This window comes from Rhinatrema bivittatum, chromosome 4 (genome assembly GCF_901001135.1).
Source record: "Rhinatrema bivittatum chromosome 4, aRhiBiv1.1, whole genome shotgun sequence".
In the NCBI taxonomy this organism is placed as follows: Eukaryota; Metazoa; Chordata; class Amphibia; order Gymnophiona; family Rhinatrematidae; genus Rhinatrema; species Rhinatrema bivittatum.
This window is the reverse complement of record NC_042618.1, coordinates 162846202-162990380: the sequence shown is the minus strand read 5'-3', so window position 1 is coordinate 162990380 and position 144179 is coordinate 162846202. Positions and strand designations below refer to the sequence as shown.

The 144179-nt window shown below is 45.6% G+C and overlaps 1 protein-coding gene across 1 annotated transcript; it reads left to right on the top strand.

The window, feature by feature from the left end:
* The first annotated feature begins 70248 nt into the window (after positions 1-70248).
* ARHGDIA (Rho GDP dissociation inhibitor alpha) lies at positions 70249-136441 on the top strand. The gene is given in 9 exon segments (XM_029599066.1): positions 70249-70382; positions 97210-97414; positions 112007-112090; positions 120096-120172; positions 133913-133976; positions 134179-134195; positions 134198-134281; positions 134283-134321; positions 134323-136441. Coding segments are annotated over 8 exon segments (615 nt in total). The 5' UTR covers positions 70249-70382; positions 97210-97224; the 3' UTR covers positions 134383-136441.
* Positions 136442-144179: the final 7738 nt, after the last annotated feature.

The window sequence follows — 144179 nt, the reverse complement described above, 5'->3', positions numbered from 1 at the left end:
GAAACCTAAAATGAGGAAAATAGAAAAAAACTGAAAGGTGCAGCTGCAGTGGTTAAAAGTACAACAGGCGTGGACATTGTTTAAAAATACAATCTTAGAAGTGTAGTATTCCAGATGTATACCATGCATTAAGAAAGATGCAAGGGAAAGCAAAACGATTACCGACATGGTTAAAAGGTGAGGTGACAGAGGCTATTTTAGCCAAAAAAAATCCTTCAAAAATTGGAAGAAGGATCCATCTGAAGAAAGGAAAAAGCATAAGCAATGTCAAGTTAAGTGTAAATCATTGATAAGGCAGGCTAAGAGAGAATTTGAAATGAAGTTGGCCGTAGAGGCAAAAACTCAAAGTTTTTAAAATATATCTGAAGTAAGAAACCTGTGAGGGAATTGCTTGGACTTTTAGATGACTGAGGGGTTAGAGGGGCTCTTAGGGAAGATTGATTTATTTATTTATACAATTTTTATATACCATTGCTACAGTTCACAAAATTTAAAAACATAAGTTAGTACAAACATCTTAAAATTAAGCTTGCATTATTAGTTATAACTTAATACAACAGTAATAAATTTAAAAATGCAACTAAAAACAAACATTTTATCAATAATAAGATTAATAAGACTAAAATAATAGACTAAATTAATTCTTTGCTTCTGTGTTTACTAATGAGGATGTTGAGAGATACTGGTTCTGGAGATTGTTTTCAAGGGTGATGAGTTAGATGAACTGAACCAAATCACTGTGAAACTGGAAGATGTAGTAGGCCAGATTGACAAACTAAAGAGTAGAAAATCAGAGGACATGGTTAGTGCAGTTAGTGTAGCTGGGTTCAAAAAAGGTTTAGATAAGTTCTTGCAGGAGAAGTCCATTAACTTCTATTAATCAAGTTTTCTTAGCTGATAGCCACTGCTATTAATTGCATCAGTAGCATGGGATCTTCTTGGTGTTTGGGTGCTTGCCAGGTTAGGCCTCTGTTGGAAACAGGATGCTGGGCTTAATGGAACCTTGGTCTGACCCAGCATGGCAATTTCTTATGTTCTTAAATCACCTGGACTGGATGATATGCACCCCCCCCCCCGGGTTCTGAAGGAACTCAAAAATGAAATTTCACATCTATTAGTTAGGTTACAAATGTTATCATTAAAATCATCCTTTGTACCTGATGACTGGAGGGTGGCCAATGTAACCTCAATATTTAAAAAGGGCTCCAGAGGCAATCCAGGAAACTATAAACCAGTGAGCCTGACTTCAGTGCAGGGAAAAATTGTGGAAACTATTCTAAAGATCAAAATCACGGAGCATATAGAAAGACATGATTTAATGGAACATTGTCGGCATGGATTTACCCAAGGCAAGTCTTGCCTCCAAATCTGCTTCATTTTTTTGAAGGGGTTAATAATCATGTGGATAAAGGTGAACCAGTAGATAGTATATTTGGATTTTCAGAAGGTGTTTAACAAAGTCCTTCATGAGAGGCTTCTAAGAAAAGTAAAAAGTCATGGGATAGGAGGTGATGTCCTTTTATGGATTACAAACTGGTAAAAAGACAGGAAACAGTAGGATTAAATGGTCCGTTTTCATAGTAGAAAAGGGTAAACAAGTGCCTCAGGGATCTGTACTTGCACAAGTGCTTTTCAATATATTTACAAATGATCTAGAAAGGAATATGATGAGTAAGGTAATCAGATTTGCAGATGATACAAATTTATTCCGAGTAGTTAAATCACAAGCAGATTGTGATAAATTGCAGGAGGACCTTGCGAGACTGGAAGATTGGGCATCCAGATGGCAGATGAAATTTAATGTAGACAAGTGCAGAGTGATGCATTTAGGGAAAAATATCCTATGCTGTAGCTAAATAATGTTAGGTTCCATATTAGGAACTACCAACCAGCAAAAAGATCTAGGCGTCATAGTGGATAATACATTGAAATCTTCGGCTCAGTGTGCTGCAGCAGTCAAAAAAGAAAACAATGTTAGGAATTATTATTTAATTATTTTATTTATTTATTTGCTTTTTTTATACCAACATTCAATTATATTAGGAAGGGAATGGTGAATATAATGGAAAATGTCATAATGCCTCTGAATCGCTCCATGGTGTGAAACTGCACCTTGAGAACTGTGTACAATTCTGGTTGCGACATCTCAAAAATGATATACCGGTAGTTGCTGTGGAGAAGGTACAGAGAAGGGCGACCAAATGATAAAGGGGATGGAATAGCTCCTTTATGAGGAAAGGCTAAAGAGGTTAGGGCTGTTCACCTTGGAGAAGAGACTTGGTGAGGGGGCTGGGGGGGGGGGGGGGGGGAATATGATAGAAGTCTTTAAAATCATGAGAGGTCTTAAACGGGTAAATGTGAATTGGCTGTTTACTCTTTTGGATATTAGAAGGACTAAGGGACACTCCATGAAATTAGCAAGTAGCACATTTAAAACTAATCGGAGAAAATTATTTTTCACTCAACTTATAATTAAGCTCTGGAATTTGCTGCCAGAGGATGTAGTTAGTGTAGCTGGGTTTAAAAAAGGTTTGGATATGTTCTTGGAGAAGTCCATGAACTACCATTAATCAAGTTGACTTAGGGAATAGCCACTGCTATTTCTGGCATCAGTAGTATGGGATGTACTTGCCAGGTACTTGTAGCCTGGATTGGTCACTGTTGGAAACAGTTCTGACCCAGTATGGTAATTTATGTTCTTATGTCTGCTGTGTGGAATCCCTCTAAGGTTTTCACCTCACAAGGAATTGCTTTGCCAGGGTCCAATGTTTCACAAGGATTCGGATTGATTTTTGACTTAGTCTGCCTTTGAGAGGGGAAGATTGATAAAGAGGTTATTCGCCAGTGGTGGTCACTACACTTTTGTCTGTCTCTCGGGCACATAGCCAAAGTCCTGTCTGCCATCTCTTTGTTAGCCATCGTTTAAAGAATAGAAAAAAACCCAGGTTGAGGCTGGTCTGTTCCTTCTCTTTCAAAAGTTAACTAATTTGCCCCCCTTTCAAAACAGAGGAGTCTGAAGCTAGAAAGTTTCAAAAGTTCATTAAAATTGCTTTTTCCTGCTTCAGCAAGGATCTGAAACTGGGGAGGCTTCTAAGCTAATTAAAGTTTTGCCTGACTTCTCTTCCTGCGGGCAGAGACAGGCAGGGAGGGCTCCGGTTTTTTTCTAACCAAGCAGAGATAAGAAACAAAGCATTCAGGGCTTTCCAAGGACCCAGGTGTCTTAACTGGAATGTGGTCTGTTCTCAGAAAAACAATTTTTAAAAAAGGCCCCTTTCCAACCAGACATAGAGATAAAAATTAACAAGATCATTTTCCTAGCGTGTAGCAGATGGACTCAAAACAAGTGGGTATAGTGTGCTCGTGCTAGCAGTTGGAGACGGATCTGACGTCAGCATGGGTACATATACCCCCACAGGAAGTGCAGCAATTCAGTAATTTCAGTCTCCAAAGCAGTTTGGAGCTACCTCACGCTCGCTGAGCGTGTTTCCAAATTCTAAACGACTAAATTCCTAGAAGAAACCTACTGAAGATGAGCTCTGCACTCCTGCGGTGATACCATTCGGTCCCTCCCCCAGTTGAGTTTCCCGAGCTGACTTCCGTGGTCCCTCGGAGGTAGGAGCCTCGGTCCGGTGGCCGACTCGCAGCAGGGACCTAGCCCCCGAGTGAGAAGGGCTCGGGCGTGGCATAGAGGCAGCCTCGGTCCCGGCGAGGACTTGGCCCCCCGAGCGAGACGAGTTCGGGCGCGGCCTAGAGGCAGCGGGTGCACTTCGAGCACAGTGGTGAAGGTACTCACCCTCTCCCCCCGCAGCTGGAGACCGCCCGGGTCACAGCCGGGAAGCGCTGAAGACAAGGTAAGGCGTACATCTTTACTGTGGTCTCTGAGGAAGTGAGGATTTGCGGGGCCTGCCTCAGTGGCAGCCCGCCAAGGAGGTCGCCATTTTACCTGCCTACTCACCTTCGCCACCTAGATGCACGTTGCTGTACGCACGCTGAGATAGGCACCCGTCGTTAAGCGCATGCGGATAGGCGCAGGCTGGCTAAGCGCACGCCGCTAGGTTAGGCGCACGTTCATAGGCGCACGTTCATAAGACGCCGTTCATAGGCGCACGTTCATAAGACGCCGGTGGTAGGCGCACGTTCATAAGGCGCACGTTTGTAGGCGCACGTTCATAAGACGCCTGTTGGGAGGCGCACGTCCATAAGACGCCTGTTCATAGGCGCATGCAGCTAAGCGCAGGTTGATAAGCGCACACTCATAAGACAAGCGCATATTAGTAGGCGATACATATTGCAAAGCATATGGAGCATAAGAGAGCCCATACGCCCGCAGAGCCAGCACCTCCAGAATCAGGCATAAGAGCTCTAAGTCTCTGCTCAGCATGCAACCTCAGAGCCACACAGAGCGAGGAAGCAGACTCACTATGTGCCCAATGTGAGGAGGCCATGGGAGTTCCAGGACAGGACCGGTCCCAGCCCAGCGGTTCCTCAGGGAACACTCCGTACTTAGCAGGCCGCGGTGAGCAGCCAGGGAACCCGAGAGACCTGGTGCCCCTAAGGCCAGATCCGGCTTCACTCTCCTGGGTGGAATTATTCAAGGGGATCCACGCCTTTGTCCAGATGCAATCTGCTCCTCGAATGGCCTTTTCTGTTCCGGATGATCCGGCCCCTGGACCCTCGAGACCTAGGCACGGCCACTCGCCACCCGGAAGCCCCACTTATGGGGATTCGGATTGCTCCGAGGAAGATGAGGAGCCCTCCCGAGGAGGGAGAACTTCCCTCGGAGATAGAACCCTATCGGACCATGAGACGCTTCTTTCGGAAAGAGGATCTTCCAGGCCTGGTCTCACAATGCCTATCAGAACTGGCTATTCCGGGCCAGGACACTCCAGGGGACCCTAAAATGAAACCCCTGTTAGAGAGCCTGCGCCAAACGGCTCACCATTTTCCCCTCCTACAAGCAGCACAGCAGCTAATTGATCTGGAATGGACTGCGCCGGAGGCCGCATTTAAAGGGGGTCGGGCCTTGTCAGGCATGTACCCTCTGGACCCGGCCAAGGAGCTGCTGGCGTGCCCCAAGGTAGACGCCATAGTTAACGCAATTGTGAAGCGCACCACCATTCCGGTTGAGGGGGGAGTGGCCCTCAAGGATGCACATGACCGGCACATGGACACCATTCTGAAACAAGCCTTTGAGGTAGCAGCCATGTCCCTACGAATCGCGACCTGCTTGCACCGTGGTGACGCATTCCTGTTTATCGCAAGCTAGAAACAACACCCCGGGAGAAGACATGGAATCAGCTCTCGCATTCCTCACTGACGCAGCCTCCGACCTCATCCGTACGGCAGCCAAGGGAGTGTCATCCTCAGTGGCAGCCAGGAGACAGCTCTGGCTACGTAATTGGGCGGCCGACTCTTCCTCCAAGACACGCCTCACAAGAATGCCCTTTAAGGGATCCCTACTGTTTGGCAGCGATCTCGAGAAATTGGCTAATAAATGGGGTGTCTCTCCATTACCCCGTCTACCAGAAGACAGGCCGAGGAGGAGCCAGCGTTCTTTTTCTAGACCATCCAGAGGTAGAAACTCTCAGCGCTTCAACCCTTACAGGGCTCGCTACCAAGCACCTCGTTCTCAGGCCAGGAACCAGCCCTTTCGGGCTAAGCACAACAAGAGGAGAACCGGCTCGGGTTCTGGTCCCGGCCGCAATCCACAATGACAATCAGCCGACCCATCCGGGGGTAGCAGCCATAGGGGGCAGGCTAACCCTCTTCTACCGCAGGTGGGTCGAGATTACCTCGGACCAGTGGGTCCTCGCCATCATCCGAGAAGGGTATTACCTGGATTTTCTTCAGCTCCCGCCGGCCAAGTTTGTGGAATCTTCTTGTTCACCTCTCAAGAAGGCGGCACTAGAAGTTACCTTGCAGAGGCTCCTGGCCCTAAAAGCCATAATCCCAGTGCCTGCAGGGGAGATAAATTCTGGGCATTATTCCATTTATTTCATAGTACCCAAGAAGGAGGGCACTTTCAGGCCCGTCCTGGACCTCAAGTCAGTCAACCGACACCTACGGGTCCCCAGCTTTCGCATGGAAACTCTGCAGTCTGTCAAGAATGCGGTACAGCCAGGGGAGTTTCTCACCTCCCTAGATCTGTCGGAAGCCTATTTGCATATCCCAATCCATCGGGATCACCAGCGCTATTTACGCTTCAAAGTCTTGAATCAGCACTTCCAGTTCCGAGCTTTACCCTTCGGGTTAGCCACCTCGCCGCAAATCTTTACCAAGGTCATAGTAGTAGTGGTGGCGGCACTCAGGAAGAAGGAATCCTCGTCCATCCCTACCTGAACGATTGGCTGATCAGGGCAAAGTCACCGGAGGAGAGCCACCAGGCAACCAACAGAGTTATTGCTCTTCTGGAAAGCCTAGGATGGGTAGTAAACTTGAACAAGAGTTCCCTACAGCCTTCTCAGTCGCTGGAATACCTAGGGGTCCGATTCGACACCCAGGAAGACAAGGTCAGCCTGACCTCCAAGAGAAGATCAAAGCTCCGGAATCGTCTGCAGGCCCTGCTGAGTGCCACCCGGCCCACAGCTTGGGATTACCTACAGGTCCTCTGCCTTATGGCATCCACTCTGGAGGTGATACCATGGGTGCGGGCTCATATGAGACCATTACAACACGCCCTCCTATCTTGGTGGAGCCCACGATCACAGAACTACACCACACACCTACCTCTACCAGCCAGAGTGCGGAATCAGATACGGTGGTGGTTGCAGCCCGGCCACATGAGCCGGGGGTCAAGAATATCCTCCCCAACCTGGACCCTGCTCACTACAGATGCCAGCCTGAACGGATGGGGAGCACACTGCGAAGAATTCACCGCCCAAGGGCGGTGGAACAGAGAAGAGTCGAGGTGGAACATCAACCGACTAGAGGCACGGGCAGTCAGGCTAGCGTGCCTGCGATTTGCCCACAGACTTCGCAACAGAGCGGTCAGAGTGATGTCAGACAACGCCACCACGGTGGCATACATCAACCGACAGGGCGGAACCAGAAGCCAACAGGTATCCCTAGAAATAGCCCCCCTGATGACTTGGGCAGAAGCGAATCTCCAGGACATCTCCGCCGTTCACATCGCCGGGAAGGACAACACCACGGCAGACTTCCTCAGCAGAGAAAGCCTAAGTCCGGGGGAATGGCAGCTGTCGCCCACAGCTTTCCAGATGATTGTGGATCAGTGGGGGACGCCGGGCATGGACCTATTAGCAGACAGATCCAATGCTCAAGTACCCAGATATTTCAGCCGCAGGCGGGATCCGCTATCCCAGGGGATCGATGCCCTGGTACAGCCATGGCCTCAGGGGATCCTGCTATATGCCTTTCCTCCATGGCCCCTGCTGGGCGCCATTATACACAAGATTCGGCGGCACAGAGGCCTAGTTTTACTAGTGGCCCTGGATTGGCCAAGAAGACCCTGGTACGCAGACATGAGAAGACTACTGGCAGGGAATCCTCTACCCCTGCCTCCACACAGGGACCTGCTGCGGCAAGGTCCCATCCTACACGAGGATCCAGCTCAATTCTCTCTTATGGTCTGGCCATTCAGAGGGCTAGACTGAAGAAAAGGGGATACTCGGAGCCGGTAATAGATACACTTCTCCGAGCACGCAAGTTCTCCACATCACTCACATATATAAGGGTCTGGAGAGTTTTTGAAGCCTGGTGCGACACTCACAGCACCAATCCACATGCCACTAAAATCCCTATCATTTTGGATTTCCTGCAAGATGGACTTCAGAAGGGTCTGTCCCTCAGCTCCATCAAGGTTCAGGTGGCAGCGCTGTCTTGTTACGGTCCCAGGAGTGAGGGCAACACCATTGCCAAACACCCAGACGTCTCACGTTTCCTGAAAGGAGTCAAACACATTCGTCCGCCACTGAAGTGGCCAGTGCCCCTGTGGAACCTCAACCTAGTGTTGGAATTTCTAGCGGGATCCGCCTTCAGACCTCTTCGAGGCCTGTCTCTCCGTGTGTTAACCTTGAAGATGGTGTTCTTGCTGGCTGTGTGTTCAGCACACCGCATCTCAGAGCTACAAGCACTGTCCTGCCGTGATCCATTTCTCAGAATCACTCCAGAGGCTATCCATCTTCGCACGGTTCCTTCCTTCTTACCCAAAGTAGTCTCACACTTTCACCTCAACCAAACCATATCCTTGCCAACCACGGAAGGTTTGAAGAAGTCGGAAGAAGGTCGAATACTGCGCCATCTCGACATCGGCAGGCTGTTGTCCAGATACCTGGAAATGTCAGAAGCAGTACGAAAGACGGACCACCTGTTCGTCCTACACAGCAGGAAGAAGCAAGGGGAAGCGGCCTCACGGGCAACCATCGCCCGCTGGATCAAAGAAGTTATCAAGGCAGCCTACGTAGAAGCAGGGAAACCACCGCCTCTACGGGTCAAGGCTCACTCTACCAGAGCGCAAGCAGCCTCTTGGGCAGAAACTAGGATGCTGTCGCCTGCAGAGATATATGTAAAGCGGCGAAATGGTCCTCCCTCCATACCTTCTCCAGATTCTACCGTCTGGACGTCCAGGCCAGAGAGGACACAGCATTCGCAAGGGCAATCCTAAACGGTCCTCGGGCAGCCTCCCGCCCAGTCCGGGAGTAGCTTTTGTACATCCCACTTGTTTTGAGTCCATCTGCTACACGCTAGGAAATGTAGAGATTACTTACTGATAATCTCCTTTTCCTTAGTGTATGCAGATGGACTCAGCATCCCGCCCGGCTGCCGGTATACATGGGGATTCGCCGACTCACGGTAAGCCATGTTTTTCTTATATAGGGCATCCACCCTGCCGGGTGTCGACGCCTTCCGGTTGAGAACACTGGCGGTCTCCAGCTACTATCAGTTGGTCAGGGTAATCCTGTTCATTTAATCGATCGGTCAGTCACACATATATCCATAAAGCTTTTGCAAGGAAGATTACTGAATTGCTGCACTTCCTGTGGGGGTATATGTACCCGTGCTGACGTCAGATCCGTCTCCAACTGCTAGCACAAGCACACTATACCCACTTGTTTTGAGTCCATCTGCATACACTAAGGAAAAGGAGATTATCAGGTAAGTAATCTCTACATTTTTTCTGTATTTCCTCTTGCAGCCTTATCAAGGCCATAGGTGTTGGTTGGAAGATATCCAAAGAGGGCCCTTGTCTAATCCTGGGCCTAAAAAAAAGGCATATGAGAATCAATGCTTGTCTCTATTATGACCTAATGCTTACTGACTACACTGAATATAGGTAATTACCAATAAACACAATTTCATATTTAATAACATTTTCTGACCCTTGATCCCATTATCTCAATTGGAATTTTTTGGAGCTCTGCTAGACATGACTTGGACAAAAGCCTTCCTTCCTCAACAGGGGGCTATTGCTCTGATGTCCTCTGGAAAAAAATCCAAATGAGTCAGCAGACATCAGCTTGGGAAATGGCCTTATGGTATTGACTATCCATGTCACTTCCTTGGCGTGTCTCCACATGAGATCCCAAAGGACCCTCAGATCACAGTGGATTCAAGCCACTTCAGATCTATGTGACAGCATTCTTGTCACACAGCCACTCAGGGACTCTCTGTCCTGGTGGTGGGACAATTTCAACCTGACCAAGGGTGTGCCCTTTTCATATTTCTCCAGTACAGATTTCCCTTATGACAGATGTGTCCAATCTAGGATGGGGAGCTCATGTGGAGGAGCTATTTACTCAGTCTATGGTCTGCTCAGGAGAATTTTATCAGATAAATGTCCTGGAACTAAGGATGACTGGTACGTTCTGAAGGCTTTCAGAAATCAGTTGGCCAACAAAAGTAGTCAGAGTCCAAATGGACACCATGTTGCGATGTTCTACATCATCAAGCTGGGAGACAAGAGGGTCATATTTTCTGAGTTAGACTTTCCAGTTGTGGGACCAGGTCATATCTCAGGGGATGGTTCTCAGGGCCATGTATCTGGCAGGCATGAAGAATGTCCTGGTGGACAGATGAAACATGAAACCACACACATGGTCCCTGAACTTGGGAGGAACAAACTGGATATTTCATGAGTGGGGCATACCCATGATGGATTTATTTGCATCCCTTCAGAACAGGAATGTTCCATTCTTCTGTTACAGGAAAGGGTACAGGGTACATTAGCCTCAGATGCCTTTGCTCTAGATTAGTCAAGGGCCTCTAATACCACTAATGGTGAAGACACTAAAGCTGAAGACAACAAGGGGACAATGATACTCATATTCCCATTTTGATTGAGATGGATTTAGTTCCTACTCTTCTGGGAGATGTAAGGGAACCAATCAGGCTGGGGACTTGCCAGATCTCATCACTCAGGATCAGGGCAGTTTGCACCATTCCAACATTCAGTCCCTGGCTCTCAGTGTCTGAATTTTGAGAAATTGACTTTACAACCACTTGATCTATCAGAGGTTGTGTCTTGAGTTATTAGCTTGAAGAAAGGAAGGATTCCATTAGAAAGGCTTATGGACTTAAATGGAGGTTTGCCCTGCAATGTGAGCAGATGGCCCTAAATCCTTTCTCCTGTTCCACACAAAAACTGCTAGTTTATCTTCTACATTTATCAGGTCTCAAGACCAACTTGTAAGACTTCACCTTAGTGCTGCTGGGCCTATCACCAGCATATAGAAAGCAGATCCATTTCTGTACAGTCTTTACTTATCTGAGTCATGAGAGGCCTGCTTAATTTGAAACATCCCATCAGACCTCAACCTAGTTTTGTGTTTGCTGATGTGAACGTTTCCTTTGAGCTATTGCACCCTTGTAACCTGAGGTACCTGACCTGGAAGCTTGTATTTTTTGGTGACACTCACTTCAGCGTGCAGAATCAGGCTCTAGTGATTTGTCAGCCTTATACCAAGTTTCATCATGTCAAGGTGGTTCTGCATACCTATGCTAAGTTTCTGCCTGAGGTGGCATTGGAATTCCATTTTAACCAGTTAGTTGTCCTTCCAGCATTTTTTTCCAGGCCACATGTCCATCAATATGAACAAGTACTACACAGTTTGGACTGCAAGAGAGCACTAGCCTATCTTGAGTGGACTGAAGCCCTTCAAAAATTAACCCAGCTTTTTTTTTTTTTTTTTGACACTAACAAGCTGGGGATGGCCAAATACACTTTATGCAGTTGGTAGATTTCATCTTCTGCTACATTCAGGAAGGTCTGAATCTAGGAGGGCCACGTCAAGGCCATGGGAGGGCCACGTCAAGGCCATGGCAGCATTGATGGCTAACCTAAGCTTGGTCTTCATGGTGGAGATCTGCAAGGCTGTGATAGGGATTTCTCTTCTTACATTCACATCTTGCTACTGTTTGGACAGGGACTTTAGATGTAATGGTAGGTTTGTCCAATCTGAGATGTAGAACCTAACTCCTTTCTTTCCTGTGGTCTGTGTTTGTTCCACAGTGCCCCATATCTTATAAGGCAAAAACAAAAAAAAAAAGACTTGTTGCCCTCAAAAATAGTTTGTTCTGCTCATTGGTATTTGTTTCTGTTCCCCTTTTTTCATTTGGGGCAGTCTGTAGTTAGGGGTTCCCCACATGTGAGGACTGTCATTCTCCTTGTCCTCTGAGAAAATAGTTGCTTACTTGTAGCAGGTGTTCTCAGAGGACAGTCTGTTCTTGCAAAACCTGCCCACATCCCCTTTGAGATGGCTTTTGCTTGTAATGCTAAGGAACAAGACTGAAGGGACCCCTGAGTGGGACATATGGTATGATGGCATGCTTAGTGAGACACAAAGTTCTAGAAACTTTGATTTAAAAATTCTGGGATGGGCTTCATCAGATAATGTCGCCCACATGTGAGAACTGACATCGTGCTGTCTTCAGAGAGCATCTGTTATAGGTAAGCAACTGTTATCCCCAGATAGGGAAGCATGGAGCAGGATATATCCTAGCATGCTGAGAACTCATAGAAGGACAGAGAGGATTGATCCCAGGCTATTATGAGAACTCAGGAGAAGTGCTCTCAACCCAAGGCAATAGCCAAAGTGTCATCTATATTCAGGTACTCTCTGTATTCCCTTCCCTTGTCTAGGTAACCTGCTGTTAACAGACTTTCTGAGCTGATCCTCTGGCTCTGAATCAGGTCTTGAAATGTTTACCAAACTAGTGCAGTTGCTCTCATTTCACATGTGTTCACCTGGAAGCTTTCATTTTGAGACCATCATATGAATGTAGAAAGATACAAGAGTGCAGCTCTTATGTATTGGGCTCAACTTTGTAGTTAAGTATTCTGCTGAGGGATACTTGCACTCATGCCCTTCTCCAGATTTTCCCTGGATAGTCTTCTGCTCTAGAGATTTCTTGACTTCGCTGGTTGCTAACTAGATAGTCTAGGGATAGGCTAACTGTGAATAAACAATCACTGCACAAACCTTGTGGTATCAAACCCAGGGGACATCCATCATTAAATCTGTGAGTACCAGATTTCATAGATCACATCTGCTGGAATAGTGGAGTATCCCAGGTTTCTGTTCTGGGACAACTTTTTTTTAATATATTTATAAAAGACCTGGAAATGGGAACAAGTGAGGTGATCAAATTTGCCGATGACATAAAATTATTCATAGTTGTTAAATTGCAAGAGGACATTGAAAAACTGGGAGATAGGGAATGCAAATGGCAAATTAAATTTAATGTGGACAAGTGCAAAGTGATACACTTAGGAAAAAGTAATCCAAATTATGGCTATACAAAGCAAAGTTCCATATTAGGAGTCACCACTCAAGAAAAGGATCTAAATGTCATCGTTGAAAATATGTTGAAATATTCTGCTAGGTGTGCAGCAGCAACCAAGAAAGCAAATAGAATGCTAGTGATTATTGGGAAAGGAATGGAGAATAAACAGAGAATATCATAATACCTCTGTTGCTCCATGGTGCGACCTTATCTTAAGTATTGTGTACGGTTCTGGTTACCACATCTCAAAAAAGATATAGCAGAATTAGGAAAGGTATAGAAAAGGTTTAACAAATTGCTAAAAGGAAATGGAAAACTTCCCCTACAAAGAAAGGCTAAAGAAGTTAGGATGCTTCGGTTTGGAGAAGAGATGGCTGAGTGGAGATATGATAGAGGTCTATAAAATGAGAAGAATGGAACGAGTAAACAATCAGTTGTTTACCTTTCGAAAAGTACTCAGACTAAGGGACACACAATGAAATTACTAGGTAATACCTCCTTTTATAATATCTTTGCAACCCAAAGTTGCAATATGTCAGTCTAACCTCAGTAGCCTATGATAATGCAATTTGTCCTAACTCCCTTGCTAGCTAATATATGTATATAATTTGTATATAATTGTACTTAGTGCCTCCTTCTAAGAATGTGATGATAAATATAGTCAAACACTTCTCCCTATCCCTTCTCCCTATCCCTTCACTTTTTTGAAGGAGTAAATAAACATGTGGATAAAGGTGAACCGGTAGATATAGTATACTTGGATTTTCAGAAGGCGTTTGACAAAGTTCCTCATGAGAGGCTTCTAGGAAAAGTAAAAAGTCATGGGATAGGTGGCGATGTCCTTTCGTGGATTGCAAACTGGCTAAAAGACAGGAAACAGTAGGATTAAATGGACAATTTTCTCAGTGGAAGGGAGTGGACAGTGGAGTGCCTCAGGGATCTGTATTGGGACCCTTACTTTTCAATATATTTATAAATGATCTGGAAAGAAATACGACGAGTGAGATAATCAAATTTGCAGATGACACAAAATTGTTCAGAGTAGTTAAATCACAAGCGGATTGTGATAAATTGCAGGAAGACCTTGTGAGACTGGAAAATTGGGCATCCAAATGGCAGATGAAATTTAATGTGGATAAGTGCAAGGTGATGCATATAGGGAAAAATAACCCATGCTATAATTACACAATGTTGGGTTCCGTATTAGGTGCTACAACCCAAGAAAGAGATCTAGGTGTCATAGTGGATAACACATTGAAATTGTCGGTTCAGTGTGCTGCGGCAGTCAAAAAAAACAAACAGAATGTTGGGAATTATTAGAAAGGGAATGGTGAATAAAACGGAAAATGTCATAATGCCTCTGTATCGCTCCATGGTGAGACCGCACCTTGAATACTGTGTACAATTCTGGTCGCCGCATCTCAAAAAAGATATAATTGTGATGGAGAAGGTACAGAGAAGGGCTACCAAAATAAGGGGAATGGAACAGCTCCCCTATGAGGAAAGACTAAAGAGGTTAGGACTTTTCAGCTTGGAGAAGAGACGACTGAGGGGGGATATGATAGAGGTGTTTAAAATCATGAGAGGTCTAGAACGGGTAGATGTGAATCGGTTATTTACTCTTTCGGATAGTAGAAAGACTAGGGGGCACTCCATGAAGTTAGCATGGGGCACATTTAAAACTAATCGGAGAAAGTTCTTTTTTTACTCAACGCACAATTAAACTCTGGAATTTGTTGCCAGAGGATGTGGTTAGTGCAGTTAGTATAGCTGTGTTTAAAAAAGGATTGGATAAGTTCTTGGAGGAGAAGTCCATTACCTGCTATTAAGTTCACTTAAAGAATAGCCACTGCCATTAGCAATGGTTACATGGAATAGACTTAGGTTTTGGGTACTTGCCAGGTTCTTATGGCCTGGATTGGCCACTGTTGGAAACAGGATGCTGGGCTTGATGGACCCTTGGTCTGACCCAGTATGGCATTTTCTTATGTTCTTGTTCCTTGCCCCCCTCCTAGTCCCTCCTTCTCCCTTGTCCTCCCCCCCCTAAATTTCCTTTAGTTCTATAGTTTCCTAAGATTACTTTTTCCTAAGATTACATTTTCCTTCAGTTCTTTGTTCCCTGTAAAGCCTGTTGCTAATTTTTGTTCTTTGTAAACCAACGAGATGTTCCCAACGTTCGTCGGTATATAAAAGCTGTTAAATAATAATAATAATACATTTAAAATTAAAAGAAAATTATTATTTTTTTAACTCCATGCATAATTAAACTCTGGAATTTGTTGCCAGAGGATGTAGTGAAAGCTGTTAGTTTAACTGCGTTTAAAAAAAAATGTGGACAACTTCCTGGAGGAAATTTCCATTAAAGTAAAGTTGCAGAAATCCACGGTTGTTCTTGGGATAAGCAGCTTGGAATCTACCCCTCGGGATCCTGTCAGGTACATGTGACGTAGATTGGCTACTGTTGGAAACAAGATACTGGGCTTGATAGACGTTTAGTTTGACTTGGTATGGCAAGTCTTATGTTCTTATGCTTCTGTTCCATCAGAGATCATTTCTGCCAGAAGCCTGACTGATCACAAACTGGTACAGAACCTTTCTTCTAAATGTAGCAGATATTGAAAATGATTCATAGAGCTTTTCTCTAAATCAATGATCAACCTGTAGCCCTGCAATAAAGAGGGGATTTGGTTGTAGGCCAGGTCACATTTCAGAAAAGGGATCCAAACAAAATTAACACATGAGCAAGACATAGTCCCTGCGTTCTGAATAATGCATTATTCATCACTTGGTAAATACCCTGGGGAGCTGTTGAAGGCCAAATGAAAGAACTCTGCACCTAAAGTGCTGCACCTGAAGGGAAAATCTTTAATACTTTTGCTATATCTTTGCAATTACAGTATGCATGTATGCGTGTGGCTGATCCAGGAAGTACAAAGTCTCTTGTGCTGAATCTGTGCTAACAAGTTTAGCTTTTAAGTACTATGGATTCAAAATAAGTAGAGACTTTTTGTATTTCAATTTTTATTTTATTTTGTCTGGGAGTTTTAATATTACAACAAGAAGAAAGTCAGTGGAAAAATGATTTTGATATATCACAGGAGAAAAATCAGTGGAAGTCTTTTTTTTTTTTTTTTTTTTTTTTTTACTGATTTCTTGTTTGTGGCAACGCTGAAATTCCAATGCAAAATAAAAAAAAAATGGAAAACATAGGTCCCTAAAAATAAGTATATTAAAAAAAAACCTGACTTAGTTTATAATTAGGAAATAGGCTCACAGAAGTTTATTTAAACTTTCTTCAGATGATACTATAACTTTTGCTTTCATCAAAATATAAATTTAATATATACAGTCTTCCATAAAATAAAAACTGTGTACAGCAAATCAAGAGAAGCTAGGTTTTGTTTTTATTGTAGCCTGGCAGCTTTCTCCTGCTCTTTTGGGCCTTTAGTTTTGATCAGAACTAGCTTCCATGGGCTTTATGGTTCTATTATGGAACTCCATCCCCCCAGATCTTAAAATGGAACCCAGCCTCTCAACCTTCAAGAAAAGACTCAAGACCTGGCTGTTCATGCAGGCTTTTCCTAACTCCAATATTATTTAACTCCTAACAATCAACACACATCACCATCAATATCACTATTAGCTACCTCTTACAATGTAATTATATGTAATTAGCTGGTTTTTCCTTTTCCTTCTCACTCCAAGTTCTATTTTTCCTTGTTACATGTAACTGCTTTTTCCGCACTATTGTTCAAGTTTAAGGTTATTTTGCACTCCTGTTTCATGTGAACCAGCATGATGGGACTATTGTCTTGAATGTTGGTATATAAAAAAACTTAAATAAATAAATAAATATTAGCCTTCACTCCTTATCTTGCTACATCAGTCCAGATATGTGGGTTATCACTGCATTCTAGCAAATGGAGACAGGACACACCCTTTTCCAGTGCAGCAATAGCCAGTATTTCTCTCTCCAGCAAATTGATACATGCTAGATTAGTGCAGAAGGATTCTTTGGCTTCTAGCTCCCTGGTCTTCAGGCTGGGCCCTGATCGAGCTTGCTCCCAGAATAATAGCTTGCATGCTGTTTTCCCACTGATGGAGCAGGATTTTGGATCCTAGAGCAACTTTTTGATTTGTTATCCTAGTGCAGTGTTTCCCAACTCTTACTTGGAGGCACACCTATCCAATTAGGCTTTCAGGATTGCAAATGCATGGGATAGATTTGCGTACATTGGAGACCCATTAATTCAGGATATCCTGAAAACAGACTGGTTAGGTGTGCCTTCAGAATTGTGTTGGGGAAACACTGGCTTAGTGGCGTAGACCCTGGCTCATGGCTCCTGGGTTCCCTTCAGGGCCTGGTTGAACAAGACCTAGTAAGTGGCTCCTGGGTTCCCTTCAAATCCTGGTTGAGCAGCATTTGGTAAGTAGCTCAGGACCTTCTGTGTGTGGCTCCTAGGCCTCTAGTGGAACCTGGTTGAGACTTGAGAAACCCAATAGGCATAAGAGGGTACATGAGCCTTGTGATTGTGGGTCTTTTCCCCCCCCCCCCCACCCCGTCTCCCTCCTTTGATCCCTGCCACCCCCAAATGAGTTTAATTCCCTTACTTCTGGACTGGCTGGGCTAGGCAGCAGCAGTACAGCTTCTTTATTGGGGGGGGGGGGGAGGCGATATAGCCACCAGTGTCTTTCAGTGGCTGCCTTGGCAAACAGTTTACAGAGGTGTGAGCAGCAGGGAAGGGCCTTCTTTTTGGAGACCCTTCTAGAAGACACAAGTATTTTGTTGTGGTGGGACCCACAGCTATTGGGGACCTCAGCCTGTTCTTATAAAGTTAAATACCTTTGGCATTTTTCTTTCCTGGAAGCATGTTTGGGCAGGACCATTGCTATTGTGGAGAAAGCTGGCTCTTAAGGGGGAATCTTCACAGCCTGAAGTGAGCATTTATTGACACACTCTGCTGCTGTTTAAACAAAAGTAGAACTTTGTTTTGTTCCATTGGTGGGAAAAGTCACAAAGCGAATGGAAGCGGACAGCCTTGCTACCCATGCCTCTCAAGGCCAAGCAGGTGACCAGAGGCAGTGTGAATTCATTGAGATTATGCATTCAGCATGGGGCTTAATTTCAGAGGACTTCATGTTAAAAGCATTATGAAGGCCTGCAATTTAAGCCATGCACAGAGGGCCTGTTTTCCTCATGTATTCCTTTATGTGCTTATGGGAAAGTGCTGCTTGCTTCACCCTTGGACGCCTTCAGTCCTGGTCTTTCTTAGTCTGGGCTCTTAACAATTTTGGTGGGGGTGGAAAGGAGTTAATTCCTGAGAGTAATAGAATCCAGGAGTTTTAGTAGGAACTCTTCCCTCTCCCTAGGGATCTTCTGCTGGTTTGTTTGAATTATGCAGCAAGTTGCTTCTCTGCTGAAATCCTGGACAGGGAGGGGCTGCAGGATCCTCCTGGTCGTGCCCTTCTTTTACACAGGTGTTTGGTGTCCTTTCACCCTTGGCTGACTAGTAGAACCTTGGACTTCTAAGAGTCGTCCTCCACCACCATGTTCTCTTATTCTTCGAGTTTATGCCCTGTCATTTGCCATGTCTCTTAAGACAGGGATGCAGATTTAAAATATAAGGCCCATCTTAGTAAGTATTTCCTTTTTAGGATTATTGTTCAAACAAGGTCTGGGAGGGCTGAGTCCCAGTGATTTCCAGACTCCCAGAGTGGCTGGCCTCTGGGCTTTTTGAAGCCACAGTATCCTCATAAATGTCAGTCAGCCTGGGGAAGCACAGATATTGATCAGCCCATTCATAGGGCAATGAAGTCAAGATGTTATACAGAGACGACTTTAGCTATTCATCTGGCCCATTGAGGGACAGCAGGTCCTCTCCCAAAGCCAGTTACAGTGGCCTCTCTGTCCATTGGTTCTTGTATGGGACAGATGATGCCTACAAATGGTTTTGACATCTTGAGTGTACCTTGTGTATCAGGCTTCAAGATTGGGCAGTAAAGGCTGCTGTAGGGAGGCTTCAAAATTGGGTTATTGTGTTTCAGTACCAGTTCAGACTCATGGTTTAAGTTGATACTCCTATTTGTGTTCTGTAAAATCAGACAGTAGCTCATAGAAATTACGACATCTTTTCAATTCTCCGAGCAAACAAAAGAGGGGGTGGTCTACTATTAGTAATAGAAAAAAAAATTAAAATGCAAACTTCTACCAACAATACCGCCAAGTCACCACGAAATTGCAATTTTTTAAACAGCCTATATGCAGATTTGCCTGATTTACTGCCCTCCTAGCCTCCTTGAACTAAACATTTCACCACTGATCGAATTCTTCACAACACATTTAAACTCATCAAAACCCACCATCGTGCTAGGTGACTTCAATCTCCACATGGACACGTACCCATTATCAAACACCTGCCAGACACTATTGGATATAATGACAGCACTAGGTTTTAATCTAATTTTGGTCAAACCCACACACAAAGCAGGACACTCCCTCGACCTCACTTTTATAAATCACAGCTACCTAGAACAAAAACAGACTATTCACAAATCCCATGGTCGGATCACTTTCTCATCCAGTCAACTATCAAACATCTTAGACCCCAAGTAAAACAAGGAACAGAACCAATTGAATTTAAATATAGACCACCTTATAACATTGAAATATTAGGAAACAAATTAGAGGAAAAACTAACAGAACTAGACTATAAAGATTGCCACATAGCAACAAAAGCATGGATAGAAATTACTAACAAATTAGCAGATGAAATCAACCCAACAAACCCCTGGTACAACGAAAAGATATAAGAAGTAAAACGTAAGCTTAGAAAAAAAGAAAAAGATTGGAAAAAACATGAAAACCTAACTAGATTCAGAAGACACTTAGCATACTACAAACAAATAATTTATGACGCGAAAAAACAATACTACAGCTCAAAAATTGAAAAATTTGCAAATAACCCAAGGACATTATTCATCATAGTTAAAAAATCTCACCAATGACAAAACTGAGTCCCCCACAAACTTACCTGAAAATAGATGCAATGAAATAGCACAGTTTTTCAATGACAAAATAGCAATCCTAAAATCCAAAATCCTTAATACAACCAACCAAGAAATCAAAATGCACAAAAGAGACGCCACACAATGGTCTAGTTTTGACGAGACGACAGAATTTGAAGTAGAATCCTTGCTGAAAAAGAGAAATCCTGCCCCACATATAATTGACACCCTGCCCACTACTAACATTAAAAAAAATTAACGAACATAGTTGCCCCTATATTAACAAAGATCATAAACCTATCCCTTACAGAAGGATCCATGCCGGACACACTAAAAGGGCAATCATTAAACCAATTCTAAAGAAAAAAAAACAGCGACCCCCTTGTATTGAGCAACTACAGACCAGTTTCAAACTTACCACTATAGCAAAACTATAGAAAAAAACTGTACAAAAACCAACTGGCTGAGCATTTAGATAACAATAACATACTATACCCCTGCACAACATGGATTCCGGAAAACACTACAACAGCACTGAGACCTTGCTTGCTCTCAACTGACAGACACATCCTGAGAGGATTCGATAGTGGAAAACATTACATCCTGATGATGCTAGACCTATCATCAGCATTCGACACAGTAAATCACTACATACTCTTAATGAGATTAGAAGAAATAGGACTACATAAAAAGACTATAGCCCTGGTTCAGATCATACCTAAGTAACAGTATGTAATTTATACAGACTTGGTAAAATCTGTCAGAGAAAATAAATCTACAAACAGTGCTGATCCCTGTGGACCTCCTATCAGCTACCCTATTTAACTTTTACCTGCCTGCCGCTATGCCACCTCCTAGCAGGCCTGGGAGTCATACACTACATTTATGCTGACGACATTCAACTACTACTACCCATTGAAGACACATTGGAAAAAACCACTAAATCTAGTAAACATGTACCTAGACATCATCAAACAGCTACTAAACCAAATGGAGCTAGTTATTAACATTGAGAAAACTGAATTCCTACATTTAGAACGAAAAAATCTGACTATCCATCCAACCCCAATACTGCTCAAAAATAATCAGAAATAGAATTAACTGAAAAAGTATGAAACCTCGATGTAATAAATTGACACGGAACTCAGCCTCAACAACACATATCACTAAAAGTCAAAGAAGGTTATGCCAAACTTAGGTTCTCAGGAAATTAAAACCTTTACTAACATTGAAAAACTTCAGAACAGTCTTACAAGCACTAATATTTGCTAGCATAGACTACTGTAATGCTCTTCTCCTGGGATTACCATACATAACAATAAGACCACTCCAAATACTACAAAATTCTGCCGCAAGAATACTTACTGGTAAACGAAAAAATGATCACATTACTGAAACGCTAGCAGAACTACACTGGCTACTCATTGAATACAGAGTTCAATACAAGACACTTTGCACAATACATAAATTAATACATGACGAAAAAGCAGAATGGATGAACACAGCATTACGTGTTCATGTCCCACATAGAAACCTCAGATCGGCTAACAAAGCACTCCCAACCATCCCTTCGGTTAAAACAGCCAGACTGACCCAAGTTAGGGAACAGGTTCTATCCTTAACTGGACCAATACTGTGGAACACCATGCCCTTAGAAATTAGACTACAGAGAGATTTTAAACTATTCAAAAAGGAGCGGATTTTAAAGGCCCGCACATAGGCCGCTGGGGTGCGTAAGTCCGGGGGCTTTTGAAAAGGGGAGGGAGGGGCGTGTCTGGGGGTGTTCCCGAAATGACGCGGTGTTTCGGGGGCAGGCCCGGGGGCGTGGCGCCGGCCCAGGGGCATGGTCGAGGCCTCCGGACCAGCCCCCAGAACCGGAGGACTGAGCGGGGCTTTCAGCAGGCGTAACTTTGCCGACAAAGGTAGGGGGGGGTTTAGATAGGGCCGGGGGGGGGGGTTAGGTAGGGGAAGGGAGGGGAAGGTGGGGGGAGGGCGAAGAAAAGTTCCCTCCGAGGCCGCTCCGAAATCGGAGCGGCCTCGGAGGGAACAGGCAGGCCACACTAGGCTTGGCGCTCGCAGGTTGCACAAATGTGCACCCCCTTGCACGCGCCGACCCCGGATTTTATAAGATACGCGCGGCTACGTGCGTATCTTATAAAATCCAGCGTCCTTTTGTTCGCGCTCGCGTATTGTTTGAGGATCTACCTCAAAGAGTTTAAAAACCTGTCTTTTCAAACAAGCATTTTACAAAGAGAGCAGTAAATAGTGGTATGAAATCTGGCAGCAGAATACCTGAATGCAGCACCTTTTTTCCGCTCAATTTTTTTATTAAGCAAAACATACATTTCGATAGAGTTAGATACAATTGAAACTGAGAAATGTAGAAAAAGGACAAGATCTTTAACTTTTTGCAAAATAGTCTTTATTACGAAACTATGTTACCGGACTTCAAATGGCACCTTTAGAGATAGTATTAATAACATCTTTCGTAAATGTATATATGTGCCTCTGTGTAAACCGTTGTGATGGTATACTACTTAATGACGGTATAGAAAAGATTTTAAATAAATAAATGAAAGATAAAAGCTGGTTTTCCTGGCGTGTAGCCAGATGGACTCAGAACGAATGGGATAGTATCCGTGTGCTAGCAGTTGGAGACGGATCTGACGTCAGCACGGGGTATATATATTCCCACAGGAAGTGTAGCAACTTAGTAATTTCCGTCTCCAAAGCAGTTTGGAGAGCCTGCACGCTTGCTGCGCGTGTTTTCCAAATCTACTTTTTCTTTTCTTTTTCTACTTACTAAAACTTTTACAACATCGAGCCCCGCACTCCTGCGGTGATACCCTAAGGTCCCTCCCCCAGTAGAGTTTCCCGGGGTGATTTCCGTGATCACCCGGAGGTGAAGTCCTCGGTCCGGTGGCCGAATTGCGGCAGGGACAAGCCCGGGCGAGGTTCGGGTGAGGCTTTCGAGGCGCCTCTGTCCCGGCGTGGACGAGGCAGCGGGAGCATATCCTCAAACGCGGCGGTGAAGGTACTTGCCCTCTCCCCCCGCAGCCGGAGACCGCCCGGGTTCCAGCCGGGAAGCGCCGCGGATCAGGTAAGGCGTACATCTCTTATTTCTGGTCTCGAGGAGCAGAGGATCGGCGGCGTGGCACGCCGTGGAGGGCGCCATTTTGTGGGCCTTGTTCAGGTATTGAGCACCCGTAATAGGGCGGCTCTATTCCTCCTTGTGCGTATATTGCCTTATTGCTGAGAGCATATTGAATGCCACTGAGCGTGTATTGCTAACCGCCTGTGCTGAGAGCATATGAATGCCATTACGCGTGTATTGCTAACTGCATATTGCTGAGTGATTGCATACAATTGAGCTGTTTCATGGCCGCCTATTGCTGAGAACATATTGCACATATTGCTGCCGCATATTCTTCTTATTGTGCGCCTGCTGTATTAAGCGCATATTGCTCGCATATTATTATTATTGTGCGCCTGTTATATTAAGCATTCAGCGCATACTTTTCAATGGATCAGAACGCCGCAGCGTCTTCAGCGGCGGCGCCGCCTGCCTCAGGCATTAAAGCCCTGGCCTCTGCTCTGCATGCCAGCTTAGAGCCACGCACAGTGAAGAGCCAGACTCCCTAAGTGCCCAATGTGAGGAGGCCGTGGGACCCTCGGGCCAGGGACCGGTCTCAGCCACGATTTGCTGACAGTTCCCCAGGGGCTACCCCGGATTTAGCGGGCAGTCTCGACCAATCGGGAATCCCGGGGGATCTTGTACCCCGGCGATTAGAGGCTGCTTCAATTTCCTGGGTGGATCTCTTTAAGGGGATTCATGCCTTTGTACAGATGCAAACGGCTTCCCGTCCAGTTCCTGCTGTTCCTGTCGTTCCTGCGGTTCCTGCGGTGGCTGCGACTGCGGCGGCTGCTGCCGCTGCGGTGGCAGCTCCTATGGATCCTGTTCCTGGACCCTCACGCCCTTATCGTGAGCGGGACCTCCTGCCGCTGGACAGTCCGGATCAATCAGACCAGGAGGTTTCACCGGACGAGTCTGAACTTCCGGACGAGGGGGAACTTCCCCCAGGGATTGAGCCATATAGAACCATGAGGCGGTTCTTCCCTAAGGAGGATCTCTCCGACCTGGTGTCTCAGTGTCTGGCGGAGTTGGATATTACAGGTCCCAGCACTACGGTACCTTCTGCTGGAAGGTCTTCGTCCTACAGCCCGCCATTTTCCATTCTTGCAAGCGGCACAACAACTGATAGATTTAGAATGGGCGGCACCAGCGGCCGCATTCAAAGGGGGCCGGTCCCTGACGGGCATGTACCCATTGGCACCGGCTATCCAGGACCTGCTGGTGTGCCCTCAGGTGGACGCCTTGATTAGCGCTGTGGTCAAGCGCACTACCATTCCAGTTGAAGGGGGGATGGCCCTCAAGGAGCCTCATGACCGGCGACTGGACGCCATTCTAGAAACAGACCTTTGACGTGGCGGCTTCTATCTTTGCGGATCGCGACCTGCTGCACAGTGGTGACGCGTGCCTGTTTGTCACAGGTTAGGACAATAACGCTCCAGCAGCTGACATGGAGTCAGCTCTTTCGTTCCTCACGGATGCCTGCATCAGACCTGGTCCGGACAACAGCTAAGGGGATTTCATCCTCCGTAGCCGCCAGGAGGCACTGTGGATCCGGAGATGGTTCAGCTGATGCGCCTTCAAAGACACGCCTCACCAGACTGCCCTTTAAGGGCTCTCTTCCTATTTGGCAGCGACCCTTGATAAACTGCCCAGTACATGGGGTGCCTAGACTGCCGGAAGATCGGTTCAGAAGGGGCCAGCGCGCCTTTCCAAGGCCCTCCAGGGGCAGGAGTTCACAGCGCTTTTTTCCTTACAGGGTCGCTACCAGGCCCACGTCCTCAGGCCAGGAATCAGTCCTTTCGGACCAAGCAGCGCAAAGAGGGGAGCAGGCCCGGGCTCGGGTCCCGGCCGCGCCTCACAATGAGAATCCGCGATTCATCTGGGGGACGGAGCCATAGCGGGCAGGTTAACCCTCTTCTACCCAGATGGGTCGAATCACTTCGGACCAGTGGGCTCCTCGCCATTATCCGGGAGGGATATTATCTGGACTTTCATCATCTCCCTCCGGACAAGTTTGTTGGAGTCTTCATGTCCCAGACACAAGAAGGCAGCATTGGAAGCTACCCTGGCGAGGCTCCTGTCCTTGAAAGCCATCATCCCCAGTACCTGCCTGGGAAGTGAATTCTGGTCACTATTCCATTTATTTCATGGTACCCAAGAAAGGGGGCATCTTTCGGCCTGTGCTGGACCTCAAGTCAGTCAATCGCTACTTACGGGTACCGAGGTTTTGCATGGAGATTCTGTCTGCGCTCCATCAAGGCTGCAGTACAGCCAGGAGGAATTCCCTCACGGCGTTAGACCTGTCAGAGGCATACCTGCATATCCCGATCCATCCAGATCATCAGCGCTACCTACGCTTCAAGGTTCTAGGACGCCACTTCCAGTTTCGGGCTCTGCCCTTCGGGTTGGCCACGTCACCACGGACATTCACCAAGGTGGTCGTAGTGGTAGCAGCGGTACTCAGGCGGGAAGGAATTCTGGTCCATCCCTACCTAGACGACTGGCTGATCAGGGCGAAATCTCGAGAGGAGAGCCTTCGGACAACCGACAGAGTGTGATCGCCCTTCTGGAAAGCTTGGGCTGGGTAATCAACCTCAGCAAGAGCTGCCTACAGCCTTCCCAGTCTCTGGAATACCTGGGAGTATAGTTCAACACCCAGGCGGACACAGTCTGTCTCACTACCAAGAGAAAGTTGAAACTTCAGGAGTGTATCCAGTATTTGATGGGAGCCAGTCGGCCCATAGCCTGGGATTATCTGCAGGTTCTTGGTCTCATGGCATCCACCCTGGAAGTGGTGCCTTGGGCGAGGGCCCATATGAGACCTCTACAACACTCCCTGCTCTCTCGCTGGAGCCCCCGTCTACGGAACTATTCCACGCGCCTTCATCTGCCAGCCAGAGTGCGGACCCAGTTGCGGTGGTGGTTGCAGTCCAACTACATGAGCAGGGGGTCGAAGATGTCATCACCCACGTGGACCTTGCTCACCACAGATGCCAGCCTGAGCGGCTGGGGAGCACACTGCGAAGAACTCACCGCACAAGGGCGGTGGAACAGAGAAGAGTCAGCGTGGAACATCAACCGTCTAGAGGCCCGGGCGGTCCGATTGGCATGCCTTCAATTTGCTCCCAGACTGAAGAACAGAGCAGTCAGAGTGATGTCCGACAACGCCACCACGGTGGCATACATCAACCGTCAGGGCGGAACCAGAAGCCGACAAGTATCTCTGGAAATCGCCCCACTGATGGCTTGGGCAGAGGCGAATCTTCAGGACATCTCCGCCGTCCACATTGCCGGGAAGGACAATACCACAGCAGACTTCCTCAGTAGAGAAAGCCTAAATCCGGGAGAGTGGCAGCTGTCACCCACAGCCTTCCAGATGATTGTGGATCACTGGGGGATTCCGGACATGGATTTACTGGCGGACAAGTCCAATGCTCAAGTACCCAGATACTTCAGCCGCAAGCGCAACCCGTTCTCACACGGAATCGATGCCCTGGTCCAGCCGTGGCCTCCAGGGACTCTGCTATACGACTTTCCTCCGTGGCCTCTGCTGGGCGCCATCATCCACAAGATTCAGAAACACCGGGGCCTAGTTCTTCTAGTGGCACCAGACTGGCCAAGAAGACCCTGGTACGCAGACATGAGAAGACTACTGGCAGGGGAGCCTCTTCCCCTGCCTCATCTCCGGGACCTTCTACGTCAAGGTGCCATCCTCCACGAGGATCCAGCTCAATTCTCTCTTACGGTCTGGCCATTGAGAGGGCTAGACTGAAGAAAAGAGGTTACTCGGAGCCCGTGATAGATACACTCCTCTGAGCTCGCAAGTTTTCCACATCCCTCACCTACGTAAGGATCTGGAGGGTATTTGAAGCATGGTGCGACACTCACGGCACCAATCCACATGCGACCACAATCCCTATTGTGTTGGATTTCCTGCAGGATGGACTTCAGAAGGGTCTCTCCCTCAGCTCCATCAAAGTTCAGGTGGCTGCGCTCTCTTGCTATGGTCCCAGGAAGGATGGCAAGACCATCGCCAAGCACCCAGATGTTTCTCGCTTCCTGCAAGGAGTCAAGCATATTCGTCCGCCACTAAAGTGGCCTGTGCCCTTATGGAGCCTCAATCTTGTTTTGGATTCCTCGCGGGATCCACCTTCAGACCCCTTCGGGACTGTCTCTCCGTTCTCTAACCTTGAAGATGGGTATTCCTATTGGCGGTATGTTCGGCACGCCGCATCTCAGAGCTACAAGCACTGTCCTGCCGTGATCCCTTTCTCAGAATCACTCCTGAGGCTATCCATCTTCGTACGGTTCCCTCCTTTCTACCTAAAGTGGTTTCACAGTTTCATCTTAACCAAACCATATCCTTGCCTACCACGGCGGGTTTGAAGAAATCTGAAGAAGGGCGTTTATTACGCCATCTCGACATTGGCAGATTGCTGCCCCGATATCTGGAAGTGACACAAGAACTACGAAAGACGGACCATCTGTTCATCCTGCACAGCGGGAGGAAGCAAGGTGAAGCAGCCTCGCGGCCCACCATCGCCCGCTGGATTAAAGAAGTTATCAGAGCAGCTTACGTGGAGGCCAGGAAGTCTCCGCCTCTACAAGTCAAGGCTCATTCTACCAGAGCACAAGCGGCATCTTGGGCAGAATCCAGGATGCTGTCGCCTGCAGAAATCTGTAAAGCGGCGACGTGGTCCTCCCTCCATACCTTCTCCAGGTTCTACCGTCTGGATGTCCAGGCCAGGGAGGACTCGGCATTTGCGAGGGCGGTCCTACATGGTCCTCAGGCAGCCTCCCGCCCAGGCTGGGAGTAAAGCTTTTGTACATCCCATTCGTTCTGAGTCCATCTGGCTACATGCCAGGAAATGTTGAGATTACTTACCTGATAATCTCCTTTTCCTTAGTGTAGACAGATGGACGCAGCATCCCGCCCAGCTGCCTGTGTACATGGGTTTCACCAATTCAAGATAAGCCATGTCGTTTGTTTACATAAGAGCGTACACTCTACCAGGTGTCAACGCCTTCCGGTTGGGAATGCTGGTGGTCTCCAGCTACTATCAATCGGTCAGGGGAATCCTGGTTCACTTTTCACTGAGCGTCAGTACACACATCCATAACAGCTTTTGCAAGGAAGATTACTAAGTTGCTACGCTTCCTGTGGGGATATATATACCCCGTGCTGACGTCAGATCCGTCTACAACTGCTAGCACGCGGATACTATCCCATTCGTTCTGAGTCCATCTGTCTACACTAAGGAAAAGGAGATTATCAGGTAAGTAATCTCAACATTTCTCCAGCACGTCTTCAGTCAGAAAGGGATTGACAAATGATTTGGGATGCCAGACTTCAGTATGGAAAACCTTGCTCCATCAGTCTAATAGTGAGACAGGAGTATTTCCCACTCCCCCCAGGTGTTTTAGAAGAGTCAGTTGAATTTCCATCTGGGAAGATTTCTAGAGCTTCTTTTCATCCCTTTGTGCTTTGCATTCAAGGGCAGCATTTCCACTTTTGACCTTTGCTCTTCAGACTCACCATGGTGGCAAAGTTCTTCACTCTGGCATCCAAAGGACATATCCCATCCTTATTTCAATCTGTACCTTGGCATTTGAAGGCTAAGGAATCAACCTCTTCCAAGGATGTGCAGATGCTTGGAGTATTGTTCTGCCTTCCCTAGTTCTTGATTTTCTTGGGGGGCTTGCCTTGATAACAGGGTAAGCAGAAGCTTTTTAACTCAGGAAAGAATCACTAAACGGGTAGCTCAGGTGTGAGATTAAGTAGAGGCTCCCAGGGTGTATCACCAGCTCCTGAGTTCTGTGGTGGCCTTTCTGGATCTAGTTTCCCTGGGGCTCGGGCTAAAGTGTGGCTTCAGATGTCCCTGCTGCCTAATTCCTGAGGTCTGAAGCAGTGTGAGGTGCCTGAATTGCATGGCAGGTACCACAAGTCTATTGAGGGGAATGTATCCGGACCCTCCCAGATGGGGGCACAACAGACGTAAGCCTGGTGAGCTGTGGTGCATGCTGTCTCCCCCTGCATAATGCAAAAGACCTGGTCCAAAGAAGAAGCAGTGAGTAGTGTATAAATAGCCTAGAAACCAAGGTTATCCTGCTGGCCTTGTTGCAGTTCTGCCCTTAATATTTGCTTATGTGAACAGGCAAGGGGATGCTCAGAGACCATTGATAATCCATGAAGCAAATACATTGTTCTGATGGGCAGAGCAGAACTTACGACACTTCTTAGCAGTTCACATTGCAAAGGTAGCACATGTTTAACTGACTTTCTTAACAGGAATAAGATGGATCCTGGAGAGAGCGAGCTCAGCCCAGAAGCTTTCCTAAACAGAAAAGATTATGGGGATCCCCAATAATTAGGTCTAATGTCAAATCACAAGTTTCTAAGACTGACACATTCTTCAGCTACCAGAAAGATCAAAGTACTAGCAATTGCTCATGGCCTGGTATGTCAGGAACCAGCTCTGCTTTTTGTATTATAAGCCTAACCCTTCTGGAGTGTGTTAATGTAGAGAAGAATATTCTTCAGCAATGATTCTCTCTGCTGGAATCTCATTAAGCTTGAGGCTTGTTTCAAAGCTCTAGCTGTCTCATTCTGGCGGGTGAATATCCTAGCCATGCTGGCCTCCCTGCAAAGGGGTTTTTGACAAGACCCTAGGCTCTTAATGCTAGGGGTTTCAGTTGCAGCTATTTCATGATATAGACATCTGATTCAGGGAGTTTGATGTTAAGCATATTAGTCCTCCCCTTGGGGCTCTGGCACCCTAATGGGGTTTGGATCTGGTTCTTAGAAATCTTTTCTCCTCCTTTGGAGATTCTTAGTTGCACGTTTTTAAAGGATCTTTCTTATGGGCTATATCCCTAGTGGCCTATATCCACTTAACTGGCTGTGATCCTTCCTAGTCTTTCCGCAGTGTCTGTCACTTTTTAACCAGTGCTATCCTTATCCAAAGTCATTTTTGCCCTAAGTTAAACAGGCAACATCTATTCCAGTATCCTGTAAAGGGGAATGTTATGGTAAGTCTAGTCTTTCCCCTTATTAAAAGGTTCTTGGAGTGTTCCTTGGATCTGTAAAAGATAACTAATGCCTTTGGGCTACCTGACAGGCCTTTATTTGGTAGTCCTCGTGGGCTGATGCAGCTTCAAAATCCTCATCCATTTGAACCAGAATGATGATCTCCTCAGCCCTATGCTTGGAGGGTCAACAACTTCTAAAGGCACTTTGCTCATTCAATGAGGGCTCAGGCTTCCTCTTGAGTAACTCCTCCGTAAGATGTCTGTAATGCAGCTACTTGGTTGGTACTGTGGTTTAGACATGCAAGCCAAGGGAGATATTGCCTTGGGGCAAACTTGGGGGCAGCTCTGCCTTCTTCCTACTCACATTCAGGCCAGTGGAGCGCACTGTTAGCCCAGGTTTGGACGCGCGTTTTCAACGCGCTAGCTTTACCCCTTATACAGTAAGGGGTAATAGCGCTTCGAAAAGGCGCGTCCAACCCCCCCCCCCCCCCCCCCCCGAAACTAATAGCGCCTGCAAACATACAAATGCATGTTGATGGCCCTATAGTTATTCCCCGCGCGATACAGAAGTAAAATGTGCAGCCAAGCCGCACATTTTACTTTCAGAAATTAACGCCTGCCCAAAGGCTGGCGTTAATTTCGGCTGGCACCAGGGTAGTGTACAGAAAAGCAGAAAAAACTGCTTTTCTGTACACCCTCTGACTTAATATCATAGCGATATTAAGTCGGAGTAATAATTTTTAAAAATCAGCCTGCGGGTCGGAAGACGGACACTCAGTTATGCCGGCATCCATTTTCTGAACCCGTGGCTGTCAGCGGGTTTGAGAACTGATGCCGGCAAAATTGAGCGTCGGCTGTCAAACCCGCTGACAGCCTCTGCTCCTGTCAAAAAGGAGGCGCTAGGGATGCGCTAGTGTCCCTAGGGCCTCCTTTTACCGCGGGCCCTAATTTGCATAGGCCACCCTCCTGAATCGTGCACCCAGGAGAGTGGCCTGTGTGCGCGCTGGGAGAGTGGGCGTTTGCCGGCTCTCCCGCGCGTTTTTCTGTATCGGCCTGATTGGAATGAGCTTGGGCACATCCCACAAGTCTATACTAGTGTAGTAGGATGACAAGGAAGGAGAAATTTTATTTAACTTTTTTTTTTTTTAGATTTCATGCATGTTATATACCGATGAGGTAAAACAACAACATCGAACAAAGGTCACAGAATCCAACAAACAAAATATTTATACTCTCCCTACTCTGTTCTTAACTCCCTCCCTCCTTCCACATTGTAGCATAGGAGGAATAGAAAGAAAGAAAAGAACAGTAAGAATACCACAGCATGAAAAGTAAACATGCACAAGTACGGATAATGTACAGTACCCATGTCAAACCACAGAGCATCACTATGGGGCTTTTAAAACCACTACTCAAGGAAGGTCATTCTACCTCAGAGATTGAGTACTACATTTTCTGTTTCAGATCCACTGGAAGTGAGTCCAAACATTTCTTCCATATTTGCTGAAAGAGAAGTTGTTTCTTCTTAGAGCTGGTCTTCATCAATCTGAGCTCCAGCAAATACTATCTCCAAGCATCAAATGTTGGGGCTGTGGTGTCCAACCATTTTACTAGTAAAAACTTAAGGGCTAAAAGGCAACTTTTAACCAAATGTAACTTGTCAGCCTTCTTGATGCCAGAATTAGATGCATCATGACCTAAAAGACAAAAAAGCAACTGACCATGGAAATGGGGTAACAGTCAATGATGATAAATGTTGCTGCAAACCTTAACAATACAATTGTAGAACACCACAATCCCATAAAGAATGAAGTAGAGAAGCCCTGGGTTTTAAACATTAAAGACAGTTATCTGAAGGAGCACGGTTGGCCACAAAAGCTTTATTAGGCCAGAATACCATCTGTGCAAAATTTTAGTGAGTTTCCAATGTAATACACTTAACAGTTTTACAAATAATATCACAATCCCAAAAATCATAATCAGTTAAATCATAGCCTAGATCATGTCCACGCAGCTGCTAAACTTTTGTATATTACATATTTTGAAATGGTATGGAGAAACTTGAACAGCAATGTAATGGATACATACTTCTTGACAAATAAATGTAGCAACACTGGAATGAACCATTTGTCAGACTGGTACTTGTAGCTTGCCTTAAAGTGAAGCTATAACTTTGCAATTGGATATATGCAAAATCATCAGTTTTCTGAAAGTGTAAATGTAGACAAATGGTCAAATGAATACATCTCTCCTGTTTGTAAATCAATGAACGCTTGAACATTTGTAACCCATTTTGTACTTAAACATTGAAATTTAATACATTAAATGTCGGAGAAACTGAGGGTTATCAATAAGACTTCTCCCAAGGGATACCTAGATGACTTCTAATAAAGCGCCAACTTTTCTTCATTGCACTAATATTGAACTGCATGATGTAAGCCTTCATTTGAGTATCTACTAAATAAAATAGACCATATGGTTTTGCAAAAGTCTCTTCCAGTTCTACTAAAAAATTAAGGGTCTTTCCCAAAATACATTTACGCATAAATCTTAGGGTACCTGCCATATTTTAAAATCACAGATTTGAAAATCCCAAACACCTTCATCTCTAGGTGCCATCAAACAGGGAAATTTCAATCGGGCTTTGCAACTCTTTAAAAAAAAAAAATTGAGAACAAAGATTCTGCAATAGCTAAATATCCTTTTATAGCAAAATAAATGGCACCATTTCCAATATATATAACAATATAGAAATCAAAATCATTTTGCTTAAGGTTATCCGTTCTGTAAGGGATAAAGGGAACAACCTCTAACTACTCAATTTTTTCTTAAATTCCTGAATAATAGTTCGGATATTATGCCTATACCATTCACGAGTATCACAATGTATTTTGACTACCAAATATTTAATAGTTTGCTTCGCCCATAAAAGCAGAAAATTATTCCATTCCTCCTGCAAGTTCCCAGATAAATCAAGTGCCTCTGATTTAAGCAAATTTAATTAGAGACCTGAAAAAACTACCAAGGTATGAATTCAATCCAGTTACTAGTGGGAGGATATTGCAGTCTTTAACAAAAACCATCAAAATATCATCTGTGAATAACATTTTCAACTCCTGTGGTCCCAGTTGTAAACCCATAAGATTCCTATCCTTCATAATCTTCATTAACAAAGGTTCAAGAGAGAGGACAATTCATAGGGGGGACAGAGAACACCCCTGCCTGATACCTTTTTCTAACTCAAATGTTTCAGATACTGACCCATTAATGCAGAGGAATGCTTTTGGATGGTTGTAGAGCTGTTTAACTGCTGACAAAGTAGGTCCCTAAAACCCAAATGTCTCCAAAGTGGCAACCAAGAAATCCCCAAGACACACTGTCGAAAGCCTTCTCCCCATCAAAACTCACTAGCAGAGGATCAATGATCTGGGTTTTCTGACATGTTTCTAATATGAGTAACAGGCATCGGAGATTAGCATCAGACTGTCTGCCATAAACAAAACTAGTTTGCTCTTGAAAAATCATCTGAGGCATAAACAGCTTTAACCTATTTGTTAAGACTTTTGTGTATATTTTAACATCTTGATTTAATAGAGATATTGGGCAATAGGAACCAGGGGACTGTCTGATCCTGCCAAGCTTGGGCCAAGACCACTATCACCACCACTATCATGGTGGCTGGCAATTTCTGAGTTTGCATCATAACATCAAATAATTTAATAAAAAAGGAACTACTAAATCTTGAAGGGATCTATAAAAAAAGAGAGATTAAGCCAACTGGACCTGGTGATTTATGAGTTTCAACTCTTGAGCCAAAGGATCTCCCGTTCTGAAAATGGACCATTTAACCCAACCAACTGTGACTGAGTGAGTTGAGGCAGCAACAAATTGGTAAGGAATTCCTACTGTTTAACTAAGTCAGGTGTATCTGTGCTATATAACTGCTGGTAGAATTCCCGAAAAACTTCCCCAATTTGCGTAGCAGTGGTAGCATTAGAGCCATTCTTATCTCTGACATTACTAATGAACTTAGAATGAAATTGAGCCTTGGCTAAATTAGCTAGCCTGCATCTGGGTTTATTTCTATAATGAAATAGTTTATACTTAGCATTTCCCCAGCTGTCCTCTGATGTAAGAGATCGTTTAGAAACCTGGTTTTCCATACTTCTGAGTTGACCCTATTCCATAATGCTTTATAGTACTTCATTTTCCTTTCAAGCTCCAAAATGGATTTGTTTCTTTGCTTTTTTTATATGTGATATCTTTAATAATGTCACCCCTTTGCTCTTTCCCAAAATAGAATTGAATTATTCATGTGCTGAGAATGTATTCACATAATACTGCCAATTTTCCTGCAAATAATTCTTAGTCTGGGTCTGTGCTCAACTATTCTGGCAACCGCCATTGCATTGCAGAATTGACCCCCAGAACACCTCTAGTCAGTGTGAACCATTGTGATCTAGTGAATCTCACAGTATATAAAACTACTAAATAAATAAAAATAGGAGAGGTGGAGGTGAAAGTGGATCCGGGACTTAGTTGGAGAGGCAGCCCAAGGGTGAGGATTTCTTCCCGGCCCAGTGGGAGCCTCTTTTGCTGGACTTCAGGGACACTGATGTCATCAGGGAGGGGCCAGTGTTGGAGCTATAAGGCCGGCGCCAAAGCTGCGTGCGGCTTTGTCTTGTTTCCTTAAAAATCTTTTTTGGGATTGTCTTCTCTACCTCCACCTCTGGTAAGTTTTTAAACTTAAAAATAAACTAAGATTATTTGCTTTAGTTTCCCCTTTTCACCTCAACACCTCCCTATTAAGGATCCAAGATATAATTGCCTAAAAACTGCATCACAGTGGGGTATCCAAGTTATCTTTAAATTTTTTAACTAATATGCCGCATAGTGTAAGGAAAAGAAGGGCTAAAGAAAGAGCTTGCCCTGGAGCCACCCTTAACCCGGAAAAGTCTGGCCCAATGGATGCCCACGTTATTCGAGGAGGAGTGGAATTGGGAGCGCAGTCGCTGTAGTAGGGAGCCTTGGATTTGTCTCAGGCTCCAGTGCCTGACTCTGACATCTCACTTTCCCCGATATTGAGAGTGGCGCTGGCAAACCCAGTAGCACTTAAGAGGCCCGGATACAGAGCTGGCTCTACCACATGCCGAAGCAGCTGGTGGTCTTGACCAGTCAGGGTCCCCTAATCTGGGAGAACAAAGTGAAGACGGTGGGAAAAGCATCCCCAGCGAGTTTGCTAGCAGTCCAGCTATGGGGGAGCAAGGATTAGCGGTTGGATGTGAAGCCTCTACTCCCTTTATTTCAAGCTCCTTCTTGAAAAGACCTACAGAAGTGACTTTGGAATCTTTATGGACTGCTATGGAGGGATTGGTGAATTTAATTGAAAATAAAATTCTTCCTATAAGTAATGTATCTAAAGATCAGGAAGTAAGATTATTAACTATAGAGAATACAATTAAGAGTATTACCTCGCAGAATCTTGAAATTAAAACCAATTTAAGTTCTAAAAGTTTCTCAAGAATCTATGATTAAGGAAAATATAAAGGTATTAAATAAATTGGAAAATATAGAAAATTCATTAAAAGTTAGGAATTTAAGATTTGTCAATTTCCCCAAGTTGTCTCATATATCTCTGACTGAGGTGTATAAAAAATATTTAATAGAGATATTAAAGTTTCCCTGAGGGAAATATTCCACCAGTGGTGAGGGCTTTTATTACCTACCACGAGGAAAAAAATCCCTAGAAGGAGCTATAGAAGGGGAGAATAAAGGAGTAGTTCAAGCCAGTGAAGAAGGTAACCCTTATTAAATGTGACAGATGTTATTAGAGATGTCTGAGTCAGTTTAGCTGAACCTAATACCATGATAGTAACTTTTGCACTAGAAATAGAGAGTGGATATTTAGATTGTTTTTTTAAATATCGATTGTGTAAATTTCTGGATATGCAGGTGAGAATATTTCCCTGATGTGTTAAGGAACAACACAAAGGAAAGGAAGCAGTTCTACTTTTAAGATCTCAGGTGTTGGTGTATAGGAGCTAACCTTCCTATTGAATTCCCCTGCCAGTGTCAAATCAGATATAAAGGGTTGACCTATCTCTTTTATCTCCCCTCGCAGTTGACTCAATTTCTTTCGGATAAGGATAAAATATGAGAGGATTATGAGGGTCAAACACAGCCGCTATCATAATCCCCCTTAAAGGCTGTGACTTTCTCTCATTTAGAAATGTCTCCTCCTTCTGCAGTTTAATGGGCAATATTTCCTTATTGTATGTATAATTATGAAGATCAATGTATAAAGGGTCCTTAATAGTTAAGAATAGAGGATCTCAAATATTGAAGTACAGAATAATGATATAGAAGGAAATAGTATGTGTTAATATCTGGTAATATAATGATGTTACTTCATTGTTGTTTGTCAAGAATATTTTCTTGGTATGTAATTTCAAAACTTTAATACAAATAAAATAAATAAATACAAATAAATATTACTAAACTCCCAATCTCCGCCATATCAATCTGATTAAATAATTTCTCGAAACAAAGTTTTTGGATGGAATAAACGGCTGCTTCATGGAGCAAACTGGTTCAGGAACCAACAAGAGGGAGCTATTTTAGATTTAATTCTTAGTGGAATGCAGGATATGGTGAGAGAGGTAACGGGGCCACTTGGCAATAGTGATCATAACATGATCAAATTTGAACTAATGACTGGAATATGTAAATCTACAGCTCTAACACTAAATTTTCAAAAGGGAAACTGATAAAATGAGGAAAATAGTTAGAAAAAACTGAAAGGTTAAGCTGCAAAGGTTAAAAGTGTACAACAGGTGTGGACATTGTTTAAAAACCCAACCTTAGAAGCGCAGTCCAGATGTATTCCACGCATTAAAAGTAAAAGGAAGGCAAAGCGATTTACTGGCATGGTTTAAAAGTGAGGTGAAAGAGGCTATTTTATTTAAAAAAAAAAAAAATCCTTCAAAAATTTGAAGGATCCATATAAAGAAAATAGGAAAAAAACATAAGCATTGTTAAAGTATGTGTAAAACATTACAGAAAGACTAAATTAATTCTTTGCTTCTGTGTTTACTAATGAGAATGTTGGGGAGATAGCAGTTCCAGAGATGGTTTTCAAGGGTGATGAGTCATCTGAGCCAAATCACTGTGAACCTGGAAGATGTAGTAGGCTAGATTGACAAACTAAAGCGGAGCAAATCACTTGGACTGAATGGTATGCATCCCAGGGTTCTGAAAAAACTAAAAAATGAAATTTCAGATCTATTAGTTAAAATTTGTAACCTATCATTAAAATCATCCATTGTACCTGAAGACTGGAGGGTGGCCAATGTAACCCCAATATTTAAAAAGGGCTCCAGGGGTGATCTGGGTAACTATAGACCAGTGAGCCCTGACTTCAGACCCAAGAGAAATAGTGGAAACTATTCTAAAGATCAAAATCACAGAGCATATAGAAAAACATGGTTTAATGGAACATAGCATGGATTTACCCAAGGGAAGTCTTGCCTCACAAAACTTTCATTTTTTGAAGGGGTTAATAAATATGTGGATAAAGGTGAACTGGTAGATGTAGTGTATTTGGATTTTCAGAAGGCATTTGACAAAGTCCCTCATGAGAGGCTTCCAAGAAAACTAAAACGTCAAGGCATAGGAGGTGATGGCCTTACTTGGATTACAAACTGGTTAAAAGACAGGAAACAGAGAGTAGGATTAAATGGTCAATTTTCTCAGTGGAAAAGGGTAAAAAGGGAGTGCTTCAGGGATCTGTACTTTGACCAATGCTTTTCACTATATTTATAAGTGATCTGGTAAAGAATACGACTAGTTAAGGTAATGAATTTGCAGATGATACAACATTTTTCCGAGTAGTTAAATCACAAGCAGATAGTGATAAATTGCAGATGAAATTTAATGTGGACAAGTGCAAGGTGTTGCATATAAGGAAAAATAACCCATGCTGCAGTTACATGATGTTAGGTTCCATATGTGGAGTTACCACCCAGGAAAAAGATCTAGGCATCATTGTGGATAATACATTACAATCGTCGGCTCAGTGTGCTGTGGCGGTCAAGAAAGCAAACAGAATGTTAGGAATTATTAGGGCATAGTGAATAAAACAGAAAATGTCATAATGCCTCTGTATCTCTCCATGGTGAGACCGCACCTTGAGTTCTGTGTACAATTCTGGTCACTGCATCTCATCTGCATACTGCTCCCAGCATCCCCCGGGAGAGGAGTCCAGAGGTCACCACAAGCGATCCAGGAATTGACTTCCACAGCCTCAGCTTCCAGAGGACCCTCACCCTTTTCAGTAGAGGAGGGACCGTTAGGCACGCGAATCTCAAACCCTTCATTAACTGAGTGAAGATTAATTTAACGGTGGTTAAAGAGGATTGGTAAGTAAAGCTTTCAGAAATTTTTGGGCTTATAAAAGTTTGGTGAAAGGTGAAATTTAGGGATATATTCTTTAGAGTTTGTGTGTGTCTGAGGTAATAAGCAAGCCCAGAGATAGTTAATTCTAGTGTCTGTCTTTCCCACCCACTCAACCCTTGATTTTTAGGCACGAGACACTTTCTCATTAAAAATCAATCAGGGTCTTATCTAAATCATAGTATTGTACCAGCCCTTATTGAACGTTTAATCATCCCCTTGTAGGACACTAGCTGATTAATTAGTAAATTAACCTGTAAATTTAAAGTACTCTCATTCCAACTCCCTTAGTATCCTAAGCTTAACTAGGAACTCAATAAAACTAAGATGAAGGCAGTCCAGCAGCAAGAGGGAGGCTTTCCAGTCTTTTGCATTGAGTGTCATATGTATGACTTTTTACCCGCCTGTGAGAGACTGTATGTGTGCACTCAGTGCAAAGAGTGATGTAATTATGTGTGTGTTTGGATCCTTGGGTGCTGTGGAGATGACCACGCCCATGGGGAGGGGCCCTGTGAGGAGCCACAGCACTGGGCTAGACTCGTACTACACAAACATAAGAGTTCTTTTATTAAACAGCTTGAAGAGAACCACCAGAGGTGGCAGTAGTGAGGCAGTCTAGTAGTTGCAATCTCAGGGACCTCGGCAGAGGGAGCCCTTCTCTCTTTGATGACGTCAGGAGGTTCCGCAGCAGGTCTCCCAGAGAGGAGATACTGTGGATGAGATGGACTGAGAGTTAGAGTACTCACTAGGTGTTTGCTGTTGATATGCGATTCCACCAGATCTGTTGTAGATGGTACAGGCACAGAGGCAGGGAGAGCAGGCCCTTGAGGAGCAAGTACCTGTTCCCTGTAAGGCACCTGAAATAAAGCAGAGGACCCCCGAGGAGCGGGTACCTAGGTTAGCATATACCCCGAAGGGCATAAAGAGAGAGCTTCCTGCGGCAGCACAGAAGTGGCAGAGTAGCATAGACAAGAACGGATTCGAGTCCTTGCTAACTCGGGGAGCTAGCAAATGAGTGAAGATAATATACCCGGATGGCGTGATGTCAGCATGAGGGAACGCCCTCGAGGTTCGCGCCAAGGGTGGTACAAAGATGTGGGTTGCGCACGCGCACCCTAGTTAGGTACCTGGGAGGAGCAATGGCGGGAGGCTGCACCATAGCCATTCTGGGGACGCCAGAGAGGTTGGTTTGTAGACGCGATGGTAGCCATCTTGCCCAGGTAAGCGGGAGGAACCGTGAATAAGGTGAGACAAACGGGGCGAAGCCATTGAGGACCGGACACAACAAAGAGCTCCTGGTTCTCAGGGAACGAGTCAGATCTCTGGAGGCTAGAGTAGCAGACTTGGAGGAGCTGAGGCAGACAGAGAGGTACATTGATGAGACCTTTACATAGAAACATAGAAACATAGAAATGACGGCAGAAGAAGACCAACCGGTCCATCCAGTCTGCCCAGCAAGCTTCACACATTTGTTCTCATACTTAACTGTTTCTCTTGGCTCTTAGTAACCTTATGTTCTAATTCCCTTTTCACCCCCACCATTAATGTAGAGAGCAGTGCTGGAGCTGCTTCCAAGTGAAATATTAAGTTTGATTAGTTGGGTAAGCGGCAGCATAGCTCTCTGCCATGAAGCAGAGGGCAATGCTGGAAATGTGTGAAGTATCAGTTTTTCTTTTCCCCTGTCATTGAAGCAAGGAGTCATGCCGGACATGCACCGAAAGTGAAGAATGCCTTGAAAGTCACATTAACTATCATCAAATATTGAAAAGCCTAATTGGTAATACCTATAAGCCCATGAACCCATCCCTTTTTTTTTCTTTTTTCTTTTCTTTTTTTAATTGGGAGATGGATGCCCTTCATCCTTCTACTCTGTGAAGGTGGACACCTACCACCGGCCACTGGCATCCCGCTCCGTTAATGCCTCTGTGGCTACTGCCGCCATGCAGTGTTTTACTACCTGCTCTTTATATGCGTCCTCTAGAACTGATGGATCCCATCCCTGGGTTTTTTTATTATTTATTTCATTGGGAGATGACAGCCCTCCATCCTTCCGCTCCGTGAAGGTGGACACCTACCACTGGCCACTGGCATCCCGCTCCGTGAATGCCTCTGTGGCTACTGCCGCTCTGTGCAGTATTTTACTACCTGCTCTTTTTATGGACACCTACCACTGGCCACTGGCATCCCGCTCCGTGAATGCCTCTGTGGCTACTGCCGCTCCGTGCAGTATTTTACTACCTGCTCTTTATATGTGTCCTCTAGACCTGATGGATCCCTGTTTTGTTTTTGTTTTTGTTTTTTATTTAATTGGGAGATGACAGCCCTACATCCTTCCGCTCCATGAAGGTGGACACCTACCACTGGCCACTGGCATCCCGCTCCGTGAATGCCTCTGTGGCTACTGCCGCTCTGTGCAGTATTTTACTACCTGCTCTTTATATGGACACCTACCACCGGCCACTGGCATCCCGCTCCGTTAATGCCTCTGTGGCTACTGCCGCTCCATGCAGTGTTTTACTACCTGCTCTTTATATGCGTCCTCTAGAACTGATGGATCCCATCCCTGGGTTTTTTATTATTTATTTCATTGGGAGATGACAGCCCTCCATCCTTCCGCTCCGTGAAGGTGGACACCTACCACTGGCATCCCGCTCCGTGAATGCCTCTGTGGCTACTGCCGCTCTGTGCAGTATTTTACTACCTGCTCTTTTTATGGACACCTACCACTGGCCACTGGCATCCCGCTCCGTGAATGCCTCTGTGGCTACTGCCGCTCCGTGCAGTATTTTACTACTCTTTATATGTGTCCTCTAGACCTGATGGATCCCATCCCTGTTTTGTTTTTTGTTTTTGTTTTTTATTTAATTGGGAGATGACAGCCCTACATCCTTCCGCTCCATGAAGGTGGACACCTACCACTGGCCACTGGCATCCCGCTCCGTGAATGCCTCTGTGGCTACTGCCGCTCTGTGCAGTATTTTACTACCTGCTCTTTTTATGGACACCTTTAGGGACATAGTAGCCAAGTCCCAAATCCAGTCTGGCAGCCCCAGTGCTGCCTTGGATCAGAAAGGTCTCCCAGTAGGAGAACATCACCCTGGTGTAGCAGGAAGTGATCCTGTAGCAAGGACCTGCTCTCCAGGTCATGCATTGTCCTCAGTGTGAGAGGATAAGTCTCCCAGGGCTACTGCACAAGAAGGAAGGATTGGGCCAGCCATCATAGTTGGTGATTCGATTATTAGAAATGTAGATAGCAGGGTGGTTGGTGGACGTGAGGACCGCCTAGTGACTTGCCTGCCTGGTGCAAAGGTGGCAGACCTCACGCATCACCTAGACAGGATTATAGACAGTGCTGGGGAGGGAGCCGGCTGTTGTGGTACATGTGGGCACCAGCGACATAGAAAAATGTGGGAGAGGTTCTGGAAGCCAAATTTACGGTTTTAAGCAGGAAGCTGAAATCCAGAACCTCCAGGGTGGCAATCTCTGAAATGCTTCCTGTTCAGCATGGTTCAGCGTGGAACCAGACTGCTGGCACTAACCTTTAAAAAGGAGATAGAGCAGCTTTTAAACTAGAAAAGGGGGAAAGCCGACAGTCACTCAGCAGTGCATGGTTCGGAGAAATGTACCTTGAAGGATACTAATGAAACAGGAGAGTTAGGGCCAAATTTAGGCTCTTAGGTAGAAAGCTTAACTCCAGAACCTCCAGGGTAGCATTCTCTAAAATGCTTCCTGTTCCACGCGCAGGTCACCAGAGGCAGACAGAGCTCCGGAGTCTCAATGCGTGGATGAGACGCTGGTGCAAGGAAGAGGGATTCAGTTTTGTTAGGAACTGGGGAACCTTTTGGGGAAGGGGGAGTCTTTTCCGAAGGGATGGGCTCCACCTTAATCAGAGTGGAACCAGACTGCTGGCACTAACCTTTAAAAAGGAGAGAGAGCAGCTTTTAAATTAGAACAAAGGGGAAAGCCGAGAGTCGCTCAGCAGCGCATGGTTCGGAGAGAGGTATCTTCAAAGGATACTAATGATGCATTAGAATTAGGGCATCCCGACAGTGAGGTTCCAATAATTAGAAAAATAGTCCAAGTGCCTGTAACTAAAAACTCACCTGAGTTAAAACATTCTAACTTATCCCTATCAATTAAAAAGCAGAATGAAAATACAAACAAAAAACAAACTTTGAAATGTTTGTATGCTAATGCCAGAAGTCTACGTAGTAAGATGGGAGAATTAGAATGTATAGCAGTGAATGATTTCAAAACGGCACCAAAATGTTCTGGGGAATTAGTATATGATAATCAAGATATATGAGACACCCCAGTAAATTTTAAATTTTGAAGAATTACTAAATTATTAATAACAATTCTAATTGTTATTAGAATTGTTAATAGAATTGTTATTAATAATTTAGTAATTCTTCAAAATTTAAAATTTACTGGGGTGTCTCTTATATATCTTGATTAGCAGTGAATGATGACATAGACTTAATTGGCATCTCAGAGACATGGTGGAAAGAGGATAAAACAATGGGACAGTGCTATACCGGGGTACAAATTATATCACAATGACAGAGAGGAGCACCCGGGAGGAGGTGTGGTGCTTTATGTCCGGGATGGCATAGAGTCCAACAGTATAAACATCCTACATGAGACTAAATACAAAATTGAATCTTTATGGGAAGAAATCCCTTGTGTGTCGGGGAAGACTATGGTGATAGGGGTATACTACCGTCCACCTGGTCAAGATGGTGAGATGGACAGTGAAATGCTAAGAGAAATTAGGGAAGCTAACCAAATTGGTAGTGCAGTAATAATGGGAGACTTCAATTACCCCAACATTGACTGGATAAATGTTTCATCGGGACACGCTAGAGAGATAACGTTACTGAATGGAATAAATGAGCAATTGGTTCAGGAACCAACAAGAGAGGGAGCTATTTTAGATTTAATTCTTAGTGGAACGCAGGATTTGGTGAGAGAGGTAACGGTGGTGGGGCCACTTGGCAACAGTGATCATAACATGATCAAATTTAAACTAATAACTGGAAGGGGGACAATAAGTAAATCTGCAGCTCTAACACTAAACCTTCAAAATGGAAACTTTGATAAAATGAGGAAAATAGAAAAAAAATGAAAGGTGCAGCTGCAAAGGTTAAAAGTGTTCAACAGGCATGGACATTGTTTAAAAATACAATCCTAGAGGCACAGTCCATATGTATTCCACACATTTAAGAAAGGTGGAAGGAAGGAAAAATGATTACCGTCATTGTTAAAAGATGAGGTGAAGGAGGCTATTTTAGCCAAAAAAAAAAATCCTTCAAAAATTGGAATAAGGATCCATCTGAAGAACATAGGATAAAACATAAGCATTGTCAAGTTAAGTGTAAAACATTGATAAGACAGGCGAAGAGAGAATTTGAAATGAAGTTGGCCATAGAGGCAAAAACTCATAATAAAAACTTTTTAAAATATATCCAAAGCAAGAAACCTGAGAGGGAGTCGGTTGGACCATTAGATGACCGAGGGGTTAAAGGGCTCTTATGCAAGATAAGGCCATTGCACAAAGACTAAATTAATTCTTTGCTTCCGTGTTTACTAATGAGGATGTTGGGAAGATACCAGTTCCGGAGATGGTTTTCAGGCGTGATGAGTCAGACGAACTGAACGAAATCACTGTGAACCTGGAAGATGTAGTAGGCCAGATTGACAAATTAAAGAGTAGAAAATCACCTGGACCGGATGGTTTGCATCCTAGGGTACTAAAGGAACTAAAAAATGAAATTTCTGATCTATTAGTTAAAATTTGTAACCTATCATTAAAATCATCCATTGTACCTGAAGATTGGAGGGTGGCCAATGTAACCCCAATATTTAAAAAAGGCTCCAGGGGTGATCCGGGTAACTATAGACCAGTGAGCCTGACTTCAGTGCCAGGAAAAATAGTGGAAACTATTCTAAAGATCAAAATCGTAGAGCATATAGAAAGACATGGTTTAATGGAACACAGTCAACATGGATTTATCCAAGGGAAGTTTTGCCTAACAAATCTGCTTCATTTTTTTGAAGTGGATAAAGGTGAACAGGTAGATGTAGTGTATTTGGATTTTCAGAAGGTGTTTGACAAAGTCCCTCATGAGAGGCTTCTAAGAAAACTAAAAAGTCATGGGATAGGAGGCAAGGTCCTTTCGTGGATTACAAACTGGTTAAAAGATAGGAAACAGAGAGTAGGATTAAATGGTCAGTTTTCTCAGTGGAAAAGGGTAAACAGTGGAGTGCCTCAGGGATCTGTACTTGGACCAGTGCTTTTCAACATATATATAAATGATCTGGAAAGGAATACGACGAGTGAGGTTATGAAATTTGCAGATGATACAAAATTATTCCGAGTATTTAAATCACAAGCGGATTGTGATACATTACAGGAGGACCTTGCAAGACTGTAAGATTTGGGCATCCAAATGGCAGATGAAATTTAATGTGGACAAGTGCAAGGTGTTGCATATAGGGAAAAATAACCCTTGCTGTAGTTACACGATGTTAGGTTCCATATTAGGAGCTACCACCCAGGAAAAAGATCTAGGCATCATAGTGGATAATACTTTAAAATCGTCAGCTCAGTGTGCTGCAGCAGTCAAAAAATTAAACAGAATGTTAGGAGTTATTAGGAATGGAATGGTTAATAAAACGGAAAATGTCATAATGCCTCTATATCGCTCCATGGTGAGACCGTACCTTGAATACTGTGTACAATTCTGGTCGCCACATCTCACAATACATATAGTTGCGATGGAGAAGGTACAGAGAAGGGCAACCAAAATGATAAAGGGGATGGAACAGCTCCCCTATGAGGAAAGGCTGAAGAGGTTAGGGCTGTTCAGCTTGGAGAAGAGACAGCTGAGGGGGGATATGATAGAGGTCTTTAAGATCATGAGAGGTCTTGAATGAGTAGATGTGAATCAGTTATTTATGCTTTTGAATAATAGAGGAACTAGGGGGCATTCCATGAAGTTGGCAAGTAGCACATTTCAGACTAATCGGAGAAAATTCTTTTTCACTCAATGCACTATTATCTGAAGCATAAAGCTCTGGAATTTGTTGCCAGAGGATGAGGTTAGTGCAGTTAGTGTAGCTGGGTTCAAAAAAGGTTTGGATAAGTTCTTGGAGGAGAAGTCCATTAATGGCTATTAATCAAATTTACTTAGGGAATAGCCACTGCTATTAATTGCATCAGTGGCATGGGATCTTCTTAGTGTTTTGGGTAATTGCCAGGTTCTTGTGGCCCGGTTTGACCTCTGGATGCTGGGCTTGATGGACCCTTGGTCTGACCCAGCATGGCAATTTCTTATGTTCTTAAGATATAATTACACTGGGGAAGGTACAGAGAAGGGAGACCAAAATGATAACGGGGATGGAACAGCTCCCCTATGCAGAAAGGCTAAAGAGATTAGGGCTGTTCAAAATGATAAAGGGGATGGAACAGCTCTCCTATGCAGAAAGGCTAAAGAAATTAGGGCTGTTCAGCTTGGAGATGAGATTGCTGAAGGGGGATATGATAGAGATGTTTAAAATCATGAGTGGTCTAGAACAGGTAAATGTGAATCTGTTAAGTTAGTCAGAACTCCGGTGACTCCATTGACAGCAGTAGTTCCTGCTGTATCTCCAGCAGTGGCACTTCCCCAACCTGTAAAACAGCTAAGAGGATTATTGGGTTTGCTAAACTTTTGCAGACTGTGGATACCAGCGTTTAGTACAAAAAGCAAATTACTTAGACGGCATCTTAAAGGCAGTCCTGCTAGTGAAGTTAAATTGACATTAACTGCAGATGACTCAGAAATTATACAGGATCTAGTGCAATTAGTATTGAATGCACCTAGTTTGGCTTTTGTTGATCTAAGTTATACCATGGTTCTGAAGGATTGGCCATGGCTACTGCTCAGCATGACAATATAACCCCCATTGCTTATTTCTCTGGGACTTTTGGTGTGATAGAACAGGGGGTTTTGGATTGTGAATTAGGGGTTGTGGCATGTGCAGAAGCTATCTAGAAATTGCAAGCACATGTACCAGGGATTCCAATTGTCTTACATACTTCCCATGAAGTTATAATACTTTTGGGGGATGCCCACATCTCCTTTACCACTACGAGACTTGGTAAATATTCAGCCATCTTATTGACTTCTACAGTATCCCATCAGACATACAAGTAATTCCAAATTCAATTTTCTTCATGACCTTCTAGAGGGAGCACTCCCAATTCCCCATATATGTGAAATAACTGGGCTGCCCCTAGGGACCTGATAAGGTTGTTATATCTAATGAACCCCTAGCAGAAGGAGATTTTTGGTTTACAGATGGGTCCTGTACAAAATCAAACCCAGGATTTGCTGCTGTTCAGTATAATTCTGCAGACCAAGAGCTTAGATGTGAACAGTTCTCACTACCATCAGAAATGTCTGCACAGGGAGCAGAATTGTGTGCTGTAGCATGGGTATTCATGAACTGTGCTCTGGCTCCCCTGACAGTTTTCAGTGATTCACATTATATATTTCCATATCTTAATGAACACGTAAGAAAATGGAATAGGAGAGGCTTTGTCTCAGCTATTGGAGAACCTCTCTCACATTTTCAGACTTTACAGCACAAGAGATTACTAAACAAGCTTGTCAATTAACAGTTAAGAAATTTGTACAGACTACAGCACAAAGGGATGCAGAATTACGAACAATGCAGCAGCTGCATGAATCTGTTACAGTGAAAGAGGTAGGAAAATGGAAAGCTGCAGGCCATACGTATAGCAAGGAGGCAGGCTGGGTACACCCAGCTGGTACTCTCTGTTGCGCTTTAAATGTTTTAAATTTGATGTTACATGAGTCTCACTGGCCTATGCACAACAGTGCACATCCCACGTACACCAATTTATCTCAAAGCAATTGGGTTCCAAATTTAGACACTTTGTTCTCAATTTGTAACCAGGGCTGGAACATAAGCTGTGGCTAGAAATGTTTCTCAATATTTGTCATTATAGTGATTTGTATATTAGAGAAAAAGAGTAAAGGAATGGCCACAGGACTTAGGCCCACAGCCATGCTTACACTGAAGGCGAGAGAAGCCGCTTCAAGGAATGTCCCTGGACTGAAGAAGAAATTATGCATGTCAACATGACGACACCCCATGGTTGTAACTTTGTTGATATTCTGTGCTCTGGACTTAGCACATTTGTGGACCCAACTGAGCTAGATGAAATTCCCATGCAAGCACTAGTTGATTCCAGCTGTGAAACAAACCCTCATTCAGAGGAAGCTACTTCGGTGAATCCACATTGATTATGCATATCAGATGACTTTAATTTGCATTTATGGAAACCATCAGCAATACTCTACCATGCAGGTCTGGCTGAAGATACCTACTAGGTAAGCCAACTTTTAAATGGAAATATTACCATGGCTTTCATATCCTTTGTCCTGGCCCAGGATTCCCAAGGCTTTGGGACTCTATATGGGTCCAGCTTAATTGTGGGCTAGCCATCTCTGAAGAAAAGTCTTTTCTAGAGATCTCCCTTCAGGGGAGCTCAGAATTGTATGTGAAGGATTCTAAGACCTCCAAACCCTGATGGCAATGCTTTTAAGGGAAGGCTAGTTATTCTAGGTACACAGAGGCCAAAGTTAGATAAGATTACTGAGACAAATGAGGAACATTTAACTGGTTCCTGCAGAAGGAGCGGGGAATAGTAACCCTAGAAAAATTATACTGGCCCAGCTGGAAGATAGTTTCCCTAAGTTTGGCCAGGGGCATATATATAAGTATTAGAGGGGAAGTCAGTCCCCGGTTTAGAGATCCATGCTCTGGCTCTACCCTCCCTTAAAAGAAAAAAGGGACAGCTGTGGCATAGGATGGGAAAGGAAAATAGGAATGACTGTTTCCTTCCCTGGGAGATACTACTAGTAGGGGCAGGAGCTCAACCTACGAAGTCTGAACTCTGAAGGAGAGAGTATATGAAGGAGTATACAGGAGAAACCTCCAGAACACCTTAAGGGATCAGCCCCAAGCATCTGGTCCAGTCCACCTTAAGCATCTGTACAGAAGAATATCCTGCCCCCAGGATATTTCCCTAAGCAGGGGCATAAAAGCGCAGACCCAGAAGGGAACAGAGAGCTCCTGGGATGAAGATAGATGATATGCTAATAACTGTCTGTGTGATTGCTATAACTTGGTTTATGCTGCTGACTTAAGCAATCCTTCTTTTTGATACTTTTTGCGCTGTGCTGTAAATAATAAATTAATGCTGTGAAGAAAAGGTCTAGAGTTCAGACTACTCTGTCCCCTGGCACCCTCCAAAGCCAAGGGCTGTTCCCAGAGTATCACTCTCCTATGCAGTTTGTCTCCCCGGTGGCACTGCTTGATGTCTGCAGTGCCTTACAGAGCTATCTGAGTCATGGGCCTGCTCAGCAGCACAAATACACAGGACAGTTTTTATTTTTCACCTCCTGTTTATGAAGTTTCTATTTATTGTTCCTAAAGTTAATTGTGGTTTTATAGGAAGTTGCTATTTTCCATTGCTTTGACGTAAGAATATTAGCTATTGCTAGTGCTGCCCCTAGCCTGTATACCAGGTGTTGTGACTGAAAAAGGGTGTGTCCTCTCTCTCTATCTGCTATTAGGCAGTGATAACCCACCTGTTTGGATTAGTATAACAAGTCGCAAGGAAAGGAAATTAAACAGGTTAAGAATAAACCATTTTAATTTTTCTCCGCCAATTTCAGTGTAGCCCAGCTATTGTAGCAATGATGTTTGGTCAGAGGTCCATAAACTTCAGATCCTTCAAGTACATGTACACCCTATGCCAATGGATTTGTGGTAATCTCCAATCAATATTGACTTTTGGATTCTATACATATGCATGAAGACCTGATGAAGAAAAGATTTTGGATTTAAAGATTCATATCTCTACCTCTACACTACCTCTTACTCAGAGACTTTTAACAAAGCCTCATACCAGATTTTGAGAGTGGGCTCCCTGTCCAGCCCAGCTCCATTACCTTTTGAAGTACCTACCTAATCATAATTGCCAGTCTCATCCTTTCCCAAGCCTTTGCAGGCCAAGCCAGTCTTTTGCGCCTGTGCCCTGCCTTCATAACTTGCAGAGGCTTCTGTAAGCTCTGCATCTGCCACCCTGAAATAGTGGTGTTAACCCTTCATTTCCCCACTGGAAGTCCACCTGGCTGCCCTCCATACTAGACAGGAACCTAATTCTCCAGAAGGACAACCTGACTGCAGCAGAGAGTGAGAGATCCTGAGACATCTTCATGTACTCCTGATCAGCGTAAGATTAACTGGCTAAATTACGGTTTTAAGCAGAGTAGTTAACTTCCGTATCTCAAACACATTGCCGATTAATTTTGAGCTAGACATAAGGGGGTCCATTTTCAGCTGCTGTGCGGCTCGGCTAGTTAGGCGGATAGACATCCGGCTAAGTAGCAGGGTATATTCAGTGGCGCAGTCGCACCACTGAACATACGGTAACCAGCTAACTTTAGGACAGAGCTGAGGTTGACTTATGTGGCTAACTGCACCCCATGGAAAAGCTTCCCGCCTGAACCTTTAACGCACCTAACTTATGCAGTTAAATTCTAGCTGTATAACTCGTCTGGGAGGGTATAGAGTCCAACAGGACTCGTTATGTGGCTAGAATTTATTTGCATGCGGCAATGAATATCAACCTCAAGGTCTTTTCAGATCATTGCAGCAAAAGTGATTTGCTCTGTTAAACCAAACTTACAACAGTTTATATACAGAGGATATTTTTAGCTTTTTGGGCTGCTATAATAAAACTCTTATCTACCTCCACAAAGGCAGATAAGAGGCTCCTTTATATGAACTTAAGTCACATGTTACCTAATTTAAATGTCAGATCATCCGTAAAATTAGTTATTCCCTAAGGAACTTTGGTATAGGAATTGAACCTAAATTCCCATGGCAGTACACACATTACAATTAGGCTGGTCTGATGAGAAGCTGTTTCACAAGAGTCTAGCAATGCTTTGGCCTTTTCCTAGTCCCTGGGAACTATGAGACAAGGAAATTCTTACAGACCAAAGCAATACTGCCGTGCATCCAAAGTGGACACACTTTTTTTTTTAATGTGTGCAAAATCACATCTCCTGGCTGCTTGATGCAATAGGCAAATGAACCGCCACACTAAAAAAGATGCACTAGGGATAAATTGTGCATCCCTAGCGCGTCCATGGCATCAAGCACCCAGGAAATGTGGCTGTGCGCAGGTTACGAAAACGACAATGTTAAGTCAGAGGAATCATAGAAAAGCATTGGTTTTGCTTTACTATGCATTGGTTGGGGCGCCTCAAAACTTAACTCCAGCTCCGAGGCTGGTGTTAATTTTGAGCATAAAAACATGCACATCCAGCATCGATACACTGAACGCTATTAGCTACGTGCTGGTTTGGAAGCACATTTTGGACGCACTAATCTCAGTATCGCATCAGGCAGGGCCGGTGCAAGGGTATTAGGCACCCTAGGAAAACCTTATAGTCTGGCGCCCCCTCCCCATACACAATTTTAAATTATGCATTTATAACATATTTTACATTAAAAATGACATTCTGAAGTAAAATTAATATACAAGTTGTTGTGATAATTTCATGCACTGTTGAGATGCCAACAAGAAAACTTTGCATCTTGGAATTCATATGGCATCATACCTATTGTGATATATTTCGGCATGGTCCTCCTGTATCAACACAGTACTATTTGCCAACACACAAAGAATAACAACCCTACCTATGAAAAAGAATACCACAAATATTACACCAGAATCTAAAATATCAATACACCTCCTATGAGGAAAACAGAGCAGGCCAAGCTACTACAGATCCCTACAGAGAAACCACATGCTAAAAGAATGCTTCATCTCAGTCTTTGCATGCAGAACACAAACCCTCACCAAATACAGAGTAAAGCCACATAAAGTATAAATAGAAATGTGCTGACAAAAACTGAACTGTAAAACGCATCACGCCAGACTCTATACAGTGTAACAATGGAAAAACAAAAATTTCATCATTTCCTGGCGTGTAGCCAGATGGACTCAGAACGAATGGGTATAGTGTGCTCGTGCTAGCAGTTGGATACGGATCTGACGTCAGCACGGGTATATATACCCCCACAGGAAGCGTAGCAACTTAGTAATTTCCGTCTCCAAAGCAGTTTGGAGAGCCTGCACGCTCGCTGAGCGTGTTTCCAAATCTACTTTCTACTTTCTTTTTTCTACATTTCTACAGCACGAGCCCCACACTCCTGCGGTGATACCCTAAGGTCCCTCCCCCAGTTGAGTTTCCCGGGGTGATTTCCGTGATCCCCCAGAGGTTTTAAGGCCTCGGTCCGGTGGCCGAATCGCGGCAGGGACGTAGCCCCCGGGCGAGGCTCGAGCGTGGCGAGCGAGGCGCCTCGGTCCCGGCGTGGACGAGGCAGCGGGTGCATATCCTCAAACGCAGCGGTAAAGGTACTTGCCCTCTCCCCCCGCAGCTAGAGACCGCCCGGGTTCCAGCCGGGAAGCGCCGAGGATCAGGTAAGGCGTACATCTCTTACTTTTGGTCTCCGAGGAATCAAGGATCGGCGGCGTGGCACGCCGTGGAGGGCGCCATTTTGTGGCCTTGTTCAGGTATTGAGCGCCTGTGATAGGCGCATGTCTATGACTAAGCCGCATATTGCTGAGAGCATATTGCATAGCATTGAGCGTATATTGCTAAGCCACCCATTGCTGAGAGCATATTGCATATCATTGAGCGTATATTGCTAAGCCGCACATTGCTGAGCGCATATTGCATATCATTGAGAGTATATTGCTAAGCCGCATATTGCTGAGAGCACATTGCTTCCTGTTCAGCGTACATTGCTAAGCCGCCTATTGCTGAGAGCACATTGCTTATTGTTCAGCGTACATTGCTAAGCTGCATCTTGCTAAGAGCATATTGCATATTATTGAGTGTATATTGCTAGCCGCCCATTGCTGTGAGCATATTGGATATCATTGGGCGTATATTGCTGCCGCATATTATTGAGCGCCTGTTCTGTTAAGCGTATATTGCTGCCGCATATTATTGAGCGCCTGTTCTGTTAAGCGTATACTGCTGCCGCATATTAGTGGGCGCCTGTTGTGTTAAGCGTATACTGCTGCCGCATATCATTAAGCGCATACTTTTCAATGGAACAGAACGCCTCAGCATCTTCAGCGGGGGCGCCTCCTGCCTCCGGCATTAAACCCCTTGGCCTCTGCTCCGCATGCCAGCTTTGAGCCACGCACAGTGAAGAGCCAGACTCCCTATGTGCCCAATGTGAGGAGGCTGTAGGACCCTCGGGCCAGGACCAGTCTCAGCCACGATTCGCTGACAGTTCCCCAGGGGCTACCCCGGATTTAGCGGGCAGTCTCGACCAATCTGGAATCCCGGGGGATCTTGTACCCCGGCGATTAAAGACCGCTTCAATTTCCTGGGTGGATCTCTTTAAGGTGATTCATGCCTTGTACAGATGCAAACGGCTTCCCGTCCAGGCCCTGCGGTTTCTGCTGTTCCTGCTGTGGCTGCTGCTGCAGTTGCGGCTCCAGCGGATCCTGTTCCTGGACCTTCACGCCCTTATCGTGAGCGGGACCTCCCGCCGCTGGACAGTCCGGATCAGTCGGACCAGGAGGTTTCACCGGACGAGTCCGAACTCCCGGACGAGGGGGAACTTCCCTCAGGGATTGAGCCATATAGAACCATGAGGCGGTTCTTCCCTAAAGAGGATCTCTCCGACCTGGTGTCTCAGTGCCTGGCGGAGTTGGATATTACAGGTCCCAGCGCTACAGTACCCTCTGCTGGAAGGCCTTCATCCTACAGCCCGCCATTTTCCATTCCTGCCAGCAGCACAACAACTGATAGATTTAGAATGGGCTGCACCAGCGGCCTCATTCAAAGGGGGTCGGGCCCTAACGGGCATGTACCCCCTGGCACCGGCCATCCAGGAGCTGCTGGCGTGCCCTCAGGTGGACGCCTTGATTAGCGCTGTGGTCAAGCGCACTACCATTCCAGTTGAAGGGGGGGCGGCCCTCAAGGAGCCTCATGACCGGCGACTGGACGCCATCCTGAAACAGACCTTTGACGTGGCGGCTCTATCTTTGCGGATCACAACCTGCTGCACAGTGGTGACGCGTGCCTGTTTGTCACAGGTTAGGAATAACGCTCCAGCAGCTGACATGGAGTCAGCTCTTTCGTTCCTCACGGATGCTGCATCAGACCTGGTCCGGACAACAGCTAAGGGGATTTCATCCTCCGTAGCCGCCAGGAGGCAGCTGTGGATCCGGAAATGGTCAGCCGATGCGCCTTCCAAGACACGCCTCACCAGATTGCCCTTTAAGGGCTCTTTCCTGTCTGGCAGCAACCTTGATAAACTGGCCAGCACATGGGGCGCCTCTCCAGTACCTCGACTGCTGGAAGATCGGTTCAGAAGGGGCCAGCGCGCCTTTCCAAGGCCCTCCAGGGGTAGAAGCTCCCAGCGCTTCATTCCCTACAGGAGTCGCTACCAGGCACCACGTCCTCAGGCCCAGAATCAGTCCTTTCGGACCAAGCAGCGCAAGAGGGGAGCAGGCCCAGGCTCAGGTCCCAGCCGCGCCTCACAATGAGAATCCGCCGATTCATCTGGGGGACGGAGGAAGCTACCCTGGCGAGGCTCCTGTCCTTGAAAGCCATCATCCCAGTACCTGCCTGGGAAGTGAATTCTGGACACTATTCCATTTATTTCATGGTACCCAAGAAAGGGGGCACCTTTCGGCCCGTACTGGACCTCAAATCAGTCAATCGATACTTAAGGGTCCCGAGGTTTCGCATGGAAACTCTGCGCTCCGTCAAGACCGCAGTACAGCCAGGAGAATTCCTCACGGCCTTAGACTTGTCGGAAGCCTACCTGCATATCCCGATCCATCCGGATCATCAGCGCTACCTACGCTTCAAGGTTCTAGGATGTCACTTCCAATTCCGGGCTCTGCCCTTCGGGTTGGCCACGTCACCGCGGACCTTCACCAAGGTGGTCGTAGTGGTAGCAGCGGCACTCAGACGGGAAGGAATTCTGGTCCATCCCTACCTAGACGACTGGCTGATCAGGGCGAAATCACGGGAGGAGAGCCATCGGACAACCGACAGAGTGATCGCCCTTCTGGAAAGCTTGGGCTGGGTAATCAACCTCAGCAAGAGTTGCCTACAGCCTTCCCAGTCACGGAATACCTGGGAGTACAGTTCGACACCCAGGCAGACACAGTCAGTCTCACTACCAAGAGAAGGTTGAAACTTCAGACGCGTATCCAGTAGGGATGTGAATCGTTTTTCGACGATTAAAATTATCGTCCGATAATTTTAATATCGTCTTAAACCGTTATGGAACACAATACAATAGAGATTCTAACGATTTATCGTTATAAATCGTTAGAATCGTGAGCCGGCACACTAAAACCCCCTAAAACCCACCCCCGACCCTTTAAATTAAATCCCCCACCCTCCCGAACCCCCCCCCCCCAATGACTTAAATAACCTGGGTGTCCAGCGGCGGTCCGGAACGGCAGCGGTCCGGAACGGGCTCCTGCTATTGAATCTTGTTGTCTTCAGCCGGCGCCATTTTCCAAAATGGCGCCGAAAAATGGCGGCGGCCATAGACCAACACGATTCCACGGCAGGAGGTCCTTCCGGACCCCCGCTGGACTTTTGGCAAGTCTTGTGGGGGTCAGGAGGCCCCCCCCAAGCTGGCCAAAAGTTCCTGGAGGTCCAGCGGGGGTCAGGGAGCGATTTCCCGCCGCGAATCATTTTCCGTACGGAAAATGGCGCCGGCAGGAGATCGACTGCAGGAGGTCGTTCAGCGAGGCGCCGGAACCCTCGCTGAACGACCTCCTGCAGTCGATCTCCTGCCGGCGCCATTTTCCGTACGGAAAACGATTCGCGGCGGGAAATCGCTCCCTGACCCCCGCTGGACCTCCAGGAACTTTTGGCCAGCTTGGGGGGGGCCTCCTGACCCCCACAAGACTTGCCAAAAGTCCAGCGGGGGTCCGGAAGGACCTCCTGCCGTGGAATCGTGTTGGTCTATGGCCGCCGCCATTTTTCGGCGCCATTTTGGAAAATGGCGCCGGCTGAAGACAACAAGATTCAATAGCAGGAGCCCGTTCCGGACCGCTGCCGTTCCGGACCGCCGCTGGACACCCAGGTTATTTAAGTCATTTGGGGGGGGGTTCGGGAGGGTGGGAGATTTAATTTAAAGGGTCGGGGTGGGTTTTAGGGGCTTTTAATGTGCCGGCTCACGATTTTACGATTTTTCACGATATTTTACCCCCCCAAACGGCAACATTACGATTCCCTCCCCCTCCCAGCCGAAATCGATCGTTAAGACGATCGAGGACACGATTCACATCTCTAGTATCCAGTACTTGATGGGAGCCAGTCGGCCCATAGCTTGGGATTATCTGCAGGTTCTCGGTCTCATGGCATCCACCCTGGAAGTGGTACCTTGGGCAAGGGCCCATATGAGACCTCTGCAACACTCCCTGCTCTCTCGCTGGAGCCCCTGTCTTCGGAACTATTCCACGCACCTACCTCTGCCGGCCAGAGTACGGACCCAGTTACGGTGGGGGTTGCAGTCCAACCACATGAGCAGGGGGTCGAAGATGTCCTCCCCCACGTGGACTCTGCTCACCACAGATGCCAGCCTGAGCGGCTGGGGAGCACACTGCGAAGGACTTACCGCACAAGGGCGGTGGAACAGAGAAGAGTCAGCGTGGAACATCAACCGTCTAGAGGCTCGGGCAGTCCGATTGGCATGCCTTCGATTTGCTCACAGACTGAAGAACAGAGCAGTCAGAGTGATGTCCGACAACGCCACCACAGTGGCATACATCAACCGTCAGGGCGGAACCAGAAGCCAACAAGTATCTCTGGAGATCGCCCCACTCATGGCTTGGGCAGAGGCGAATCTTCAGGACATCTCCGCCGTCCACATTGCCAGGAAGGACAACACCACGGCAGACTTCCTCAGCAGAGAAAGCCTAAATCCGGGAGAGTGGCAGCTGTCACCCACAGCCTTCCAGATGATTGTGGATCACTGGGGGATTCCGGACATGGATTTTACTGGCGGACAAGTCCAATGCTCAAGTACCCAGATACTTCAGCTGCAAGCGCGACCCATTCTCACACGGAATCAATGCCCTGGTTCAGCCATGGCCTCCAGGGACTCTGCTATATGCCTTTCCTCCGTGGCCTCTGCTGGGTGCCATCATCCACAAGATTCAGAAACACTGGGGCCTAGTTCTTCTAGTGGCACCAGACTGGCCAAGAAGACCCTGGTACGCGGACATGAGAAGACTACTGGCAGGGGAGCCTCTCCCCCTGCCTCCTCTCAGGGACCTTCTACGTCAAGGTCCCATCCTTCACGAGGATCCGGCTCAATTCTCTCTTATGGTCTGGCCATTGAGAGGGCTAGACTGAAGAAAAGAGGTTATTCGGAACCCGTGATAGATACACTCCTCCAAGCTCGCAAGTTTTCCACATCCCTCATCTACGTAAGGATCTGGAGAGTATTTGAAGCATGGTGCGACACTCATGGCACCAATCCACATGCGACCACAATCCCTATTGTGTTGGATTTCCTGCAAGATGGACTTCAGAAGGGTCTCTCCCTCAGCTCCATCAAGGTTCAGGTGGCTGCGCTGTCTTGCTACGGTCCCAGGAGGGATGGCAAGACCATTGCCAAGCACCCAGATGTTTCTCGCTTCCTGAAAGGAGTCAAGCATATTCGTCCGCCACTGAAGTGGCCTGTGCCCTTATGGAACCTCAACCTTGTTTTGGATTTCCTCGCGGGATCCACCTTCAGACCCCTTCGGGGCCTGTCTCTCCGTTCTCTCACTTTGAAGATGGTGTTCTTGCTGGCTGTATGTTCATCACGCCGCATCTCAGAGCTGCAAGCACTGTCCTGCCGTGATCCATTTCTCGGAATCACTCCTGAGGCTATCCATCTTTGTACAGTTCCCTCCTTTTTACCTAAAGTGGTTTCACAGTTTCATCTTAACCAAACCATATCCTTGCCTACCACGGCGGGTTTGAAGAAATCTGAAGAAGGGCGTTTATTACGCCATCTCGACATTGGCAGATTGCTGCCCAGATATCTGGAAGTGACACAAGAGATACGAAAGACGGGACCATCTGTTCGTCCTGCACAGCGGTAAGAAACAAGGGGAAGCGGCCTCGCGGCCCACCATCGCCCGCTGGATTAAAGAAGTTATCCGAGCAGCTTACGTGGAGGCTGGGAAGTCTCCGCCTCTACAGGTCAAGGCTCATTCTACCAGAGCACAAGCGGCATCCTGGGCAGAATCCAGGATGCTGTCGCCTGCAGAAATATGTAAAGCGGCGACATGGTCCTCCCTCCATACCTTCTTCAGATTCTACCGTCTGGATGTCCAGGCCAGGGAGGACACAGCATTTGCGAGGGCGGTATTACATGGTCCTCAGGCAGCCTCCCGCCCAGGCTGGGAGTAAAGCTTTTGTACATCCCATTCGTTCTGAGTCCATCTGGCTACACGCCAGGAAATGTTGAGATTACTTACCTGATAATCTCCTTTTCTTTTTTGTAATTAAAGTTTTTTATTGAAAGCGTGCAAAATACACACATAGATAGCATGAACGAAAACAGCCATGAACAATAAAGTCAAAGTGTCCGAACAATATACATCGTTCCAATAACAGAGCAATGTGCAACGACTCTCTTATCTGCAATATCCCCTCCCACCCTACCACCTATTGAGAACCCATGAGGAAACCATGTGTAAAGGGGCACTGGCTTAGCTATCGGTTATGCTGATTGAGAGGAGAGCAAGAGGGTCAGAGGCCCTTTCGCACTCGCCAATCCTTATACGGCTGCCATACCCTCCGGGACAAGGCCGTCTCACTGGCCCTGAAGGATCCCACACAAGCATGCAGCGTACTAAGAATCTGCAAGCGACCATGAATTTTCTCAAAAGCAATAGGGCCTGGCAATTTCCACTCTAAGGCGATCTGGCATTTAGCAGCTGAGACAACATAAGTAACCAGCTTTCCCTGTAGTACTGGCAAGTCCCACGGCATATTCAGTAACACCTGTTCAGGGGTAAGCACTAACTCACTCCCCAGTATCTCTCTAAGGAAGGAGGTCAAAGCAGTCCAAAATTGTGTGACATATGGGCAGGTCCACCACATATGGTAGAAAGTGCCGTCGTTCCCACACCCCTTCCAGCAGCGAATATCATAATTAGATTTAAACTTGTGTATCCTAGCAGGTGTATAATACCAACGGAGTAGTATCTTGTACCTGTTCTCCATCAACTGCGAGTAGGGAAGACCTTTTTTTGTGCAAGCAAAAATCTGATCCCATGTCTCATCTGACATGGATCGTGCCAAATCGCTCTCCCAGGCCTGCATGTATGGAGGTTTAATTTTAGGATCCTTATTGAGATAGTTATAGACCTGCGAGATTGCTTTCCTCAAGGTATCTGCTTGATCACACCAGGATTCAAACTGGGTTTTCCCCAGGGCTAGGTCACTCCCCACCCTCTCCGCCTGAAGGAAATGCCGAAGTTGAAGATAGAGGAATACATCACCCGAAGGTAATCCATACCTCTCCTGTAAAGTTGTGAATGGAAGGAGGCCCTCCAAGCCCCATAATTGGCCCAAGCTGTGAATCCCCTTCGCATTCCAGTTACCAAAAGTGCTGGATATCTGACCTGCTGGAAACTTAGAGTTCATTTGAAAGCTGGAACTATAATAATAACGTCTGGACCCAGTCAACGATACCTTCCACTTATCCCAAAGCAAGAGTACATGTGTGGTGGAAGCTGAAGCCTGGTCCAAGGGGAGACGCGTATTTTTAGGCTGCCATAATAGGGAACGAAGAGAGGTTCCGCCCGCCCTCTCTTGAGCAATTACTGCCCATTGCTTCTGCTCTTTTAGCCTATGCCAATCAAACAATGCTCTTAATTGGGAGGCTACTAGGTACCACCTCAAATTTGGGACTCCCAACCCCCCCCTCAGGCGAGGTCGGTACAGAATCATTCTAGAAACCCGGGGAGGGCGACGTTTCCATATATATGAAAAGATACGCTTCTGCCAGCTGTTAATTATCACATCAGGGATAGGAATAGGAAGCGCCTGAAATAAATAGCCAAGTCGGGGAAGCACATTCATTTTAACCGACGCTATTCTCCCCGTCCAGGAGAGATATAGTTCGGACCATCGATCTAGATCATCAAAAATTGTACGAATGAGGGGTGGGTAATTCAGCTGAAATAGCTCCCCTGGATCTTTACTAATGTAGACACCCAGATATTTGATTTTGGAAGATGCCCATCGGAACTGAAACTGCTGCTTGAGAGCCGACAGCTCCAAGGAGGGTAGAGTAATTTTAAGAATCTCGGACTTGTCTACATCAAGCTTAAATCCAGACACCGCCCCAAAGTTATGTAATGCATCTAAAGCTCCCTGTAACGACGAGGCCGGCTTGGTCAGAGTAAACAAAATGTCGTCCGCAAACAAGGACATTTTATAAGACCTATCTCCTATCTCCACCCCACTGATCCCCGGGGCGATACGCACCATATTAGCCAATGGTTCTAAAAACAAGGCGAATAGTAAAGGTGACAGGGGGCAGCCTTGTCGAGTACCCCGCTGAATTGCAAAGGCATCAGAGTAAGTGCCATTAACCTTTACACGAGCCAAGGGGTTGGTATATAATAACCGTAGCCAAGTTAAAAATTTATCTCCAAAGTTCATGGTACGTAAAGTCTGAAATAAGAACGGCCAATGCACCATGTCGAAGGCCTTCTCTGCGTCCACAGAGAGCAAGACCATTGGCACCCCCCCCCTCCTGGCCCACCCAATTAAATCTACGATTTTATGAATATTGTCCGCGGCCATTCTGCCAGGAATGAACCCAGCTTGATCGGAATGCACTAACTTCCCCATGACTCTATTCATCCTGTTTGCCATAATTTTAGCTAAAAGTTTGAGGTCAATATTGAGAAGGGAGATTGGCCGATAAGAGCCACATTGAGTGAGGTCTCTCCCGGGTTTCCCAAGGATGGTGATTCCGGCTTCATTAGAGCCTGGCCGTAAGGGATCCCCCCCTCGCAAACAGTTAAATAACTCCCCAAGCAAAGGGGTTAAGGAGTCAGCAAAGGTTTTGTAAAAAAGAGGTGTATAGCCATCAAGGCCTGGTGCCTTATTAACCTTGAGATCTTTAATAGCCCACTGTATTTCCAGGGTAGAGATCTCCTGATCTAGCATGTGCCGCTCCTCGGTCGTTAAACTAGGGAGAGTGACCTGATCCAGATAGCCCTGAATCTGATTAGCAGTAATATGTGTTTCAGCTGAATACAAGGCGCCATAAAATTCCTGGAAGCGACGACGAATATCCGGGGGAGAAGTTAACAAATCACCCCCTACCGCTTTAATACCCAAAATCTGATTCTGGGTCTGCCTACGCCGTAAATATCTGGCCAGTAGTTTCCCGGACCTATTTCCCCATGCATATCTTTCTAGATTCAACATTCGTAGTTTGTCTGTCAGCTCAGCCGAGGCCAGCGTGTTCAATTCCATTCGGGCCTGCTGCAAAGAAGAATAGGTAGCCCCCGAAAGCGTAGTTTTGTGGTCTTTTGCCAGAGCCTCAATCTTCTGAAGAAGCATCTTGAGGTGTGCTAATTTAGAACGTTTCACATATGCACCCTGGGATATACATTTGCCTCTCAAGACTGCTTTAAGGCAATCCCATATCAAGGTGGGCGTCCCTTCATTATTCTCCATATACTCCTGGATATCAGCAATTAGCTGTTGACGAAATGTATCGTCCCTCAATAAGGTATCATTAAACTTCCAGGTTTTACTACCGGAGGTTGCGCAGTGACCCCTTAACTTTAAAGTGATAGAGGCATGATCGGACCACGTAATGGCCTGGACATCGACATCCACAATTCTGTCCACCAGTTGGGAGTCAATCAAAAAAAAATCAATACGGGAGTACGATTGGTGAGAGGCAGAGAAAAAGGTATATTCTCGTCCCGTAGGATTCTGTTGTCTCCAGGGATCCACCAACTGCCAAGTGTTTATAAGGGACTTCAACCGCTTTCTATGAGAGCGGGAACCTTCCTGACACCCCTTAGACGTGTCCAAGAGGGGATCAAGGGTCAAATTAAAATCGCCCACCACTATTGGTAGTCCCTCCCCCTCCTTGTCTAGTAATTCATCAAGCTTAGAGTAAAAATCCTTCTGGTGGTCATTAGGTGCGTAGACAGTCAATAGTGTATAAGTGATTCCCTGATAAACAAAAACTACAAGCACATAGCGCCCATTCTCATCACTAATTTGTTTGCGTATAACATAATCCTCCCCTCTACAAAAAAGAACACATACTCCTGTATATTTCGCCTTCGGCCTGGCCACGGAAAACACCCTATGGGGGAACTCTGGCCAGTGTAATAAATGCTCATATCGTTTAGTTAAATGAGTCTCTTGAAGACATATTATCTGGGCACCCAGGGATTTAATATCCTGTCGGAGGAGATGCCGTTTTCTTGGGGTGTGAAGCCCTTTAACATTAAGAGAATATATATGAACCGCCATCATAAAGAGGTATTACTAGCTACAAGAGTCCCAAGAATAGCATGTGCCCCTAGCCAGAATCCCAAAATGTCCCATTTCTCCCATCCACTCCACCTTAGCAGAAGCTCCCCATTTCCAGCATCAAACCTGCATGTGCCATACAGTATGGTTATCCTATCGTTCCGTAGATCCCACTGTCCCCCCATAGAAATATGCGCCCTAGTCGCATGGCGCGTCTGCCGAGGCAGAGGAGATCAGGGAAGTCCCTGTGGCAGCCCTCCGCCGCTCCAGTGCCATTCACCTTAAACTGTGATTGAACCGAGCTGGCTATAAACATACTCAAATGAGAACAATCAAACTTAGTCCCCCAATGCAAGACGCATCTCTTTAACCCAGACTATTCAAACGAACAGCGCTCAGCAAGCGCTGCTCCTCCATCCACACTCCCCGAAAAAGCAACTCTAAGGGAAGTCCTCAACAAATCTATTATAAAAAAGTACATCATGTCCCTTCACGGGTCTTCTCCGACGCTGCCCGCTGGCATTCCGGCGTAGCCGTCGGCCTCCATGCTCCACTCGCTGCCATCTTCTGATTTCTGGCCTCGTATGCTGGGGCTGCGGCGCTGAGATGGTAACTGGAAATCCTGCAGACGTCAAGATGGCTGCCGCCTCCGTGACACTGAGGGCCTTAGAGGTAACTCCTTGGATGGTGACCGCTATACCCCCCGGAAACAACCACCGATAGCGAATTTTCTCCCGCCGAAGCACAGACGTAACAGGTTGGTATTCTTGCCTTTTTTTCAAGGTGATAGAAGAAATATCGGCAAACACCGCTATCTGGTTCGACTCCCACTGCCACGATTGCTGTCGTCGGGCCGCTGCCAAGATCCTCTCCTTGATGGGAAATCGCAGAAAGCAGGCTATAATATCACGCGGCTGATTGTTGCCGCGAGGACCCAGGGTACGATGGGCTCTTTCAATCTCAATGTCTGATTCTGCTGCCGAAGATTCCCCAGCTGGGTCGGGTGTAAGAAAAAACTTACAGAGGGAGCGCACTACCGCTGTGCAATCAGCATAAAGCTCAGTCTCTGGGATGCCTCGAAACCGCAGATTACATCTGCGGCTTCTATTCTCGAGATCTTCCAGTTTCGCCGAAACTTCAACACATTTCTTATTCAGAGAGGCTTCCACCTCCTGTAGCTGATCTAAGCGTATTTCTTGGCCCTCCAAACGTATATCGCAGTCATCCACCCGCCGGCCTATGGCCGCCATATCCTCCCGTAGTTCCGACATTTGCGCCATCATCTCCCGTTTATTAGCCTTCATATCCTGGCGAAGATCTTGGAACCAGCGGCGAAATTCGTCTCGAGTGGGCATAGTATTCTCTGTTTGGCCCACCTCCGCTTCGGAATTCGCGCCTTCCTCCATCTCCTCGACGGGGTCGGCCGGTGGATCATGGGCGTCAGAAGGCCCCACTTCTTCTTTCCCCTTCGCATATGTAAACTGTCTCAAATCGGGTCCTTTACGTTTGGTCGTCATGTCGGGGACGTACTAAAATACCGATGTGCGCACTTAGAGGCAAGGAAGAACGGATGGAGCTCGATTCTCTGCAATGATAGCGTTAGGCACTTTGGAGCAGCTGGCTCAAGCCGCCATTCAGGTTCGTGACGTCACCCGTCTCCATAATCTCCTTTTCTTTAGTGTAGACAGATGGACTCAGCATCCCGCCCAGCTGCCTGTGTACATGGGTTTCACCGATTCAAGGTAAGCCATGTCGTTTGTTTACATAAGAGCGTACGCTCTACCAGGTGTCAACGCCTTCCGGTTGGGAATGCTGGCGGTCTCCAGCTACTATCAATCGGTCAGGGGAATCCTATTTCCACTATTTCACTGAGCGTCAGTACACACATCCATAACAGCTTTTGCAAGGAAGGTTACTAAGTTGCTACGCTTCCTGTGGGGGTATATATACCCGTGCTGACGTCAGATCAGTCTCCAACTGCTAGCACGAGCATACTATACCCATTCGTTCTGAGTCCATCTGTCTACAGTAAGGAAAAGGAGATTATCAGGTAAGTAATCTCAACATTCCTCATGAAACAAATCAATAAAATAGATTTATAAATCATTAATCATAATTATAAAATCATACAAATAAAATAATTTTAAAACAGCTGATGAATAGAATATCCAATAATTAAAGACTCATGCAAATTTTGAAAGCTTTACCAAACACCAATAAAATATTTCAAACAGCAGACACATCACATACTACTCAATAATTAAAATGGTAGTCAATCAAGAAAAATGAATTTAAAAAGCCACTTTTACTTACCCTCTCCAGCAGTTCTCCTACTCCTTTCCCTTGCAGGCCATACCAGAAACAGCAGTAGCTGCTGAAGCTTCCTCACAGTCCTCTTCCTTAGGGACCACAACCAGTCTCTTCTCTCTCGCACACACACACCAGTCACACCCTCAGGACCAGTTTCTGTCTCTCACACACCAATCATCTCCCCAACCAGTCTCTCTCTCTCTCACAAACCAGTCATCTCCCTGATCAGTCTCTCACACATACACACGTCACCTCTCTGGCCAGTCTCTCTCAATCACACAATGCTCTCTCTTACTTACACACAGGCTTTCAATCACACACATGCTCTATTTCACTTACAAACAGGCTCAATCACACACATGCCCTCTCTCACAGCCACAAGCCAGCCAAAAACATGCTCCATCTCTCTCGCACACACACATTGACGCACAGAAGCACCCTCCCTGACTCACATATGCACCACACATACAGAAGCACCCTCCCTGTCTCACATACACATTACACTCTCACAGAAGCACCTTGCTTTCAGACTTGCAGCATTTTTCACTTTTACTAAAAGTGAAAGTGATGCTCCCAACCGCTAAATAAGAAAACCACATTCCTAACAAAAGGCGAAATGACACCCTTCCTTCAGGTTCTGTCCTCCCAAGGGACAGCCACCCACACCATACAGCTTCTCTTGTTTTACACTTTCAGACAATAAAGCAAGTGTCTTTCTTCAAACTATCAGTCGTATGATTATTCATGTGAGAGATATGGAACAGAAAGACATCCTTAGTCGGCTTCCCTTTTAAATGGGAAGATTTCAGTCTTAGTCATTTAAAAATATACATTTTCTAAAGGCTTAAAAAAAAGCAAAACAGTTTCAGATTCTATTCTAGTCTTCATACTTAAATTATGCTTAAAAAAACAAACACCAAACCCCACCTGGCATCAGTATCTTAAATTTGTGATTTTGCTGAGATGAACATTTTAAATACTTTAATTTTTTTTGCTTTAGTATTTGTCTCTACTCACTTTAAGTTAAATTTTATTTTCCAGAAGAGGAATGCTTAAAATTCAGTAATTTCATCTTTCATCCAACTTTTCAAAAGTTCAGGTATATGTATTATCATATTTCATTTTTTTAAACTAGCAGATTTCTTTCTCACATACACACACACACTCACAGAAAGAAGATCGGCGCCGAGACTTAGGGGCGCCGCGGCAGGCAGACAGCTCCCGACACCCCCCTAGTGGTCCAGCGGAGATCCCGGGAGCGGCAGATCGCTCCCGGGGCTTCGGCTGCCACTAAACAAAATGGCGCCGGTGGCCTTCAGCCCCTGTCACATGGTAGGGGCTGAAGGCCGCCGGCGCCATTTTGCTTAGTGGCAGCCGAAGCCCCGGGAGCAGCAGATCGCTCCCGGGATCTCTGCTGGACCACTAGGGGGGTGTCGGGAGGGTGGCACTTGCGGGGTGGCAGGGCGAGTCGGGAGCTGTCTGCCTGCCATGGCGCCCCCTAACTCTCGGCGTTTGGTCTCCACCTAGGCGAGTCGGAGGCTGGCAGAATTTTGAAAGGGCACTTTTTGCCCTTTCAAAATTCTGCTGCCTGCCGCGGCACCCCCTAAGTCTCGGCGCCCTAGGCACAGGCCTAGCTCGCCTAGTGGTTCCTCTGGCCCTGGCATCAGGCATAAGGCTAGCGCATCCAAAACGCGTGTCCAACCACATGTTCAGTGGCATGCTAAACTTAGTGCCCAATATTGCATTGGGCTGTGTGTAAATGCCCCTGCCTCATACTCTATAATTTGTAATGGATCCAGCCCAAATGTGGTGGAAGGGCAGGAATCTTGGTCCCACCGGAGGGGGCATCCTCTCATTAAGATTGCCCTCTGGGACAGGTTCTGCTTTCAGAATCACTTCTTCCCTGGGCCCTTTCAACCTAGAAGGAATGGGACCATTAGGTGGACTGAAAAGTCTCCTGCCAAAACCTTCAGAGGAACAAAAGCAGACAGGTCTTCTGACCTTGCTCTGAGAAAACATGCAGTTGTTTTCCTCAGCCACAACCTGATTTTTGCTGAGAGCCCCTTGAAAGGAATACCAGTCAAGTGAATGTTAAGCAGACCATCCTTTGAGCCACCATTTTACAGGCTACTGTAATAGAGCTGAAAGAAATGGTATAGAATCGTGTTTCTCAACCTTTCATATGGCAGAGACCAGCTAGTTACTTTTCTAAAATTCTGTGACCTGGTTACAGCATTGAGGAGTGGGGAGTTGGAGCTCTCATGAAAATTACAGTGCAGGGGTGAGGGATATACTCCCTACCCCATCCACTCTTTAATCTTATGGGGCAGCTGATCTGTCTTTTTTTTTTTGTAAATGATATTTTATTGAAACAAACTGTGGGACTTGTACCTGGGCTAGCGAGCACTTTCAAGCTGTGAGCCACGAGGTCTGATAGTTTGTCTTTGGTGAAGAACAGCCTCATGGTTCAGTAAGGTTCTGTTCCTGGGGGAATTTCCTCTTCCTCCAGGGAGTCTTGATCCTCGTTCGAGGTGTCCGTGTCCCCAGTGTTGGGGCTTTTGGGCGGGAGAGGCACTTCTCTAGGTTTAGAGGGTCCCGGGATGTTAGGGTCCTCTGGGGGAGGCTGTGGCTGTGTCATCGGAGGCGCCGGTTGCATGTGGACAAAGGGATGTAAGCCTTTGAAGAATTCTACCCAGGAGAAAGATGCTGGGTCTAAAGGCGCTGCATCCCTGGTGAGCCCCTTTTGAAGAAGGCTCCCGCTGCGGGTAGAGAGGTCCGGTGTACTGTCGGTGGATCCGGATCCCAGTACTGGCTGGGGAGGACCTTGACCTGGTTCACCCAGGGCCTCCTCGCACTGTAGACACAGATCTGTGGCCTCTTCATCCTGTGCAGCTCTTATGTGGCATGCTGGGCAGAGGACCTGAGCCTTGAGCTTCTTGTCCGGTGGTGCCATGGCTTGTGTGCATAGAATTGCAGAAACCCCCGGTTTGTGCGTTCAAGTGTACGCCAGGAGGCTTAGTTATGCGCTCCGGCCGCGCCGAAGTTGTGCGTATAGGTCGGATGCGCGCTCAATAAGATGCGTACGCCGCTGTGCGCACAGATTTAACTTATGCGCCCGGCACAATTGATCATGTGGCTGTGCGCTTGGCACCCTCGTGCGCATCACTGTGCGCATGGCACTTATGTGCGTGCCGATATGCGCACAAGTGATTTTTGCACTCTGCTTGCCTCTGTGCACATGGATTGGATCGACGGACAGGGTGGCGAGCAATAGGGTGACTACCTCGGAGTGTCTCCACGTGGGAGGACCCTCATATCTGACTGGGTCTAGCCCGGACAGGGCTGCTCAACCCGGTAGCACTGACGCCGGCTGGCAATCTGTGCAGCTATTCGAGCTTCGGAGACCGGAGTCTTTTAGGAAGTTTTCTACCTTATCTTGTCTCCGCGTTTCCCAGTCTTGTTCTGGGCGGTCTCCAGCTGTGGGAGGAGAGGGAAAGGTACCTTCACCGCCGTGCTCAAAGCTGCACCCGCTGTCTTTCAGCCGCACCCGTTGGGAACCGGCTGCCGGACCAAGGCCTACCTCTGAGGGATCGTGGAAATTACCTCAGGAATTCTCAACTGGGGGAGGGACCCGTAGGTATCACCGCAGGAGAACGGGGCTAGTCTGTAGAGGTAAGATTTCTTCTTTGTTTTGGATTTCTTTGGTTAGAATACTTGAACGCTGTGCAAGCGTGTATAGAGTCCCGAACTGCTATGGAGACGGAGAAATACTGAACAGCAGAACTTCCTGCAGGGGTATATGTACTAGGGCTGATGTCAGATTGAAATCTGACTCTGTCTCCAACTGCTATCAGGAGTACACTATACCCATTGGTGCTGAGTCTGCTATATGCTAGGAAAAAGCTAAATAAAAATTATTTAAAAAAATAAACAAGGGAATGAAGAAACCCAGTTAAAAGTTAGAAGGGATGGGGGTGAGAATATCCCTCATACAAATGCTAATGGTAAAATAATGTTGTAAAAGTCAGTGATGGCAGATTGTGTTGTATCTAGTGCCGGAGGCTGAGGTCCCAATGTGATCAACCAACCACCCTTTCATTGAAAAACACTGATGTTGCTCCACCGTCTGCCTCCTTGAAGTCTCTTATCATGATCTCTTATTTCAGAGTCCTCTTTCCTCTGAAAAAGGTTTGCTTCAGGTGTATCATGTATACCTTTGAGGTATTTGAATGTTTCTGTCATATAATGAATGTATCTATCATACACCCCACTAAAGCTCCATTTCTCTAGTATGGAAAGGTAACTTCATCATGTGTAAAGTATTGTGAGAGGGAGGTCAAGGTGGCAGCCTTTATCATTAAAGATGTTGAACATGAACCTGTGCAGAAAGAAGGGAGGTGAAAGGGTTTGATGCATGGGTATTGAAAATAATGTTGTTTGGGCCAGCCTGAGTTGGGCCTCCTACTCCCTGGGTTGGATGTGGACATGGATGCTTCAGAGGCAGTGTTCATAGTCCCTGGGGGGTGGAGTGTCATGATTATGCTCAAGGCTAACAACTAATAGACAGATTTGGGATCCATTATTGCACACTTTCAAAGTGAACCCTGGAGCATGGCCCTTGGGCCCAGGACTGGTACAACAATGACTAGACCAAATGTAAAGTGGAAGAGTATATAATATTGAAGAAATGGTGAGAATGAGTAGCCTAATGCATAGAACAGCAGGCTGCGAATCAGGATTCAATTCCACTGATGCTCCTTGTGACCCTGAGCAAATCACCCTTCATTGCCTTAGGTAGAAACTAACAGGCCAATACAGTAAGATACATACTCAACACAAAGTGCTCATATTGAGCACCCATTTTCCTAATGCACACATATCCACATTCCCTCTGCGCCTGATGCAGTATTTAAATGAGAATGAAAAGGGTGGCATAAAAAAAGGGCACAGAGGGAAAATTGTGCATTTCTGGTACTTAAAAGGAGTTCATGGCTTGTACTGAATGCCCATTGCAACTATGACGCCTAGATCTCTTTCTGGGGTAGTAATTTCTAAGACAGAACCTAACATTGTGTAATTAGTTACGGTTATTTTTCCCTATATGCATCATTTTGCACGTGTTCACGTTAAATTTAATTTGCCATATCGAAGACCAATCTTCCAGTTTTGCAAGGTCCTCCCAGCAATTCATCACAATCTGTTTAAGATTTAATAACTCTACATAATTTTTTGTCATCCACAAATCTGGTCACCTCACTTATTATACTTCTTTCCAGATCAATTATAAATATATTTAAAAGCAGCTGTCCAGTACAGCTCCCTGAGGCATTCACCTGTTTACCTTTTTCTGAAAACTGACCATTTAATCCTGCTCTCTGTTTCCTGTCTTTTAACCAGCTTGAAATCCAAAAAAGAACATCGCCTCCTATCCCATGACTTTTAGTTTTCTTAGAAGCCTCTCATGTAGGACTTTGAGTACTTTCTGAAAATCCAAATACACCACATATACTGGTTCACCTTTGTCCATATGTTTATTCACCCCTTGTGAGGGTCAGGTAAGATGCCGCCCTTCTATCTGAGATTTAGGTAGTAACTATCATTGTCAGCTTAAAAAAAAAAACTGACTTAGAGATGAAGCCCAAAGGAAGAGGTAGGAACCAAAGTTGCAATGGATGTGTCAATAACGCGGGAAACCCTTTGCCAGTTGTCTCTATTTAATATTCTGTGACAAAACTTCCAAATCATTCCAAGGGACACGCACCACAGCATGGGAGAGGCTGCATCACATTGAATGATCAGAAGCTCCAGCCCCCTTCCACACTGCTGCACTGAAATGGCCGCGGAACAACTCTACGCATGCGCCTTCTACGAGGCGGTGAAGGCACCGTCCGTCATTATGCGACCGATTGGCGCGTGTCGTCTTGAACCCGCCCCCTTGGAACGGAAGCCGTGCGTAGCCTGGAAGGGCGCGCTCTGGGCGGCTCCGTTCTTCGTTCGCCATTCCTAAAGGAGGAAGCGCGAGTGGCTGAGCACGAGAAGAGGAGGTTGCACAGGTGAGGGAGTGGGGGAGGAAAGGAGATGAAAGCTGAGCTTAGGGGGAGAATGGAGGAAGGTGAAATGGCTGCAAGGAATAATATAGGAAGAGAGCCTGCTGGGGATATGGGGTGGGGGAGGAAGCAGAGCCTGTTGGGGGAGGGGCGCACCTGCTGAAGAGAGATTGGAGGTGAGAAGTATGAAGAAGGCCAAGAAGAGTAGAAGGGCGTGCAAAGAAAGCCCATGGTAGAGACGGAATGGGAAGAAATAGGTAGCTATGGGGAGATGAATGATGAAGATCCTGAAGCAGAACGGAGAGCTTTTTTCAAGGGGATGGGCGCCTGTTTGGTGTGGGAAAAAGAGAGGGTAATGCGTGATAAAAGTAGGAGATAAGCTTGCTCAAGGTTGGGTGGGGGAGAGGACCAGGCAGAGAAGGTAGAAAAGAGATTGATACGATTGAGCGCCTGCCTCTCCTGCATTGCTTTATTTATATACAATTTGATGATATCCTTTCATCAGACTTGGGGCAATGGTAGTTCTGACTTCACAGAAGTTTCTGGCTGTGGTAAATACTGACAAGGCAGCATCAGATTTGGTTTCATTTCATTTCAGACCTGACAAGGATATTTGAGCTATTCTATTTGCAACTTTTTTTTTTTTTTAAGACACACAGACAATAACCACAAAATATTACCTTTATTGGTAACAAATGGATGCTAACAAATTCACAAGTTCTTTACAAAGATAAAGAGCTATCAATGTATACCCTTATTTCTCATGGCTATGCCAAGACCATATTGCCTCATACACATTTATTTATTTATTTATTTATTTCTTTTGTATACCGACATTCGATCGAGATATCACATCGGTTTCCAGATAACTAAAGGAATAGGGTGATAACAGCCCTATTTTACATTATAACATGGTATTAAATAGATATAAGAATATTTTACATTATAACATGGTAATAAATCTTGATTGTCTTGATTAAAAGACAATCTTGATTGTCTTTTAATCTTGTCTTTTAATCTTGTCTTTTAATCTTGTCTTTTAATTGTCTTTTAATCTTTTAAATCTTGATTAAAAGACATCTTGATTGTCTTTTAAGTCTGTGTTTCTCAACCATTTTTGCTGGTCCCCAGCGTGGCAGGAGGCAGCAGACCCACATTGCAGCTATGCAGATATCTGCTGCAAAGCATCGGGTGTTCTCTCCTGCCCTAAACCACTACATCAAAATGTGTGGTAGAGGTTTCAGGCTGGGCCCTATAGCACTGCATAATACTGCCACTTCTGGGTGTGGGAATGGACTGCCAGCACTGAACAGCTGATCAGGATGGCAGGCTAAACATAATATTATGTTACTTAATTTCTTCTTTAATGAATATGTAAATCTTGTGATATTACACTACTTATATGCAATTTATGTAAACTTGTGATCATTTGCTGGAATGACAGTATATAAAAAGCATGAATAAATAAATAAACATGAGCATCGGGCTCAGCAGAGTCTGCCCCCACTCCAGCTTTGTAATAAAAAAAAAAAAAAATCCAAGAGGGTTGCTGACTATGCAGCAGGCCCCTAAAAGTCAGCTTCTCACTGGCACAATGTAAGTATTTTTTGGTCCTGGCTACACTATTCTTGGCATAAAAAGATCTGAATGTTTTTGCTTCCCCCATTTTTTTTTTTTGTTTGTCATAATGCGTGTAATTTAAAACATTAGGGGTTGGTGGGGTTGACTAGGGGAGATTCCTGAAGGAGGTTGAAGTGCATGTACTTACCTTCTCCCAACACTTTAGCCGTGGAGGGTTCTGCCATGCTTTTCATCCATAGGTGTGAACTCCTCCACCCCCATTCTTCAAGTTTCTCCCCTCCTAACTCTACTAGCAAGCTGGTCCATGTCAGTTTAAGAGGTCAGCCAATTGGTCTCTGGCATCAGTGGTTGAGAAACACTGCTTTAAATACATATGCTAGTTGCTCCATTGTTGCAATTTCAGCTGTCTTGCTCTTCCACACATCAAGCAGAGGTGATTATCTTTCAGAGATGTGCAAATGTTAGAGTTGCATGTCATAAATGGTACACCAGTCTATGAGAAACAGAAGAAAATGACACGCCCCTCCTTAAATTTAGCAGATATATAAATATATGTCAAGCAAAGCACAATTTGCTTGTTATGTCTTGTGCCACTAATAGCCAAAAGTAGTCAGAACATTTGCATGTGACTACTTGTCTGGTCACATCCCCTCCAGCATGTGGACTATTATTACATTTAGGAAAAAGGAGGATTACAATAGTGTAATCTTTATAGTAGTTCTTTGCATTTATTTATTTAAGCATTTTATATACTGTTGTTCCATCTATAGATCACAACGGTTTGCAGAGTAAGATAGTTATAACTCAACAATGATTGGTTGCAAAGGTGGTCATAGACATTAATATTTATCAAGGTAACTTTTCTAGTACATCTTCATAATTGATAGTATTATGGCAAAGTGCTTTGAAAATTAAAATGAGGTGATATTTTTCACAACTTAGTGGGTTGTTTTGAGATTCTTACACTCTTTTGTTTGATTTTTCTTCATAATTTGTTTGTTTTTATTTTTTATGTTCTTTTCTCTGTGGCTCCCTGTTTTCAGATGTTTATCAGTTAAATTATAAGCATTTTTGAATAGCCATTTAGCTTAGATTTAAATTTCTTTCTATCTGGTAAAATACATAATGACTCAGGCATAGCTTTCCATAGCTTTGGACCTTTCCCCATCGGCAAACAGACATGAATTAGCCATTACATAATGGGATGATGTCATCTGGTGGCACTGACACTCAAAAGCTTGCACAAGTTTTTACTGAGTATGCCTGGGAGTTTCTGTCCACCCATGCTTCCTTGTAAGCCCCTCAGAGAGTCTTCATCTGAGCTAATGCATGGACATGTCCTACTATCTCTCAAATTTTTCTATCTCTGCAGGCCTAATGCCTCTGTTTTCTGTCTCATTGCTAACATTTTTTCACTGCTGTCTTGGCAGTGCCTCCAACAGAATTAAGTTCTAAGCTAAAAGAAACAAGGATGTTGGAAGGCCAAGAAGCCATGGTAAGCAGGTTTAAGGCCTGCATATGTGAGTGCTGTATTCCCACCACGAATACTCAATCTGTTTTGGTGCTGGGGTCTGGACTATGATTCATCAAACTGTTTGAGTCTCTCAGGGCTTAGCATGCCTGGAAGATGGAGGCCCTTTGGAAGGTGCCAGTGAGTAAAAGCCCTAAGCCTGAGCATGGGCATAAGCTATCGGCACCAGAGGAGGCATGGAGAAAGGCGCCTAGGTATCATGAGGAACCCCCCCCTTCAGAACTGAGAAGGGATGTAACTTGGTTGGCACATGTGCTATTTTTGTTTATGGCACAGAAGGTTCTCCATGTTGCTGAGTCACCCATTCTATCCAGGGCTGATCAGGGTGCCATCTGTGTTGTCAGCATGGAGTACATGTGCCAAAGCACCATCCACATACTCTGTGCAGCAAACTGCAGCACCATCCACGATGCCAGAACAGAGCACTTTGACACACAAATTCAAGTGTCCCATGGTGGATGTCAGAGTGTGGAAATAATTATTGCCACCATATACAGAGTAGAGTGCTGATCTTTTAGAATTGCCAATACAGCTGGCATAGAGCACTTCAGAGCCAGCTGCCATTGCAGCTATAGTGCTGAGCTCTTCTTCAGCCTTACTGCCAGTACTAAATGAAGATGAGCCTATGTGGGTTTTTGGGGAAGATGTATCTCCTCTAACCCTGGTTCAGAGGATTCACCAACTAGTGAGTGCCCAATTATCTGAGCTAGTGAAGAATATTTGCCTTAACACCTGAGATCATTGGGGGGGAGGGGGGTGTTTGAAAATAAAGGACATTGTTCTGTATAATGGGGCTGCTTCAAGTCCCATATCAGTGTATACTTCGCTGCAGGAGCTGCCAGCACTTTGTGTAAATGCTTACAAAGAAGTTCTGAATTCTCCACTTTCAGGATAATACCTTTCACAGGTCAGAAGGTGAAGAGGTAGGCTCTATCCAGTCTGAGTTCCTTCTGGCTAGTTCCCTTCCAGGCCAACTGAGGTCGCACCTTGGTCACCTTCATCATCATGATCATGGCTTAAAATGCCTTCCTGGAAGAGATGGTGAAGAAGTGAATGTCTATAGACACCTGCACCAAGGGATGGTGTCTAATACTGGAGCTATGTGGTTCCCAGAAGAGTCGCCTGCAGATCAACCTATTGGAACTGTGAGCTTTCTCTCATCTCCTCTTGGGAAAGAAAATTTTAATCCAGACAATTGGGCGGCCATGTTTTATATAAATGGGGAATAGGCCTCTGCCCGTAAGCCATCTGATTGTGGTCATTGGTAGGTCAACACAATGCTAATCTACAGGCAGTTTCCAGAAATTCAGAATATGCTGATGGACCACCTCAGCAGAGTATTACATCCACATAAGGGGTCCTTGGACCAAAAAGTTGTGCAGGATTTGTTCACTTGCTGGGGAAAGCCTGTGATCAACTTGTTTGCCTCAGAAGACAACAGAAAGATCAAAGAGTTGGCTTCATACTTGTGAGCAAGTACATATCAGCTTCCGGTATTTTTATGCTGAACTGGAACATGGGTTTGTTTTATGCATACCTTCAGATCCCTCTGATTGCCAGTACTGTCCAGAAAGTCTTTCTGGAAAGGCAAGGATGATTTTCACTGCACTAGCCTGTCCATGACCAATGTGGTTTCTATATCTTATCCATCTATCTGTGCAGTTTCCAGGCCCGTTGGGGAGATCGCCGACCTTCATCACTCAGGAAAAAAGGCATGCTCTGCCACTTGAAACTGACATCCCCGGCCCTTGCCTGGATGTTGAATGTAAAGCAGTCTCCTCTTTCTTCTTCTATTGAAGGAAGTGAAGGGTGTGCTGATTTTGGCTAGGAAGTCTTCAACCTGGAGGTACCACAATTTTCCAGGAAGGGTTTCTCAGCTTGGTATGAATACAGCTGTCTGAATCCTTTCTCCTGTGGCCCAAGGGATTTACTTAGGAATCTCTTCTTTCTTTCATTCTTGAGTTTTAGTATCTCTCTCCACCCTTTGGTATCCAAATTCATGAAAGGACTGAAGTTCTAGACTTCCAGTCAATAAATCTCCAGTACCTTGGGACCTCCCCATAGTACTGGCTCAACTCATAAAAATCACCTTTCGAACCTATCAAGCTGGGTGGATTTAGTTTCTCACCTGGAAAGTTGTGTTCATTATAACGGTTGCTTCTGCTTGAATGGTAAGCTCTGGTCTCTTAGTCACGACACCTGCAGATTTTTCACAATAAATTTGTTCTGGTGTACTCACCCTAAGTTCCTTCCAAAAGCGGAACCAAGCTGGAATGCTGCCTTCTTTCTTCCTGAAACCATATGTACACAGATGAGAGAGGGATCTTCTCTCCTTAGACTGTAAAAGAGTGGATAGTGGACTGTATCACACACTGCCCACAGATTAGACCCTGTCAAGGCTTATCAGGTGAGAGCCATGACAGCTTCAGTGGCATATCTCAAGGCCACATACACTGATGACTTTTGCAAAGCTGCTACTTGGTCGCCTGTGCACACCTTCACTTCCCACTACTGTCTGGACTACATGTCTGAAAGTGTAAGTTTGAGCAAGAAGTGCTGTGCAGGTGGCCTATTTTTTTTTTTATTTTTTTTTAAGCAAGTGCTTTCACTGTATAGCTCTCAGCTTGGGCCTCTCCATGCATAATGGCTGATTCATGCCTGCTTGTTGATGGAGAAAGCAATTTTGTTTACCTGTAAACAGGCTTCTCTGTAGACAGCAGGATGAATTAACCTTTCTTAATACCTGTTCTGCCTCCCTGGAGAGTCGACTGCTTCACTAAAGCCTGAGCTCTGGAAGAGATTGTGCAGCTTGCCAAGCAGCATATGCAGGTGAGAACGCTGCACATACCACATAAAAGCTTTTACTGAGCTTTTGAGAGACTGGTCCATTTTCACGCCCACTTGCTTTCCACTTGATATTCCATAGTTTCCTAGGAAAGGGACAAAGGAGATGACAAAGAAATATTTGAATTGCAGTAGGTATGTTTGGGGATGGGGAGAGGGGACAGGAATAGAAATATTCTAGGAGACATGCCATATTCTAAGCCATTCAATGGAATTTCAGTCTTGTAAATCTTTATTCTACTTCTGGATCAGAGCTAAGGAGGCTTTGTCTTGACAATTTGCCTCCCTTAGACACACATAGCTGTGATAATTTTCTGAGAATACTCAGGCCTAGTTTATAACATTTCATAGTTAGCCACTCCTTTTTCCCTTCCTTTCACCAGGTAGGTGTAAAATCTCTCTATATAAACTAACTGCGGGGATCTGTAACTCAAACAGCTTGTAAAAAAAAATCTGCCTGTACCATTTTCTGTGTAAATATCCCAAGAACTGAAGGGCTCTTCTGACGCCTGATGAAGCATCAGGCAAGAAGGTGTAACTTCCATGAGCCAACACGAATAAAGTGTAAAATATGATGTAATAAATAAACTATGGATTCTTGTATCATGGCAAGATAAATGCCAAGGGTCTCCTTGTTGCCTTAGTTTAAGTACCATAGACCACACCTTCAGGGTCTGTGTGAGAAAAGGATGACCTCAGCATACTTGGGGTAACTGCAGAAAGTCTATAAACCCCCAGCTCCTCCTGCCTCCAGCTACGAGGCAAATCAGAACCTAACCATATACATAACTATGCAAGGCTGGCAGCCCAAATAGTATATTTGCAAGTCTGGCAAATGCATAGGTTTTTGATCATCTAGCAACAACAGTATGGTTAATTTTATGCAAGGACTTCTGTGCTGCCACAGAAATGTAGAAATGTTCCCTCTAATTGTAAAAAAAAAAAAAAATATGGTGAGATAAGACCATTTTAATTAAATGAATCTCACCATCCATGACCACTTAGAGGTCAGATTTGATCTTATTAAGCACAGGAATATAACTAAGCTGAAATAGCTCTGAAAAATTTGAGGCAAGACATCAAATATATTTAAATCCTTGCGTTGTCACACCAAAATCATGAGAGTGGATGAATTTTGAGTTCTACATGTAGAATCTTTTTGACTTAGTATGATTGATTTGGCACCCAAAGACCTAGTTGCTTGCTTGTAACTTTAATTGAAAGGTACATTTGCTTCCAGCTTGGAACAATGATACATGCCATGGTGGTGGACAAGTATGGGCATCCTGTACTTATCTGCTATGTGCTTTAGCTAACTTCTAAGTACTAACCAGAAACCATTTCTCATTCTGCTTTTATAACTTTCAAGTAACTGAAAGTGCCAAGGCTCCCTTTTTTCTGGTTTTCACTAGTACTAGTGTAAGAGGTGGCATTTCCTGTACAAACTCTGAGCAGCCATAGTTTTCCTGCATCTGAAAGGATTTTATAGCCGCTTCTGTGTGGAAGGATGCTGTGTCTTAGGAGCATGTGACAGAAATACGATCTTCATGGTTGGGGGGGGAAAATCCCTGATGTACCAAGTTTCCCAGGGTTGTGGGAGAGGAGCTGCTCTCAGCAGGGAAATGAACCAGGCCTGGGTGGGAGAGGAGCCACTGTCAGTTAATTGAAGGCTGGCTGTGCTGGGAGTTGGGGAGCGAGGACTACCATGGGCTGATCAGACAGGTTGGAGGGAGGGAAGCTAAGAGAAGGACAAAGGTTTTTTTGTTTTTTTTAAATCCAAGACAAAAAAGTAAAATAAGCATAAAAAACACAACTTAAAAGCTATAAAGAGATTTTTGGCTGATGTCTAAGTTTTCCTAACATCTTTCCATCTGAATATATTTTTTTACTTATTGACAAGAAAATCCCAGGTTACGAACACAGTGACTTTGTCGAATATGATGGAGACATGAATGCTTGAATGTAACAGCGACGTAGGAATGACGGCGGATAAAAAATCAAATGGTCTATTCAGTCTTCCCAACAATGTGCCTATAGCAGTAACTGCGGCTCTGTGCAGGTTACCACCATGTATTCTGTTAAGGGTAGTAACTAGTTCTGTGCAGGTTGCCCCTAGCAGAAATGTTACACCATCTCTTTCTTCAAGCTTTTAGGGATCTGCAGTGTTTGTCCCATGCTCATACCTGGGAACCTTTCTGAATTCCAATCACCCTGAGATTGTCATGGATTAGTGGGGGGAGGGGGGTACTGCTATACAAACACATGTGTACACACACACACACACTCTCACACACTCACCCTCTCTCCCTCTCATTCTCCGAGACGCATCTCTCATCCATGCTACTCTCCCTCTTTCACACATGCCCGCTTGCTCACATATAACCATTTTCTCTCATACATGCCCACATCTTCTCACAGTCTCTCACACACATGCCCAAACATACACTGTCTCACTCATTCTCATGTACAAGCTAATTCATCCTCTCTCTCCATCCTGAACCTGCCACGAGTAGCTGTTTCTTCCTTCTCCTTCAGGCCTACGGGGCGGCAGCAGCTTCCTCCTCCTCTTGAGGAGCTGAAATTGGGCTGTCATGGCCCATGTTGGAAGATTCCAGGCTCCTGGGATGTCCAGGCCTTGATTTGTGGCTGCTGGGGCAGGCAGACAGGTGCTGCCAGGGAGAGGCTGGAGGCAGAAATAGACTATTCCTAGCAGCCGTGATCACTGCAGTTGAGAGAGAAGGCGGCAGCCAGCTGATAAGGACTCTGCAGCAAGGGTTCCCTGCCCCGCAGCTCCAAAGGGAAGTGGGTCAGCCATCAGCCCGTCGGGCCAGGGCGGTGAAGAAAGTGACAGGAGAGGAGGGGCAGAACGTGAGCCATGATCATCGTAGCTGAAGTGAAATTGCAGTGGCAGCCTTGTGGCAGCTGTTGCCGCTGCTGCTTCTCCTTCTTGCCACGTGATTGTCACCTCCTCATTATTGACATCCACGCGGCCAGGAAAAAGTCACCTGGGCTGCGCGGGCGCTTTCTCGGTCCACCTGGAGTTTTTTCACTAGAGACCCGGCAAATCGTTTAGAATTCTGGAGTCTCCGGGCCAAATCTGGAGAGTTCCCAGCTATACCCATGCCCTTTTGAATTCATTAACTGTTCTTGTCTCCACCACCGCCTCCGGGAGGGCATTTCAGGCATCCACCACTTTCTCTGTGAAGAAAAATTTCCCAATGTTGGTTCTGAGTTGTCCCCCTCTGGAGTTTCATTTCACGACTCCTGGTTCTACTGTTTTTCCTCTCCAGTGGAAAAGGTTTGAAGTTTGTGCTTCATTAAAGCCTTTCAGGTATCACAAGCCTGAATCTTTTCTCCTCTGCTCCTCCTCTCTTCCAGAGTATACTAATGTTGTGACCATTAATGCTACTGCAGCAAGAACATCTCTGGCTGCAGTACTGGAGGACCAGGAAATACTGGACAGCAACGAATCAAATCAAAACAGAAAATGGGCTTTATTAGAGTGTCAACTGTGTGGATACTTCATTCCTTGAAGCACATTCATAGTGCTGCTGTGCACATCTAATGGCAAGGCTTCTAAGGCTGTGGAGCGTGCAGCTTTTTCTCTGATTCCTGGTTGTACTCTGTGACTTTTTTTTTTTATATTAGACCTTTCCTTGCTGGTCATTGCATTCAGGTACCATAATGCATTTCCCTGCTCCCAATCCGAGGTGTAATGGAAGTTGAAGTAACTTGCCCAAGATCACCTGGAGTGTCAGTGGGATTTTTGAACCCTGGTTTCCCTAGTTCTCAGCTTGCTACTCTAACCACTAAACTGCTACTCCACTACTGCAGGAATGGCAGGGGGGGACTACTCCTTATGTCTTAATCTTAAATCATCTGTGACCTGTTGAAAGGGCAGATACAGAATTTCTACACACGTCCTTTAAATATTAGAAATTTTTATTAGAAACCTGCAGAGAGAAAATTGGCTTATTAATCCTTATACTTCCTTGGGACTTAAAGAAATAATGCACTGAATGTTTTTTGGGGAGATAGTCTGACGATACAAGGGCAATACAGAGAAGGAGGGCTTGCTACATGAAGTCTGAGAAGCTCCTGTCCATCCTCTTCATCTGGGAGCTGCACTGCAGTTCTCCCTGTTGGTAAGCAAGGACAGGTGAGATTAGATTTTCCAGTCCCCAGGAGGCCATGGAAGGGTTACCCTGCTGGCAGAGGAATGAACATATTGTGTGTTTTTTTTATAGCTATAATTGACCAGGGAGCAGGGGAGTTGGAGGGAGTGGAATTTGCTATGCACTTAGAGAATGTTGAGATTGGAAGGGTAAGCAGATGACAGTGTAGCACTTCCCTCCTAACTTATCACATTATTTTAAGTAAGTGGGGAAAGGTCATGCTTCATGCACAGCACATATTAGCTGTGTTTCTCCATCCCTCTCTTCTCCCCTTGTGGATGGATACCTGCTCTGCTTCTGGTGCACACCATGGCAGCCCCAAGTATAGCTTTCCTGGCCAGCCTTTGCTGCATCTTGTGTGCCTGATAGAGAGACTCAGCAAAGACAATAGGTGTGTGAGATTCTTTGACTTGTGCTTTCAAAGAAAAGTCATCTATAAAGTTACTGCATTTAAAACAGGGGACATTATTGCATCATTGCCCTCCCTTAGAGGCTTGGTTCACAGGAAAAGGTTTGTTTTTCTTCCAGACTCGCCCCAACCCATGTGAATGTTGGAAAATTGGCTGTAAGACAGGTTTTATTGGAATACTCATTTTCAGCAAAAAATTATTTCAGCTTCCAAGCATTCATTTTGCTATTTTGAAATCAGTAGTAAGGTTCTATGTTACTCACTTATTTCATAGGTTGGCAGATAGCCCTGAAGTATAAATTGTCAGCCTAGCTCACTGTACTGAAGGAATAAACTGAACAATAATCAAAGCTTTTCTCATCCCTCCCATTGATTTACTGTAACACGTAATGGCCTCCCACAAACCACCCTCTGCTTGTTCAAATGGTCCAAAACGCTTCTGCATGCCTTCTCTCCGATTATACCTTTCTGCAAACATACAGTGGCTTGCAAAAGTATTTGAACCCCCCTCCCCCCCCCCCCCCAAAAAAAAAAAGTCAGCAGATTTGTGTGGATTACAAATGACATTTACACAGATTGTTCCAGACAGCATGTTTATTGCAAACCAGTATGCTCTTAAAGTAAAATTTCAGTCACAATTCATTATTTCTCTGCATTTTTTGTAAAATATATAAGCAGCATTTTTTCTGGGTTTGTTTTTTTTTATTCAACTTCTTTGCTGTGACAGCGCCAAGTTTACACAAATGAAAGATATTGCCCTACCAAATGGCTTACAATTGGCTTCTACCTGTGAATCATTAAAAAAAAAAAAAAAAAGTCAACTTTTCTGGATAAAAGACACCATAATTCCAGTACCATTGGTCAGACTGTGAATATGAAAGAAAGATGTGAAAATGAAGACCAAAGAGCATTCTAATGAAATTAAAGATAACGTTATAGACAAGCACAAGATAGGAAAAGGCTACAAAATAATATCCAAGTCCTTGGATATCCCAGTGAGCACTGTTGGATCAATTGTGAGGAAATGAAAGCTGCATCAAACCACCCAGACACTGCCTAGACAAAGCCATCCCTTAAAACTCAGCATCAGAGCACGAAGGAGACTTGTGAGGGAAGCCACGGAGAGGCCAACAATCACTTTAAAGGAGTTAAGGAGTTCAGTGGCTGAGACTGGAGTGGAGATGCACCAGTCAGCCATATCAAGAGCTCTGGATACAATTGGCCTGCATGGGAGGGTGGCTAGAAAGAAGCCAATACTGAAGAAAAAACACATCAAAGCATGTCTGGAGTTTGCCAGAAAGCATCAGAGTGACAGAGTTAAAATATGGGATAAGGTTTGTGGTCAAATGAGACAAAAATAGAGCTTTTTGGCCAAAATTCAAAATGCTGTGTGTGGAGCAAACCTAATACAACACAATTCTCAGCAAACATCATCCCAACAGTGAAGCATGGAGGTAGTGGCATAATGTTGTGGGGATGCTTTTTCTGTGTGTGTCTGGGCATTTTGTTAAATTGATGGATGATGCAACATACATGGAGATACTGCAAGACAGCCTGCTTCAGTCTGCTGAAAAACTAAAACTTAGGAGAAAGTTCACCTTTCAGCAAGACAATGATCCTAAGCACATTAAGTTAGCATGTGGCACATTTAAAACTAATCTGAGAAAGTTCTCTTTTACTCAATGCACAATTAAACTCTGGAACTTGTTGCCAGATGATGTGGTTAGTGCAGTTAGTACAGCTGTGTTTAAAAAGGATTGGATAAGTTCTTGGAGGAGAAGTCCATTACCTGCTGTTAATTAAGTTGACTTAGAAAATAGCCACTGCTATTACTAACAGCAGTAACATGGAATAGACTTTAGTTTTTGGGTACTTGCCAGGTTCTTATGGCCTGGATTGGCCACTGTTGGAAACAGAATGCTGGGCTTGATGGACCCTTGGTCTGACCCAGTATGGCATGTTCTTAAGACCAAAGCAACACACAAGTGGTTGAACAACAAAAAGGTGAATGTTATGCAATAGCCAAGTCAAAGTCTAGATCTCAATCCAATAAAAAATCAGTGGCACTGTTTGAAAATTGCAGTCTATAAATGTCAACCGAGCAACCTGGAGCAAATCTGCCAGGAAGAATAGGCAAACATCACTTCCAAAAAGTGTGCAAAGCTGGTAGAAACTTATCTGAACAGACTTAAAGCTTTTATGCAGCAAAAGATGGTTCTACCAAATACTAGTCTGAAGTGGTTGGATACTTATGCAAGTAGCATTTTTCATTTTTTAATTTTATTATACAAAAAATGCAGAGAAATAATGAATTGTGACTTTGAACATTTACTTTGAGCATACTGTCTGGATCAATCTGTGTGTCATTTGTAATCCACACAAATCTGACTTTAGAGAGTCGAATTCTTTTGCAACCCTCTGTATTACTCCTACATGTCAAAGCCTTCATTGGCGCCTGATCCTTGTGGAGAACCAAATTCAGAGTACTGACTTCCAGCTACAATCTGGCCCTGCATTCCTTTAGTACTGTCCTGAGACTCTACTGGCTATATTGCCTGTTCTGATCTTCCTTGAATTTACTTCCGAACGAGCTGAAATCTGAGACCTTGCTAGCATGCTTCAGGAATCAACTAAAGGCACCCTTGTTCGCCTAGGCCTTTAGTGATTTTGAGGCATATCTCCATCAACATGCAATTAATGGCAGATCCTAGTTTTAGATCAGTCCCTCTCTGAGATGCATGGGTCTTAACTTGGAACTGGTTATTTCCATCTAGGCATTGACCAATGAGCCAAAAACCTGACCTGGTCCTGCTGATTTTAAATCCACTGTTCAGCTATCATACAGGCCGATACAGTAAAGTCCGTGGGAGAGCGGGCGAACGCCTGCTCTCCCGGCGCGTGCACAAGCCACTCTCCTGCGCGCACGATTCAGTATGCAAATTAGGCCCTGCGGTAAAAACAGGTAAAAGGAGGCGCTGGGGACACTAGCGCCTCCCTTTGGACAGGAGCGGCGGCTGTCAGCGGGTTTGAAGGCAGACTCTCAATTTTGCCGGCGTCGGTTCTCGAGCCTGCTGACAGCCATGGGTTCAGAAACCGGACATCGGCAAAATTGAGCATCCGGTTTTCGAACCGCAAGCCGACTTCAATTTTTTTTTTTTTTTTTACTTTTGGTAACTTTCGGGCGATATTAAGTCGGAGGGTGCACAGAAAAGCGGTTTTTACTGCTTTTCTGTGCACTTTCTCGGTGTCCGAAGAAATTAGCGTCTACCTTTGGGTAGGCGCTAATTTCTGAAAGTAAAATGTGTGGCTTGGCTGCACGTTTTCCTTTCTGAATCGCGCGGGAATACCTAATAGGGCCATCAACATGCATTTGCATGTTGCTGGCACTGTTACTGAATAAGGGGTAACCCTAGCACGTCGAAAACGCGCGTCCAATTGAGGGTTAACTGTACTGCACTGTATCGGCCCGATAATTTGTGACAACCTATCTAAATGTAATGTCCTGTATCAATTTTATTTTATGCATTTAATATACAATTTGTTACCCGCTCAGAGTTGTGGATGGAGCAGGGAATATATTTTGAGAGCTCGTGCATGCACACGAGGTGGAGGGAGGAGGAGCACTAATGCATTAATTTCCTCTAATGTCCCTAGCGAAACTGCACACACATGCACGTCTTGGGACCCCAGCTGTGTGCTGACATTTCATGTCATTCTCTTAACACCAGTCTGACTATTGGGGATTTTCTCCTATACATGTACAGAGACCCAGCTGAAGCTTCTCTCTTTTAGGCAGATTCTCTTAAAAGTAGCTCCTTTGATTCATCCTGTAGTCTGCATGGACTTTCTTCCCTAGCTTTCCAGATTGAAAAGGAAAATGCAGCAAAAGAAGGCCTGGGCTGTGCAACCAGGGCTGCAGCTGTGTGACTGTCAGGACCAGATCTCCTTTCTCCTCTAAACCAAGTGAGTCCAGTATTCAGCAGCACAATAGCTGTGGGGTTATCAGGATCCAGGGTTTCCCATCTCCTTCCAACTAGCATGAGAGAAGACTCTCTCGGCAGCAGGAGCCAAGCTCCTTCTGTCTCCTTTGGGCCACTATAGGAGTAGGAGGCTCAGCACAGCTGCAGGGCTGGCAAGAGCCAGCTCTTCTGCCACCTCCTGATAGCACTAGCAGAGCCATTAGGAACTAACTTTCCTTTTCCAGAGGTCTGTAGAGGCAGCAGTAAGAATCGGTTCCCATCTTTCTCTCCTGTGACCAAGGGCATGAGAAGCTAGGAAGCTTAGCTGCTGCAGTATTTGCAAAAGCCATGTAATAGTGCGTCCTTGCCGCTTTTTTTTTTTTTTTTTTTTTTTTTTTTTTACAAAAGTATTCTTTAGGGACATCTCTGGAAATGACTATTGAAGGATCTACCAGCTGATCTGGAGAATCTCCAAAACCTCAAGTTAATCCCCTGCAGATGGAGGAGAAAATCCCAAGTGTTCAGACTGGTGTGAAGAACTGTTGAAATTGGAATTCATGCAAGCAATCCACAATTTCTATTTGTGTACATGCTCACCTCTCAGACCGAATTGCACACCGACATAGTGTCTCCATGGGCATAGCCTGCGCCTCGCTACTGCTATGTGGGCTCCTCTCTAGTGTCTAGTTGCCTCATCTTGAGCACAGTGCAATGTTTTGCTTTCAGAATTAAAAAAAAAAAATGCTATACCATCATTTAGTTTGATTGTGTGACTTGTTTGACTTTATGAATTTTTAAATATTTTATTTTCAAAACTAGGTATTTTTTTTTTCGACTTGCTATTTCTCTATTTGTTTTTAAACCTTTGTTTTATTTCTTCATTTCTCCATTTCCGTACCTTCCAAGTCAGGCACTTTTTAGGTTGTACAGCACTCTGCCCTGACTTCTTTGATTTTTTACCCTCTTGCCTCCTTTTCATCTGATTTTTTTTTTTTTCATTCCCCCTGCTTCACAAACACAGGCATGGGAAGAAGTTAGGTAACTCCAGGCCAGTTTGTCTGGCCTCAGGGGTGGAAAGAGTGGTGAAATATTTTGAATCCTGTCACCTCGTTTTTCAGCTTGCCCCTTGAGCGAGAGAGGGGCGTGCTGTACCTCAGTAACTGCTGAAACGAAGCAGACCTTGGCACAGTCTTGGGGGTCCCTCAGGATGAGCAGGGAGCTTAGTGCTTCTAGGCCCTTGAGGATCAGGATAACAGTCCAGATTATGTACACACCATGTGGTGTTCCAATCCAATGAAAATTGGCAGAGTTGACAAATTGCTACTTCCAGAATCACAATCCACTGCAAAACATAAAGAGATAAATACAAATTCCTGGGCTTCCTTTGCCCTCCCCTGCCTTCAAAACTTTCCTAGGAACAAATATGGAATTTTCTGTTGCTTCTACAGACTTTTCACTGTTCTGCAATCGCTTCTGCCCCTCAGGATGACTTTAGTTTAGACATAAACTCCACAAAAAATTTCTTTGTGAAGAATTGAAATTTATAAACTAGGGGCTACGTCCCTGCTTGCTTCGCTCGCTAACCCCATCAATGTGGGGGATGAGGGGGGGTGTATATGTGGGTGGGTAGGGGCACAGTTTCCCTTTTTACACTCCACATTTTGTTCCTGCTCTTCTCATCCCCCCCCCCCCATTTGGTTGGGGGTGGCAGTGGTGTAAAGGGTTGGTACTGTACTCCTGGGGAATATTCTGATCTCAGAAACTTAATTCTGCATATTTTTATTGGTCAAAATAACACAATATACATAAGTCTTTAATTCATTTAAAATGAAAATACAAAAAAAAGTGTTACTTAAAAGATGCAGAATTTCCCTAGAAGTTCACTGTGAGAGTGCCTTTTCCACCCTCTCTCCCTACTCCCCTGGCCAGTCTCCTTTCACTTTGCCCTCTCGGGCCCCAAATCCACACCTGCCACTATCTCTCTCCTCCCCCCCTCTAGGCTCAATCCGTTCCACTCTATCCCACTCCCAGAGTTTGACCCCTCTCTCAATATCTTCCCTCACACAGGCTCCCTCTGTTCTAAACAAGCACCTTCACATGCACACAATCCCTGCTCCACCTCCCCAGGTTCGCAGTCTTGAGCAAATGCACAGACTCTCTCTCACTGGGGCTTGTTCAAACTTCACCGCGAGTAGAGGCTGTCCCGCTTGGAGCAAAGATGAAGCAGGCCCAGGCATGCCAAATTCTGTGCAGCTGCACAGGAGGGGAATTCTGCAGAATTTCCACAGGACTATAGCGAGTATGCAGGGACCTGGTGGGTGGTGGCTGTGTGTGCATGCTCCTCTTACCTCGCATCCTCCACTCTATCTCGCTGTACTCACCACATATTCCACTTCCTCTCCCTCTCCTGTGTATGTGTTACTGGGAGGGGGTAGGGGGGCAAGTTTGTGTGGGAGCTGGGGCATAGTGAGGGTGTGAGTATATGGAAGGAAGGTGGGGGTGACAGGCTGTATCTGCGTGTGCATGCATAATTTCCCCATCATATTCTCCATGTGTCTCACCCCTCCCCTCTCACTTTTATAACTCATCCCTTCTTTCATCTCCTGTTTAACTCCATAGTTCCCTCTGCTCTTTCATCCTTCATCCTACTGCTGGTAGGGCCTGGGAAACCCAGGAAGGCTTTGTTGCCTTCACCCTCCTCCCGTCACTGTTAAGAGTGCTGATTGACCAGTCCTGGCCCTGCATTGCACACAGTCTCCTTCGTAGACTTCAGTGGTACGGCAGCCTCTCCTAGTCTGGATGAACATTGCTATGCAAGCACATGCACGTATGCGCTGCTCACCTTGGTTTGAGGTTCTGGGAGTGAAGTGTGGTGGCACAGGGGGTTTGTGGATGGGATTGGGGGGTATGGGTGAGGTGGTGTGAGGGTCAAGTAGGCTGTATGTGTTTGTGCATGATGAGTAGGAGTGCAGGGAGTGAATGTTGTAACTGGGTTTGTAGTGTGCTTTTGGTGTAGGTGGTAGGATGAAGTGGGGGTGGTATGTGGTGCTTGGGGGGAGGGAATTGCTCTATGAGGAGTGAGTGTTGCATGGTTTGCAGTGATGTGAGTGGCTTTGAGAGGTTGTGTGTATGAGAAGATTGGTTTTATGGTGTGTGTGTGTGTGTGGTGCTGTGGGGGGTGGGGGTGAGTGGTTAGGGACAAGTAGGTGTGCGGGAGAGTGTTGCAACTAGGCGTGCAGATAGAAGTGTGGGAGGGCATGTGTGGGTGATGGTGGAGTGAGCGTTCTGAGGGGTTATGTAGATGGTATAAAAGGGTGTGTGTGTGTTGTGACAGTGTTCAGTGGTGTGTGGGTGGGGATGTGTATGAGCGGATGTGTTTGTGGTGTGAGTCACCAGGGTGGGGAAATAGGTTTGTCGGTGAGGGGTGTGGTTGTGTGGTGATATGAGTTGTGTTGAGGGGAGAGTGGCTAGGGCTGAGTAGGTGTGCAGGGGGATTGAGCGTTACAACTGGGTTTGAAAGAATGTGCAGGGGGAGGTGTGGGGTGGCATGAGTGGGTGATGTGCGATGAAGGGGTGAGGGGGGGGTAAGTGTTGTGACAGGGTTTCCAGCAGTGTCCGTGATGTAGGTGACGATGGGTAGGGATGTGTGTGAGGGCATGTTTTTGTGGTGATGGGGGGGGGGGGGGGGTGGCATGTTGGGACAGGATTTGTGGGGTTGGGGTGAACGTATGGGAGTGTGGTGGTGGTGGTGACTGTGTGCGGCTGGGTGAGTGTTGCGACAGGGCTTTCGGGTGGTTCATGTGGTGTGAGTGAGGAGGTTGCATATGGATGGGGGTTTGGGAAAAATTTCTCAGGATATGTTTTTGTGATGAGTGGATGGTGTCGGTGATTTGAGGGGGGTGTTGGGTGGGGGCAGATACTTGTTTGCAGGCTGCATGCATCGGGGTTGTGGGGAGGGGGGCCATGGAAGAATGTGGGGTGAGTGCAGGAGTGTGGGCACTTTTCTCATTGCACGCCCCACTTTGTTGTCCGTCTACTTCCCTCCTGCATACTCTCTCTGCACTTGGCCTGTCTGCCCTCTCCCATGTGACTACATGAACAGCTGCTTGTGGCTCAAATTTCATGTTTTCTTTCTTGTTTCTTGTATGCCCTGGGAGCCTGCCTTTTTCTTCTGGCCCTTCCTTGACACTCTGGTTGTGTGCAACTGCAGCAGCATGTATTTACCTCCCATCCAGCTGTTTCTCTAGTCTTTCCCGCTCAGCATGTTTCTCCTGCTGGGGTCCACACTTTCTTGCTAATTACTGATCTGTGAGTGCATGGAGCATGCACAGTTGCACTGAAATATTCACCTGGAGCCCCTAATATTCTTATAATATATAGACAGAATAGTTTTAAGTTTGATATTTTTATTTTGATATTTTTGTAACATGGATTTCATGTTATATATTGTATTTTGTGAAAAACTGTTTTGGTGTTTGACTGTACACAATTATCCTCTTTTTCTGTTTATAGTTTAGTCTTCAGTGGGTTTTGTGTTTATGTAGCTAACTGATAATGGTTCCTTCTCAGTGGGATAGCAGAAAACTGTGATCACTTTTTCTTGGTAGATTCAGGTACCAAATGTACTTCATTGAGTCACTGGACTGGTAGACTCTTCTCTTTAGGAAGCACGAAGGTTTACTTTTCTTCTCCCACTCCTAGAGAGCAGGTCAGTCTAAAGCTGCCTCTTTTTCCATGACTCCCCTTTCTTCTTCTAAACTCCCCCTAGAGCTCCTACCTTATCTCTCTCTATATGCTTGACTTGTGGCTAGGGGCTGCCATGAGCCACTTAGGACAGAGGCTGCTGTCCATCCCAGCTGTATACATGCCTTGCTGCCATTCCAAGATACCCAACCGCACACAGAAACATAGAACATGATAGCAGAAAAAGAACATACAACCCATCCACATCTCCTGCGCAGCTTTACAGTCCCTTCCTCTCGGAAATCCCCTGTGCTTGTCCTACACTTTCTGGAATTCTGACACTGCTCTCTTCTCCACAGGGAGTCCATTCCTGGCATCCACCATCTTTTCTATAAAGACACACTTCCTTAGATTACTCCCGAATCTACCCTCCTTTCACCCTAATCCCATGACCCTTTGTACCAAAGTCTCCTTTCCACTGAAAGTGGTCTGCCTTCTGCGCATTGATATCTTGGAGATATTTAAATATGTCATTTCCCTCCTTTCCTCTGGCCAATAGACAGTAGATATTCATAGCACAGGAGCATGCTCACAACTTAAACATTTTCCACTGATTTTTTGATAAGCAGCTCTTCTTGCTTCAAAATACAGAGGAGAGCCCAGCCTCTTTGGGAGATCAAGGGAATGTCTCAGGAGAAAATTGGATCCAGAATCACTGTTGTATTAGGGCGGGCTAATTATTCAATAAATATTAAATGTTCTGAGAAGGGATAGTTTAAAAGTGTTTCAGGATTGAATGGGGAGGTGGTTAACAACTCCAGGCAGGTTACCATTGTGGGGGAGGGAGGTAATTAAGGGGCAATCAGGTCATTTGACGTGTCTTAATCAACATAAGATCATTACTCAAAAATTGGTTGCATGTTCATGATTTAATTATTGACAGACCTATGGATTTAGTTTGTATAACAGAAACGTGGTTAAAGGGTAACTTATCCACTGTGATCTCACAAGTATGCCCCAAGGGTTACACAGTTCATATGTGTAATAATCCTGGTAGGAAGAAAGGAGGAGGTGTAGCCGTTGTCTTTAGAGATTCCCTTCCTTTAAAGAGAATATTTTTAGACCAAGTAATAGGGTGTGAAAGTGTGTTAATCAAGCTAGATTTCCAGGACCCTATCTATGTTTCACTGTGATATTGCCCACTTGGGTTAACTCAACCTCAAATTGATGCTATCTTGGAAGTAATTTTAGGTCTTGCTTTGAGATATTGTTTAGTAGTAATGGGTGATTTTAATTTACATGCCGACAGCTATGATTCTATTAAGGTTCAGCATGTTTTATCTTGCTTGGGTAATGGTTGCATTTCCCAAATGGTTTGAGGGACACATGAGAAGGGACATACATTAGATTTGTTGTTTGCCTCAGAGAAGGCATGTCACATGGCAGGTTTAACTATTGAAGGGGTTGAAAAGTTGACCTGGACAGATCATTTTTTTGGTATGTAGTAGTTTTAACTACTGGGGTATATGAAATTCCTCGGGGAAACACAGGCTGGGAAATAGAAAATCCATGTTGAAAATGTGGATTCTGATAAATTTGTGCAGGGAACTTTGAACCCGGTACAGGACTGTTGGGATAAAGAGGAAACAAGTACTGATTATTGGATTTCTTCATGGAATTCCCTGTTAGATAGAATATGGATTGGGCTCAGTCTAGTAATATGGTGTCAACCGTAAATCATTTTAAAGAGGGAGGTGGGGACTGTCCCATGGTTCACTGCAGGGTTTCAGGAATTGAAGCATAGCCTACATAGATTAGAAAGGAAATGGGTAAAAACAGGGTGATCTATAAATAACAGCCTGAAAAATGGCTTCTAATGAATATTTTAAAAAAGTACTTCAGAGTAAAAAAGATTCTTCAGATTCCATTGTGAAAGCTAACTATGACTCTAAAGTTACTTTTTAGGTGGTCAATTCACTCTTGGGGAAGGATGTAAAGTGTAATCTGGCCTATGAGGACTTGCCTAGCTGTGAGTCCCTAGGTTCTTTTTTTGAGGATAAGATCCATAGTTTAAGGCAGCGCTTCTCAACCTGTGTGTCGCCAAGCATCGGCAAGTGTGTCGCGTGCTCCCGGTCGCTCCCGCTGCTCTTCCTTCCCTGCTGCCGTTGCCACCGGGCTATCAGTACGTTCAAGCCCAGTGGGAATAGCAGCGGTGGTAGAAGAAGCAGTGGCACCTGCGGCTGGCCTTTTCTTCTTCCCACCCCCCCCCCCCCCGTGACCCAGAACAGGAAGTGATACGCGGTGCGCGGGAAGGAGAAAGAGCCGTGCCGCGTGGAAAAATAGCGGCAGCAGCAGCATCGGCCCTGAGCAATCAAAGCAGCCAGTAATTGGGAAAGGAGACAGCAGCATGAGCCTCCCGCGGCCGATGGGATTCTTCTTTCTTGGCCTGTGGGGGCTGGAGGAGGAGGCTGCTGCAGCTACCATTTGTACTCCGGGGGGAGGGGGGGGAGTGAGTGAGAGAAAGATAGAGAAGCAGCCAGCCAGCCTGTGTGTGATTAAGAGAAACTGGTCAGAGAGCTGATGTGTGTGTATATGTGAGAGACAATAAAAGTGACTGCTCAGGGAGATGACTGATGTGTATGTGAGAGTGTGAGACATTTAGTTAGGTGACTGATGTGTGTGTGTGAGACACACAGCATGGGAGGGAGAAGCCTGTATATCTGAAAGAGAATATGGGAGTGGGAAGTCTGTGTGTGTATACATGAGAGAGATCAGGTGACTGGTGTGTGTTTGTGTGTATGTATGAGAGAGAAAGAAAGTGATTATGGGAATGAGAAGCCTGTGCATGTGGAGAGTGAGCATGGGAGTGAGAAACCTGGGTGTGTGTGAGACACAGCATGGGAGTGAGAAGCCTGTATATATGAAAGAGAACATGGGAGTGGGAAGCCTGTGTGTGTGTGTGAGAAAGTGATTATGGGAATGAGAAGCCTGTGCATGTGGAGAGAACAAGCATGAGAGTGAGAGACTGGTGAGTGTGTGTGTGTGTGAGAGACAGAGAAAGTGATTATGAGAGTGAGAAGCCCATATATATAAGTAGACACGGGAGTGGGAAGCCTGTGTGTGTATGTCAAAGATGTTTGGGAGATGATTGGTGTGTGAGAGACAGAAACTGGTCATGGGGGCATGACTGGTATGGTGTATGTGTGAGAGACATTGGCACTAAGGAAGAGGATCATGAGTATAGAGCTTAGCTTCTACTGCTGCTTCTGGTGTGTGCCACGGCCTGCATGGAAAGGGAGTAGGAGAGCTACTGGAGGGGGTAAGTAAAGGTGGCTTTTTAAGTTTATTTTTCTTGATTGACTGCCATTTTAATTATTTAATATTATGTGATGTCTGCTTTTTTGAAATATTTTATTGGTGTTTGGAGAATGTTTAATAGTTTTTATGAGTTTTTAATTGTTGGATGTTATTTTGTTCATAGCTGTTTTGAAACATTTATTCTGCTTATTAGTATAGTTTTACAATTATTTCTGTGTGGTGATCTATAGCTGCTTGCTTGTTCTGTTTTCCTAATAAGAGGTGTATTGGTTTTTAGGGCCTGATTTAATATTTTTAGTGTTGCCTTTTCATAGATAGAGTTGCTCCTGTTTGAGTGTATTCCATAATACAGGTGTAACTATGTGCGGATTAGTTTATGTGCATTACTACAGATCCTGGGAGTATGTTAGGTCGGTTCTGTGTCTGTTACCGAGATGAGACATTTTACTAGCATGTAAGCATTTGTATCAGTCTTATTTGTTGTGTTTTCTCAAGAGGACATGCATTGGTGGTAAACTGCTGTCTTTTTTTCATAAGTAGGGCTATTGAGCCTGGAAGTAGAAGGAGTTTGGGATGCTGTTACTGAGATGAGACCAGAACCAGAATATCTTTTTTGTAGTGTGAGTTGTATGGGAAATGTCATAATTCTGCTTTACATCCATTATTGTGGGTCAGGGGGGTTCACATGGATGCAAACTACTTTAACATCTAGCCCCATGAGTATCATGGGTCGGTGTGTCATGCATGTGAAAACCATCTGTCAGGTGTGTCCCGACAGAAAAAAGGTTGAGGGCCACTGGTTTAAGGGACCCTTTGGCCAAAGTGAAGGCAGAGTGTTTGAATATAGGAGTTTTTGGGGACTGTTCAGTTCTGGAAGTAGCTGAGGTAGAGAAGATGGAGAAAGTGTCCCTACAGTTAAACTTGGTGTGGTGGCCATTGATGTTTATAACAATTTCAAGTAGGAGATAATTGCAGAGAAGGAGAAAATTTTAGATGATTTGAAACAGTCTCTCTAGTGGAAACTAAATTTGTAGTAGGTCCTGTGTTTAATTCAAAATTTCGTTTTGACCCTTGATCCTCTTATCTTATTGATTTTTTTTTTTTTGCTGGAACAAATTCTGAAGTTAAGAACTATGGTTCACACTTTGGCAGAGGGGTTAATCCCTAATTCATTGAAAAAAATGTGTGGTCACCCCTATTTTGAAAAAGGCAGAGCTGGATCCGAGACTGTGCTCTAATTATAGACCGGTTGCCAGTCTTCCTTTTGTGGCCAAAGTATTGGGATAGTGACCAGCCAGTTGTCGGATTTTATAGAAAGAGTAGGGAATTTGAATTTGGTTCAATCCAGTTTCCGTAAAGGTGGCAGCACGGACACAATCTGATTGATTCCGTCTTGCCGCATCTAGACATGCGGATGGACGTGTTGCTAGTCTTTTTTTTTTTTTTTATCTCTAGCATGTTTGACTTGGTGGTCCATGAAATTTTAATTTCTCGCTGCCAGTCTCTGGGATTAGGGGGATCTGTTGCTAGTTTTTTTTAGTGGATAGGAGTCGTGGTGTTTCAGGGGCATTCTTCGCCACATCCGGTAAAATGGGCTGTTCTCCAAGATTCTCCTTTATCCCCTCTTCTGTTTAATATCTATTTGTCTCCATTAGGTGCACTTATACATTCTTTTGATTTTACCCCATTCATTTATGCTGACTATGTGCAAAGATCCACAACAGATTCTTTCTCTTCTCAGTGACTGAAAACAGTGAGTAATTGGTTGGGTGACAATTTTTTAGTATTGAATGCAGGTAAGACAAAGATATTATAGGTGGGCGCTAGCCAGGATATGCTTCAAGTTGAGTTTGAAGGACAGTTAATTACCACTGGTACCAATGTAAAATCACTTGGAGTCATTCTAAATTCAGAGTGGTCCATGGAAAGCCAAATCAATTCAGTTATACGTTCTGTATATAATTGAGATTAGTGCGACTGCTTAAAATTCTTTTAAATTTAAAGGCATTGAAGGCTATGCATTAGTTATAGTGGTCATTGATTATTGTAATCTTGTATTTTGGGGGCTCCCAGGTAATCTATTTCGGAAGCTTAGTCCAAAACATGGCTGCTAGGTTAGTCTTGACAGTCTAAGCGAGAATCAGCGGCACCGTTACTGGCAAAACTATATTGGCTGCCTGTCAAATTGAGATGTAAATTTTAAAATCTTGAACCTCGCATTTAAGATCCTTCGAGGACAAGGCCCTTCTCATTTGCGGAATAGGATTTCTTGGAAATGCTCAGAGTATGGTTCACAGTTACAACTTCCCATGGTTAAAAGTTTTCATCATAAAAGACTCCAAAACCGGTCCTTTTCTATGTCAGTTCCCAAACTATGGAATAGTTTCCCATTGGAGGATAGGGAAGAAACAGACCTGATGAGATTTCGGCACAAAATAAAAACCTGGCTGAGGGTAGAGCTTCCGAATTAAACTCTGGGAAAGCTATTCAGGCTTAAGGGGTTGGAGATGGTGTAAAATAAAACCTGGTAGATAAGCATTTCAAATTAAATCTTGGAGTTGCTCTTTAGGTCTAAAGAGCTGGAGATGGGGCTTGAGTTAGTAGGGTGTCTTCTATGGTTGCTATAGAGGGATGGTATTTTGTTTTAATGTTTGCACATTTTTTTGTTTATATAATTTTATTTGTTAAACATGTACATCGCTTTGGAAATTATTTAAAAATTGGAAAGCAATTAATACATTTTATAAATAACTAAATGAGTGACAGCTAGTATAATACTGAAAACCCTTCCCATGAGGGAATGGATTATGGAAACAACAAAATGCTCCTTTTCAAACTTTAAAGTGCCTAGGGACCTTCATTATTTTATTTAACCCAGGAATTTATCAGTGTTTGTTAGAATGGGACAGATATGTCTCACATTTTTCTTTGTAGTAAAACTCTGAAAAATTCCTGGGAAAAATAAAATAAAGTGAAAATGAAGGTCCCTAATATCTCTTAGGCACATCATTAGGGTTCCTATGTCTACTACTAGTAGTAAGGAACCTGGAAGTCCTTAAACATACCAAATACAAGGCAGCACTTTTTTTTTTTTTTTTTTAACTAGAGAGAAATTTGTCAGACTTGATCAATTTTGAGTAGGTGAGCAAAGAATTAGACTGCAGTGGGTGAAGAGTGTGGCAGCATACTTTATTTCAGAAAGGTTGAAGTCATCAAACAAGCTGTTGGTGATACTTTGTCGGATTAGCTTTTGAGAGCAGTCCATATAGAATGAGCTAGGGGTCATAGTGCCCAAATATGCAAGCCTGGTTATTTAATTGTTTTCATGACAGAAGCAGTAAAGGAAGGGCTGACTAATATAAAGAACTGGATTTGTCCAAGCAACAGTGCAAGCTCAGTCTTGTGTACTTGCAAGGTAAAGGCTGCAGATAGTGTCTGAGAACTGATAATTACTGCATGTCCAGCCATTGTTAGCAATGGAGAATTATAGGAGCAGTATCCTCTTTAAATCTGCTTCTTACTTTTTTTTTTTTTTCCTTGAAGCTACAGTAGTTTAGTGCAAGGTGTGAAAACCCTGTCTGTCCATATTTTAAAGGGAATATTGCAGTAAGACACGTCTATTTCTCCCCCACCTTATGGCAGTTCATTAATGCTTTAGTTCAGCAACTGGTTCAATAGCAGTGTTGTGCAAGACTGTACCATAAAGTTGGGTTCAGTGTTCCCACATACAATTCTGCCTCTTGGGTTCATAGCCCCCAGAGATGAAGGGTAATCCCAGCCACTGCACAATAGGAACATCTATGGGTAGGTTCAGGGTGTCTGAAAGAAATCTGGGGTCATTGCTAAGATCTGTCCCTGTGATGTTTGGTTGAGTTATAAGGAAGGAAGGCAGCTCCTCATTGGAGAAGGAAATCCTATGGACCGTGAATGAAGGCTCATGATGCTTGAGCTTCAGATTCTCTTGTTATCAATGGTCTTTTGGCCCCAAATGGGCTTGATTTTTGCATAATATGAGTTATGAACCTCATTTGTAAGATAGTATGTTGGGTACAGTGTCAATTGTTCATGTTTTCTGCTAATGCTAAATGATACTAAAGAGGGTATTGGTGCTGAATTTGACTGGGCTGGAAGTTAAGGTGTGTAGGATTTTTCTCCAGTGTTTTAGGGTTAATGTACTGGGGAGAGACTCTTCAGCATACATGATTACCAAGAGGCATTGACCAAGCAAGAAAGGACTAGCTATGTACAGTAGTCTAGCTTAATGTCTGGGTGTCATGTGTTCTGCTTGGTGCTGTATGTGTGGCATGTGCTAACACCTCCCTTTCTTCTGCAGATACCAAGAGCAAGAATGGCTGAACATGAGCTAACTTCTGAGCAGCTGTTGCAGATTGCTTCTGAGAATGAGGAGGCTGAACATTCCATCAACTACAAACCCCCAGCTCTGAAAAGCATCGATGAAATCCATAACCTAGATCAGGATGATGAGAGTCTGTGCAAGTACAAGGAGATGCTGCTGGGTCAAAAGCTAAGCAACATCGGTGAGCTGTAACAGAGTCCATGGCCAAGTCCAAAAAAACACATTGGTCATTTCTTGACATTGCTCTCATGCCATAGACTGGAATTTTAGCCCTAATTTTTTACAATGCTTCCAAGTTCTTTACGTTTAAACTTTGCTAATGAATATTATATGGTGAAATATGCTGTATTTATAGCACTAGAAATTGAAAACCTCCATTTCTCCCAAGGACAAGCAGGATGACAGTCCTCACACATGGGTGACGACATCTGACGGAACCCAGCATGGAACTATGACCTCATACATTCTAAGGCTTTCAGCATGCTCTACTGAGCATGTGCAGCTGTAGCTACCTCCCTGTCTCTCAGGTAGTCCCCTTCAGTCTTTCTTTTTCTGCAAAGCCATGTGGTTGCGGGTTCAGCTTTGCTTTTTTCACAGCTTAGGCTGTGACAGTTCTGGAACTGCAAGAAGCTGTTTTTATAGGCAGAGTCTTGGTGGTGGGGTGGGGTGGTTTTTTGGGTTTTTTTCTCTCGCTCCCTTGCAGTAGTTTTGTTTAATTTTTTTCTCTTTCTAGCACCTCTGTTCGTTGCATAGCAGGCCTTGTGTGCTGTGCAGCCAACAGATGTTTATCGCCTTAATAAATAATGCTGCATCTGCAGCTTATTCCCTCTCCTCTCTTTAACTTGTTTGTTTTTTTGCCTTTGTCAGGTACCTGTTTGGGCTGGCAGTGTGCAGTCCTTTGTGGTCCACGTAGGTTCTTGTCTAGGGACTTGCCTGAGTTCCTACTCAGACAGGAGTTCCAGGAAATTCTGTCTGACTGCTGGGCATAGTCTGAGTCTCAGACTCTGGAGAAATTCAGGAACATATGCTCCCATGGGGAGGAGAGCTTATTCTTCTCACACTCCAGGGAACTAGTCTCCTTGGCTGGTGCCCTGGATGACATGGCCTCCTCTCTTGCATGTCCGATCAATCTGGCAATGCATCTCTTGGAGAAAGGGTGAACATGAGCCTGGATGATCAGCTTTGCTGATGCACCATTGATGCCATGCCTGGAATCTGTTACCTGTGTTCATGCGTGCCAGAGCACTGATGGCCCCAGGAGCGTGTCAAGCATCAGGGGCACCATGATTGCCATTCAGCACTGGGGGGCACCGTCAAGGGCTTTGGCTGCCATTGAGCACCATGGATGCCATTGAGCATCGAGGACCCGTCGAGCATAATGGATATTGTTGAGCGCCATGGACACTACGACGCCATGTGGTGCAGCGGATGCAAGTCTGTCGATCGAGGGCCATGGACGCCATTTCGTGCCAGGAGCACCATCTATACCGTCTAGCATCATGGAGGCCATTGTGCTGTGGGCACCTTTGGGGCCAGCTAGTGCCGCAGGCTCTGTCAGACACTGTAGACAACACTGACACTGTTGAGCAGTATGGGGGCCATTGAGCATTGTAGTATGGTGATTATAGAGTGCCATCGATGCTGTCAAGCGGCATGGGTGCCATTGAGCACCACTGATGCCGTCAAGCGCCACGGGTAAAATTGCCATCGAGCTCCGTGGCATGGCGACCATTGAACATTGTGGGACAGTCTAGCACTGTGGATGCCATCTGGGTACTATCAAGCACCATGGGTGTCATAAATGCCTTCAGGTTGAGTATTGTGGATGCCGGCAAGTGCCACAGGTACTATCCAGTGATGTCAGAGGTGCAAATGAGCACCAGAAGGGCATCATCAAAGGATATGGCATCACCACTGCCATCAAGTGCCGGGGGCACAATCGCCACTTTTGCTGCCATCAAGCCAGCAAGCACCATGGAGAGACCCTCAACACTGTCAAGAGCCTTGCCATCACGTGCCAGGGTTGCTATCAGGCATCTCAACATGCCATGCCATGGGCACTGTCAGGTGCCATGGATGCCATCAAGCAGCATGGGCAGCTTGGATGCCATATGTTGCCTTTGCTACCAGTGGTGCCATTGTTCGCCTATTGTGCACATAGAGCACCATGTTCACTGCAAGCACCTGAGTGCCATTGAGTGCCAGAGTTGCTGCCACGCACCATGTTTGCCATCAAGCCCCCATGGTTGCTCTCACGTGCCATGGTTACTATTGCGTGCCAGGTGCGTCAAAGGTTGCCGGGGCAACTTCCGCATTAAGTACTACAGGTGTCCTTGCTGTCAGGCATGTAGGCGTTGCAGATACCATGGAGGTCCGGCCATCGAAGGGTGCCCCCAAGCGATGTAGTCTGCACAGTTGCCCTCATTTTGAGCATGGTGAGCACTGCTGCCACCATAGTGTGTCATCAGGACAGAGAATCGTTGATGGTTGCCATTGGCAAGGGTCATCTATGCCTCCGTTCGTCAGGTGCACTATTAGGGCATCTGTTGGTACCATGATTGGTGGCACTAGCACATCACAGTGTATGGTCACCAACATTCTTGTTTTGGGTGATTCCCATTGCATCTGGTAGGTACCATACAGTGTGCTCCCAATGTCACACACCAAGATATACTTCCTTGCCAGACTGCGCAGGCAGTCTGGCATGGAAGTATATCTGGTGTGCGTGATATCTGAGCCATCGGCAGGTGGCATCAGGGGCGCTTTTTAGTGCTTTTACATGTCTAGCATCTGGGGATGCAATTGGACACTATTGGTGATGCCTTACATGTGGTCCATCGCTGCTGTTTTTGTGCTAGGCCCACGGGTGCTGCATCTTTCCATGCATGTGCATCAGTGTTGGTCTGACAGAATACTACAGCGCGGGTGCTCAGCACTGCTGTTGCTGGATACAGATTCAGCGAAGGGCACCACAGTTAACTGGCATGTGTGCATGTGTTCTTCTGGTGCCAGCAAACATCCCATACCAGCGCACTGCAGTTGCCTGTGTGCTGGGAGTCTTGGCCGAGAATACGATCCTATTCAGTACATTTTGGGCAGGATACCAGTGTAGCTCCCCCTTTCAGGAGGGGACGGGACCCTTATGGACTTCCTCCTTCATCCTTCTCCTTTAGGGGGAACCTTCTGGACACATGCCCTCTCTGGTGTGTGGTGTGATTGGGGTGATGATACAGCTCTTATTCGCATGAATCAGTGCAGCAACGTGGGCAGACTGGGTCACATTTACTGGGTTTTGTTTTTGGGTTTTTTTTTTTCCTGTGCCTAGTTGCCATGTTGGCCCTAGTGTTTGCCTAGGCAGTCACCAGCAACTGTTTGTCACCATGAGGACCTCATAGGTCAACAGTTGTGCCCTACTCGTCCAGAAGGGTTTCTGTAATCAAACTGATCGAATTGAACAGTGTGCTCTTCCCCTACCTAAGGGGTGAGAGGTCTGACTTTTGGCTTTCAGGAGGTGCCTTCAGTAGGTTCCCTTGGTTTCTGCTCAGAGAACGGGTTGTTTTTCACATCCCATCCTCTGGGTTGGTTTAACCTTTGAGTGGCAGGTGCCCTTTGCTTTAGCACGGGATTCAAAAACAGTCCATCGGGAGCTCTTGCTTCCCCGTTGCACTGTTGCGCAGGGGGGTGCCTTAGGGCATGCGATGAGCTACTTAGATCAGGAATTCCTTCTCTCCTAGAAATCTGTTCCTCAGTAGCGGATGAGGATTCATCTCACAGGGACGGCATGCCTCTTTTGGATTCCTGCTGAGCACAATGTGTGTAATTTAACTTTGTGCCACTCCTACTCTCCGGTGTCAAGTTGGGTGGCATTCTACATGTGAGGAGAGGTTTCTCCTCCCTCTATTTCTTCACTAGCATGTTTGCCTTCCTACTGCTCGCCCTATGTAGGGGGTGGAGGTTCACACAAAAGCAGCTCCCCACCCATATTGCAGTCGCAGGTTCTTTTCTCGTCTTTTAGAAGTGACCCTATAGGTAGACGCATTCGTTGGCAAAGCAGTCTCTATCCATGCGGACTTTTCCGTGGGTGTGCCATGATATTATTAGGTGGAACAACAGGTTATCTTGAGCCATAGGTTTGATACCTAGGCTCAATTGGTGAGCAGTTTGCTTTGCAGATCACTGTTCCTTCTCTGCTAACCTCAGGGTTCCCAGATTAGTGAAGAAGTCCTCTTCTACAGGGGCTGCTGCTTGCAGCATTCCTGTTTTTGTTCTCAGCAGAGTTCAGGTTGTTCTCATCCTGCTGAAATCTAGGACTCTCTCAGTATCTTTACTGAGGGGAGATGGGCCCTGTGGGCTGTACTTGCCTTAGTAGCAACTCCCTGCTGGGATTGGCAGGGGGTTCGTATGGTTGGGAAGTCTCCTATCTGTATTTTCTACAGCCAGAGACTGTCTCCTTTGTCCAGGGGTCTGCCTCTCGTGGTGTTCACCTCTTCTGACTTAGTCAGACAGTCCAGGAGGAAGCCAGGGGGCTTATGGGAGTGGTTGTCGCATGTACCTTCACAGAAGTGTAAGTGATCCTTTTCCTGCTTTGGCCAGTTCACTAGCTGAAGTGCTTCCCCTGATGAAGTACATCGTTCAGCTGAGTTTCGGCAGCAGCTCACTGCCCTACTCGGCATCTTGGCATGGGGCTCCTTGGGAGGAGTAGCCCTTCATGCCTTGGCACTCAGGATTTTTATCCTATCTGACCTTGGAGGTCAGATCTTATACTTGTACTTGTTGTAGCTTGACGAGTGGTTCTGCTGCAGATCCGGATACTTCATGCCGGTACTTCAGACATTGGGCATCGCTCTTCTTGCCCAATCTGTCTTATTACTCGTTGATAATAAACCACAGTTTTATTTCTGCTGGGCTCTCCAGCCCCAGTTGATTTTTAGTTGTCCTGTGACACACAAAAAAATTTTGTGATCTTGATCCAAGTACTTTTTTCTCTTTGTATTTGGAACTTTGTGCCTTAGCCTAGAACCCAGAGGGTACAGGCATATACTGGTGCTAGTCAGAGTTCACTGTAGGAAGCTCTTGACTGTGTTCATTTTTGTGCATCTTAGTGGGATTCTTGCCCCATGCTTGCATTATGTCCCTGACTTCTAATAATGCAGTAAGGCATCCAGGTTTGTCTATTTGTCATCTAGTCTTTGAGGTGAAAACATCAACTCTCTCCCTCCTAGAGCCTCTATGGGTCAGCTGCCTCACCGAAAAAGGTGGGGAAATGATTGTGCTTCTATACTAAATGGTTCCCCCATTTTTCCTGTTTTTCATCATCCTCTAACTTTGCAATCACCCATGTGTGAGGACTGCCATCCTGCTTGTCCTTGGAGAAGGCAGAGTTGCTTACCTGTTACAGGATGTCAGTCCTCATGAAACCACCTGTTTTCTCTGAGTTGATTTTTCCATGTATTTACTATATCATGGACTTGAGGTATTCTGCCTTAAGGACAGGGAGAGGGCTACAACTGCCCATGCTCAGAGCATGCTGAAAGCTCTAGAATCTTTGAGGTCAAAGTTCTGTGCTAGGATCCATTGGATGATGTCAAGCATATGGGAGGACTGACATCCTGCTATCCTTGGAGAACACCTGTAACAGGTAAGCAACCCTGTTTTATCCACAAAACAGATACCATGCAGGCAAAAGCTGAAGAAGTTTTCCTCCTACACATGATGCTCCACCACACAACAAGTACAGCACATGCACAGTGCAAGCCTCTCTTACCCACACATTTTTTTTCTTTCTCCCAAATACACTCTTTCCTCTCGCACGCGCTCTCTCTCTCTCTGTCAGACTGCCCTATCTATGTGTGTCAACATACATTGAATTCCCCTAAAATAGTTACAGTAGCCTCCATGCTGCTAAGACTGCCCCTTTTGGTGGTTTCACAGTGATCTAGACACATAGCCCCAGCCTGGTTGAGTCCTTAGCTCCTGGGTCCAACAATCTCTAGTTCCCTGTACGTACCAGGATCATTCCAGACTGGGTTATGTTCCCTGTCCAGCAGATGGAGTTAGAACCAAAAATTCCCAGGGGAGGACCTATATAGCCACGCCTCAATCCTCAGTATAGTTCTAACTCCAGCAGATTGAGCAGGGGACACGGTGGTCCCCAGCACTTTTCTAGTTTTATTTTCTCTTTGAGGAATCAATTAAATAATATTAGATAAAGGTTTTCTTCTAAGGGATAGGTTCTGTAGTGCTCTGACAGGATCACTCCGTTCAAGAGAGACACTGTTTTCCAGTCAGGAACTTGCTGACAGGCTGTGTTTTTTGCCTGTCACTTTATTTCTCTCTTCCTATCTTTTTGTTTTTTTCCTCTTCCTTGCCTGGCTAGAGTGTGGTAAATGTTATTTTTATTTCATTTACAGTCGTTGGTAGGAACAGGAATTTGTGAGGGGTGAAAGTCTGTAGTGCCGACCGCTCCCCCTAGCCCCGGAGTTTTCCTTTTCCCGTCCTCCCTTTCAGGGAGTGATTGGAGTTCCCGCCCTGCAGCTCTGCGATGACCCATTCCCCGGAGCTGCTCACCGTCGGGACGGCGTTTTTCCCCCGACGGTCTCTTGGGGACGGTGAGGGGTCCAGAGGCCGAAGAGTTTGTTTAATTCGCCGCTTCAGTTGTTGCCGCGCGCCGCAGCCGCCCCTCCCCCTCCCTCCCGCCGCGATGCAGAAATCGCCGAACGGCTCCAGAGCTCGGCATGGGCTTCAGCAGACCTCAGAGGGATTTTCTTCAGCTTTTCCTGAGGGGGAGTATGGCTTACCTGGTAGGCAGCTTGGAGGAGAGTCGGACCGCGCTGGCAGGAAGCGGCATGCCCCGTTTCCCCTCAGTGCGGGAACGGCGGCCATTTTCTCAGCTGACTCGGAGGCAGCTCTCTCTGAGGAGGACGTCGACGCTCCTCTCCAGGTTTCCTCTAACAGTATGGAGTTTCAGAGCGCAATGGACCAGGGCAGGCAAGGGGACGACGTCTCGGGGGGCCCCTCATCAGCACTTCCCGCTTTTTCGCTAGAATTCATTGTTTTAATGCACAAGGCATTTTTACAGAGCAGGGATCCGAATCTTGGAATTTGGGGTCCCCCTCCCCCCAAACTGGCCTGCTTGACACAGCTTTCGACGGCAGACCCTCCCTTAGGGAGGGCTTCTTTGCCCACAGGGGGTGCAGGGTCCACTCAGCCCCCCCCCCCCCCCGTGGTTCCTATACCGCTGCAACAACCGTCGGGGGATCCATGGCAAGATCCAGATGCGGATGATCCCTCCCTGGCGGCCCAGGTAGAAGGTGACGACCCGAGGGTCCTCCGTATTTTTCAAGCAGCGGAATTGGATGATTTCATCCCCCACATCCTCCAGGAAATGGACATGGACCCTCCTCCGGATCCTGTGGCTCAGGATCCAAAAATTAAGAAAGGGGATCCTCTCCTAGCGGGCTTACGACCTCTAGCGAAAGCTTTTCCCACGCATCACGACATCTTGCAATTGATTTCAAGGGAGTGGGATACTCCTGAGGCCAATCTTCGAGTCGGTCGAGCCATGGAAAAGTTATACCCTCTCCCCACTGATTTCTTGGAGATTCTTAAGGTTCCTGCTGTTGATTCAGCGGTATCCGCGGTCACGAAACATACTACCATCCCGGTCACGGGCGGGACGGCATTGAAGGATGTCCAGGATCGCAAGCTCGAGGTTTACCTCAAGCGTATCTTTGAAGTCTCAGCGTTGGGGATGAGGGCTGCTATCTGCAGTTCCCTAGCACAGCGAGCAGCTCTGCGTTGGGTACAACAGCTTCTCACTTCCCAATCTTTGCCACAGGCAGAGACTATTCAGGCTGATAGACTTGAAGCGGTGGTTGCCTATGGAGCTGATGCTTTTTATGATCTGTTAAGGGTCCTCGCTCGTTCCATGGTGGCGGCGGTGTCCGCTCGTCGTCTTTTGTGGCTACGCAACTGGGCGGCAGATGCTTCGTCTAAGACGCGCCTGAATTCCCTTCCTTTCAAGGGTAGGTGCCTATTTGGGGAAGATTTGGATCATATCATCAAATCTCTTAATGAGAATGCGGTGCACAAGCTACCAGAAGATCGTCCACGTTCTTCTAGATCTTTTTATTCCTCCAGAAATAGGTACCGGAATCAACGGAGGTCGCGTCCTACTAGACAGCAGACACCTCGGGCTCCTTCTACACGATCACACACCTGGAACCGGTCCTTTCGAGGGCGCCGCCATGGTAAGGATACTAAAGGGGCAGGTCCTTCCTCGAAGGCTTCACAATGATGCCAGAAGGACCCAAGAGGGGATCCCCCACCTGGGGGGTCGCCTTACTCTCTTTTACAAGGAGTGGGCCCAAATTACGTCGGATCAATGGGTGCTGGACAAAAAGGAGAGTTTGCCGGCGGTCAAGTTATAGGGAAAGTGATGCTTAAATAACGAGTGTCCCTTTTCCTAACCTGTGGTTGTGCACAGGTTAGGAAAACAGTCGTAAAATTGAACGTCTGTTTTCCTAAGTCACTGACAGCCACCTCTCCTGGGGGCCCGCTGCCGAGGAGGCACTAGGGGTGCGCAACTTCTCCTAGTGCTTCCTTTTTACTGTGGCAGCTGATTTAAATATTAAATTGGGCACCCCGGAGATGTCAATCATGAGCGCCCATTTTCCCCGCGCCGATATTGCATCGGTCTGATGGTGCGGAAGACAGCGCATGCTGTGCAAATAGTGGTGCACCAAAAACTTAAAGTTCTGAAGCTTCCACAACACAAGGGCCTTTATAGCCCTCCTCTCAAGAGGAGCATGGATTGGATCTTTCACCTGCAGAAGATCAGTCCCCAGTCCTTCTCCTCCATCCTGAGGCTCGTCAGTGGAGGTATTTTTTTACACCTGCATTTATGGAAGAGTGGCTGGGACCTCCCATTCCGCTGGGATTCCACCACCAAGAGTTCCATGGGCAGTCTATCGCTTCATCGCTGCGCCTCAACTCCTGGTTCAGTTGCTACTGCCTAGTCTATGGCAGCAAGGTCTTGAGCTGCCTACTCCTCAACCCACCTACTTTATCCTTCCTCTTACAACAGTCTGTATGAGAAGTAAACAAAGCATGGAACAAGTAGATCCTATTCATCTTTCTCCTAACAGGAGTTCTCAACAAGCGGTGGAGCAAATCACTGACACATGCAATTTTTTCTCTTTCCACAAGCCATGCCATCCACTTTTCCCTCAGTGTACTCCATACACTGAAACTATGCCATCTGAGCCAGCAATACCCCAGTCACCCAGACCTGACCCTCTTGAGCATCACAAGAAGGAACCTCCTCCTTCCTCTCCACCTTCTTGGGATCCTTCTCCATTATCCCCGAAATCTGACAGTGCTGTGCTACCATCCCCGGGGAGTCCCAGAGTAGTTCTACAGGCACTCCTTCCAACCCACCAGAGGAAGTGCCAGACAACTCCTCGCCTCCGGAGGCCTTCCTGTATTCACGTTTTATAGAAAAGTGGGTCCTCTTCTTAAAAAAAAAAAAAAAAAAAGCAAAGAAGAAACCACATCCCCATTCTGAGGTTATGAGCTTACTATGCATCCTGGAGCTACCAACTGAATCTGCTGCTTTCCCTTCTCCTCCAATACAGCAAAATTCTCTTATGAATTTCAGGGAGACTCATTCCTCTGGTATCACCACAGTGTGAAAACTGGATCTAAAGTCTTGCCTTCAAAAATTGTCTGGTTACGGAGTAGTGCAGCTACCACATAATTCAGTTGTGGTAGAGTCATTCAAAAAGACCAGACTCATTCCAACTTGCCCCAGGAAAGGACCTCAAGCTGCTGGATGATTTTGGAAAAAGGGTTTTCCAAGGCTCCATGTAGTCAACTAGGATTCAGCAGCTTCAGCATCCTCTATTGCAGTATGTTGGATGGCATGGCATCCGAGAAGATGTCCATGATAAGTTGGCAGATCTTCCCTGTTCTGGAGAAAATCTTTTTTGCGGACAAGTTAAAGGATACGGTCACTCAAAAGACCAAAACCTCATGGTGCAGTCACTCTCTGAGTGGGGACCAAGCTTCCTGTTCCAGACACTTTTACCCACAATTTGAGGCCTTTCTTCCAAAGAAAGCCCTATTGACCGAATCAGGCTGTCGTCAACCTCCATACCAATTGCCACTTACTCAACAGCAGTCTACCCAGCAAAGGGGAAAACAAAGCAACAACTGGAAGTGGTGTTAAAACCGCAACAAAATTTTTAAGGACGTCTCTACCACAGCAGACATCAACTGGGGGCAGGGTCCAACTGTATGCAACATTTTGGGCCCTCATAACAGACCAGTGGGTACTATCGAAAGTACATCAGTTACCAGCTCAACTTCAAAAGCAAACCTTGGACGCCCCACCTCTCCCTCCCCAAGCAGATCTTCATCAAGATCTTTTACAGGGGGAGGTGCAGTCCCTCCTTCAGCAAAACGAAATACAAGAACTAGCCCACTCCAGCTACGTTCTGGGTTATTACTCCAAATACTTCCTCATCCCCTCCCCCCCAAAAAAAAAAAATTAGGAAGTCTCCGACTCATCCTAGATCTCAGAAACCTAAACTAGCATCTTTATCGCAAGAAATTCAAGATGACCTCCCTGGGCACCATCCCACCTTTCATTCAGCTGTGGGACTGGATGTGCTCCTAGACCTCAAGGATGTTTATGCTCATATCACTATACACCCATCTTTGTGGCGTTACATCTGTTTCAAGGTGGGAGACAAATATTATCAGTACAAGATCCTCCCTTTTGGCCTCTTGTCAGCCCTGAGAGTTTTCACAAAATGTCTAGCTGTTGTGGTAGCACATCTCCTTGCCTGGACAATTGGTTGATAACAGCCCCTTCAAAGGAGGCCTGCATTCACATACTGTATGGACTAGTCACTGTCTAGAGGACCTGGGGTTCATAATCAATTACGAAAAATCACACCTATATCCAACTCAGACAATACAGTTCATAGGAGCCTGAATAGACTCTGTTCTATCCATGGCCTTCCTTCCCAACGACAGAACTGAAAAACTTTGGAACCTCACCAGACTTTTCAACTTGCGTTCCACAGCTCCTGCCCATCTCGTTCTGACTTTACTAGGTCACCTAGCAACAGCTATCCATGTAGTTCCCTTAATTCATTTACATAGGTGACTGCAATGGGGGTTGAGAATGCACTGGAATCAGTTACTCCACCCTCAATCTTCATGAATAATCATAACCAACTTCAAGAAAACAGATGCCCAATGGTGGCTACATCCAGGATTATTGAAGGCAGGATTCCTCCTTCAGCCATAACCACATCAGCTTATATTCACCACTGATGTTTCCACCCGAGGCTGGAGGGCATATCCCCTGCAATTCAAAACCCAGGGTTTATGGTCACACCAGGAATCATATTCGGGCCGATACAGTAAAGCCCGTGGGAGAGCGCGCACAGGCTGCTCTCCCGGCGCGCGCGCACAGGCCGCTCTCCTGTGCGCGCGATTCAGTATTCAAATTAGGCCCGGCGGTAAAAAGAGGTGCTAGGGACATTAGCGCGTCTCTAGCGCCTCTTTTTGGACAGGAGCGGCAGCTGTCAGCGGGTTTGACAGCCGACGCTCAATTTTGCCGGCGTCGGTTCTCGAGCCCACTGACAGCCACGGGTTTGGAAACCGGACGCTGGCAAAATTGAGCATCCGGTTTTCAACCCGCGGGCCGACTTCAAATTATTATTTATTTTTTTTTTAACTTTCGGGACCTCTGACTTAATATCGCCATGATATTAAGTCGGAGGGTGCACAGAAAAGCAGCTTTTACTGCTTTTCTGTGCACTTTCCCGGTGCCCGAAGAATTTAGTGCCTACCTTTGGGTAGGCACTAATTTCTGAAAGTAAAATGTGCGGCTTGGCTGCACATTTTCCTTTCTGAATCACGTGGTAATACCTAATAGGGCCATCAACATGCATTTGCATGTTGCAGGCGCTATTAGGTTCGGGAGGGTTGGACGCGTGTTTTCGACCCCTTACTGAATAAGGGGTAATGCTAGCTAGCACGTCAAACGCACGTCCAATCGCGGGTTAACAGTGCGCTCCACCGGAGCACACTGTACTGTATTGGCCTGATTGTCAGATAAATCTATTAGAATTAAGAGCAGTGCGGCACACCCTCAAAATTTTCCAACATCTGCTCCAACATCAGCACCTAATGATTCACACTGACAATCAAATTGCAATGTATGTATTTATTTATTTAAGATTTTTCTATACCGACATTCATTGTTGGACATCATATCGGTTTACAGGCAACATGGAGTCAGCAACAGAGCTTTACAGTGTAACCAACGTAACTCAAAAGCAGGGTGGAACAGGACCTTGGACCCTTTGCAAGGAGATTTTAATCATCTGGAACTGGGCAAAGGTCACCGTGCAACCCAACAGGCAGTTTACCTTCCAGGGATACCAAACACGGAAGTGGACAGACTCTTCCAACCTCACGAATGGGCTCTTTCCTAAACTGTAGCAAACTCTCTTCTGCCAATGGGGCTGGCCTTGGATAGACTTATTCACAACCAAACGCAACTTGAAACTGACACATCTTTGCTCTCTGCCCAAGCCCTCAAAAAGAAAGCACCAGATGTGATTCTAATTTCTTGGTCCCAAGGCCTTCTATAGCTTTCCCTCCAATTCCACTCATTGCAAAAGCCATACAGAAATGTATGCGAGGCTGGGCCAAGATGATATTAATAGCCCCAGTGAGGCACAGACAACCATGGTGTATGCATATTTCATTCAACTCTCAGCAGAAAGCCTGCAAAGTCTGGGAACAGACTCCCTTCTACTTACTCGAGAGAGGGTTACTTCTCCATCCCTTGCAACCTTATCTCAATCTCACAACATGGAAATTGAACACTTGATCCTAGCGTATTTTCAGCTATCTTCCAAAGTTGAGGACGTCATAGTCTCAGCAAGGAAGCCTTCAATACGACGTAGCTATTCCTTCAAATGGTCCAGATACACCAAATGGTGTGTGAAATGTTCTTTGGATCTCTTCACATGTGAACTTTGACTGCTACTAGATTACCTCCATTTATCAAGCAGAGGTCTTGCAGTGTCTTCCATTTGTGTACACCTGAGCTTATGTGCTTTACCCCAACCCGGAAGTCAGAAATTCCATAGCTCACCATCCTCTCATATCATAGTTCATGAAGGGACTTCTGCACCTACGGCCCCCCCTTAAAGAAGCCTCCCGTGCTATGGATTTACACACATCTCTGCAGGGATTGATGGAACCAACTTGTGAACCTTTGAGAACACAGCACTAAAATTTCTAAACTGGAATTTTGGTGGCAACTGTCAGCAAGAAGAGTAAGCAAACTGCAGGCATTAGTGCACTTCCCACCTTACTTGCAATTCTTCCAAGACAAATGAGTGGTGCAAACCCATCCAAAGTTCTTGCCAAAGATGGTCTCCACTTTACAGATAAATCAGTATTATACTTCCTACGTTTTTTTCCAAAACCAAGCGAGAGAAGTTGAACTTCCTGGACTGCAAGAGGGCCTTGGCCCAATACAAACAGCGAATTCACAGACAGTCCTCTCAACTTTTTCGTATCATACGATCCAAATAGACTTGGAATACCAGTTGCCAAGAGAACTCTTTCAAATTGGATTATTCCTGCATATAGCATTGTTATACGAGAATATCTCTCGTTCTGAGGACATCTGCAAAACAGCCATATGGTCCTTCATCCGCACATTCACATCTCACTACTGCCTAGACGAGCAGACAAAATCTGATGGCACAGTGGAATCAGCAGTATTGTATCATTTGTCATCTAGGCAGATGCTGTACACAGAGTCCTGGTTGTGTATAAAAAAAAACCCTCCAAAAACAAAACAAAAAAAAAATATCTGTATGGGGAGTACAACAAACTTGCTACTGGTCACAAGGTCACAATATTTATATATATTTTGCAACCCTTAGCTTAGGACTCCCCATGCAGCATGGCTAATTCAGCCTGCTTATAAATGGGGGAGAAAAAAAGCAAGTTTGCTTACTGTAAGCAGTGTTTTCCATAGGCTAAATTAGCCACATGTTCCTGCCTTCCTCCCTAGACAGCATCTCTACCTGCCCTGGATATCTTTTGCTTAGACATGAACTGAGGAGACTTCTGAAGGCTCGTTGGTGCAGGACCTACCATCCATGCCCAGTAGGACAAAAGCCTTAAGCTTTGAGAGACAGCTCTGTCTAGTGCCGCCCTAATGATATCACCCATGCAGCATGGCTAATTCATTCTGCTGTCTATGGAAAACACCATTTATGGTAAGCAGACTTGCTTTTTGTATTCCTTTTCGATTTATCATGTCAATAAAAACAAAACAGCATGTATTTTGAAAATTCTAACTGGTGTATCTTGAAATACAGAACCTAACTGGACTAAGGGTAAAACACACACAGAACAATGGTAAGCCCTTTTTTTTTTTTTTTTTTTTTAAAGACTCTGAGCCTGCTAGAATCTTCACCCTTTAGTGTAAAACTTAACCTTAGGAGTAACAGGCTTCCAGTATTGCATATAAGCGTTCTAAAAGGAGTCCTGCCTATATGTTCCCCTATCGGGTGTCACAAGGAGCATGATGGAGCACTGCCCTTGTGTTTTAATCATTGTGATCAGCTTTATAAAATGGTAAGGGGTAATGGAAATACACCAGTGATGATATAAATCTGATACTCTTAAGGATCCATATTGACTAGGTTTTGTTTATTTATTTCCTTAGATCCCAGCTGTCCAAATGTGATAGTGACCAGACTTGTGTTGGTTTGTGACAGTGCACCAAACCCTCTGGAACTTGATTTGACAGGTAAGGCGAAGATGCCAGGGCTTCATTATGTTTTATCTGTCAGAGTGGGGCTGTAGCTGACGGAATATCTCCGAACAAGTAAACCTAGCATGAAAATCAGAATAGTCTCCTGTGGTGAGACTGTTCTGATTCACTCATTGCATCTTGTATTCTGGGGATGAGAGATCTGATTGACTAAAATTTGAGTTTATTAAAACTTATTTGCACTCTTCATAATGCATTTCAAGGTGACGTACATGTAGAAACATATATAAAAAAAAATGCTGAATACATAATTACACACTCATTAAAAATCAAACAATAGTACCTGTCCCGAAATGCCACATCGTCACACCTAATAACCATGCAGGGTAACCCGGTGGACATGTAGAGGGTCCTGCCAAGCACTGCACAGGCCTACCTGCGCACATGCTTCTACACTGGCAAAATCCCACTCTCCACCTGGGTTTCTGCTTACCTCCTGGACACGTTCCTGCAAGCTATCCTTGGTGGTTTCTAGGGACACTGAGACCTCTCACAAAGAAGGGTCACATAGATCCTAGAAATACACCCACAGACCAAATATACAAACTATCAGGATCTTTAGTCAGTCCATGACAGGAAGAGCTAACAAACTAACAAGTTTATTAACAAATAGAAGGGGGAACAGTGAACATATAAGAATTTTAAATTGCAAACAGAAACAGGTAGCACAACAAGGATTAAACAATAGAAACTAAACACGTTTCACTATCTGTTTGCCTGAGGAGGTCAGAAAAAGGCTGTCCACAGGAGCTGAAAGAGCTTCAATACAAAGATCTGCTCTCTGCACTCCCAACTGAGACTGGAGTATTCCAGAAATTTCAGGATGAGTTCTGTCTTCAGGGCCAGTCAGGGCACACAGTTTTAACAGTGAGCTTTCTGGCCAATGGCACTGCAGGATGTTTGTGTCACATGCACTCAGGGCTGTTGGGATGTGATGCTGAATAAAGCCACCCTCAGTCAAGGCAGCATCTAAAGCCTCTGCTTGAACTACAGGCAGAGTTCAAACACCACCTGCAGGCCAGCTCTCAGGAAATGAGCTCTCTGGGGAAAAGTGTCACAAGGCAGATCAATTTATTTATTTATTTTTTCAATAACTGTAAGGTATGTAAAACCCCTGTTTTGCCACAGTACCAAACAGGATGCTAGCTGCATGCCAAAGCAGTGGATTAAAGCTGGTTATCAATAATGGTTATCAATAATGTCTTTAATGCTTTTTTAAGGGTTGTTTTTTTTTTGTTCACATTCAATAGTGAATGGAATCCAGCAGAGTTCTAAGTGTGAGGGCCCTTGACTGAGAAGGCCCTGTTTCTTTTAACATCAAGGCATGCAAGCTTGATTGATGGTACCTCTAACAACATCTTGCCTTCAGACATTAGGGAAGAGGAGGTTTATAAACCTTTAAAAGGGTATTAATCAGCAGTCCGAGTTCTCGCATATGATCTGATAAACCAGTGATGCTACTTTGTATTGTGCTCTGAAAGTGATAGCTAATGTAGGGAGGCCAGGGTTAGAGAGAGATGATCACGAATAAGAATTTTGATTAATATTCGTGCCGTGGCATTTTGTATCAGCTGAAATGGGTGTAGGGCATTAAATGGAAGGCTTATGTATTGCGATAGAGCTTGCTCAAAATTAATGCCTGAGGGACAGTACGGAATGCTTGAGGGTTTTAAATACTTGAGTTCCCGCAGATATGCTTCTCTGCTCTTAGATGATGGACCTTCTGTGTTGCAGAAATGTCATATAAGTGTGGGGTGTAGATGTGAGCAGGTCTGGAAACTACCTAGTTGCTGTGATGGGGGAGAGAGTAATTTAGGAGAGCCATCAGGGAGGGAGATGGGGGTGATGGAGAGGAAAAAGTGCAAGAATACATTTTTTCTGGTCAAAGTTAAAAAATAAATGCCTTTTAATTCTTATTGCGGCTGTTCCTCTTATTTGAACACAATTTTTAGCGGCGAAACCAAACAGGGAACGAGGAGGCGGGGTATCGCTGCTAAAAATTGTGTTCAAATAAGAGGAGAAGCCGCAATAAAAAATAAATGCCTTTTAATTCTTATTGCGGCTGCTCCTCTTATTTGAACACAATTTTTAGCGGCGATACCCCGCCCCCTCGTTCCCTGTTTGGTTTCGCCGCTAAAAATTGTGTTCAAATAAGAGGAGTAGCCGCAATAAGAATTAAAAGGCATTTATTTTTTAACTTTGACCAGAAAAAATGTATTTTTGCAATATTGTGTGTGTACACTATACGTTTGAGTGCAACTAGAGCTCCAGTGTGGTATTGGTGATGGAGAGGAGCCATAATGGGGGAAGAGAGAAGGGAAAGAAAACATGGGGAGAGGAGAAGAGTAATATTGAGAAAAAAGGTAGGATAGGTTTCTCTTCCTGGTTTAGAGGTGAAGAACTCTGGACCTCTTCTGCAAAAAATGGCTGTTTTTTCAGGATTTCTGTAAAGAATATTTCAGAACTGGAGGAGGACAAGTAGGGCTTCATGCTATTTCTCTTGCTTCCTGCTGCCTGTGGCAGACTTTACTGTGGGACATTACAGCGTCTCACATGGTTCAAACTGTGAATCTGGCCTGGGCAGCAGAAGGCAAACATGGCATGAAGTGCCTTGGGTGGGAGGGGGGTGTTATGATCACCTGTTTGGTAGTTGCCAGAGGATCAATGGAGGGGAGAAGGAGAGAGGCCTGCTGACTCACATCATGCAGCTTGGCTGACTGATTTCCCACAGTTCCACATCCTTGCCAAATTCTGTGGCACAAGCCAGGGTATGCAACCCTTGCCACAGAACTATAGGTGACCAGGGCTGTGCTTATGACATGAGAGATTAATATCTTAGAAAAAAAAAAGGTTGTGAACCACTGTTGTAGGTTATGTATATCTATCGGGACACACCTGACAGATGGTTCTCACAAATATGACAGTCTGAACACATGACTGTCACGGGGCTAATATAAACGTACACTCTGCATCGACAGGAACCCCCTTGACCCCAACAATGGGTGCAGAGCAGAACTAGGGCATTAACATGTACAACTCACCATACAAAAAAGATATTCTGGTTCTTATGACACCTCAGTAAAAGCAAAACAAACTCTTTCTACCAGGCGCAATAGCCTTTCTTATGAAAAGACAGTAATTTACCACTAATGCATGTCCTATTGAGAACACAACAAATAAGAATGATACAAATGCCTACATGCTAGTAAAATACATCACCTCAGTCATACACACAAAACTGACCTTCACGTACAGAAAGACCACAAATTTATAAATATGGAGACAAACTGAAATAGAAACTCAAAAAAAGCCACTCTGCATACATTGCAAACCTGGAGAAATGGAAAGAGAAATATAACATCTAACATAGTCCCAGGATCTGCAGTAATGCACACAAACTACAAAGTTACACCTGCATTAGGGAACACACTCAAACAGTAACAATCCTATCTATGAAAAGGCACCACTACAAATATTAAATCAGGCCCTAAACATTAATACACCTCCTATTAGGAAAACAGAACAAACCAAGCTGTTATAGATCCCCACACAGAAACAATTGTAAATTTATACTAATAAATGTTTCCTAGCATGTAGCCAGATGAACTCGGGACCAATGGGTTATGTGTTCCCCTGCTGGCAGATGGGAGACAGAATCAGGTTTCAAAGCTGATGTCAACCTAGATTATACCCCTGCAGTGACCTCAGCCCTTCAGTATCTCTCCATCTCCTAGCGATGTGGACGCTATCCCCACACCAGCAGCGGTGTTGGCGGGACTACAGCACTAATCCAAAGGAGAAAAGAAAAAATGTTACCTTCAAACTACCTTCAAACTGCTCTCCTGAGGTGATACCTAACGGTCCCTACCCCAGTTGAGAATTCCTGAGGCGATTTCAGAGATCCCTCAGAGGTGTGGCTTGGTCCGGTAGCCAGCTCCTGGCATGGACTTTGCTGCTGAAGCAGCTGAAAGGCAGCGGGTGCAGGAACAGAGCATGGCGGTGAAGGCCTAAGCTCTCCCCCCCACAGCCGGAGACCATCTCTGTACTCAGCTGGTAAGCGCGGAGACCAGGTAAGTAGAGAAGATCTCCGATGAACCAGAGACATGGAAGGACCTCGGTAAGTCCTTCCTCCGGTCTCTTTGCTAAGTGCACCATACCGACATCATTCCCAATCCTGTTCAGGTGAAGGAAGGGGGGTTTTCCGAGTGGGTTGTGCGGCCCCCCCCCCCCCCGGTTGATCGGGTTGGGCTAGGCCCCGCTTCAGGCTCGGTGGACTCCACATGGCAATAGAGGGCACCGCCATCTTGCGTGCAGTTTGGTGTGGCTACAAATTCCCCCCCTTCATCCGTTGGTACGCATGGTGCAGGCTGGCCTTCTGTGCATCTAATGCAAGCATACCTAGCGCACAACCGGCCGCTTAGATATACGTGCGCCGAGGCAAGTCTATGCACGATCGATAGACAATAAGACTAAATGCACAAGCTGCAGAGGCTATGGCCCCGGCCTTTCTGAGGGCAGTGCTAGCTGGACCACAGGCAGCCTCCCACCCCATTCGGGAGTAGCTTTTGTGCATCCCACTGGTCCTGAGTCCATTTGGCTACAAGCTAGGAAATGGAGAAATTACTTACCTGATAATTTCATTTTCCTTAGTGTAGACAGATGGACTCAGCATCCCGCCCATGGCTGCCCAGGAGAGGCGCCAAGGAATTGCCCATGAGGCGAAACTGGATTCCATATGAATACGGGTAAGCTGTTGCCCTACCTCTAGTTCAGGGCATCTACAGTATGGCTGGGTTTTGGCACTTATGTTGGTTGAGTACACTGGCGGTCTCCAGTTTTTAATCAAGTTTTTAACCAAGTGTTTAATCAAGTTGTATCCAAATTCTAATCAAGGTCTTCAATATATATGTCCACGATGGCCTTTTGAAGAGAATACTGAAGGGCTGAGGTCACTGCAGGGGATTATCTAGGGTGACGCCAGCTTTGAAACCTGACTCCTTCTCCCATCTGCTAGAATATAAGAACATGCCATACTGGGTCAGACCAAGGGTCCATCAAGCCCAACATTCTGTTTCCAACAGTGGCCAATCCAGGCCATAAGAACCTGGCAAGTACCCAAAAACTAAGTCTATTCCATGTTACTGTTGCTAGTAATAGCAGTGGCTATTTTCTAAGTCAACTTAATTAATAGCAGGTAATGGACTTCTCCTCCAAGAACTTATCCAATCCTTTTTTAAACACTAGCAGGGGAACACATAACCCATTGGTCTTGAGTCCATCTGTTTACTATAAGGAAAACAAAATTATCAGGTAATTTCTCCACTTCAAAACAGCTGATAGAATAATGTTCAACAATTTAAAAACTCATAAAAATTATTAAATTGTCCAAATACCAATAGAAAATTTCAAAACAGCAGACATCCCATAATACCCAATAATTAAAATGGCAGTCAATCAAGAAAAATAAACATAAAAGCCACCTATACTTACCCTCCCCAGCAGCCCTCCTACTCCTTTCCCTTGCAGGCCAAAAACAAACACTAGAAGCAGCAGTGGCTGCTTAAGCTCTGTCTTCATGGTCATCTTCCTTAGGGCCCACAACCAGACAGACGCCCCAATTAGACTCCATGACCAGTCTCTCTCTCATCGCCGGCTCTCTTTCTCTCTCGCACACTCGCTCGTGCTCCCTCGCTCTCGCCGACGGCTCTCTCATGACACCCCCCGACCCAGCACAAATGGCAGCTGCAGTAGCCTCCGTCTCCAGCCCCAGCATCCTGAGAACAAACAATCCCATCAGCTGTGGGGGGCTAACTCTGTCCTTTCTCCCATCGCTGATCGCTGGATGTGCTTCATTTTGTTCTGGGTCTGCGCTCTGCCAGTACTTTATGTAACATGGTCGTCTCTTCTTCCTGTGCACCCCACTATACATCACTTCCTGTTTTGGGCCGTGGGGGTGGGAAGAAGAAAGGGCCATGCCACTGATGTTGCCAGTTTCCACTAACGCTGCTGCTGTTCCTGCCCGGACGGAATGGCAGTAGTGTTAATAGAAGAATATGTGCATCTGATTGCGATGAAGGACAGGGAGGAAAGCACAATCGGGCAGTGGGACACTGGGAAGCCGTGACACACCTGCCGGTGCTTGTGCTGAACCGGACTGGACAGGTTGAGAATTGCTGCCCTAGAGGACAGGTGTCATGGTTTCACCTGCTATGCAGTCTTCCCTCCGTCAGGAATCCTCAGCAAGCCTCACTCCTAGCTCTGCCTGTTACTCCTCACAGATTACACAGCACCCAAGCCTCAGCCCTACTTAACCTAGCCTGATCAGAACCTCAATACCTCTTCATTGAGTCAACTCATCTCTCTGACCTGGCCACTCTTACCTCTGTATTCTGCCCTGTCTAGCCTTGCGGCCTCCGGGTCTTTTACCTTGCCTTGTGGCCCATCCATGCCTCCTGCCTTGCCTGTGGCCTCTCACATTGCTCTGTAGCCTCTCTTGACCTCTTGTCATGCTCTGGGCCTTTCCAGGCCTTCTGGCCTTTCTCTTTCACCTCTCAGGCCTCCCTGCCATGTTATGTGCCCTCCTGGGCTTTTTGTCTTACTTTATGGCATCTGGGGCTACCAGGATTACTTTTCCCAGTCTCATGCCCTGTTGGGCTTTCTTGTTCCCTGTTAACAGTCTATTCCAAGTCCTGTCCTTGTCTGGTCTGAGTCCTGTCCAGTCCGGTCCAGCCCTTGTCTGTTTGCCAGATTTTGCCCTCATCCTTTTGCCTCTCCCAGAACCTAAATGTTCAACCTGCAGGGGAGGGGGGGTTGGTTAGGCAGAAGATCAGCTCCACCTGTCCTGCAGCCCTCTACTGCCTCTGTGAGAGTGCTTCCTGACTCCTGTCTGCCAGTCCTTGACAACAGGAAGGGGGCATATGTGAGAGAGTCAAATAACTTACAGGTATAAGTAAAGCCAAGAAGCATTTTTCAAGACCAAGAGATCATGGTTTTTAGATCGAAGGGATAGTCTCAGGAATAACATAATATTTCTTCATGGAAAGGATTTAGGATAGAAGGGTGTTACAGGAAAGGTGGTGGAGGCAAAAACTGCAATAGAATTCAGGAAAGCCTGGGGTAAGCAGAGGATCTGTAACTATAAGGATGTAAGGGTAAAGCTTGAGATTGGGTTGAAGCATTATATCAGGAATAGGCAGACTAGATGGACCCTGTGGTCCACATCTGCCATCATATTGTATGTTTCTATCACCACAAGCTTCACATATTGTATCCCGCTACAGTTCCAGTTTTTATACCTACGCACAATAAAGCTCTGGAATTTGTTGCCAGAGGATGTGGTTAGTGCAGTTAGTGTAGCTGGGTTCAAAAAAGGTTTGGATAAGTTCTTGGAGGAGAAGTCCATTAATGGCTATTAATCAGTTTTACTTAGGGAATAGCCACTGCTATTAATTGCATCAGTAGCATGGGATCTTCTTAGTGTTTGGGTAATTGCCAGGTTCTTGTGACTTGGTTTGGCCTCTGTTGGAAACAGGATGCTGGGCTTGATGGACCCTTGGTCTGACCCAGCATGGCAATTTCTTATGTTCTTATTTATCTGAGGATCGGTTTGATTACTCCTAGGATTAAGGTAAGGAAAGAACTGTCACGAGCTCTGTAGTGCTTCTTTTGAAAGCAAAGCTTTTTGAAACACGAGAAAGCGACCTTGATGAGTTCTTTATATTTTGTCAGTGTGGGGAAAGGCTTTGCATCTTTTTTTGACAAATTGCCCAAATTGAAAGGATGAAATGTATTCAAAAGCTCATAGGTCTTTCAAACCTCTAAGTGTTCAGCAACCATTAATACACTAGTACCCGACATTGCAATGCAAGGAAGAGGGACATACTTGGTGAGGGTTGGCCATGAGAGGACTCAACAGATCTGAAAATGGGGGATCTTCTTTTCTAGTCAGGACTTCTTGCTTTGAGATTCTTTTCCTTCCTAGGTGACCTGGAGAGTTACAAGAAGCAGTTTTTCGTAATGAAAGAAGGCATGATGTACCAGATAAAAATCTGCTTCAAGGTGAGATGAAACTTTTTTTTTTTTTTTCAATTGCTGCATGTCTGACTTTTTGTATCTTTTTTGTCTTTTTAACGGTCTGATCTAGTCAAGTTTCAATAGACACTATCATGGCTGGTAAAATGAGAATTTGCAAATACATTTCAAACTATGTGCAGCAGTAAAAATATGCAAACTGAAGCCAGAGGGTTGACCTATACTGCAGATAGGTCCCTCTGAGCTACAGCTATTTCAGTTTGCAACTGTAAGCAAGTGTCTGCCATTGCAGTATGGTACACCGTGGCCCTAAAACTGTCACCACCTTCTTCCATCTAGTCAGACCAGTAGGTTATGCCTGCCAGCCAGTAGATGGAGATAGATCTCAACAGGCTCACTAATATCATTACTTATATAGCTCTGTGCTGACTCCAGCCTGCCAGTATTTTCTGTCTTGAACAGATGATAGGCAAGCATTCCATGCTGTAAGCTATGGCCTGGTTAGCCACTGAATTAAATAGGAAAATTTCTGGTCGGCAGCTCCTGAGGTGACAGCTGAATTCTCCCTTCCTTAGTTGAGCATAATCCTGACTCAGAGTTTAATAGTGCTGTTGTCAACTTCTGAGGTGATGGCTTAAGGCCCTCTCCCTCATTTGAGCACTGTAGGAGACCAGAGGGCTACCAGTGCAAGTACTTCTTTCCCCCCTTCTCCTCTAAATTGCCAGATTAAGGCTCTTTTCCTCAGGGGAGCACTACTGGAGTCCAGAGATACTGGCATCAGTCCTTGGTACCTCTGTTTCCCCCTCCCTTCCTCCCTGAGGTGAAAGCCTAAAGTTCCCCCTCTCAGTGGATCTATACCTGGGGTTGGAGGGTTACCAAGGTTCTCACAGGACAAGCAGGATGGTTGTCCTCACAAACGGGTGACATCGAGGATGGAGCCCAACCACGGAAAACTTCTGTCAAAGTTTCAGGAACTTTGACTGGCCTCTACTGGGCATGCCCAGCACGGCACTAACCCTGCAGCCAGCAGGGGTCTCCCTTCAGTCTTCTTTTTTCCGCGCAGCAGTAGCCACGCGGTTAAGGAGCTCTTTCCACATTCCTGACAGGAATTTCTTCAATTAATTTCTTGAAGAAAAATTTGCCCCTCAGGGGTCTCCCCTCTTCAAATTTTTCCTCCGCGGTACTTCGGTAAGTTTTTGTCGTCGTTTTTGTCGAATACCGTCGAGTTTGGCCCTCGAGGCCTGTTGGCAGTCGACCGTCCCGCGGCTAAATTTTTGGCCTATGGCCATGGCGTCGGGGTTCCGTCGGTGCCCGGACTGTACACGTACTATGTCCATCACAGACCCACATAGAGTCTGTGTTTTGTGTTTAGGGAGTGAGCATGATGTCCTGACTTGTACCAAATGTGCCCTAATGACACCAAAAGGTCGCAAAGCCAGAATGGAGAAAATGGGACTCCTTTTCCATGCCCACACTCCGCCATCGATTGCATCGACGTCATCGGAACCGGCACCGTCGAAGTTTCACCATCGTCGACAGCCTCCCGGTGACCACCTGCCATCGACGTCTCCGCGGCCATCGACTCCCGTCTCTTCCCCCGTAGATCGCGGGGATCGGAGAGAGAAACATCGCCATCGACGTCACAAGTCTCGGACCGTCGAGGAATCGAAGTCATCGACCTCAGTACTGTCCGAGCCTCCTCCGAAGAAGTCTCGACCAGGAGTGGCACCGTCCACTCCTGTCTCGCAGACACCGAGGCAACCCTCACCCCTTCGGGGTTTGGGAGCCGCGACTCCACCGGTGACGGTGGTCCCTCCGGCTCAGCCTCAGCCTCCCTCTCCCGTGGAGCCGGGTATTGTTACCCCAGGTCTCCGGGTAGAACTGGACCGGCTGGTCCAGGAGGCCATCGACAAGGCGATGCAACGGTTCCAGACTCCTCCGGCACCGAGAGTGGAACCGGTCACTGACCCGATTCCAGCAGCACTGGCACCGCTGCTTGCCCGGATGGAAGCGCTTATGACTGCCCTTCCTCCGGTGATACCCGGGTCTCCGACACCTATCTCATCAAGTGGAGAAACACCGTACCGAATTCCCCCTTCGGGGGTAATACCATCGGTGCCATGTCATCCCTCGCTACTGATACATTCCACGGGGGCGATACGCACATCAGCTCCATTGAGAATTTCGATGACTGCACCCATACCTTCGATGCCGGCACCGATGCCATCGAGGACCTTCTCGATACCCCCGACAATTCCTTCGAGTTTCTCGGAGCCTCAGCCGGGGCCTTCGGGTATCCAACCCCCTCATGGTCCTACAGGTCAGCAACCTGATCCTTACGACACCTGGGGTGATGATACCTCCACAGACACCGATGATTTGCCTTCACCACCCTCTCCTGCGGGGAGTAGAAAGCGTTCTCCTCCTGAGGACCTCTCTTTCATAAATTTCGTGAAGGAAATGGAGTTGGTCCCTTTTCAGCTTCAATCAGAACAAGATGACAGGCACCAGATGATGGAGTTGCTCCAATTCTTGGATGTCCCTAAAGTCATCACTTCTATTCCAATTCATCAGGTTTTTCTGGACCTTCTAAAAAAGAATTGGGAATCTCCTGGATCTGTTGCTCCAGTAAACAAAAAAGCTGACTCTACCTATCTTGTACAGTCAGCACCTGGCTTTCAGAAACCTCAGCTAGACCACCACTCTGTTGTGGTAGAATCAGCTCAAAAGAAAGCTAAAAGAATAAAGCCACATTCTTCCATACCTCCTACTAAGGAAAATAAATTCCTAGATAGTATAGGTAGGAAAGTATACCAAGGAGCCATGCTAACTTCCAGAATAGCCTCTTATCAGCTATATATGACCCAATACAATATGGTCATTCTTAAACAGATACAGGAGTACTCAGATACCTTACCAGAGCAGTTCCAACCACAACTTCAATCCCTACTAAATAAAGGTTTTGAAGCTGGGAAGCATGAGATAAGAACAGCTTACGACGTCTTTGATGCTTCCACCAGACTTTCTGCTAAGGCCATCTCTGCAAGACGCTGGGCTTGGCTAAAGTCATCTGACCTTCGTCCAGAGGTTCAGGACAGGCTCTCTGACCTGCCCTGTCTAGGGGATAATTTGTTTGGTGAGCAAATTCAGCAAATTGTTGCTGAATTGAAGGATCATCATGAGACACTTAAACAGCTCTCATCCATTCCTTCTGACTTATCTTCTAAACAGCCGTTCAAGAAGGACCCAAAAAAGTCCTTCTTCCGTCCACGGAAGTATTATCCCCCACAAACCAAGTCTAGGTCTGCGAGGCCTTACCATAAATCTCAGCCTCGCCAGTCTCGAAAACAAAAGCCCGCAGCAGCTCCACAACCTGGCCCTGCGTCGGGTTTTTGACTTTCACTTAGAGAGCAGTTGCCAAATCCCTCTTCCAACCATACCAGTAGGAGGTCAGTTAAGCCACTTTCTAGAAAAATGGCATCATATCACCACAGATCAATGGGTGATGGTGATAATTGCACACGGTTACCACCTCAACTTCCTGACTCTCCCTTCGGACTCCCTATCCATGCAGGTGTGGGGACTCACCGATCACTCTGTTCTTCTCGAGCAGGAAGTTTCCCTTCTCCTCCAGTCAAATGCTATAGAACCCGTTCCTCCCTCACAACAAGGACTAGGGTTCTACTCCAGGTACTTTCTGATCCCAAAAAAGTCAGGAGGACTTCGGCCAATCCTGGACCCTATGGGCTCTCAACAAGTACCTTCACAGAGAGAAGTTCAAGATGGTAACCCTGGGCTCGCTTCTCCCTCTGCTGCAAAGAAGGGACTGGCTCTGCTCTCTAGACCTAAAAGATGCCTATACTCACATTGCGATAACTCAACCTCATCGCAAATACCTCCGTTTTTTAGTAGGCCGAAATCACTATCAATACCGAGTGCACCCTTTCGGCCTGGCATCCGCACCACGAGTCTTCACCAAATGCCTCGTGGTAGTTGCAGCATTTCTCAGGAAGGAAGGTGTCCACGTCTACCCCTATCTGGACGATTGGTTAATCAGGGCCCCAACCCAGCAAATCGCTCGGTCCTCCCTGACCCTGACAATTCAAACACTACTTTCTCTAGGGTTTCTTGTCAATTACGAGAAATCCTACTTAATCCCATCTCAAACCTTATCCTTCATTGGGGCAGACTTGGATACTTTACAGGCAAAAGCCTTCCTTCCTCATCAACGAGTCCAAATCCTTGTGTCCCTAGCTTGCCAGTTGCAGTCTCAACCCACAGCAACAGCTCGACAATTCCTCATTCTCCTGGGACACATGGCCTCCTCAGTTTATGTGACTCCCATGGCCTGCCTGGCCATGAGAGTCATGCAATGGACTCTGAGATCACAATGGATCCAAGCTGTTCAGCCTCTGTTCTCCATTGTTCGCATCACCGATGCACTCCGTCTGTCTCTTGTCTGGTGGAAAACTCAATCCAACCTCCTACAGGGCTTGCCTTTTCACCCACCAGATCCTCAAATAATTCTCACAACTGACGCTTCCAACGTCGGTTGGGGAGCTCATGTAAACAATTTACAAACCCAAGGATTCTGGTCTCCAGAGGAAGCCAAACACCAGATCAACTTCCTGGAACTTCGAGCAATACGACATACTCTCAGGACTTTTCAACATTGCCTATCGAACCACGTAATCTTGATTCAGACGGACAACCAGGTGGCCATGTGGTACATAAACAAGCAGGAGGGCACAGGTTCCTTTCTTTTGTGCCAGGAAGCTGCGCAGATTTGGGCAGAAGCCCTCTCCCGCTCCATGTACCTCAGAGCCACCTACTTGCCGGGAGTAAACAATGTCTTGGCAGACAAACTGAGCCGTGTCTTCCACCCACACGAGTGGTCCCTCAATCCCTTGGTAGCAACCACTCTGTTCCAGCAATGGGGTTATCCCCACATAGACCTCTTTGCGTCCCCTCAGAACCACAAAGTGGACAATTACTGCTCTCTCATTTGGAGCCAGCACTCTCGGCCCAGGGATGCATTCTCCCTCATGTGGACAACCGGTCTGCTTTATGCATTCCCTCCACTTCTTCTTCTGTCGAAGACTCTCGTGAAGCTCCGTCAGGACAAGGGAACCATGATCCTGATAGCACCGCACTGGCCACGCCAAGTGTGGTTTCCCATACTTCAGGATCTCTCCATCCGCAGGCACATTCCTCTGGGACGGGACCCGCATCTGATCACTCAAAACGACGGATGCCTCCAACCTCCAAGCCTTGTCCCTGACGGCATGGATGTTGAAAGGTTAGTCCTTCAACCATTTAACCTTTCGGATTCAGTTTCTCGTGTCCTGATCGCTTCACGAAAGCCTTCCACAAGAAAATCTTATTCAATCAAATGGAAAAGGTATACATCATGGTGCACTTCTCAGTCCCTTGATCCCCTTTCCTGTCCAATTTCCAAATTCTTGGACTATCTCTGGCTTTTATCAGAATCAGGTCTAAAGACCTCTTCCATTAGAATGCATGTCAGTGCGGTAGCCGCCTTCCATAAAGGTATCGGGGGTGTCCCTATTTCAGTACAACCCCTTGTAACACGCTTTCTTAAAGACTTGCTCCATTTGAAGCCACCTTTACGTCCTCCGGCCCTATCTTGGGACCTTAATCTGGTTCTTGGTCGCCTTATGAAACCACCTTTCGAACCTCTTCACTCCTGTGACCTAAAATATCTCACATGGAAAGTGTTATTCCTTTTGGCTATCACTTCAGCTCGCAGGGTTAGTGAACTACAGGCCCTAGTTACCTATCCGCCTTACACTAAACTCCTGCAGGACCGGGCAGTACTCCGCACTCACCCTAAATTCTTAACCTAAGGTAGTTTCGGAGTTTCATATTAATCAATCCATCATTCTACCTATCTTCTTTCCCAGGCCCCACTCCAACTCCGGGGAACAGACTCTGCATACCCTTGACTGTAAACGGGCTCTAGCATTTTATCTAGACCGTACAGTTGCCCACAGGAAGAGCACTCAATTATTCGTCTCTTTCCATCCTAACAAGTTAGGGCAACCTGTGGGTAAGCAGGCTCTTTCCTCCTGGTTGGCGGACTGCATCTCCTTCTGCTATCAGCAAGCTGGCATTCCTTTCCAAGACCGTGTTAAAGCGCACACTGTGAGGGCCATGGCAACTTCAGTAGCACACCTTCGATCGGTGCCGCTTCCTGACATCTGCAAGGCTGCCACCTGGAGTTCCCTCCATACATTTGCAGCCCATTATTGCCTGGACAAAGCTGGAAGACAGGATTCCATTTTCGGCCAATCTGTCTTGCGTAACCTTTTTCCAGCATAAGGTACCAACACCCTTCCACCTTCCCGGTAGGGTGCGGATGCCCTCTACCAAATTACACCCCAGTTGTTGTGCCTGTTGCACGCCGTTGGGTACATTTGGTACACGATAGGACATCCTCAGCTCGGTACTCACCCATTTGTGAGGACAACCATCCTGCTTGTCCTGTGAGAAAGCAAATGTTGCTTACCTGATGTAACAGGTATTCTCACAGGACAGCAGGATGTTAGTCCTCACAAACCCGCCCACCACCCCGCGATGTTGGGTTCGTTTTTTTATTATGTTATTTTTCGGCACTGCCTGTAGCTTTGAAACAAGACTGAAGGGAGACCCCTGCTGGCTGCAGGGTTAGTGCCGTGCTGGGCATGCCCAGTAGGGGCCAGTCAAAGTTCCTGAAACTTTGACAGAAGTTTTCCGTGGTTGGGCTCCATCCTCGATGTCACCCGTTTGTGAGGACTAACATCCTGCTGTCCTGTGAGAACACCTGTTACATCAGGTAAGCAACATTTGCTTTACTGTCCTTATCCTTTATCCTCACCTCCTGCCCAGAGAGGGCCTAAAAATGTGGAGGCTCCTGAAGTGAAGGTATTTCTTCCTCCCTCAGGTGAGCACAGTCCTTTTGGAGATTGTAGGGAATTGGCTCCGAAGTGAAAGTCCTAAGCTTTCCTGTGCAAGAGTATTATCACCTCCCTTTTCCTGCTAGTTATTGCTCTTTCTCTGCAGCCCAGCATCTTTCTAGCTTTAGCTACTGTCTTGTCACATTACTTCACTATGTTCAGATCACCAGACACAATTGACCCAAGATCCCTCTTGGTCTGTGCACATTAGTCTTTTGCCCTCCATCACATACAGCTGTTTTGCATTACTGCACCTCAGATGCATGAGTCTGCTCTTCTTGGCATTGAATCCCAGCTGCCAAATCTTTGGTAACTCTTTGTTTTCTTAAATCACTTTTCATTCTCTCTACTCCTTCAGGCATGTCCACTCTGTTGCAGATCTTAGTATCATCTGCAAAAAGGCTAATTTTTCCTTCTAACCCCTTTGCAGTGTCACTCTCACAAAGATATTTAACAGAACTGGTTTCTTTGAGGTGCTCCACTTAACACGGTTCTCTTGGGAACTTGAGTTTGTGTGTGTATGAACACTTATGCTAAACTATATCCTTAATGTATGTGACACAATTAGCGTATCTACAGATTATCAGATTTTAAATATAGAAAAAGTTTTATTATTCTCCATACAAAATTTGAAAAATCTTTACAAAAGTATCACTTACATACTACTTCATTATATCAGAACATATAAAGGGAAAAAAATAAAAAGGAAAAACCAATGCATTCACAAGTGTTCTAGCAACATAGTATCTACATCACAAACATCCAAATAGTCTTGAAGAAACAGTTTCTAATATCCTGCTTGTTCACGATGTAACATTTACATGTAAGATTCAGTTTGAGACACTGCTATCAAACAGTAGGCTACTCAGATTTGAAAATGTCTTAACAATAAGACCTGCTTCGGTGCTTCTAATGGGCTATTTCCTAACATGAAGCCAGATGGATTTAGGACTAGTGGGTTATGTGCTCCTCTGCTAGCAGATGGAGACAGTCAGATTTCAAAGCTGATGTCACCCTAGATATACCCCTGCAGTGACCTCAGCCATTCAGTATCTCTCCGTCTCCTAGTTGATGTGGATTATGTCTCCTTTGGGAACACAGTACTCTTTAGATGAGGAAAATTTACCTTTAAATTTCTACTTTTAAATTGGAGACGATTGAGCCCTGCTCTCCTGCGGTGATACCTAAGGGTCCCTCCCCCAGTTGAGAATTCCAGGGGTGATCCGGGTAACTATAGACCAGTGAGCCTGACTTCAGTGCCGGGAAAAATAGTGGAAACTATTCTCAAGGTCAAAATCGTAGAGCATATAGAAATACATGGATTAATGGAACACAGTCAACATGGATTTACTTAAGGGAAGTTTTGCCTAACAAATCTGCTTCATTTTTTTGAAGGGGTTAATAAACATGTGGATAAAGGTGAACCGGTAGATGTAGTGTATTTGGATTTTCAGAAGGCATTTGACAAAGTCCCTCATGAGATGCTTCTACGAAAACTAAAAAGTCATGGGATAGGAGGAGATGTCGTTTCGTTGATTACAAACTGGTTAAAAGACAGGAAACAGAGAGTAGGATTAAATGGTCAATTTTCTCAGTGGAAAAGGGTAAACAGTGGAGTGCGTCAGGGATTGTGCTTGGACCGGTGCTTTTCAATATATATATATATGAGATCTGGAAAGGAATATGACAAGTGAGGTTATCAAATTTGCGGATGATACAAAATTATTTAGAGTAGTTAAATCACATGCGGACTGTGATAAATTACAGGAGGACCTTGCAAGACTGGAAGATTGGGCATCCAAATGGCAGATGAAATTTAATGTGGACAAGTGCAAGGTGTTGCACATAGGGAAAAATAGCCCTTGCTGTAGTTACACGATGTTAGGTTCCATTTTAGGAGCTACCATCCAGGAAAAAGATCTAGGCATCATAGTGAATAATTCTTTAAAATTGTCGGCTCAGTGTGCTGCAGCATTCAAAAAAGCAAACAGAATGTTAGGAATTTTATTTATTTATTTATTTAACAGTTTTTTATACCGACCTTCATAGTAAATTTACCATATCAGATCGGTTTACAATTTAACAAAGGGAAAAACAAGAGTAACAAATTCACGTAAACGAAAGATAACAATAAGTAGGAGTAAGTCAAAAAGTTACAATCAACAAGGGGAGAGAACTTGGAAGCTTGCAACAAGCTGGAAGGAAGATAGGCCGGTAAAATAATATTACCATAGAGTGTACAAGTTAAAACTTAAGGACGGTGTTTTAACCTTAATGTCTCTGAGTCCATTTATTTTTTCTTTGAGAAATGGAGTGCCAGACCGAGTAGGAATGAAGGCCAACTATTGAATGTCTGGTTTAGGGAAGGCTTGTTGAAAGAGCCAGGTCTTAAGACCTTTTCTGAAAGTTAAAAGGCATGGCTCCAGTCTGAGGTTTGATGGGATACTGTTCCAGATCGATGGGCCAGCTATCGAAAAGGCTCTGTCTTTGGTCGTAGCGAGGCGTGAGGCTTTAGTGGGGGGAACATTCAGAGTGCCTTTGTAAATGTCTCTAGTTGGTCTGATAGAAGAGTAGAGTTTGAGAGGTATTTCCAGGTCAAGTTGAAGTTGATCATGGATAGTTTTATGGATTAAGGTGATTGATTTGTATAGAATTCTGTAATTTACTGGTAACCAATGTAGGTTCCTGAGAATTGGTGATATGTGATCGTGGCGGCTGGTACTGGTTAACAATCTTGCTGCCGCATTTTGAATCATCTGCAGCGGTTTAGTAGAAGATTTGGGGGAGTCCTAGTAGAAGGGCACTGCAGTAGTCTATTTTGGCGAACAGTAACGCTTGGAGGACTGTCCTGAAGTCGTGGAAGAATAAGAGAGGTTTAAGTCATTTTAGGACCTGTAATCTGTAAAAGCAATCTTTCGTTGTTGTATTGACCATTTTCCTGAGGTTTAGTCGGTTGTCTAGAATCACCCCAAGATCTCTAACCTGCTTACATGTGATGTGAGCGTTGAATGGTGTTGGTTGGTGGATATTGTTATCATTTGAGGAGATGAGGAGAAGCTCTGTCTTAGAAGCGTTAAGGACCAAGTTTAAGCTGTTGAGTAGACTGGTGATGGAAAGTAGGCAGTTATTCCAATGGGTGAGCGCTTTTGATATTGATTCTGTTATGGGGATTAGAATCTGTACGTCGTCTGCGTACAGATAATGAATTAGATTGAGATCTGTTAACATTTGGCAGAGGGGGAGGAGGTATATGTTGAAGAGGGTAGGGGATAAAGAAGATCCTTGTGGTACGCCAAGATTCGATTTTGTTAGGGGAGACTCTTTATTATTGATTTTGACTTTGTAAGTCCTATTACTGAGGAAGGACTTGAACCAGTTGTACGCAGATCCCGAGATGCCCGATATCTGCTAGGCGATCCAATAGGATGGTGTGATTGACGGTGTCGAAAGCCGCCGAAATGTCTAACAAGACTAGTAAAAAGGAATGACCTTTATCTAACCCCATAATAATATGGTCTGTTAGTGAGATGAGGAGGGTTTCCGTTGTTGCGTGATTTACGGAAACCATATTGCGAAGGGTGTAAGATCTTGTGGTCTTCCAGGTAGTCAGAAAAGCTGTGTGTTTACCAGTTTCTTCCGTAAGTTTAGCGACGAAAAGGAGGGTTAGAGATGGGTCTGAAATTTGCTTGGTACATTAGGGGTCTAAATTGTGTTTCTTGAGGAGGGGCTTGAGTGAAGCGGTTTTTTAGGATGTCTGGGTAGCTTAGGAAGGGACTGGTTAATAAAACAGAAAATGTCATAATGCCTCTATATCGCTCCATGGTGAGACCGCACCTTGAATTCTGTATACAATTCTGGTCGCTGCATCTCAAAAAAGATCTAGTTGCGAAGGAGAAGGTACAGAGAAGGGCAACCAAATGATAAAGGGGATGGAACAGCTCCCCTAAGAGGAAAAGCTGAAGAGGTTAGGGGCTGTTCAACTTGGAGAAGAGACAGCTGGGGATATGATAGATGTCTTTAAAGATCATGAGAGGCCTTGAACAAGTAGATGTAACGCGGTTATTTACACTTTCAAATAATAGAAGGACTAGGGGGCATTCCATGAAGTTAGCAAGTAGCACATTTAAGACTAATCGGAGAAAATTATTTTTCACTCAACGCACAATAAAGCTCTGGAATTTGTTGCCAGAGGATGTGGTTAGTGCAGTTAGTGTAGCTGGGTTCAAAAAAGGTTTGGATAAGTTCTTGGAGGAGAAGTCCATTAACTGCTATTAATCAAGTTTACTTAGGGAATAGCCACTGCTATTAATTGCATCAGTAGCATGGGATCTTCTTAGTGTTTAGGTAATTGCCAGGTTCTTGTGGCCTGATATGGCCTCTGTTGGAAACAGGATGCTGGGCTTGATAGACCCTTGGTCTGACCCAGCATGGGCTATTTCTTATGTTTTTAAGTGGCATAGACATTCTAAATGGTGTCTACAAAATGTTTTTGACCCCCTTCTCATTTCAGCATCTTCTACAATATTTTCTTCACCTTTTCAAATGTAGGTCTTGCCACATCTTCCATATGAGTGCCATAGCAGCATACCATGATTCAGTAGACAGCTACCAATATCTGCACATCTGCTAATATTTTGTTTCAGTGAAGCAGACTTCTAGAGGCTCAAATGGAGGTTTTTATCAACTAGGAGAACTATATTGAGATCCTGTGGTACAGGAGATTTTTGAACCGGGGCTTTGGCATACTACAAAAGAGGAACACAGCCCTGTTATCAAACCAATCGTATCCTAAGGTCAGACACTCCTGGGAATTGTGGTTGCAAAGCAGACTTCATCTAATTGGTTGGCTGTGTACATTCTACACTGCTACCACTTAGCAGGGCTACAACTCAAGACACTGTTAAAGCTCATCAAGTTAGAGCTGTGGCCTCTAGTGCTCATTTCATGAAGTTCCCATTGAGGACATCTGCAAAACTGCAACTTGGACTTGTACCTTTACATCCCACTACTGTCTGGATAGCTTCTAAAGGACCGACAGGAAATTTGAACAGCCAATTTTGGCGGAACCTGTTTTTGCTGTAGCCCATGCTCCCGGTGGAGACCAGGTTGCTGACTAAGTAAACACTGCCGCAACAGCTTGGACTCCCCATATGTAAAAGCTAATTCAGCCTGCTTATCAATAGAAAAAGCAAGTTTGCTCACCGTAAATGGGTGGTTTCCTTAATAGCAGGATGAGGTAGCCATGGAATACCACCTGCCTCCTTGGAGAGTTGACTGCAAAGCTAGATTAGCTGTGGTAGCTGACTGAAGAAGCTCATGAGGTGGGAATTCCTGTACAATGCTTAGTAGAGCTCAATGCCTCTATTGTCCTGGAGGGATGGGTCATTTGGTGCCCCCGGATGACATCACCCACATGCAATGGCTAATTCAATCTTTCTGCAGTATTTATGAATTTTGAAGGAGCAGCTGTATAATTGGGCTTGAGATCCATGTTGTATAACGTCATCAGCAGGCTCCTATAGCACCAAAGTAACATTGAAAAGCAGGTTTATGGAGAAGAGTTTCCTCAGAAAAGCAATAGGTATAACACAGGCCATATCTAGCTACAATCACAAAAACTGCCTACCTAGCCTGTGAAGATCAAGTTTGCTTCATTTACTACAGGCTCATGAACATAATAAAGTAAAATATTACCTCAAATGTCTTTGTCAAGCTCAGAATGTGCCAGGCATTAACATCTTTGCAATATATATATATTTTTTGAACAGCTTTTAAATGGCAAAATGGACCCTTAAGCGCTTAAACCCAGTCTTCGATATTCTTTGGAAAAATGGTTCCTGTGTTGTGAATTAGGCCTGCTGCTGGCTGTGCTCTTTATATTACCTTGCACAGGGAATATGTAAATGTAACCCAGCTATCATGACAGTGATTTTATCTCCAGCCTAATTGGATGTCTCTAAAAAGGAAAAGTAATAGCTTTACAATTATTTTGCTTATCTGGTCAGGTCTCCATTCCGTAATCTGATCACTGAGACCTCTGTTAAGTTACTGCTGCTGCTCCCATGGCCACGCCTCTATTGCTGCACTACTTAAGATGCCACTCTGAGTTACCAATGTTCTGACTGACGCAAATAGTATCTGTCTTGTCTTTTCTTTTACACTTCAGCAGGTACACTCTTTGTACACATTTATGTTGGGATTCTGGATAGTCCCTCAAAGACTGTCATCCTGACATGCTGGCACAAACAGGGCCCCCAACACACAAGGTAGGCAAATGTGCCAAAGGCTCACCACAAGACAATTTTTAATGGTGTTGTCGGCCTTACCTGAACTTCTCCTTACTACACAAAAAATGTACAAGAGCCCAGACCTATCAAAATTTTGGAGGGGAAGTGCTGATCCTGCAGGAAGGCAGGGGAGCCCAGGGGATTATGCGGCCATGTTGTCTCAGGCTGACTAGTACCCCCCCCCCCTCCCAGTTTATAGTAAACATGGGTTAGGAATGCACTGAACACAAAGTTATGGCTCTAGCTTCTGTTCTGAATTAGATGCTATTCAGGTGCATTTCTCATTTGTCTTTTCGGCCTCGCTGATTTGTATATACCTGCTATGACCAATCTCGTCCTGTTACTGTTGCCAACATGAGGTGCCAAAAATAGTATTTTTGGATCTGGGATTTGGACACCTTGTCAGCTCTTAGATGGATCCTGCCTATGTCATCTGCAGTCCAGGGATGATGGCTCTGCTTGGTGTATTCCAGGACTTGTAGATTGTTTACCTTCTTTTCTTGTGTGCTTTTTTTTTTCTGCAGGTGTGCAAGGAGATTGTTTCTGGTTTGAAGTACTGTCAGTATACTTTCAGGCAAGGGGTAAAACGTAAGTTATTTCCTTTTTTTTTTTTTTTTTTTTTTTGTGATCAAGGACTTTATATTTGGCACTGTTGCTGCAGGCTTTCTGCACAGGATACAGGGTCAGGTGAACTATTTATTGGTTGGTTGTGTAGGGTTGACCCGACCAGACAGGTTCTGAGTTTTCATCTCCTGAATACAAAATTTTCTTTTTTTTGTTCTCCCTTCAGTTGATAAGACAGTATACAATGGTTTGGCAGCTATGGGCCTCGTGAGGAAGAATATAATTTTCTAACCACACCAGAGGAGGCACCCAAGGGCCTTATGAGCCGCGGGCACCTACTGCATCAAATCAGAATTCACAGATGACGACCAAGATTGTTCACCTATCATGGGCATGGAACCTAAAAATCTGCAAGGACTGGAAGAATTAGCTGTATTAAAGCTCACAGGAAATAAGTGTGCAAGAGAGATTTAGTTAAATCATGGCATCTATAGAATCTCCCCATACCAGTGCTGCTGATTTCTCTTCCCTTCAGTTATTGGGTTTTTTTCATACCTTGATCTTTTCTCCAACCATTTAAAAAAAAAAAAGAAAAAACATTCAACTTTAGGAAAAAAAATTGAAATGGTAGTTGTTAGGTTTGCCATGTAACATTGACTGGCTGTTTCCAATCTGTCCTTGTGCCATCTCGTCTTGGTGTTTTGTTTTTGTTTGTTGTTTTTTATTTGTTCCTGAGAAAAGAATGTGATGCTCCTATTTCCTGTGGTCCTGTACTCCTGATGACATGGAAGTTATGGGCAGGCCATGGGGTAATTTTCTTGTGGCTCTACGACTTGTTCGTTTGGGAATTGCCTGTCTCACGGCTTAAGACAGGGACTGAATATTGGGAAGATTTTTGTTGTGGGTATTGCCACAGTATTTTTGTAACTAGCTGCAATCTTCTCAGTGCCCTTCAAGCCCCGGAAAGTTTTGGAGTTCTGCATGTCTCTTCACACAGTGTTCCCATAAGGCTTCTCGGATCTTCCAAGGAATAGAGCAGGAGTTTGGACTCTTTCTTTTGATTCATTAGCAGAGTTTCTTGTAACCCTGTTGCCTTAAGAATGTGTTATTCATATATTCATGGGAGGAGAATTATTAATAAAATGGAAGTGTTGCATATTTTTTAAAAATGAACATAATGTTTCCCAACACTGCTGATGTGTGGTGGCCTTGCTCACTTAGGGTGATACCAGCCTTTCATTCCCAGATAATTCAATTCACTTCATGCCATTGGTAAAAAAAAAAAAAAGAGGCAACTTCAGCTTATCTTCTTTTCCACTGGCTCACTCTCATTTTAGATGTTTGCTATAAAGGATATGGGTAACTGGAATGGGAGAAGAAAGTAATTTAGGTTTATATAAAGGAGTCAGTACAATGGATTATCCTTAACGTGCTTGTAATAAATTCTTGAGGGACTAGGGGTCTTGTTCACATAGTGACTGCTTGAGGCTTGGTTCAGTTAGTACAGTCTGATCTTTTTCAAACTTCTGTCATGAATATATTTGGGAATATAAAGCAGATATTCATCACTGAAGAAATGAACACGTACGGCAGTGCCTCAAGAAGCCCCCAATGTCTCAGAATTTAGTAAACAATATTTATAGCTTCTAATATTTTTCAGTTTTCTTCATTATCTGGTTTGTATGAAATTGGAAGTTATTTTCTATGTTTTTGCTTGTCATATCTTCTGCTATGGTAACAGCAGGGAGAGAAAATCCTGAGAGACTCTTATGCCAAAAAAATATACATTCTCTTCTCCCCCCCCCCCCCCCCCCCCCCCCCCCCCCCCCCCCCCCCCCCCCCCCCCCCCCCCCCCACACCCCAATGAAGTGTTTGCAAATAGTAGCAAAACACAACTTTATTGCCGTCTCTCCTAGTGCCCTTCAGATTGCTTGGAGTGTAATCAATATGATAAGGGGAAAGTGATAACCAAGGTTTTCCTCAGTCACAATAGGTATTTGGAAAAGTGGAGCACTGGAAGCCTAATCTTCTGCCTGTTCTTGTGTCTGACCTGGCTATATTTATTGTCTTGGTTAGAATGCTGGGTCCAGTCATTATTTTTCTTTTTGTTGTTTTTGTTTGTGGGGGATAAAGACTCAACAGCATGCTGTTGGCTTCCAGGAACCCCCACACCTAGGCAACAGAAACCAGCTTCCAATAATGTTTACTCTGGTACTTGATGAGATCCTATCTCCTGTATTTCCTTTCCCATTATTCCGGTTCATCAACCAGTATTCCAGTGAGGCTGGATTGATAATTTCAGGATTGTAATAGTTTCACCTGGGACCAAGTGTATATGGAAGAGGGGGAGTTTGTATCTGTCTCCTTCCCACTTGCTTCTTGGTTTGTCTAACCCTTTTCTGGCCAAATTAACTGATTTTGTAATTGTCATTTGCTTTTACAGTAATGAATAAAATATACAGGTAATGAATAAAATATGATTGACTATATTCTGATGGTGCAATTTCTTCCTTTCTGTGTAATGCAAGCTAAATGGTGAACTCAAATCTAAGTACACTTTCTCTGTGATATATTTAGCTTTTTCTGAGATATCATGAGGAAAGAGAGATGTGTGGCTTCCAGATGTAACAGTTGCTGAAAGGCTAACATTGTACTTAACCACTATGCTGGTTCTGTAGTCCTGGATGCTACACTTTATTCACCATTAATATAATCTTATACCAATGGGAAACCATCTTGTGACTGCTAGAATTCAACAGCAAGAGACCATGAGAGGGTAAAAGGGCTGTTTTCAGTTTGTGAAAAATTGTGAACTAATGACTTCTGTCCTTGCCTCTTCATAAAGTTGGAAAAGCTGCTTATGCCACTGTTGGGACAGGCCTGGTGCTTCAGAATTGATTGACCATGGCAGCGTATGAGGCTTGGATGGCATGTTTTTTTAGATTTAACTAAAAAGCAGCTAGAGTGCAGGATTTCTGCCTTTCCCTCAGACTCAAATAATGAATTTATTGCAGACTGGCCTTTTCTAGTCTGAAAATAAACCCATGGAAATTTCTTGGTGAAGTCAATACATAGTCATGCTATTGCTTCCTGCTTCCTAACTTACATTAAGCTTGATTCACCCAATATGAGGCAGGAAATAAGTCGGCAAATAGCTATTCGGGAAGGCTGTTGAATTAAGAATTAAAATTTATTCACAGCTTGAGTAGAGGCTGTAAGGGAGGCAGAATAGCAACAAATTGGGAGACATGTATAATGAAGCATTTGGAATCTACCTAGCTGCAAGTTACAAAATACATTATCTGTCTCATAATATGCAGAATACACATCCTGTTTGTAATACAAACTTGCTTGTATGGATGAGGTTGGCCTCTTCTAGGAAAAGGTGGGAAAAGCATGCCAAGCACATATAGGACATGACAGTATGAACTAAGAGCAAGAAGCCCAAAATGTCTGCTTATGCATCTTTGCAACAAATATTCACTCTGACTCCTTACGAATGAATGGGAAGAGCTCCAGCACTCACACTAGGGGGAAAAAAGTATTGGAAAGTAAACAAATTTTTGAGTATATGCTGCAGTCTTTTACAAGCAAACATCTGCAAAGCCCATCTCTGCTATCACTGTATTTCAGGGCTTCTCAAACATGTCCTGGGAATCCCCACAGCCAGTTGAGTATTCAGGATATCCACAATGACTGTGTATAAAAAAACATTTAGCATTTTCCTAGCGTGTAGCAGATGGACTCAGGACCAATGGTTATAGTAAGCTCCTGATAGCAGTTGGAGACTGAGTCAGATTTCACTCTGACGTCAGCACTACATATACCCGTGCAGGAAGCTCTGCTCTTCTGTATTTCTCCATCTCCATAGCAGTTTGGGACTCTACACACACTTGCACAGCGTTAGAAAATTCCAAAGCAAAGAATAAATAATCTTACCTCTACAGACGAGCCCCGCTCTCCTGTGGTGATACCTAAGGGTCCCTCCCCCAGTTGAGAATTCGTGAGGTGATTTCCGAGATCCCTCAGAGGTAAGCCTCGGTCCGGTAGCCGGTTCCTGGCATGCACTTAGTCTCCAGGAACGGGAGTGGCTGAGAGGCAGCAGGTGCAATACCGACCGCGGCGGTGAAAGTAACCTTCCCTCTCCCCCCGCAGCTGAAGACCGCCCAGCACGAGACCAGGAAACGCCAAGAACAAGGTAAGGCAAAAAACCTTTCTTAAAGTCTCCAAGGCTCTGATAGCTACACGGATCGCCAGCCGGCGTCTGTCCCATCGGGTTGATCAGCCCCGTTCGGGCTAGACCCCAATCCAGCACGAGAGTCCTCCCATGTGGAGACCCTCCGGGGGGGGGGGGGGTGTCGCCATCTTGCCAGTGTGGTCGTCCGCGCCATTTCCCCTCTTTGATCGCCGTACTGTCCGCTTAACTGAGCCGTGCGCACAGCAGCAACACGTGCGCATAACCTACTTGTGCGCACAGCGGCGCGCACAAGATAAGCCTGTGCACACATCTCCGTGAGCGCACATAGCGGCCTGCACTCATATATTCGCGGTTTGCACGCCCATCTTCGCACCCGAAGCGCATATCTAAGCCGCCCGGTGTGAGCATATAAATGCACAGACCAGTTTTGAACGACCTAGGTGCCCAAACCATGGCACCACCGACCAAGAAAGCCAAGGCACAAGTCCTCTGCCCAGTCTGCCACCTTAGAGCTGCGCAACACGAAGAGGATACTACCCTGTGCCTACAGTGCGAGGCAGCCCTGGGGGAACCGGGACATGGCCCCCCTCCGCCAGTACACGGGTCTGGTCCCACCGATAGTACCCCGGACCTCTCTATCCCCAGCTCGGCCCTTCCTCAGACAGGGCCCATGGGGAACACCGCTGGGTTCAATATGGACCCAGGAACCTTTAAGGGCCTACAAACCTTCGTCCAGGAACAATCAGCACCACCGGGGACACAGCCACAGCCTCCACCAGAGGACCCAAACCTACCAGGCCCCTCTCAGCCTCCCAGAGATGTCTTCCTCCCCCCCCCCCCCCCCCCCCCCCCCCCCCCCCCCCCCCCCCCCCCCCACCCCCCCCCCCCCCCCCCCCCCCCCCCCGGACAAAGCCTCACCTCAGGGGACACGGACGCCTCGGAGGAAGATCAAGACTCCCTGGAGGAGGGGGAAATCCATCCAGGAATGGAACCATACCGAACCATGATGCGTTTCTTCTCCAGAGACGAGTTACCAGACCTCGTGACTCTGAGCCTAAAGGAGCTGGCCATCCCAGGCACTAGCGCCACAGCGGAGCCAAAGACGAACCCTCTTTTGGTCAGGCTCTGTGGCCTCATGCCATTTCCCGTTGCTACAAGCTGTACAACAACTGATCGACCTGGAATGGAATGCTCTGGAGGCCAGTTTCAAAGGAGGATGAGCCCTAGAAGCCCTATACTCACTGGATCCCTCAGCCAAAGAACTCCTGGTGTTTCCCAAAGTGGACGCCATGGTCTGCGCCATCACAAAGTGCACTACCATTCCAGTCAAAGGAGGAGCGGCACTCAAGGATGCACAGGACAGAAATCAGGAATCCATCCTCAGTCATTTGATGTGGCAGCTATGTTACTGCAGATTGTTGCCTGCTGGGCCATGGTGACATGTGCCTGCTTGTCACTTGCCAGGAACGCCTCCATGCCCGTCGAAACATTAGAACCAGCGATATCCTTCCTCACAGATGCCACTTCCAACCTGGTGCGCACCTCAGCCAGGGGAGTCTCATCCATAGTGGCAGCCAGAAGGCAACTCTGGCTCCAAAGCTGGTCAGCCGACACGACTTCCAAGATAAAACTCACGAGAATGCACTTTAAAGGAGCCCTCCTGTTCAGAAGCGAACTGGAGAAGTTAGCCGACAAATGGGGCGAATCCCCAGTACCTCGACTACCGGAGGACAAGAATAAAAGAAGCCATCGCCCCTCTCCCCGAACACCCAAGGGCAGAGGATCACAGCGTTTTAGACCATACAAAAATACATACCAAGCACCTCGCCCCACAGGCAGGGGCCAGTCCTTTCGGAAAAGACACAACAAGAGGGAAGCCGGCTCAGGTCCAGGCCCCAGCCGCACCCCACAATGAGAATAAACAGACCCATCCACAGGAAGAAGCCATAGGGGGCAGGCTTGCCCTATTCTACCAAAGATAGGTCTAGATAGTGGGTCCTAACCATCATTCAAGAGGGATACTATCTGAACTTCCACAGCGTCCCTCCAGACAAATTTGTGAAATCCCGTTGACACTCCCCCTCCAAGAGGGCGGCAGTGGAAACCACACCTATGCACCAACAAAATACTGGCCACTATTCCATCTATTTTATCGTCCCCAAGAAAGAGGGAAAGTTCCAGCCCATCCTGGACCTCAAGTCTGTCAACCGCTACCTGCGGGTACCACACTTCCGCATGGAAATCCTACACTCTGTCATAAGGGCAGTACAGCCGCGAGAATTCCTGACCTCCCTGGACTTGTCAGAAGCCTATCTGCACATCCCAGTCCATCACGACCACCAGCGTTTTCTACGCTTCGCGATCATGGACCACCACTACCAGTTCCAGGTGCTACCCTTCGGACTAGCTACGGCCCCTCGGACATTCACCAAAATCATGGTTGTAGTGGCAGCAATGCTATGGAAAGAAGGAATCCTTGTACATCCCCGTACCTGGATGATTGGCTGATCAGAGCAAAATCTCCAGAGGAAAATCATCAGGTGACCACCAGAGTCAATCTACTGCAGAATCTCGGGTGGGTCGTCAACACAACCAAGAGTTGCCTGCAGCCCTCACAATCACTAGAATACCTGGGAGTCCGGTTCAACACCCAACAAGACAAGGTCATCCTTCCCCTTACAAGGAGAAGGAAATTGATGGACCAGTTGAGAAAACTGTTGAACGGCGCTTGCCCCACGGTATGGGACTACCTCCAAGTCCTCGGCCTCATGACATTGACCCTAGAAGTCGTCCCATGGGCAAGGGCCCACATGCAACCACTACAACGTTCCCTACTGTCACGATGGAACCCGATGTCCCAGGACTACACCGTTCACCTCCAGTTACCGGCAGATGTACGGATCCAACTCCTATGGTGGCTACAAGAAGACCACTTGAGAAAGGAAGTAAGGCTATCTCCACCGAGCAGGGTCTTGCTCACCACGGATGTGAGCCTACGAGGGTGGGGAGCCCACTGCCAGGAACTGATGGCCCAGGGGCAATGGGACAAGGAAGAGTCAGGATGGAACATCAACCAACTGGAAGCCCAAGCAGTCAGACTAGCCTGCCTACGATTCAGTCACAGACTCCGGGGAGAATCGGTCAGTCATGTTGGACAATGCCACTACAGTGGCCTACATCAACCGCCAGGGGGGAACCAGAAGCCAACAGGTGTTCCTGGAAATAGACCCCTAATGGTGTGGGCGAAAGCAAACCTGCAAGGGATTTCGGCCACCCACATCGCGGGAAAAGACAACGTCACTTCGGATTACCTCAGCAGAGAAAGTCTAGACCCAGGGGAATGGAGGCTGTCTACCACAGCCTTCCAGTTTATAATAAATCGCTGGGGAACTCCAGCCATGGTCTTCTGGCAGCCCTGTCTAACGCCCAAGTTCCAACTTCTTCAGCCACAGACGAGACCCATATTCCCAGGGGATTAATGCCCTCGTCCAGCCCTTGCCACAGGAAGACCTGCTGTACGCCTTTCCTCCATGGCCACTACTGGGCGGGATCATCCGCAAGATAAAACACCACAGGGGGGCTAGTACTTCTAGTGGCCCCGGACAGGCCAAGAAGGCCATGGTACGCAGACATGCGAAGACTTCTGGAGGGGAGCCCCCTGTCTCTACCTCCACACAGGGATATGCTCCAGCAAGGACCAATCCTCCATGAAGACCCAAATCGAGTCTCTCTTACGGTCTGGCCATTGAGAAGACACGCCTGAAGAAGAGCGGATACTCGGGGGCAGTGATTGACACCTTGCTTCGAGCACGCAAGTTCTCCACGTCTCTGACCTACATACGAATATGGAGAATATTCGAAGCCTGGTGTGAAGACCGCGACATACTTCCGCAGACAGTCAAAATCCCCACAATCCTGGAATTTCTGCAGGACAGCTTACAGAAGGGGTTGTCTCTACTCCATCAAGGTTCAGGTTGCCGCGTTGGCTTGCTTCAGAGCCAAAGGGGACGGCATCAGTCTATCTTCACATCCAGATGTCTCCCGCTTCCTGAGAGGTGTCAAATCGACCACCACTAAAGTGGCCGGTACCTCTATGGAACCTCAATCTAGTACTAGACTTCCTAGCAGGAGCTTCCTTCAGACCTACCTGCGGGCTGTCTCTACGGCTTCTAACCTTGAAGACTGCAATCCTAGTGACAACATGTTCAGCCCGTCATATCTCCGAACTTCAAGCTCTATCGTGTCGGGAACCAATCCTCAGATTCACACCGGGATACATACAGCTATGCACTGTCCCTTCCTTCCTTTCAAAGGTGGTTTCTCATTTCCATCTAAACCAAACCATCTCGCTGCCATCTCCAGACGAGCATAAGGACTCGGAAGACTCTCGCCGCCTTCGCTATCTTAACGTCGGCAGACTCCTAGTCTAATACATGGAATCCGTATGAAAGACGGACCACCTATTCATCCTTCACAGCGGGAAGAAACAAGGGGAAGCGGCCTCGCGGGCAACCATAGCCTGCTGGATCAAAGAAGTAGTCAAGGTGGCCTATGTAGAGGCAGGGTAGCCTCCACCTCTACAAGTCAAGGCCCATTCCACCAGAAGCCCAGGCAGTGTCCTGGGCGGAAACCAAGATGCTGTCACCCGCCGAGATCTGCCGGAAGGCGACATGGTCCTCCATTCACACATTCTCTAGGTTCTACTGCCAGGATGTTCAGGCCCGGGAGGACACAGCATTCGCACGAGCAGCCTTCCACCCGGTTCGGGAGTAGCTTTTGTACATCCCATTGGTCCTGAGTCCGCTACACGCTAGGAAATGGAGAAATTACTTACCTGATAATTTTGTTTTCCTTAGTGTAGACAGATGGACTCCAGTATCCCGCCCACGGCTGCCTCAAAATACGGAAACCTCAGGTGATAATCCCCGAGAGCAAGGCAAGCACGGGTAAGCCACGCTTTACCCCTAGTTAAGACACCCATAGTTACCGGGTGTCGGCGTTTCTCGGTTGAGTGCACTGGTGGTCTCTAGCTATAATTCACGTCAACCAGTTCAAATTAATCAAATTAACCAAGTTATTCAAACACACATATATCCACAATTGCTTTTCGAGGAGAATACTGAAGAGCAGAGCTTCCTGCATGGGTATATGTAGTGTTGACGTCAGATCGAAATCTGACTCAGTCTCTAACTGCTATCAGGAGCACACTCTACCCATTGGTCCTGAGTCCTTCTGTCTACACTAAGGAAAACGAAATTATCAGGTAAGTAATTTCTCCAATATTGAGTTTTCAGTGTGTGCAAATTTCACAATGCATATTTGGATTTTTTTTTTATGTATTGTCTTTACAAACCCATGCTCAAATTAATTGTTATTCAGATACAGTAGAGCTTATGATTTAAGTTTGTATCTGGGGCAATCAAAGAAAAAATGACTTGTCTATGGTCACAAGGAGCATCAGTGGAAGAAATATTTTGAATCCTGTCTTCCTTGGTTCTCAGCCCACTGCTCTGATCACTAGGCCACTCTTCCACTCCAGTTTTGTGAATATTCTGAATACCCAAATGGCAATGGAGTCCTCAGGATAATTTTGGGAAGCCCTGGTATTTGATTACAAGCTACCTTAATTATACAGGGAGCACTTATTCTCATCAGGTGGATGAATATGCATTTCTATTCTGAAAAATTGCCATTCTACTTTTCTGATGGTACAGTGGCCTAATAGCACAGATACTTTAAACCTATGCAAAACAATATTGTAAAATTAGGGTTATAGGAAAAGGAGTTATGTTTGCCCCTAAAAGTCATGCTATAGAACAGTGATTCTTAACCAGTGTGTTGCCAAGCACTGGCAGGTGTGTCTTGTACTCCCGCTAGCCTGGCTGCTGTTTTCATCCAGCCAGAATGAGTGCAGACATCCTTGCACTGCTGCCGTTGTCATCCCGGCTGTCAGCATGCTTTAAGTCCAGACTGGAACGGCACCAGTATTAGTGGGAGTTTTCAACTGCAGCATGGCCTCCTCTTCTCAC